The sequence below is a fragment of the Dendropsophus ebraccatus genome, chromosome 14, assembly GCF_027789765.1.
Source record: "Dendropsophus ebraccatus isolate aDenEbr1 chromosome 14, aDenEbr1.pat, whole genome shotgun sequence".
NCBI classification, from domain to species: domain Eukaryota; kingdom Metazoa; phylum Chordata; class Amphibia; order Anura; family Hylidae; genus Dendropsophus; species Dendropsophus ebraccatus.
In genome coordinates this window covers 76,513,651-76,657,829 of record NC_091467.1, presented here as the reverse complement: position 1 = coordinate 76,657,829, position 144,179 = coordinate 76,513,651, and the positions used below count along the sequence as shown (strand labels likewise).

Sequence of the window (144,179 nt, the reverse complement as noted above, 5' to 3'; positions counted from 1 at the left end):
CGGTCCAGTCTATATACATATATACAGCCTCCCCCAGGTCCTGTCTATATACACATACACAGCCTCCCCCAGGTCCAGTCTATATACACATATACAGCCTCCCCCAGGTCCTGTCTATATACACATATACAGCCTCCTCCAGGTCCAGTCTATATACACATATACAGCCTCCCCCAGGTCCTGTCTATATACACATATACAGCCTCCCCCAGGTCCTGTCTATATACACATATACAGCCTCCCCAGGTCCAGTCTATATACACATATACAGCCTCCCCCAGGTCCTGTCTATATACACATATACAGCCTCCCCCAGGTCCAGTCTATATACACAACGTCCACAGCCTCCCCCAGGTCCAGTCTATATACACATATACAGCCTCCCCCAGGTCCAGTCTATATACACATATACAGCCTCCCCCAGGTCCAGTCTATATACACAACGTCCACAGCCTCCCCCAGGTCCTGTCTATATACACATATACAGCCTCCCCCAGGTCCAGTCTATATACACATATACAGCCTCCCCCAGGTCCAGTCTATATACACAATGTCCACAGCCTCCCCCAGGTCCTGTCTATATACACATATACAGCCTCCCCCAGGTCCTGTCTATATACACAACGTCCACAGCCTCCCCCAGGTCCTGTCTATATACACAACGTCCACAGCCTCCCCCCGGTCCAGTCTATATACACATATACAGCCTCCCCCAGGTCCAGTCTATATACACATATACAGCCTCCCCCAGGTCCAGTCTATATACATATATACAGCCTCCCCCCGGTCCAGTCTATATACATATATACAGCCTCCCCCAGGTCCTGTCTATATACACATACACAGCCTCCCCCAGGTCCAGTCTATATACACATATACAGCCTCCCCCAGGTCCTGTCTATATACACATATACAGCCTCCCCCAGGTCCTGTCTATATACACATATACAGCCTCCTCCAGGTCCAGTCTATATACACATATACAGCCTCCCCCAGGTCCAGTCTATATACACATATACAGCCTCCCCCAGGTCCTGTCTATATACACATATACAGCCTCCCCCAGGTCCAGTCTATATACACATATACAGCCTCCCCCAGGTCCTGTCTATATACACATATACAGCCTCCCCCCCGGTCCAGTCTATATACACATATACAGCCTCCCCCAGGTCCTGTCTATATATACACATATACAGCCTCCCCCAGGTCCTGTCTATATACACATATACAGCCTCCCCAGGTCCAGTCTATATACACATATACAGCCTCCCCCAGGTCCAGTCTATATACACATATACAGCCTCCCCCAGGTCCTGTCTATATACACATACACAGCCTCCCCCAGGTCCTGTCTATATACACATATACAGCCTCCCCCAGGTCCAGTCTATATACACATATACAGCCTCCCCCAGGTCCAGTCTATATACACATATACAGCCTCCCCCAGGTCCAGTCTATATACATATATACAGCCTCCCCCAGGTCCAGTCTATATACACATATACAGCTTCCCCCAGGTCCAGTCTATATACACATATACAGCCTCCCCCAGGTCCAGTCTATATACACATATACAGCCTCCCCCAGGTCCAGTCTATATATACATATACAGCCTCCCCCAGGTCCAGTCTATATACACATATACAGCCTCCCCCAGGTCCAGTCTATATACACATATACAGCCTCCCCCAGGTCCAGTCTATATACACATATACAGCCTCCCCCAGGTCCAGTCTATATACACATATACAGCCTCCCCCAGGTCCAGTCTATAACTCACCTCTTCATAGAAGCCGATCAGATTAGTCTGACAGGACCGATCCCTCATAAATCCCCCCCGCCCCATGCTGATGCTGCGTCATAAGTTTATTTTCACTAAGATACCACAGTATACATCTCTTATATATTATACCCCAGTATACATCTCTTATATATTATACCCCAGTATACATCTTATATATTATACCCCAGTATACACCTCTTATATATTATACCCCAGTATACATCTCTTATATATTATACCCCAGTATACATCTCTTATATATTATACTCCAGTATACATCTCTTATATATTATACTCCAGTATACATCTTATATATTATACCCCAGTATACATCTCTTATATATTATACCCCAGTATACATCTCTTATATATTATACCCCAGTATACATCTCTTATATATTATACCCCAGTATACATCTCTTATATATTATACTCCAGTATACATCTCTTATATATTATACCCCAGTATACATATCTTATATATTATACCCCAGTATAGCATCTCTTATATATTATACCCCAGTATAACATCTCTTATATATTATACCCCAGTATACATCTCTTATATATTATACCCCAGTATACATATCTTATATATTATACTCCAGTATACATCTCTTATATATATTATACCCCAGTATACATCTCTTATATATTATACTTCAGGTGCGGTTTGCAATTAAGCTCCATTCACTTCAATGGAACTGAGCTGCAAAAGCCCGCCCAAGCTGGAGACATGACTGGGGCTGTCTCTGGAAGAAAGTGGCCATGTTTTTGTAGCGCTGGAGAACCCCTTTAATGTGTTTGTCCATATTCCCTTTCCTCTTGTCACTAGTGACTGTTCTATCCCCTCCCGCCGCTCCACCCCCAGTTCCATAATCGAGGCCCAGCTCTCCATCTCCTCTGTCTTCACTTACTATATTGTAGTTGCCCTCCTCCCCTGGTCTCTTCCAACCTCTTAGCCATCTTCTCCCCCAACACGGCTGCACCCTCCCCGTTGCAGCCCGTCCCTACCGTAGAGCCTGTAACCGACCGAGAAGTCGGCCCAGTTCTCCATGAACCCAAACCCCTCTATCCTACACCAGCTCTTGAGCCACTTATTTACCCCCCTAATCTCCCGCTGTCTCTCAGGTGTGGCTCGTGGTACAGGTAATATTTCGGAGAATATCACCTTGGAGGTCCTAGTTTTAAGCTTCCTGCCTAAGTCCCTGAAATAGTTTTTAAGGACCCGCCACCTACCTCTAACTTTATCATTGGTGCCAATGTGCACCATGACTGCTGGGTCATCGCCAGCCCCTCACAGTAATCTGTCAGCCCGATCCGCGATGTGACGAACTCGAGCGCCAGGAAGGCAACACACCGTTCGACGATCCCGGTCTGTGACAGATTGTCCGGTCTGTCCCCCTAATAATTGAGTCCCCCACTACCAGTACCTGCCTGCCCTGAACTCCTGTTTCCCACCTTACTGGAGCAGACACCCCCCTGGCTGTCAGTGTCCTGCTGCAGCAATGCCCCCCTGAACCAGCATCCCCCTCATCCCCAATTTGGCAAACTTGTTGGGGTGTGCCAGATCAGGACTCCCCTCCCTCACACTCTTACCTCAATCCCGTTATCTAACTGTGACCCAACTAGCTGCCTCTTCCTCCTGTACCTCCATGCTATCACTCTCTCCCCCATCTACCCCTTGGAGCGCTTGCTCAGTGAGCACCAGACCCCTTTCCAGTTTGCCAATGTATCTCAATCGTCGCAGCCGCTCATTTAGATCCAGGATCTGGGCTTCCAAACCAGCAACATGCACACATCTCCCACAATGGTATATACCCCCCCCCCCCCCCCCCCATACATCTCCCACAATGGTATATACCCTCACCCCCCCCATACATCTCCCACAATGGTATGCACCCTCACCCATACATCTCTCACAATGGTATATACCCTCCCCCCCCCCCCCCATACATCTCCCACAATGGTATATACCCTCACCCCCCCCCCCATACATCTCCCACAATGTATATACCCTCCTCCCCCCCCCCATACATCTCCACAATGGTATATACCCTCCTCCCCCCCCCCATACATCTCCCACAATGGTATATACCCTCCTCCCCCCCCCCATACATCTCCCACAATGGTATATACCCTCCTCCCCCCCCCCATACATCTCCCACAATGGTATATACCCTCCTCCCCCCCCCCCCCCCCCATACATCTCCCACAATGGTATATACCCTCCTCCCCCCCCATACATCTCCCACAATGGTATATACCCTCCTCCCCCCCCCATACATCTCCCACAATGGTATATACCCTCCCCCCCCCCCCATACATCTCCCACAATGGTATATACCCTCCCCCCCCCCCCATACATCTCCCACAATGGTATATACCCTCCTCCCCCCCCATACATCTCCCACAATGGTATATACCCTCCTCCCCCCCCATACATCTCCCACAATGGTATATACCCTCCCCCCCCCCCATACATCTCCCACAATGGTATATACCCTCCTCCCCCCCCATACATCTCCCACAATGGTATATACCCTCCTCCCCCCCCCCATACATCTCCCACAATGGTATATACCCTCCTCCCCCCCCATACATCTCCCACAATGGTATATACCCTCCTCCCCCCCCATACATCTCCCACAATGGTATATACCCTCCCCCCCCCCCATACATCTCCCACAATGGTATATACCCTCCCCCCCCCCATACATCTCCCACAATGGTATATACCCTCCTCCCCCCCCCATACATCTCCCACAATGGTATATACCCTCCTCCCCCCCCATACATCTCCCACAATGGTATATACCCTCCCCCCCCCCCATACATCTCCCACAATGGTATATACCCTCCCCCCCCCATACATCTCCCACAATGGTATATACATACCTCCCAACTTTTGGAAAGAGCAAAGAGGGACATGTGCGCCGTGGTCCCCAAAGCCACGCCCCATAGCGACCCTCCATAGCCACGCCCCATAGCGACCCTCCATAGCCACGCCCCCATCGCGGGCCTCCATAGCCATGCCCCCATTGCGAGCCTCCATAGCCACGCCCCCATTGCGACCCTCCATAGCCACTCCCCTACAGTCACCACATCCTGCTGACTGAATAGTACCCTATACAGTATCCAATCCCCCCGAAAATGCCCTATATAGTATCCAATCCCCCATTTTAGTGCCCCACATAGTATCCAATGCCCCCATATAGTGCCCCACATAGTAGCCAATCCCCCATATAGTGCCCCACATAGTATCCAATCCCCCATATAGTGCCCCACATAGTAGCCTATGCCCCCATATAGTGCCACACATAGTATCCAATCCCCCATATAGTGCCCCACATAGTATCCAATCCCCCATATAGTGCCCCACATAGTATCCAATGCTCCATATAGTGCCCCACATAGTAGCCTATGCCCCCATATATGCCCCACATAGTAGCCAATCCCCCATATATGCCCCACATAGTAGCCAATCCCCCATATATGCCCCACATAGTAGCCAATGCCCCCATATAGTGCCCCACATAGTAGCCAATCCCCCCATATATGCCCCACATAGTAGCCAATGCCCCCATATAGTGCCCCACATAGTAGCCAATGCCCCCATATAGTGCCCCACATAGTAGCCAACCCCCCATATAGTGCCCCACATAGTAGCCAATGCCCCCATATAGTGCCCCACATAGTAGCCAACCCCCCATATAGCGCCCCACATAGTAGCCAATCCCTCATTAGTGTGGCCCGACTAAAAAAACAATAAACCAGTAACTCACCTGTCCTCCGGTCCCAGCAGCTCCACTCCCGGCAGAGCGCGCACTCCCGTCATCCTCCGGGGCGGGCAGCGGGCGGTATACAGACACTGACTGTACCGGAAGTGACCTGCAGCCTCTATATGAATCACTTCCGGTACAGTCAGTGTCTCTGTACCCCGCTGCCCGCCGCGGAGGATGACGGGAGTGCGCGCTCTGCCGGGAGAGGAGCTGCTGGGACCGGAGGACAGGTGAGTTACTGGTTTATTGTTTTTTCGCTGGGGCCACATATAATGCGGGACACGGGGGGCCGTTCCGGGACCGCGGGACAGCACCCCGAAAACGGGACTGTCCCGCGAAATCCGGGACGGTTGGGAGGTATGGTATATACCCTCCCCCCCCCCCATACATCTCCCACAATGGTATATACCCTCACCTTCCCATACATCTCCCACAATGGTATATACCCTCCTCCCCCCCCATACATCTCCCACAATGGTATATACCCTCCTCCCCCCCCATACATCTCCCACAATGGTATATACCCTCCCCCCCCATACATCTCCCACAATGGTATGGACCCCCCCCCCCCATACATCTCCCACAATGGTATGGACCCTCATCCCCCCATACATCTCCCACAATGGTATATACCCTCACACCCCATACATTTCCCACAATGGTATATACCCTCACCCCCCCCCCCCCATACATCTCCCACAATGGTATGTGTTAGGATCCGGACAGCAGGACAAGACAAGACAGTGAGCCCTAAGCTCAGCCCCGCCCACTGTCCTCTACCTATTTGCCACAATCCGCCCTAAGATGGCGGCGAGCAACTGGGCGGCAGTCCCTGCACTGGCTAGGTGGGACACAAAGACAAGACAAACAGACAGACACAATGAAGAATGGTCGACAGTCCGGGTCACAACTATCAGGCAGCAAAAGTACAAAATCACAATCCAATAATCAGAGTCAACAAACAAGCGATATGGTCAGGGGCCGGCGGCTAGCAAGGATAGTCAGAACACAAAGCAGTAGTCAGGAGATGCAAAGAAACAGAATCCACAAGCAGGCAGAGACTAAGTCAATAACCAGCAATGATATCCAAGACTGAGGTAGTTATATAGGAGGCCAGGGTTCTGATCCAGAACATCATTGGACCATCCCCCTGATCTCCAAGCACAGACAGCTGAGAACAAACCAGATCACTGGCAGGAAGACCTGTCAGTCACAGCAGAACCAAAACACAGATTAACCCTGACATGGCCAGACAGAACTCAGCAGGTGAAGTCGGGTGTGTCTCCCAACCCAGGTGAGCAATAAACCAGAGTTCACACACAGCAAAACAAGACACAGAAACAGAATACAAGAAAATCAGCGCCTTCTCGGCCGCATGACGCTCTGCATAGTGTATATATGTGTATGTATGACTGAATCTGCAGTGTGTATATAGGTATAAGGTGTGGGGGTGCAGTGTGTATATATGTGTATGTGTGACTGACTGCAGTGTGTATATAGGTATAAGGTGTGGGGGTGCAGTGTGTATATATGTGTATGTGTGACTGAGTCTGCAGCGTGTGTATATAGGTATAAGGTGTGGGGGTGCAGTGTATATATGTGTATGTGACTGAATCTGCAGCGTGCGTATATAGGTATAAGGTGTGGGGGTGCAGTGTATATATGTGTATGTGACTGAATCTGCAGCGTGCGTATATAGGTATAAGGTGTGGGGGTGCAGTGTATATATGTGTATGTGACTGAATCTGCAGCGTGCGTATATAGGTATAAGGTGTGGGGGTGCAGTGTATATATGTGTATGTCACTGACTCTGCAGGGTGTGTATATAGGTATAATGTGTGTGGGTGCAGAGTATATATGTGTATGTGACTGAATCTGCAGGGTGTGTATATAGGTATAATGTGTGTGGGTGCAGAGTATATATGTGTATGTGACTGACTCTGCAGTGTGTATATAGGTATAATGTGTGTGGGTGCAGTGTGTATATATGTGTATGTGTGACTTGACTCTGCAGTGTGTATATAGGTATAAGGTGTGGGGGTGCAGTGTATATATGTGTGACTGACTCTGCAGGGTGTATATATATATATATATATATATAGGTATATACAGCAATGTAGTGCTGGCCTATATATATATGTATATACAGCAATGTAGTGCTGGCCTATATATATATATATATATATATATAGGTACATACAGCAATGTAGTGCTGGCCTATATATATATATATATATATATATATATATATATATATATACATACAGCAATGTAGTGCTGGCATATATATATATATATATATATATATATATATATAGGTATATACAGCAATGTAGTGCTGGCCTATATATATATATATATATAGGTACATACAGCAATGTAGTGCTGGCATATATATATATATATATATATATATATATATATATATATATATATATATATATATATATATATAGGTATATACAGCAATGTAGTGCTGGCCTATATAAGCATATATGTACCATGCAGCCTACAAACAGGATACATATATGCTTGTATAGGCCAGCACTACATTGCTGTATTGGAGTAGTACATTGGTAATAACATTGGTCTTGTTTTTTTTGGTTTGGTCAGTAACAGTGTGACTGTATGGTCATAATATAGCAACAAGATTATATATATATATTATGTGTGTGTGTAATTTTTTTTGTTCTATCCCCTATTAGTGCTATTAGTGCTGGGGTCACTTCCATACACTCAGCCCCCACAGAACTATTCTGTGTATTCTGGTCTCCCACTCAGCATCCAGTGTACAATGCACCCAGGATCCTCCTACTACAACAGCTGCAAACACTACAACTCCCAGCATTTACTGACAACACACAGTCCTCAGGATATGGTGGGAGTTGTAGTATATCTGAATAGAAAATCCCCTAATAGCTGGTGCTGTAGATTTATTGATGGATCTTCAGTTGTTAAAGGATTCTCCTCTCTGGAACTACAACTTCCAGTATACCCTGAGAGCTTCATAAGTGTAGGGCATTCTGAGAGTTGTAGTTTGACTAGTTGTGGACACGGATCAATCAGCATAGACATGGGTCAGCACTCTTAATGGTTCTTCATTGGTGGGCCCCCAGGATGATTTTCCCTGGTGGGCCCCAAGTAGCCAGTCCGACACTGCTTGTAAGAGTGACATAACTATGCCCACTCCTGCGGAGGTCCTTGTAAGAGTGACATAACTATGCCCACTCCTGCGGAGGTCCTTGTAAGAGTGACATAACTATGCCCACTCCTGCGGAGGTCCTTGTAAGAGTGACATAACTATGCCCACTCCTGCGGAGGTCCTTGTAAGAGTGACATAACTATGCCCACTCCTGCGGAGGTCCTTGTAAGAGTGACATAATAATGCCCACTCCTGCGGAGGTCCTTGTAAGAGTGACATAACTATGCCCACTCCTGCGGAGGTCCTTGTAAGAGTGACATAACTATGCCCACTCCTGCGGAGGTCCTTGTAAGAGTGACATAACTATGCCCACTCCTGCGGAGGTCCTTGTAAGAGTGACATAACTATGCCCACTCCTGCGGAGGTCCTTGTAAGAGTGACATAACTATGCCCACTCCTGCGGAGGTCCTTGTAAGAGTGACATAATAATGCCCACTCCTGCGGAGGTCCTTGTAATAGAGACATAACTATGCCCACTCCTGCGGAGGTCCTTGTAAGAGTGACATAATAATGCCCACTCCTGCGGAGGTCCTTGTAAGAGTGACATAACTATGCCCACTCCTGCGGAGGTCCTTGTAAGAGTGACATAACTATGCCCACTCCTGCGGAGGTCCTTGTAAGAGTGACATAACTATGCCCACTCCTGCGGAGGTCCTTGTAAGAGTGACATAATAATGCCCACTCCTGCGGAGGTCCTTGTAAGAGTGACATAACTATGCCCACTCCTGCGGAGGTCCTTGTAAGAGTGACATAACTATGCCCACTCCTGCGGAGGTCCCTGTAATAGACATAATGATGCCCACTCTCTGGCTCTCATCCCCAGAGGACCGGGGACAAAGTCTGAAAAACAACTTACATCCCTCTCTGAAGATTTGAAAGGCCTTTCTCTCGCCTTTGAACCTATCAGGAAGCTGCACTGGAGGTTCTGGGGGAGCAGCAGCAGATAGCATGGCATTTTGGCCCAGGAAAGACTCTACCTGCTGCACCCGTTGCGTAAGGTCCATGACCAGGGAATTGCTGACTTACACGGGCAACCACCATCCCCGAACCATCCAATTAGCCACCATATTCCCCAATAACGACAGACAAAAAGACTTTTCGGAAAATATGGCCACAGCAGCCTTTTATTAAACAGCACAAAATAAATAACATTTTAACTCCTAGTGCTAAACAGTTAACCCCCCAGTGGTCGGTCCTCGAAGCCCGAAATAATAATCCCGCTGGCAGTCCTTATTTTCCATGCACAACCCAATAACCTGCAGCCGAAGTAACGCCGGCTCGCAAGCAAAGCTAACAAGGTATGTGCGTTACATTCCCACCAGCCACGCTCCCAACCTTCCTTAACATTAAATAACTACTGCCAGTTCCAACCAACTCCGTCACCTTGCCAACCATAACATATAGGGAGTCCGGAACAACTAGTTCCCTCCCAAACTATCCATAACCGAGAAGCCACCCAACTTCGAGGACCCTCCACCGTAAAGCTGCTGCGACAGAAGACCCCCTTTATCACCCCCACCGGCAGCAAACAATCAAAGAAAAAAGGGGCGGGTGGGTGGGAGATTCCTCCACGGCTTAAGGCCAAAAGGTAACCTCCCCCCCTGCACCTGCCTTAAATACCCCTGACTTCCCCCCACCCCTCCACATCTCTCCCCACCAATCATTACCCTCCATTAACCCCAGGGCACCTCCCCCCCCCTTTAGCCTAACCCCTCACCCCATCACCCAGGCAACCTCCCTCATGCAGCAAGGCCCTGTCATGAAGGCCTCCCCTTAGGGTTTTTCAACCCCCTAGTCCGGCCTAACTGAACAAGCTGGTTGAGACTTTGCATTTGCTCAACCAGAGCTTTCATGGGGTCCATAGCAAGGTGGAGAGGAAAAAAAAAAGTATGGCTGGTTATTCTGTTAGGATCCGGAGAGCAGGACAAGACAGTGAGCCCTAAGCTCAGCCCCGCCCACTGTCCTCTACCTACTTGCCACAATCTGCCCTAAGATGGCGGCGAGCAACTGGGCGGCGGTCCCTGCACTGGCTAGGTGGGACACAAAGACAAGACAGACAGACAAACACAATAAAGAATAGTCGACAGTCCGGGTCACAACTATCAGGCAGCAAAAGTACAAAATCACAATCCAATAAGCAGAGTCAAAAAACAAGCAAAATGGTCAGGGGCCGGCGGCTAGCAAGGATAGTCAGAACACAGGGCAGAAGGGTCAGAGAAACAACAGATAATAGCAAAACCTCAAGCAGGCAGAGACTAAGTCAATAACCGGCAATGATATCCCAGACTGAGGAGGTTATATAGGAGGTCAGGGTTCTGATCCAGAACATCATTGGACCATCCCCCTGATCTCCAAGCACAGACACCTGAGAACAAGACAGATCACTGGCAGGAAGACCTGTCAGTCACAGCAGAACCAAAACACAGATTAACCCTGACATGGCCAGACAGAACTCAGCAGGTGAAGTCGGGTGTGTCTCCCAAGGTGAGCAAATAACCAGTGTTCACACACAGCAAAACAAGACACAGAAACAGAATACAAGAAAATCAGCGCCTTCTCGGCCGAACAGCACGAGCAGAGGGACGCATGACGCTCCGCAGAGATACCATCCTGACAGGTATATACCCTCACCCCCCCCCCCATACATCTCCCACAATGGTATATACCCTCACCCCCCCATACATCTCCCACAATGGTATATACCCTCACCCCCCATACATCTCCCACAATGGTATATACCCTCACCCCCCCATACATCTCCCACAATGGTATGCACCCTCACCCCCCATACATCTCCCACAATGGTATATACCCTCACCCCCCCATACATCTCCCACAATGGTATATACCCTCACCCCCCCATACATCTCCCACAATGCAAACAATGTGTTCAAAAGCAAATAAACAATTTGTTTTCCTCTAAAATTCCCCGAATCTAAAGTCCCAGAATATTAAAGTCCCAGAATATTAAAGTCCCAGAATATTAAAGTCCCAGAATATTAAAGTCCCAGAATATTAAAGTCCCAGAATATTAAAGTCCCAGAATATTAAAGTCCCAGAATATTAAAGTCCCAGAATATTAAAGTCCCAGAATATTAAAGTCCCAGAATATTAAAGTCCCAGACTTGAGACAAAAACACACTTCAGATCTAAAACTCCAAAACTCAATCACAAATGCAATATAAAAGATGTACAGGTATATTAGATATACAGGTATAGTAGATATATGGGTATATTAGATGTACAGGTATAGTAGATATATGGGTATATTAGATGCACAGGTATATTATATGTACAGGTATATTATATGTACAGGTATAGTAGATGTACAGGTATATTATATGTACAGGTATAGTAGATGTACAGGTATATTATATGTACAGGTATAGTAGATGTACAGGTATAGTAGATGTACAGGTATATTATATGTACAGGTATAGTAGATGTACAGGTATAGTAGATGTACAGGTATATTAGATAGAGGTATATTAGATGCACAGGTATATTATATGTACAGGTATATTAGATAGAGGTATATTATATGTACAGGTATAATTTATGTACAGGTATATTATATGTACAGGTATATTATATGTACAGGTATATTATATGTACAGGTATATTAGATACAGGTATATTAGATGCACAGGTATATTATATGTACAGGTATATTAGATGTACAGGTATATTAGATGCACTGGTATATTATATGTACAGGTATTTTAGATATACAGGTATATTAGATAGAGGTATATTAGATGCACAGGTATATTATATGTACAGGTATATTATATGTAGGTATATTAGATGCACAGGTTTATTATATGTACAGGTATATTATATGTACAGGTATAGTAGATATACAGGTATTGTAGATATATGGGTATGTTAAATGTACAGGTATATTAGATACAGGTATAGTAGATGCACATGTATATTATATGTACAGGTATAGTAGATGTACAGGTATAGTAGATGTACAGGTAAAGTAGATGTACAGGTATAGTAGATGTACAGGTATAGTAGACATACAGGTATAGAAGATATACAGGTATAGTAGATATACAGGTATAGTAGATGTACAATTATATTAGATATACAGGTATAGTAGATGTACAGGTATAGTAGATGTACAATTATATTAGATATACAGGTATAGTAGATGTACAGGTATATTAGATGCACAGGTATATTAGATGCACAGGTATATTAGATGCACAGATATAGTAGATGCACAGGTATAGTAGATGCACAGGTATATTATATGTACAGGTATATTAGATGTACAGGTATATTAGATGCACAGGTATATTAGATGCACAGGTATATTAGATGCACAGATATAGTAGATGCACAGGTATATTATATGTACAGGTATATTAGATGTACAGGTATAGTAGATGTACAGGTATATTAGATATACAGGTATTGTAGATGTACAGGTATAGTAGATATACAGGTATAGTAGATATATGGGTATGTTAAATGTACAGGTATATTAGATACAGGTATAGTAGATGCACAGGTATATTATATGTACAGGTATATTAGACGTACAGGTATATTAGACGTACAGGTATAGTAGATGTACAGGTATAGTAGATATACAGGTATAGTAGATATACCGGTATAGTAGATGTACAGGTATAGTAGATGTACAAGTATAGTAGATATACAGGTATAGTAGATGCACAGGTATATTAGATGCACAGGTATATTGGATGTACAGGTATAGTAGAAGTACAAGTATAGTAGATATACAGGTATTGTAGATATACAGGTATATTAGATGTAGAGGTATATTAGATGTACAGGTATAGTAGATGTACAGGTATAGTAGATATACAGGTATTGTAGATGTACAGGTATATTATATGTACAGGTATAGTAGATATACAGGTATAGTAGATATGTGGGTATGTTAGATGTACAGGTATATTATATGTACAGGTATAGTAGATGTACAGGTATATTATATGTACAGGTATAGTAGATGCACAGGTATATTAGATATACAGGTATATTAGATGCACAGGTATAGTGCATGTACAGGTATAGTACATGTACAGGTATAGTAGATATACAGGTATATTACATGTACGGGTCCGGTATAGTAGATGTACAGGTATAGTAGATGTACAGGTATAGTAGATGTACAGGTATAGTAGATGTTCAGGTATAGTAGACGTACAGGTATAGTAGATGTACAGGTATAGTAGATATACAGGTATAGTAGATGTACAGGTATAGTAGATGTACAGGTATAGTAGATGTTCAGGTATAGTAGATATACAGGTATAGTAGATGTTCAGGTATAGTAGACGTACAGGTATAGTAGATGTACAGGTATAGTAGATGTACAGGTATAGTAGATGTACAGGTATAGTAGATATACAGGTATAGTAGATGTACAGGTATAGCAGATGTACAGGTATATTATATGTTCGGGTCGGGTATAGTAGACGTACAGGTATAGTAGACGTACAGGTATAGTAGATGTACAGGTATAGTAGATGTACAGGTATAGTAGATAGATGTACAGGTATAGTAGATATACAGGTATATTAGATGTACAGGTATAGTAGATATATGGGTATATTAGATGCACAGGTATATTATATGTACAGGTATATTAGATAGAGGTATATTAGATGTACAGGTATATTAGATGTACAGGTATAGTAGATGTACAGGTATAGTAGATGTACAGGTATATTAGATGTACAGGTATATTATATGTACGGGTCGGGTATAGTAGATGTACAGGTATAGTAGATGTACAGGTATATTAGATGTACAGGTATAGTAGATGTACAGGTATAGTAGATGTACAGGTATATTATATGTACAGGTATAGTAGATGTACAGGTATATATAGGAGGTTTTGACCATTATTTTAGAAGAATTAAGCTCTGCATAGTATAAGAAAATATGAAGTTCTTATCACACATAACAGGCTGGACAATGGGCACGGCCATAATTGTAAGGAATGGTAATTACTGCGCGCCTCGTTCTTATAATAGGAGCGCTGGGTTCTGAACCTGAATTTTATCGGTCAATTAATGGTAGTAAAAACCGATCTAAAGACATCAAACAATGCAACATCTCCAGCAAATTTTCCAATTAACCTGGAAAGTGGTGCTGGTAATGGGGTGGCGTCCGTACTGTATATAATAATAGCCGTAAAGACGAGCACAACAGAAGGCGACTCCGAGAACGCCATCAATTTAACACATACAGGCGTCCTAACAAAAGGCACAGCACTAAAACTGATGACTTGTAAAGCAATTTAAGTAAACACACCAACCAATTTCCTCCTGTAGAGACGGCGGCGACGCACAAAAGGAATCATCAAAGCCGGTGAGGTTTACATCAAAGGGAACGAGAGATGGGTGGAAAGAGGGAGACATTAAAATCTCCCTCCCAAGCTTCATTTATTACATAGAAGTAGGGCAGCCGCAATGGTGCAACATGGTGGTGAAGCTGATCCGCACGTACATGACATTAAGCACAGGAAGCCGAACATAAAGAATCAATCAACAACATAGCGTGCCGATAGGGGATAAGTCATGTGAGAAGAGATGGCCCAACTGTGCTAGGTGTCGGCACGTTCTGCGAGTAAGGCGACCTAGTTTACAGTATCGGTTAAACTTCTTCTCCTCCTTCCTTTGCAGTCCTGGGGTAGGCTGGCCTTATGGACGTGCGACCTGCATCACCCCATCAATCAAAACGGGGCATCGCCAGGTGCTGTGCCAACTCCTTTAACTGTCAAAGAGATCGGAACAGCATCTGGTGGCCCCCCTTTTCAGTGTTGGCCCTGATGACTGCAGGGCCATCGCGGGAATCCAGGACATCTGGAGTGCACCATTCAGTTGCATGTGTGCCTTTAAGATGCACACATACTTAGCTGAGCACAGGCAGCCGGTCCCTGTCACGCTGACTGTGCCAGAAGAAAGAAAAGCCACGTGGGGAGAGAATCAGCTGTGGGGGAGCATGTGAACCGATCCCACCCTCAATGGAACAGAACCGATCCCACCATCTATGGAACAGAACCAATCCCACCATCTATGGAACAGAACCGATCCCACCCTCTATGGAACAGAACCGATCCCACCATCTATGGAACAGAACCGATCCCACCATCTATGGAACAGAACCAATCCCACCATCTATGGAACAAAACCGATCCCACCATCTATGGAACAGAACCAATCCCACCATCTATGGAACAGAACCAATCCCACCATCTATGGAACAAAACCAATCCCACCATCTATGGAACAAAACCGATCCCACCATCTATGGAACAGAGCCGATTCGACCATCTAAGGAACAGAACCGGTCCCACCATCTATGGAACAAAACCAATCCCACCATCTACAGAACAGAATCGATCCGACCATCTACGGAACAGAACCGATCCCACCATCTATGGAACAGAACTGGTCCCACCATCTATGGAACAGAACCGGTCCCACCATCTATGGAACAAAACCAATCCCACCATCTACAGAACAGAATCGATCCGACCATCTACGGAACAGAGCCGATCCCACCATCTATGGAACAGAACTGGTCCCACCATCTATGGAACAGAACCGGTCCCACCATCTATGGAACAGAACTGATTCCACCATCTATGGAACAGAACCGATCCCACCATCTATGGAACAGAACTGGTCCCACCATCTATGGAACAGAACCGGTCCTACCATCTATGGAACAGAGCCGATCCCACCATCTATGGAACAAAACCGATCCCACCTTCTATGGAACAGAGCCGATCCCACCATCTATGGAACAAAACCGATCCCTCCATCTACAGAACAGAATCGATCCGACCATCTACGGAACAGAACCCATCCGACCATCTAAGGAACAGAACCGATCCCACCATCTACAGAACAGAATCAATCCCACCATCTATTGAACAGAACCAATTCCACCATCTATGGAACAGAACCGATCCGACCATCTAAGGAACAGAACCGATCCGACCATCTAAGGAACAGAATAGATCCGACCATCTAAGGAACGGAATAGATCCCACCATCTATGGAACAGAACCGATCCCACCATCTATGGAACAGAGCCGATCCCACCATCTATGGAACAGAGCCGATCCCACCATCTATGGAACAGAGCCGATCCCACCATCTATGGAAGAGAACCGATCCCACCATCTATGGATCAGAGCCGATCCCACCATCTATGGAACAGAGCCGATCCCACCATCTATGGAACAGAGCCGATCCCACCATCTATGGAACAGAGCCGATCCCACCATCTATGGAACGGAGCCGATCCCACCATCTATGGATCAGAGCCGATCCCACCATCTATGGATCAGAGCCGATCCCACCATCTATGGAACAGAGCCGATCCCACCATCTATGGAACAGAGCCGATCCCACCATCTATGGAACAGAACCCATCCCACCATCTATGGAACAGAGCCGAACCCTAACTTCATATCTTTCCTAACAAATTGATGAATTCCACTACCTCCCCGTAGTCATCTCCTCTCCACCACTCAATGATGGTTAATTATGCGCGGCGTATTACCATCTCTCCGTGACTGATATCATTTCACATCTGGTAATTAGACTGTTGTGTAATACCTGCCTGCTCCTCGTGACATATAAAGATGTGCCGTGTAATGAGCCTCCATTATATCTAGTGGGAGCGGAGGCTCATTGGGGAGGACGCAGTAAACACTTCACTATTACAGATGAATGGATCTGTGACTCTGGAATCTCTAATACTGAGTTCCAGCTTCATTCTTCTATACCGAGGACTCAGATCCCATCTCCATAATTGTCGTAGCTCGGTTTCCATCACCTGGGGCAAAGCATTGGTTTCCATCCTCGTGTTCAGTTATCACGGCCAAGGCAGAGCTGCTTCCTGGTGTTCCCTCCTTCTGGAGATGTCATCTTTCTCACCCCAACAGGTTTGTCTTTGCTTCCTTTTTGTGCTGGTTGAAGGATCTGCTTTATACTTTCTATGATGATCCTTGGATAAACTTACCATGTGCTTAGGTCCTCATCATCCATGAAGACAAGTGATGAAACTAAAGGCCCTATTCCACGGAACAATTATCGTCCGTATTCAGCCGATATCGGCCGCTACGGACAATAATCGTCCCATGGAATAGAGTGCAATGCTCAGCCGACATCGTTCATGTCGGCTGATCGTTGCAGTCGCTTGTTTTTCAACATGTTGAAAAACAAGCGACTGATACAGCAGCGATCTGCTGCCGTCGCTCCGTTGAATAGGAGCATCGGCAGCCGACGCTGCTGTATCCTATGGGCTGCCCGGACGATCAGCGATCCCCCGGGCAGCCCCCCTGCACCTCCCCGCCGCCCCTCCCGCACTCACCCACTCGCTGCTGCTGCCGTGATGAATAGCAGCAGCGGGGAACGAGGAGCAAACGAGCGCTGAGAGCGCTCGTTTGCTCCTCTAAACGACCCGTGAAATAGGGACATTAGGGCCCTATTCCACAGTAACGATAATCTGCCGGACCGGCCCCATTTGGCCCGATTCGGCCGATTATCGTTCGGTGAAATAGAACGATCAGCTGATGATCGTGTCATCGGCTGATCGTTCATTTAGGGCCAGACGTTAAATCATCGTTCCGTACGGTTGAATAGCGGTGCGCGGCGGGCGACCGACGACTTGACAAGCAGCAGCAGCTACATTACCTGTCCAGGCTTCTTCTCCGCACTGTCTTCATCCCCGCGCGCTCTATCTTCAGCATGGCCGGTCAGCTGACGGAGCCCTTAGCCGCGGCCTGTGATTGGCTGAGTGTGGCCTGTCAGCTGACCGGCCATTCTGAAGATAGAGCGCGTGGGACCTGGGGATAAAGACAGCGCGGAGAAGAAGCCTGGACAGGTAATGTATGATGCTGCAAGGACTGCAAGGACATCGGTAACGATGTCCCTGCAGCCCTCGCTCAACGATCATCGGGCCGTGGAATTACATCATTGATCGAGCCCTCCTCGGCCCGTGGAATAGGACCTTAACTTGGTCTTTTCCCTCTCGCTAGGGCCTTACAGCAGATGCACAGCCTACCACCATGACACCTCCTACTTTGACTTACTGGGGTTTATACTCTGAAGGAAATTAAGCAAAATCCAAAGACTCCAGGCCTCATGATAGTTCTCCTCATGCTACACTCTATGCACCAACCCCTCCAAGACTGATGTCTTACACAACTACCCTTAAGCTGTAGCTTTCCCGAGTTTGAGTCTAAGCATCTCCCATTGTGCCTGAGCTCCCCTCCAGGCTTATTCCTATCACAGCCTCAGCAGATGTCCCGAAAGGGCTCTCCATGACCTTTCAGATCTCTGGATGCCAACTCTTGCCTATAGGTCCCCAAAATGTACACCAGGCAACTTAATGTGGCACTTTGGCCTCCAGTCCCTTCTCTGCAGTGGAGAACCCAATCTCACAGCCCACAGATGTGTCCACATTGTCAAAGTCCACTGTAGCTCCTAATCCTCTAAATCAGCTACTGTGATGGAACATGGTATGGTCACCAAGAACCACAAAGTGCCAATTTAGCAAACAGGATTCCAAGGTACTATGACAATGAAAAATTTGTTTCACAGAGCTGAGCGTTCTCAGAAAGTAAAACAAGTAGTCTCTTTACCTGTAAACAGAGCACAAGTACCAGGTTTAATAAAGTCCATCCTTATCGTTCATGGTGATCAACTCAGAACCAAGCCTCGATCCAATCTAACTTTTAGCAGGCCTCAATCTAATAGAACTTCCAGTAGGCCTCAATCTAATAGAACTTCCAGTAGGCCTCGATCTAATAGAACTTCCAGTAGGCCTCAATCTAATAGAACTTCCAGTAGGCCTCAATCTAATAGAACTTCCAGTAGGCCTTGATCTAATAGAAGTTTCAGTCGTCCTATAACTAACAGAACTTGCAGTAGGCCTATATCTAATAGAAGTTCTAGTAGGCCTCAATCTAATAGAACTTCCAGTAGGCCTCAATCTAATAGAACTTCCAGTAGGCCTCAATCTAATAGAACTTCCAGTAAGCCTCGATCTAATAGAACTTTCAATAGGCCTCAATCCAATGTAACTTTCAGCAGGCCTAGATCTAATAGAACTTCCAGTAGGATTTAATCTAATAGAACTTCCAGTAGGCCTCGGTCTAATACAAGTTCCAGTAGGCCTCGATCTAATAGAACTTCCAGTAGGTCTCGATCTAATAGAATTTTCAGTAGGGAGAAAAAAATGGAAGTGGATCCCACAGCTCCGATAAAATGTAGAAAATTTATTGAAATATAAATAAAAGTAACAAAATCATTAAAATCACTTTGCCGGGATACGGCCCAAGTATTCTCCACGTGCTCCTTCCTGGGACGCTGATGGTGCAGAAGAGACCAGCATTAGGGGGGTTAGCTGACCTTCCTGCTCAGTTGTGAATACATTTTCATTTACATTTAGGCCTCGGTCTAATAGAACTTCCAGTATGTGGAGCGCCGCTCTTAGTATAAGCCCCTCTGTATGTGGAGCGCAGCTCTTAGTATAAGCCCCTCTGTATGTGGAGCGCCGCTCTTAGTATAAGCCCCCTCTGTATGTGGAGCATCGCTCTTAGTATATGCCCCCTCTGTATGTGGAGCGCCGCTCTTAGTATATGCCCCCTCTGTATGTGGAGCGCCGCTCTTAGTATAAGCCCCTCTGTATGTGGAGCGCCGCTCTTAGTATATGCCCCTCTGTATGTGGAGCGCCCCTCTTAGTATAAGCCCCTCTGTATGTGGAGCGCAGCTCTTAGTATAAGCCCCTCTGTATGTGGAGCGCCGCTCTTAGTATATGCCCCTCTGTATGTGGAGCGCTGCTCTTAGTATAAGCCCCCTCTGTATGTGGAGCGCTGCTCTTAGTATAAGCCCCCTCTGTATGTGGAGCGCCGCTCTTAGTATATGCCCCCTCTGTATGTGGAGCGCCGCTCTTAGTATATGCCCCCTCTGTATGTGGAGCGCCCCTCTTAGTATAAGCCCCTCTGTATGTGGAGCGCCGCTCTTAGTATATGCCTCTCTGTATGTGGAGTGCCCCTCTTAGTATAAGCCCCCTCTGTATGTGGAGCGCCCCTCTTAGTATATACCCCCTCTGTATGTGGAGCGCCGCTCTTAGTATATGCCTCTCTGTATGTGGAGTGCCCCTCTTAGTATATGCCCCTCTGTATGTGGAGCGCGGCTCTTAGTATATACCCCCTCTGTATGTGGAGCGCTGCTCTTAGTATATGCCCCTCTGTATGTGGAGCGCCGCTCTTAGTATATGCCCCCTCTGTATGTGGAGCGCTGCTCTTAGTATATGCCCCCTCTGTATGTGGAGCGCTGCTCTTAGTATATGCCCCCTCTGTATGTGGAGCGCCCCTCTTACTATATACCCCCTCTGTATGTGGAGCGCCGCTCTTAGTATATGCCCCCTCTGTATGTGGAGCGCCCCTCTTAGTATAAGCCCCTCTGTATGTGGAGAGCCGCTCTTAGTATATGCCCCTCTGTATGTGGAGTGCTGCTCTTAGTATAAGCCCCCTCTGTATGTGGAGCGCCGCTCTTAGTATAAGCCCCCTCTGTATGTGGAGCGCCGCTCTTAGTATATGCCCCCTCTGTATGTGGAGCGCCCCTCTTAGTATAAGCCCCTCTGTATGTGGAGCGCCCCTCTTAGTATATGCCCCCTCTGTATGTGGAGCGCTGCTCTTAGTATATGCCCCTCTGTATGTGGAGCGCCGCTCTTAGTATATGCCCCCCTGTATGTGGAGCATCGCTCTTAGTATATGCCCCTCTGTATGTGGAGCGCCGCTCTTAGTATATGCCCCTCTGTATGTGGAGCGCCGCTCTTAGTATATGCCCCTCTGTATGTGGAGCGCCGCTCTTAGTATATGCCCCCTGTATGTGGAGCGTCACTCTTAGTATATACCCCCTCTGTATGTGGAGCGCTGCTCTTAGTATAAGCCCCCTCTGTATGTGGAGCGCCCCTCTTACTATATACCCCCTCTGTATGTGGAGCGCCCCTCTTAGTATAAGCCCCCTCTGTATGTGGAGCGCCCCTCTTAGTATAAGCCTCTCTGTATGTGGAGTGCCCCTCTTAGTATATGCCCCTCTGTATGTGGAGTGCTGCTCTTAGTATATGCCCCCTCTGTATGTGGAGCGCCCCTCTTAGTATAAGCCTCTCTGTATGTGGAGTGCCCCTCTTAGTATATGCCCCTCTGTATGTGGAGCGCCGCTCTTAGTATATGCCCCCTCTGTATGTGGAGCGCCCCTCTTAGTATAAGCCCCTCTGTATGTGGAGCGCCGCTCTTAGTATATGCCTCTCTGTATGTGGAGTGCCCCTCTTAGTATAAGCCCCTCTGTATGTGGAGCGCCCCTCTTAGTATATACCCCCTCTGTATGTGGAGCGCCGCTCTTAGTATATGCCTCTCTGTATGTGGAGTGCCCCTCTTAGTATATGCCCCTCTGTATGTGGAGCGCTGCTCTTAGTATATACCCCCTCTGTATGTGGAGCGCTGCTCTTAGTATATGCCCCTCTGTATGTGGAGCGCCGCTCTTAGTATATGCCCCTCTGTATGTGGAGCGCCGCTCTTAGTATATGCCCCTCTGTATGTGGAGCGCCGCTCTTAGTATATGCCCCTCTGTATGTGGAGCGCCGCTCTTAGTATATGCCCCTCTGTATGTGGAGCGCCGCTCTTAGTATATGCCCCTCTGTATGTGGAGCACCGCTCTTAGTATATACCCCCTCTGTATGTGAAGCGCCGCTCTTAGTATATGCCCCTCTGTATGTGGAGCGCCGCTCTTAGTATATGCCCCTCTGTATGTGGAGCGCCGCTCTTAGTATATGCCCCCTGTATGTGGAGCGTCACTCTTAGTATATACCCCCTCTGTATGTGGAGCGCTGCTCTTAGTATAAGCCCCCTCTGTATGTGGAGCGCCCCTCTTACTATATACCCCCTCTGTATGTGGAGCGCCCCTCTTAGTATAAGCCCCCTCTGTATGTGGAGCGCCCCTCTTAGTATAAGCCCCCTCTGTATGTGGAGCGCCCCTCTTAGTATAAGCCCCTCTGTATGTGGAGCACCCCTCTTAGTATATGCCCTCTCTGTATGTGGAGCGCCCCTCTTAGTATAAGCCTCTCTGTATGTGGAGTGCCCCTCTTAGTATATGCCCCTCTGTATGTGGAGTGCTGCTCTTAGTATATGCCCCCTCTGTATGTGGAGCGCCCCTCTTAGTATAAGCCCCTCTGTATGTGGAGCGCCGCTCTTAGTATATGCCTCTCTGTATGTGGAGTGCCCCTCTTAGTATAAGCCCCTCTGTATGTGGAGCGCCCCTCTTAGTATATACCCCCTCTGTATGTGGAGCGCCGCTCTTAGTATATGCCTCTCTGTATGTGGAGTGCCCCTCTTAGTATATGCCCCTCTGTATGTGGAGCGCCGCTCTTAGTATATGCCCCCTGTATGTGGAGCATCGCTCTTAGTATATGCCCCTCTGTATGTGGAGCACCGCTCTTAGTATATGCCCCCTGTATGTGGAGCGTCACTCTTAGTATATACCCCCTCTGTATGTGGAGCGCTGCTCTTAGTATAAGCCCCCTCTGTATGTGGAGCGCCCCTCTTACTATATACCCCCTCTGTATGTGGAGCGCCCCTCTTAGTATATGCCCCTCTGTATGTGGAGCGCCGCTCTTAGTATAAGCCCCCTCTGTATGTGGAGCGCCCCTCTTAGTATATGCCCCTCTGTATGTGGAGCGCTGCTCTTAGTATAAGCCCCCTCTGTATGTGGAGCACCGCTCTTAGTATATGCCCCTCTGTATGTGGAGTGCTGCTCTTAGTATATACCCCCTCTGTATGTGGAGCGCCCCTCTTAGTATATACCCCCTCTGTATGTGGAGCGCCCCTCTTAGTATAAGCCCCTCTGTATGTGGAGCGCCCCTCTTAGTATATACCCCCTCTGTATGTGGAGCGCCCCTCTTAGTATATGCCTCTCTGTATGTGGAGCGCTGCTCTTAGTATAAGCCTCTCTGTATGTGGAGTGCCCCTCTTAGTATATGCCCCTCTGTATGTGGAGCGCCGCTCTTAGTATAAGCCCCCTCTGTATGTGGAGCGCCGCTCTTAGTATATGCCCCTCTGTATGTGGAGCGCCGCTCTTAGTATATGCCTCTCTGTATGTGGAGCGCAGCTCTTAGTATATGCCCCCTCTGTATGTGGAGCGCTGCTCTTAGTATAAGCCCCTCTGTATGTGGAGCGCCGCTCTTAGTATAAGCCCCCTCTGTATGTGGAGCGCCCCTCTTAGTATATGCCCCTCTGTATGTGGAGCGCCCCTCTTAGTATAAGCCCCCTCTGTATGTGGAGCGCCGCTCTTAGTATAAGCCCCCTCTGTATGTGGAGCGCCCCTCTTAGTATATACCCCTCTGTATGTGGAGTGCTGCTCTTAGTATAAGCCCCCTCTGTATGTGGAGCGCCCCTCTTAGTATATACCCCTCTGTATGTGGAGTGCTGCTCTTAGTATAAGCCCCCTCTGTATGTGGAGCGCAGCTCTTAGTATATGCCCCCTCTGTATGTGGAGTGCTGCTCTTAGTATATGCCCCCTCTGTATGTGGAGCGCTGCTCTTAGTATAAGCCCCCTCTGTATGTGGAGCGCCCCTCTTAGTATAAGCCCCTCTGTATGTGGAGTGCTGCTCTTAGTATATGCCCCCTCTGTATGTGGAGCGCCCCTCTTAGTATAAGCCCCTCTGTATGTGGAGCGCCCCTCTTAGTATATGCCCCTCTGTATGTGAAGTGCTGCTCTTAGTATATGCCCCTCTGTATGTGGAGCGTCGCTCTTAGTATATGCCCCTTTGTATGTGGAGTGCCACTCTTAGTATAAGCCCCTCTGTATGTGGAGCGCTGCTCTTAGTATAAGCCCCTCTGTATGTGGAGCGCTGCTCTTAGTATAAGCCCCCTCTGTATGTGGAGCGCCCCTCTTAGTATATACCCCCTCTGTATGTGGAGCGCCGCTCTTAGTATATGCCCTTCTGTATGTGGAGCGCCCCTCTTAGTATATACCCCCTCTGTATGTGGAGCGCCCCTCTTAGTATATACCCCCTCTGTATGTGGATCGCCCCTCTTAGTATATACCCCCTCTGTATGTGGAGCGCCGCTCTTAGTATATGCTCTTCTGTATGTGGAGTGCTGCTCTTAGTATATACCCCCTCTGTATGTGGAGCGCCGCTCTTAGTATATGCTCTTCTGTATGTGGAGTGCTGCTCTTAGTATATACCCCCTCTGTATGTGGAGCGCTGCTCTTAGTATATGCCCCCTCTGTATGTGGAGCACCGCTCTTAGTATATACTCTTCTGTATGTGGAGCGCCCCTCTTAGTATATACCCCCTCTGTATGTGGAGCGCCCCTCTTAGTATATGCCCCTCTGTATGTGGAGCGCCGCTCTTAGTATATACCCCTCTGTATGTGGAGCGCCGCTCTTAGTATATACCCCTCTGTATGTGGAGCGACCCTCTTAGTATAAGCCCCTCTGTATGTGGAGCGCAGCTCTTAGTATAAGCCCCTCTGTATGTGGAGTGCTGCTCTTAGTATAAGCCCCCTCTGTATGTGGAGCGCCCCTCTTAGTATAAGCCCCCTCTGTATGTGGAGCACCGCTCTAAGTATATGCCCCTCTGTATGTGGAGCGCCCCTCTTAGTATATACCCCTCTGTATGTGGAGCGCCCCTCTTAGTATATGCCCCTCTGTATGTGGAGCGCCCCTCTTAGTATAAGCCCCCTCTGTATGTGGAGCGCTGCTCTTAGTATAAGCCCCTCTGTATGTGGAGCGCCCCTCTTAGTATATGCCCCCTCTGTATGTGGAGCGCTGCTCTTAGTATATACCCCCTCTGTATGTGGAGCGCTGCTCTTAGTATATGCCCCCTCTGTATGTGGAGCGCTGCTCTTAGTATAAGCCCCCTCTGTATGTGGAGCGCCCCTCTTAGTATAAGCCCCTCTGTATGTGGAGCGCTGCTCTTAGTATATGCCCTCTGTATGTGGAGCGCCGCTCTTAGTATAAGCCCCTCTGTATGTGGAGCGCTGCTCTTAGTATATGCCCTCTCTGTATGTGGAGTGCCCCTCTTAGTATATGCCCCCTCTGTATGTGGAGCGCCCCTCTTAGTATATACCCCCTCTGTATGTGGAGCGCCGCTCTTAGTATAGGCCCCTCTGTATGTGGAGCGCCCCTCTTAGTATAAGCCCCTCTGTATGTGGAGCGCTGCTCTTAGTATATACCCCCTCTGTATGTGGAGCACCCCTCTTAGTATATGCCCCCTCTGTATGTGGAGCGCTGCTCTTAGTATATGCCCTCTCTGTATGTGGAGCGCCCCTCTTAGTATATGCCCTCTCTGTATGTGGAGCGCCCCTCTTAGTATATACCCCCTCTGTATGTGGAGCGCCGCTCTTAGTATAAGCCCCTCTGTATGTGGAGCGCCCCTCTTAGTATAAGCCCCTCTGTATGTGGAGCGCCCCTCTTAGTATAAGCCCCTCTGTATGTGGAGCGCTGCTCTTAGTATAAGCCCCCTCTGTATGTGGAGCGCAGCTATTAGTATATACCCCCTCTGTATGTGGGGCGCCGCTCTTAGTATATGCCCCCTCTGTATGTGGAGCGCTGCTCTTAGTATAAGCCCCCTCTGTATGTGGAGCGCCCCTCTTACTATATACCCCCTCTGTATGTGGAGCGCCCCTCTTAGTATATGCCCCTCTGTATGTGGAGCGCCGCTCTTAGTATAAGCCCCCTCTGTATGTGGAGCGCCCCTCTTAGTATATGCCCCTCTGTATGTGGAGCGCTGCTCTTAGTATAAGCCCCCTCTGTATGTGGAGCACCGCTCTTAGTATATGCCCCTCTGTATGTGGAGTGCTGCTCTTAGTATATACCCCCTCTGTATGTGGAGCGCCCCTCTTAGTATATACCCCCTCTGTATGTGGAGCGCCCCTCTTAGTATAAGCCCCTCTGTATGTGGAGCGCCCCTCTTAGTATATACCCCCTCTGTATGTGGAGCGCCCCTCTTAGTATATGCCTCTCTGTATGTGGAGCGCTGCTCTTAGTATAAGCCTCTCTGTATGTGGAGTGCCCCTCTTAGTATATGCCCCTCTGTATGTGGAGCGCCGCTCTTAGTATAAGCCCCCTCTGTATGTGGAGCGCCGCTCTTAGTATATGCCCCTCTGTATGTGGAGCGCCGCTCTTAGTATATGCCTCTCTGTATGTGGAGCGCAGCTCTTAGTATATGCCCCCTCTGTATGTGGAGCGCTGCTCTTAGTATAAGCCCCTCTGTATGTGGAGCGCTGCTCTTAGTATATGCCCCTCTGTATGTGGAGCGCCGCTCTTAGTATAAGCCCCCTCTGTATGTGGAGCGCCCCTCTTAGTATATGCCCCTCTGTATGTGGAGCGCCCCTCTTAGTATAAGCCCCCTCTGTATGTGGAGCGCCGCTCTTAGTATAAGCCCCCTCTGTATGTGGAGCGCCCCTCTTAGTATATACCCCTCTGTATGTGGAGTGCTGCTCTTAGTATAAGCCCCCTCTGTATGTGGAGCGCAGCTCTTAGTATATGCCCCCTCTGTATGTGGAGTGCTGCTCTTAGTATATGCCCCCTCTGTATGTGGAGCGCTGCTCTTAGTATAAGCCCCCTCTGTATGTGGAGCGCCCCTCTTAGTATAAGCCCCTCTGTATGTGGAGTGCTGCTCTTAGTATATGCCCCCTCTGTATGTGGAGCGCCCCTCTTAGTATAAGCCCCTCTGTATGTGGAGCGCCCCTCTTAGTATATGCCCCTCTGTATGTGAAGTGCTGCTCTTAGTATATGCCCCTCTGTATGTGGAGCGTCGCTCTTAGTATATGCCCCTTTGTATGTGGAGTGCCACTCTTAGTATAAGCCCCTCTGTATGTGGAGCGCTGCTCTTAGTATAAGCCCCTCTGTATGTGGAGCGCTGCTCTTAGTATAAGCCCCCTCTGTATGTGGAGCGCCCCTCTTAGTATATACCCCCTCTGTATGTGGAGCGCCGCTCTTAGTATATGCCCTTCTGTATGTGGAGCGCCCCTCTTAGTATATACCCCCTCTGTATGTGGAGCGCCCCTCTTAGTATATACCCCCTCTGTATGTGGATCGCCCCTCTTAGTATATACCCCCTCTGTATGTGGAGCGCCGCTCTTAGTATATGCTCTTCTGTATGTGGAGTGCTGCTCTTAGTATATACCCCCTCTGTATGTGGAGCGCTGCTCTTAGTATATGCCCCCTCTGTATGTGGAGCACCGCTCTTAGTATATACTCTTCTGTATGTGGAGCGCCCCTCTTAGTATATACCCCCTCTGTATGTGGAGCGCCCCTCTTAGTATATGCCCCTCTGTATGTGGAGCGCCGCTCTTAGTATATACCCCTCTGTATGTGGAGCGCCGCTCTTAGTATATACCCCTCTGTATGTGGAGCGACCCTCTTAGTATAAGCCCCTCTGTATGTGGAGCGCAGCTCTTAGTATAAGCCCCTCTGTATGTGGAGTGCTGCTCTTAGTATAAGCCCCCTCTGTATGTGGAGCGCCCCTCTTAGTATAAGCCCCCTCTGTATGTGGAGCACCGCTCTTAGTATATGCCCCTCTGTATGTGGAGCGTCGCTCTTAGTATAGGCCCCTCTGTATGTGGAGCGCCCCTCTTAGTATATGCCCCCTCTGTATGTGGAGCGCTGCTCTTAGTATATACCCCCTCTGTATGTGGAGCGCTGCTCTTAGTATATGCCCCCTCTGTATGTGGAGCGCTGCTCTTAGTATAAGCCCCCTCTGTATGTGGAGCGCCCCTCTTAGTATAAGCCCCTCTGTATGTGGAGCGCTGCTCTTAGTATATGCCCCTCTGTATGTGGAGCGCCCCTCTTAGTATAAGCCCCTCTGTATGTGGAGCGCTGCTCTTAGTATATGCCCTCTCTGTATGTGGAGTGCCCCTCTTAGTATATGCCCCCTCTGTATGTGGAGCGCCCCTCTTAGTATATACCCCCTCTGTATGTGGAGCGCCGCTCTTAGTATAGGCCCCTCTGTATGTGGAGCGCCCCTCTTAGTATAAGCCCCTCTGTATGTGGAGCGCTGCTCTTAGTATATACCCCCTCTGTATGTGGAGCACCCCTCTTAGTATATGCCCCCTCTGTATGTGGAGCGCTGCTCTTAGTATATGCCCCCTCTGTATGTGGAGCGCCCCTCTTAGTATATGCCCTCTCTGTATGTGGAGCGCCCCTCTTAGTATATACCCCCTCTGTATGTGGAGCGCCGCTCTTAGTATAAGCCCCTCTGTATGTGGAGCGCCCCTCTTAGTATAAGCCCCTCTGTATGTGGAGCGCCCCTCTTAGTATAAGCCCCTCTGTATGTGGAGCGCTGCTCTTAGTATAAGCCCCCTCTGTATGTGGAGCGCAGCTATTAGTATATACCCCCTCTGTATGTGGGGCGCCGCTCTTAGTATATGCCCCCTCTGTATGTGGAGCGCTGCTCTTAGTATAAGCCCCCTCTGTATGTGGAGCGCCCCTCTTAGTATAAGCCCCCTCTGTATGTCGAGCGCCCCTCTTAGTATAAGCCCCTCTGTATGTGGAGCGCCCCTCTTAGTATAAGCCCCTCTGTATGTGGAGCGCCCCTCTTAGTATAAGCCCCCTCTGTATGTGGAGCGCAGCTATTAGTATATACCCCCTCTGTATGTGGGGCGCCGCTCTTAGTATAAGCCCCCTCTGTATGTGGAGCGCCGCTCTTAGTATAAGCCCCCTCTGTATGTCGAGCGCCCCTCTTAGTATAAGCCCCTCTGTATGTGGAGCGCCCCTCTTAGTATAAGCCCCTCTGTATGTGGAGCGCCCCTCTTAGTATAAGCCCCTCTGTATGTGGAGCGCCCCTCTTAGTATAAGCCCCCTCTGTATGTGGAGCGCTGCTCTTAGTATATGCCCCTCTGTATGTGGAGCGCCGCTCTTAGTATATACCCCCTCTGTATGTGGAGCCCCCCCCTTAGTATAAGCCCCTCTGTATGTGGAGCGCTGCTCTTAGTATATACCCCCTCTGTATGTGGAGCGCCGCTCTTAGTATATACCCCCTCTGTATGTGGAGCGCCCCTCTTAGTATATGCCCCTCTGTATGTGGAGCGCCGCTCTTAGTATAGGCCCCTCTGTATGTGGAGCGCCCCTCTTAGTATAAGCCCCTCTGTATGTGGAGCGCTGCTCTTAGTATAAGCCCCCTCTGTATGTGGAGCGCCCCTCTTAGTATATGCCCCCTCTGTATGTGGAGCGCTGCTCTTAGTATATGCCCCCTCTGTATGTGGAGCGCCCCTCTTAGTATATGCCCCCTCTGTATGTGGAGCGCCGCTCTTAGTATATACCCCCTCTGTATGTGGAGCGCAGCTCTTAGTATATGCCCCCTCTGTATGTGGAGCGCCCCTCTTAGTATAAGCCCCCTCTGTATGTGGAGCGCCGCTCTTAGTATATACCCCCTCTGTATGTGGAGCCCCCCCCTTAGTATAAGCCCCTCTGTATGTGGAGCGCTGCTCTTAGTATATACCCCCTCTGTATGTGGAGCGCCGCTCTTAGTATATACCCCCTCTGTATGTGGAGCGCCCCTCTTAGTATAAGCCCCTCTGTATGTGGAGCGCCCCTCTTAGTATAAGCCCCCTCTGTATGTGGAGCGCCCCTCTTAGTATAAGCCCCCTCTGTATGTGGAGCCTCCTTATATTATAGACTTTTACTTCTGAATAACAATGCATTTTCAGTGACATTGTGGATGTAGAAAAAAACTATATTCAATTAATGTATATAATGGATTCCTGGATAACAACAAGCTGGTAGCAGTGATATTAGCAGAGCGCCCCCTGGTGACAGAGTGTGGTAACACGCCCATTGATGGCCACTGCAGAGTCCTAGCTGAGCACTAGAGGGCGCTGTTGTACAACAGTGAGCTGCGGCGCAGCCTGGGACGTAGTGACGCAGAGGACGCGTGACGTCAGCGCGGTGTGTTTCTTCCGCTGTGTGTGTGGGAGACGCGGCCTGGAGCGGAGTAAGTGCGGATGCGGCAGTCACAGGGTTAATGGAGCGGGATGAGGGGGCGCAGAGGTGCGGGACCCCGGGGGAGCGAGACGGGAGGGGGAGACGGGGGAGCGAGACGGGAGGGGGAGACGGGGGAGCGAGACGGGAGGGGGAGACGGGGGAGCGAGACGGGAGGGGGAGACGGGGGAGCGAGACGGGAGGGGGAGGCTGATGTGTATATACAGAGGGGGGGAGGCTGATGTGTATATACAGAGAGGGGGAGGCTGATGTGTATATACAGAGGAGGGAGGCTGATGTGTATATACAGGGGGGAGGCTGATGTGTATATACAGAGGGGGGGGGAGGCTGATGTGTATATACAGAGGGGGAGGCTGATGTGTATATACAGAGGGGAGGAGGCTGATGTGTATATACAGAGGGGGAGGCTGATGTGTATATACAGAGGAGGGAGGCTGATGTGTATATACAGGGGGGAGGCTGATGTGTATATACAGAGGGGGGGGGAGGCTGATGTGTATATACAGAGGGGGAGGCTGATGTGTATATACAGAGGGGGGGAGGCTGATGTGTATATACAGAGAGGGGGGGAGGCTGATGTGTATATACAGAGAGGGGGAGGCTGATGTGTATATACAGAGAGGGGGAGGCTGATGTGTATATACAGAGGAGGGAGGCTGATGTGTATATACAGGGGGGAGGCTGATGTGTATATACAGAGGGGGGGGGGAGGCTGATGTGTATATACAGAGGGGGAGGCTGATGTGTATATACAGAGGGGAGGAGGCTGATGTGTATATACAGAGAGGGGGGGAGGCTGATGTGTATATACAGAGAGGGGGGGGAGGCTGATGTGTATATACAGAGAGGGGGGGAGGCTGATGTGTATATACAGAGAGGGGGGGGAGGCTGATGTGTATATACAGAGGGGGGGGGGAGGCTGATGTGTATATACAGAGAGGGGGGGAGGCTGATGTGTATATACAGAGAGGGGGGGGGAGGCTGATGTGTATATACAGAGGGGGGGGGAGGCTGATGTGTATATACAGAGAGGGGGGGAGGCTGATGTGTATATACAGAGAGGGGGGGGAGGCTGATGTGTATATACAGAGAGGGGGAGGCTGATGTGTATATACAGAGAGGGGGGGAGGCTGATGTGTATATACAGAGAGGGGGGGAGGCTGATGTGTATATACAGAGAGGGGGGGAGGCTGATGTGTATATACAGAGAGGGGGGGAGGCTGATGTGTATATACAGAGAGGGGGGGGAGGCTGATGTGTATATACAGAGGGGGGGGGAGGCTGATGTGTATATACAGAGAGGGGGGGAGGCTGATGTGTATATACAGAGAGGGGGGGGAGGCTGATGTGTATATACAGAGAGGGGGAGGCTGATGTGTATATACAGAGAGGGGGAGGCTGATGTGTATATACAGAGAGGGGGAGGCTGATGTGTATATACAGAGAGGGGGAGGCTGATGTGTATATACAGGGGGGGGGAGGCTGATGTGTATATACAGGGGGGAGGCTGATGTGTATATACAGAGGGGAGGAGGAGGCTGATGTGTATATACAGAGGGGGGGAGGCTGATGTGTATATACAGAGGGGGGAGGCTGATGTGTATATACGGAGAGGGGGGAGGCTGATGTGTATATACAGAGGGGGAGGCTGATGTGTATATACAGAGAGGGGGAGGCTGATGTGTATATACAGAGAGGGGGAGGCTGATGTGTATATACAGGGGGGGGGAGGCTGATGTGTATATACAGGGGGGAGGCTGATGTGTATATACAGAGAGGGGGAGGCTGATGTGGTATATACAGAGAGGGGGGGCTGATGTGTATATACAGAGAGGGGGGAGGCTGATGTGTATATACAGAGGGGGGGGAGGCTGATGTGTATATACAGAGGGGGGGAGGCTGATGTGTATATACAGAGAGGGGGAGGCTGATGTGTATATACAGGGGGGAGGAGGCTGATGTGTATATACAGAGAGGGGGAGGCTGATGTGTATATACAGAGGGGGGAGGCTGATGTGTATATACAGAGGGGGGGAGGCTGATGTGTATATACAGAGGGGGGGAGGCTGATGTGTATATACAGAGGGGGAGGCTGATGTGTATATACAGAGAGGGGGGGAGGCTGATGTGTATATACAGAGGAGGAGGCTGATGTGTATATACAGAGAGGGGGAGGCTGATGTGTATATACAGGGGGAGGAGGCTGATGTGTATATACAGAGAGGGGGAGGCTGATGTGTATATACAGAGAGGGGGGAGGCTGATGTGTATATACAGAGGGGGGGGGGAGGCTGATGTGTATATACAGAGAGGGGGAGGAGGCTGATGTGTATATACAGAGGGGGGAGGAGGCTGATGTGTATATACAGAGAGGGGGAGGGGGCTGATGTGTATATACAGGGGGAGGGGGCTGATGTGTATATACAGAGAGGGGAGGCTGATGTGTATATACAGAGGGAGGGAGGCTGATGTGTATATACAGAGGGGGGGAGGCTGATGTGTATATACAGAGAGGGGAGGCTGATGTGTATATACAGAGAGGGAGGGAGGCTGATGTGTATATACAGAGAGGGGGAGGAGGCTGATGTGTATATACAGAGAGGGGGAGGGGGCTGATGTGTATATACAGGGGGAGGGGGCTGATGTGTATATACAGAGAGGGGGAGGAGGCTGATGTGTATATACAGAGGGGGAGGCTGATGTGTATATACAGAGAGGGGGGAGGCTGATGTGTATATACAGAGAGGGGGGAGGCTGATGTGTATATACAGAGAGGGGGGGAGGCTGATGTGTATATACAGAGGGGGAGGCTGATGTGTATATACAGAGGAGGAGGCTGATGTGTATATACAGAGGGGGGGAGGCTGATGTGTATATACAGAGAGGGGGGGAGGCTGATGTGTATATACAGAGAGGGGGGGAGGCTGATGTGTATATACAGAGAGGGGGGGAGGCTGATGTGTATATACAGAGGGGGGGGGGAGGCTGATGTGTATATACAGAGGAGGGGAGGCTGATGTGTATATACAGAGGAGGGGAGGCTGATGTGTATATACAGAGGGGGGGGGGAGGCTGATGTGTATATACAGAGAGGGGGGGAGGCTGATGTGTATATACAGAGGGGGGGAGGCTGATGTGTATATACAGAGGGGGGGAGGCTGATGTGTATATACAGAGAGGGGGGAGGCTGATGTGTATATACAGAGAGCGGAGGCTGATGTGTATATACAGAGGGGGAGGCTGATGTGTATATACAGAGGGGGGGAGGCTGATGTGTATATACAGAGGGGGGGGGAGGCTGATGTGTATATACAGAGAGGGGGAGGCTGATGTGTATATACAGAGGAGGGAGGCTGATGTGTATATACAGAGAGGGGGAGGAGGCTGATGTGTATATACAGAGAGGGGGAGGAGGCTGATGTGTATATACAGAGAGGGGGGGAGGCTGATGTGTATATACAGAGGGGGGGGGGAGGCTGATGTGTATATACAGAGGAGGGGAGGCTGATGTGTATATACAGAGGGGGGGGGGAGGCTGATGTGTATATACAGAGAGGGGGGGAGGCTGATGTGTATATACAGAGGGGGGGAGGCTGATGTGTATATACAGAGAGGGGGGGAGGCTGATGTGTATATACAGAGAGGGGGAGGCTGATGTGTATATACAGAGAGGGGGGGCTGATGTGTATATACAGAGGGAGGGAGGCTGATGTGTATATACAGAGAGGGGGGGCTGATGTGTATATACAGAGAGGGGGGGCTGATGTGTATATACAGAGAGGGGGGGAGGCTGATGTGTATATACAGAGGGGGGGGGGGAGGCTGATGTGTATATACAGAGAGGGGGGAGGAGGCTGATGTGTATATACAGAGGAGGGGAGGCTGATGTGTATATACAGAGAGGGGGAGGCTGATGTGTATATACAGAGGGGGGGGAGGCTGATGTGTATATACAGAGAGGGGGAGGCTGATGTGTATATACAGAGGGGGGGAGGCTGATGTGTATATACAGAGAGGGGGGAGGCTGATGTGTATATACAGAGGGGGGGAGGCTGATGTGTATATACAGAGGGGGGGGAGGCTGATGTGTATATACAGAGGGGGGGAGGCTGATGTGTATATACAGAGGGGGGGAGGCTGATGTGTATATACAGAGGGGGGGAGGCTGATGTGTATATACAGAGGGGGGGAGGCTGATGTGTATATACAGAGAGGGGGAGGCTGATGTGTATATACAGAGGGGGGGAGGCTGATGTGTATATACAGAGAGGGGGAGGCTGATGTGTATATACAGAGAGGGGGGAGGCTGATGTGTATATACAGAGAGGGGGGGAGGCTGATGTGTATATACAGAGGGGGGAGGCTGATGTGTATATACAGAGAGGGGGAGGCTGATGTGTATATACAGAGGGGGGAGGCTGATGTGTATATACAGAGGGGGGGGAGGCTGATGTGTATATACAGAGAGGGGGAGGCTGATGTGTATATACAGAGGGGGGGGGCTGATGTGTATATACAGAGAGGGGGGAGGCTGATGTGTATATACAGAGAGGGGGGGCTGATGTGTATATACAGAGGGGGGGGAGGCTGATGTGTATATACAGAGAGGGGAGGAGGCTGATGTGTATATACAGAGGGGGGGAGGCTGATGTGTATATACAGAGGGGGGAGGCTGATGTGTATATACAGAGGGGGGGAAGCTGATGTGTATATACAGAGGGGGGAGGCTGATGTGTATATACAGAGAGGGGGGGGAGGCTGATGTGTATATACAGGGGGAGGGGGCTGATGTGTATATACAGAGGGGGGAGGCTGATGTGTATATACAGAGAGGGGGGGAGGCTGATGTGTATATACAGAGAGGGGGGGAGGCTGATGTGTATATACAGAGAGGGGGGGAGGCTGATGTGTATATACAGAGGGGGGGGAGGCTGATGTGTATATACAGAGGGGGGGAGGCTGATGTGTATATACAGAGGAGGAGGCTGATGTGTATATACAGAGGGGGGAGGCTGATGTGTATATACAGAAGGGGGGAGGCTGATGTGTATATACAGAGAGGAGGAGGCTGATGTGTATATACAGAGGGGGGAGGCTGATGTGTATATACAGAGGGGGGGGGGGAGGCTGATGTGTATATACAGAGGGGGGAGGCTGATGTGTATATACAGAGAGGGGGGGAGGCTGATGTGTATATACAGAGGGGGGAGGCTGATGTGTATATACAGAAGGGGGGAGGCTGATGTGTATATACAGAGAGGAGGAGGCTGATGTGTATATACAGAGGGGGGAGGCTGATGTGTATATACAGAGGGGGGGGGAGGCTGATGTGTATATACAGAGGGGGGAGGCTGATGTGTATATACAGAGAGGGGGGGAGGCTGATGTGTATATACAGAGGGGGGGCTGATGTGTATATACAGAGGAGGGGAGGCTGATGTGTATATACAGAGAGGGGGAGGCTGATGTGTATATACAGAGAGGGGGAGGCTGATGTGTATACAGAGAGGGGGGGAGGCTGATGTGTATATACAGAGGGGGGGGAGGCTGATGTGTATATACAGAGGGGGGAGGCTGATGTGTAATATACAGGGGGGGGAGGCTGATGTGTATATACAGAGGGGGGAGGCTGATGTGGTATATACAGGAGGGGGGGAGGCTGATGTGTATATACAGGAGGGGGGAGGCTGATGTGTATATACAGAGGGGGGGAGGCTGATGTGTAATACAGAGGAGGGGGAGGCTGATGTGTATAGTACAGAGGGGGGGAGGCTGATGTGTATATACAGAGGGAGGGAGGCTGATGGTGTATATACAGAGGGGGGGAGGCTGATGTGTATATACAGAGGGGGGGAGGCTGATGTGTATATACAGAAGGGGGAGGAGGCTGATGTTGTATTACAGAGAGGGGGGAGGCTGATGTGTATATACAGAGAGGGGGGGAGGCTGATGTGTATATACAGAGGGGGGGAGGCTGATGTGTATATACAGAGAGGGGGGGAGGCTGATGTGTATATACAGAGAGGGGGGGTGGCTGATGTGTATATACAGGGGGGTGGAGGCTGATGTGTATATACAGAGGGGGGAGCTGATGTGTTATACAGAGGGGGGGAGGCTGATGTGTATATACAGAGAGGGGGGAGGCTGATGTGTATATACAGAGGGGGGAGGCTGATGTGTATATACAGGGGGGGGGGGAGGCTGATGTGTATATACAGAGGGGGGGAGGCTGATGTGTATATACAGAGGGGGGGAGGCTGATGTGTATATACAGAGGGGAGGCTGATGTGTATATACAGAGGGGGGGAGGCTGATGTGTATATACAGAGAGGGGGGGAGGCTGATGTGTATATACAGAGAGGGGAGGCTGATGTGTATATACAGAGGGGGGGAGGCTGATGTGTATATACAGAGGGGGGGAGGCTGATGTGTATATACAGAGGAGGAGGCTGATGTGTATATACAGAGGGAGGGAGGCTGATGTGTATATACAGAGGGGGGGAGGCTGATGTGTATATACAGGGGGGGGAGGCTGATGTGTATATACAGGGGGGGAGGCTGATGTGTATATACAGAGGGAGGGAGGCTGATGTGTATATACAGAGAGGGGGGGCTGATGTGTATATACAGAGAGGGGGGGCTGATGTGTATATACAGAGGGGGGAGGAGGCTGATGTGTATATACAGAGAGGGGGGGAGGCTGATGTGTATATACAGAGAGGGGGGGAGGCTGATGTGTATATACAGAGAGGGGGGGGAGGCTGATGTGTATATACAGGGGGGGGAGGCTGATGTGTATATACAGGGGGGGAGGCTGATGTGTATATACAGAGGGAGGGAGGCTGATGTGTATATACAGAGAGGGGGGGCTGATGTGTATATACAGAGAGGGGGGGCTGATGTGTATATACAGAGGGGGGAGGAGGCTGATGTGTATATACAGAGAGGGGGGGCTGATGTGTATATACAGAGGAGGGGAGGCTGATGTGTATATACAGAGGGGGGAGGCTGATGTGTATATACAGAGGGGGGAGGCTGATGTGTATATACAGAGGGGGGGGAGGCTGATGTGTATATACAGAGGGGGGGGGGAGGCTGATGTGTATATACAGAGAGGGGGGAGGAGGCTGATGTGTATATACAGAGGAGGGGAGGCTGATGTGTATATACAGAGAGGGGGAGGCTGATGTGTATATACAGAGGGGGGGGGCTGATGTGTATATACAGAGAGGGGGAGGCTGATGTGTATATACAGAGGGGGGGAGGCTGATGTGTATATACAGAGGGGGGAGGCTGATGTGTATATACAGAGAGGGGAGGCTGATGTGTATATACAGAGGGGGGGGAGGCTGATGTGTATATACAGAGAGGGGGGGGAGGCTGATGTGTATATACAGGGGGAGGGGGCTGATGTGTATATACAGAGGGGGGAGGCTGATGTGTATATACAGAGAGGGGGGGAGGCTGATGTGTATATACAGAGAGGGGGGGAGGCTGATGTGTATATACAGAGAGGGGGGGAGGCTGATGTGTATATACAGAGAGGGGGGGAGGCTGATGTGTATATACAGAAGGGGGGAGGCTGATGTGTATATACAGAGAGGAGGAGGCTGATGTGTATATACAGAGAGGGGGAGGCTGATGTGTATATACAGAGGGGGGAGGCTGATGTGTATATACAGAGGGGGGGGGGAGGCTGATGTGTATATACAGAGGGGGGGAGGCTGATGTGTATATACAGAGAGGGGGAGGCTGATGTGTATATACAGAGGGGGGAGGCTGATGTGTATATACAGAGGGGGGAGGCTGATGTGTATATACAGAGAGGGGGAGGCTGATGTGTATATACAGAGGGGGGGGGGAGGCTGATGTGTATATACAGAGGGGGAGGCTGATGTGTATATACAGAGAGGGGGGGAGGCTGATGTGTATATACAGAGGAGGGGAGGCTGATGTGTATATACAGAGAGGGGGGAGGCTGATGTGTATATACAGAGAGGGGGGAGGCTGATGTGTATATACAGAGGGGGAGGCTGATGTGTATATACAGAGGGGGGGGGAGGCTGATGTGTATATACAGAGGGGGGGAGGCTGATGTGTATATACAGAGGGGGGGGAGGCTGATGTGTATATACAGAGAGGGGGGGGAGGCTGATGTGTATATACAGAGGGGGGGAGGCTGATGTGTATATACAGAGGAGGGGAGGCTGATGTGTATATACAGAGGAGGGGAGGCTGATGTGTATATACAGAGGGGGAGGCTGATGTGTATATACAGAGGAGGGGAGGCTGATGTGTATACAGAGAGGGGGGAGGCTGATGTGTATATACAGAGGGAGGGAGGCTGATGTGTATATACAGAGAGGGGGGAGGCTGATGTGTATATACAGGGGGGAGGCTGATGTGTATATACAGGGGGGAGGCTGATGTGTATATACAGAGAGGGGGGAGGCTGATGTGTATATACAGAGAGGGAGGCTGATGTGTATATACAGAGGGGGGGAGGCTGATTTGTATATACAGAGAGGGGGGGAGGCTGATGTGTAATTACATGAGGGGGGGAGGCTGATGTGTATATACAGAGGGGGGGAGGCTGATGTGTATATTACAGAGGGGGGGAGGCGTGATGTGTATATACAGAGGGGGGGAGGCTGATGTGTAATATACAGAGGGGGGGGAGGCTAGATCCCTGATAGTGTATATACAGAGGGGGGGCGGCTGATGTGTGTATACAGAGGGAGGGAGGGCTGATGTGTTATATACGAAGGGGAGGGGAGGCTGATGTGGGTTTATATACAGAGGCAGGGAGGCTGATGTGTATATACGAGGGGAGGCCTGATGTGTATATACAGAGGGGGGGAGGCTGATGTGGATATTACAGAGGGGGGAGGCTGATGTGTATATAAAGGGGGGAGAGGCTGATGTGTATATACAGAGGGGAGGCTGATGTGTATATACAGAGAGGGGGGGAGGCTGACTGTGTATATACAGAGGGGGGGAGGCTGATGGTGTATATACAGAGGGGGAGGCTGATGTGTATATACAGAGGGGGGGGAGGCTGATGTGTATATACAGAGAGGGGGAGGCTGATGTGTATACAGGAGAGGGGGGGAGGCTGATGTGTATATACAGAGGGGGGGGAGGCTGATGTGTATATACAGAGGGGGGGGGAGGCTGATGTGTATATACAGAGGGGGGAGGCTGTGTGTATATACAGAGAGGGGGGAGGCTGATGTGTATATACAGAGAGGGGGGAGGCTGATGTGTATATACAGAGAGGGGGGGGAGGCTGATGTGTATATACAGAAGGGGGAGGCTGATGTGTATATACAGAGGAGGGGAGGCTGATGTGTATATACCGAGGAGGGAGGCTGATGTGTATATACAGAGGAGGGAGGCTGATGTGTATATACCAGAGAGGGGAGGCTGATGTGTATATCACAGAGGGGGGGAGGCTGATGATGGTAATACAGAGGGGAGGAGGCTGATGTGTATATACAGGGGGGGGGAGGCTGATGTGTATATACAGAGGGGGGGGAGGCTGATGTGTGTATACAGAGGGGGGGAGGCTGATGTGTATATACAGAGAGGGGGAGGCTGATGTGTATATACAGAGGGGGGGGGGGAGGCTGATGTGTATATACAGAGGGGGGGAGGCTGATGTGTATATACAGAGGGGGGGAGGCTGATGTATATACAGAGGGAGGGAGGCTGATGTGTATATACAGAGGGGGGGAGGCTGATGTGTATATACAGAGGGGGGGAGGCTGATGTGTATACAGAGAGGGGGGAGGCTGATGTGTATATACAGAGGGAGGGAGGCTGATGTGTATATACAGAGGGGGGGGAGGCTGATGTGTATATACAGGGGGGAGGCTGATGTGTATATACAGAGAGGGGGGAGGCTGATGTGTATATACAGAGAGGGGGGGAGGCTGATGTGTATATACAGAGGGGGGAGGCTGATGTGTATATACAGAGGGGGGGAGGCTGATGTGTATACAGAGAGGGGAGGCTGATGTGTATATACAGAGGGGGGGAGGCTGATGTGTATATACAGAGGGGGGGAGGCTGATGTGTATATACAGAGAGGGGGGGAGGCTGATGTGTATATACAGAGAGGGGGGGGAGGCTGATGTGTATATACAGAGGGGGGGAGGCTGATGTGTATATACAGAGAGGGGGGAGGCTGATGTGTATATACAGAGAGGGGGGGAGGCTGATGTGTATATACAGGGGGGTGGAGGCTGATGTGTATATACAGAGGGGGGGAGGCTGATGTGTATATACAGAGGGGGGGAGGCTGATGTGTATATACAGAGGAGGGGGAGGCTGATGTGTATATACAGAGGGGGAGGCTGATGTGTATATACAGAGGGGGGGGGAGGCTGATGTGTATATACAGAGGGGGGGAGGCTGATGTGTATATACAGAGGGGGGGAGGCTGATGTGTATATACAGAGGGGAGGCTGATGTGTATACAGAGGGGGGGAGGCGGATGTGTATATACAGAGAGGGGGGGAGGCTGATGTGTATATACAGAGGGGGGAGGCTGATGTGTATATACAGAGAGGGGAGGCTGATGTGTATATACAGAGGGGGGGAGGCTGATGTGTATATACAGAGGGGGGGAGGCTGATGTGTATATACAGAGGAGGAGGCTGATGTGTATATACAGAGGGAGGGAGGCTGATGTGTATATACAGAGGGGGGGAGGCTGATGTGTATATACAGGGGGGGAGGCTGATGTGTATATACAGAGGGAGGGAGGCTGATGTGTATATACAGAGAGGGGGGGCTTATGTGTATATACAGAGAGGGGGGGCTGATGTGTATATACAGAGGGGGGAGGAGGCTGATGTGTATATACAGAGAGGGGGGGAGGCTGATGTGTATATACAGAGAGGGGGGGGAGGCTGATGTGTATATACAGAGAGGGGGGGGAGGCTGATGTGTATATACAGAGGGGTGGAGGCTGATGTGTATATACAGAGGGGGGGGGCTGATGTGTATATACAGAGGGGGGGGGGGAGGCTGATGTGTATATACAGAGGGGGGGAGGCTGATGTGTATATACAGAGGGGGGGGCTGATGTGTATATACAGAGGGGGGGAGGCTGATGTGTATATACAGAGAGGGGGGAGGCTGATGTGTATATACAGAGAGCGGGAGGCTGATGTGTATATACAGAGGGGAGGAGGCTGATGTGTATATACAGAGAGGAGGAGGCTGATGTGTATACAGGAGAGGGGGGACAGAGGGTAATATATAGGGTACAGTCTATTTATGGTGGGGGGGGGGCACAGTGCAGCCTCTATGACGTTGCTCTTCTCCTCCCTTAGGTAGTAGTCCGGACGCTCCGCCATCATGTACTGCCTGCAGTGGCTGCTCCCGGTGCTCCTGATCCCGAAGCCTCTGAATCCGGCTCTCTGGTTCAGTCACTCCATGTTCATGGGCTTCTACCTGCTGAGTTTCCTGCTGGAGCGGAAGCCGTGTACCATCTGTGCCCTGGTCTTCCTCGGCGCCCTCTTCCTCATCTGCTACAGCTGTTGGGGTAATTGTTTCCTGTATCATTGCAGTGGCAGCCAGCTCCCGGAGGCGGCCCATGACCCGGCCGTGGTGGGCACCTAGAGGGTCCCGCGGCTCCCAGGCCCACGGATTGCTGCTTCCTGCCAGGGACACGGCTGGCACTATTGTGTCTTGAGGACTACGCTGGGACTGCAGGGACACCATGATGATGATGGATGAGGACGGTTCTGTGCAATGGATCCTTCCTCCCCGTTTCCTTGTGGGCAGAGACATTTGCATTATTGTCTCCCGGTATTATGCCACTGGGGGGGACTTTTACCTACATGTATTTTTGGGGGGCTCCTCCAGCCCTTGGTCATGTTTACGTCTCTTCTGTCCATTGTGCTGATGCTGTCCCCGGCACAATGAGCGCCCCCCATCTGCAGGGTACATACTCGCTGGGGTCTGGTGTGTGGGCCCTGGCACAGTGGGTGCCCCCCATCTGCAGGGTACATAGTCGCTGGGGTCTGGTGTGTGGGCCCTGGCACAGTGGGTGCCCCCCATCTGCAGGGTACATACTCGCTGGGGTCTGGTGTGTGGGCCCTGGCACAGTGGGTGCCCCCCATCTGCAGGGTACATACTCGCTGGGGTCTGGTGTGTGGGCCCTGGCACAGTGGGTGCCCCCCATCTGCAGGGTACATAGTCGCTGGGGTCTGGTGTGTGGGCCCTGGCACAGTGGGTGCCCCCCATCTGCGGGGTACATAGTCGCTGGGGTCTGGTGTGTGGGCCCTGGCACAGTGGGTGCCCCCCATCTGCGGGGTACATACTCACTGGGCTCCAGAATCGCACATTTGTAGTGAATTGATAGATTTGCACTGGGCCCATGAGGCGGCCGGCTGGACAATGGGGGGCTGGGGGGCCCTGTGGATGTGTGTGTGGACCAGGAGATTTTATCCTTTTGTGTTGGGGAGATACAAACCTGAATAAAGCTTTATTAAACCTGACGCTGCCATGTGCCCTGTGTGTGAGCACCGGGGGGTCCGCTATCTGCTCATATACTGATCTATAAGGGGCCATGCTCTGTAGTCACTATAAGATGGAAACAAAAGGAACCATCTCTAAAGTGCAGCCCCTTAGAGGGTAACTCTGCCATCCATGTCTGTCACCATCCTCCTCCCCCCTGGCATCTGTCTGCTCTCCTTGTACAGGTGACACTACCATCCATGTCTGTCACCATCCTCCTCCCCCCTGGCATCCGCCTGCTCTCCTTGTACAGGTGAGACTACCATCCATGTCTGTTACCATCCTTCTCCCCCCTGGCATCTGTCTGCTCTCCTTGTACAGGCCTCAGCCCAGCACTTACCCCCTTTCCAGGCTGTATGTGTGTGTGTGTGTGTGTGTGTGTGTGTTGTAGTTCTGCTGGAGGGTGGCAGGTGTGACCTCCCCTATATCAGCATGCTGGGAGTTGTAGTTTTGCTGGAGGGTGGCAGGTGTGACCTCCCCTATATCAGCATGCTGGGAGTTGTAGTTTTGCTGGAGGGTGGCAGGTGTGACCTCCCCTATATCAGCATGCTGGGAGTTGTAGTTCTGCTGGAGGGTGGCAGGTGTGACCTCCCCTATATCAGCATGCTGGGAGTTGTAGTTTTGCTGGAGGGTGGCAGGTGTGACCTCCCCTATATCAGCATGCTGGGAGTTGTAGTTTTGCTGGAGGGTGGCAGGTGTGACCTCCCCTATATCAGCATGCTGGGAGTTGTAGTTTTGCTGGAGGGTGGCAGGTGTGACCTCCCCTATATCAGCATGCTGGGAGTTGTAGTTCTGCTGGAGGGTGGCAGGTGTGACCTCCCCTATATCAGCATGCTGGGAGTTGTAGTTCTGCTGGAGGGTGGCAGGTGTGACCTCCCCTATATCAGCATGCTGGGAGTTGTAGTTCTGCTGGAGGGTGGCAGGTGTGACCTCCCCTATATCAGCATGCTGGGAGTTGTAGTTCTGCTGGAGGGTGGCAGGTGTGACCTCCCCTATATCAGCATGCTGGGAGTTGTAGTTCTGCTGGAGGGTGGCAGGTGTGACCTCCCCTATATCAGCATGCTGGGAGTTGTAGTTTAGGCGGGGGGGGGGGGGGGGGGGGGGGTGGCAGGTTTGACCTCCTCTGTTTGAGCATGCTGGGAGTTGTAGTTTAGCAGCAGCTAGAGGCTATGGACTGCGCCATCTTTATAGACTAGATTCCCTCCTGGTTGTCACTGCTCCCGGCTCAGCTATAAATGACGGTGATGCTCGGGAGAGCCGGTGTTACTTTGCTGCACTTTCACTTTAAGGGATCAGACTTTATCAGATCACACGGACAGTCACCTCTGTGTCACACTTACCAGCTTTACACACGTGAGTGTAACAGGTGACGCACATGTTTACCTGCCACCCCCGCCCCTTGCACAACTCCCATCACCTGATGCTCATCCACCTTCCCTGTACGGATCACATAGATACACATAGAATGGTGAGATACTACACCAGTGGTTGGATACGCCTCTAGTGATTAGATACATGTATAATACCTACAACCACCCCCTGATCTGACAGAGGCGGAGCGCGAAAAGCTAAGAATAAGCTGGCTGTTATGTTCTTCTCTTATGATTAGGTTTTTTTGAGCAGGATACCCCTTTAACACTATAGCAGCAATAGGCAAAGAGATAAAAGCATCTGTAATTAAACATTACACACCTTGGCACGCTATCTGAGGTTACTAATGGGGGTCTGAGGGACCTTCTGCCACGCTGAGTGTACATGGGTACACGAGTGATCCAGATCCGCTGCTGCCAGCTCCCTTTGTAATTGTTGACCAGTGACGTCCTAGATGCCCTTAGAGAAGTCACCATATGTTTATTTCCACAACCAAGTCAATGTAACAACAACAAGCAAACTTACAGTAATAATGAAGTGAAGCGATTTGCTATCTCAGTAATCGACTCATCAGCCAGCTGCCTTATAACTGACTGCCGCTCTGGGTCATGGGAGGTGCCATCTTGATAAATGTTTCCACAAGAGTGCTGCCATATAGACAGTCTGGTCCAAATTACAAGTTAAAAGTTTATTGTGCGCAGGGAGGAATCACACAGTGACACGTTTATGGCCAAAGTAGATGGCATTTATTAAAAAATGGCTGGCAGTGTGATATATGTATATGTGTGTGTATAATGATTATATATATATATATATATATATATATATATATAATCTCCTTGGCTTATGTACAAAAAGACTTGTGTAGCACTAGTGCTTACTTACATAAGCTTTAAGGTATGCAAACATGTCTTAGTGTTCAGATGGTCTGTGCCATATTGTAATGGCTTCACTAAATATACAAAATCCTCAATAGTCCCATCTCCCCTCCCCCCCCCCCCCCCATTGAAGCCATTTAAAAAAGCTAACAATCTGTTCCACTTTGGAGACAATCCATCTATAGCAGATAGACTACCCTTTAATGGGCTTATACAAAGGAACTTTTTCTAGTCTTAGGGTACTATTCGGCCGATTATCGATCCGTGTAATAAAGATAACAATCAGCCAATAATCGTTGTCATGGGCTGATCGTTGATATAGCTTAGAACCTATAATTTCCGGGCGCCGACCGTGCATTGCTAAGTGTAATAGCGGTGCGTGGCCGGCGACTGACGATATACATTACCTATTCACACTCCAGGGCTGCTCCTGCAGTCCGCTTCTCCCCTGGTCCCACGCAACCTAGCTTCAGAGCGGCATCAGCCGACAGGTCACTCAGCCAATTATAGGCCGGGACCCGGAGAGAAGTGGACCGCAGGAGCAGCCCTGGAGCGTGGATAGGTTAAGTATATAGTTAAACCAAGGGCTGCAAGGACATCGGTAACAATGTCCTTGCAGCCCTTGTTAAACGATCAGGCCGTGTGATAGGCCCAGTAAACAAGCGCTGATCTAGCAGACCGACACTCGTTTACAGGTATTATCAGGCCCCCATCGACCTGTGTAAAACCACCCTTACTGCCCAATATGGAAGGTATAGGGGGTGATCCCACTTCTTCTTTGTTAATTGGCTTCAGCCTTTTGGATTCTTGTAAATCATCTGAAAAGAGGAAATCAGCATACATAGATCGAGTTGCTTCTTCAACATTTGGAATGGCTATCCAGACGTATTGTCCTTCCTCCTGGAAAATGTTTGCTGGACATGTTTGCTGAAAGAGCTTCTCCACCTTAAAGGGATGCTCCAGCGTGGGGGCACTTTTTTGGGGGGACCGGGGAGGAGGTGGCTGAAATAGAAGACGTCCACTTACCTCCCCGGTTCCAGCGGCGAGTCCCGCATCACGTCGCTCTGGTGCCCGGCCGCTTCCGGATGTCTGACGCCGCCAGAGATGCTACGTCTCAGGGCTGCTCAGCCACTCAGTGAAGGAGGCGGATCCCGCCTTCTTCACTGAGCGGCCCTGAGACGTAGCGTCTCGGGCAGCGTCAGACACCCGGAAGCGGGCGGGAACCGGGCACCGGAGCGCCGTAGTGCGGGACCCGCCGCTGGAACCGGGGAGGTAAGTAGACATCTTTTATTTCAACCACTTCCTCCCCAGTGCCCCCCACGCTGGATAACCCCTTTTAACTAACTTGTCCCCTATCTGACACATTAGAGATCGCCATGGGGATTTGAGGCATTCTTCAGATAGGACCTCAGCCGCAGATTGGTAGGTAAGGATAGTGACTAGAGATGAGCAAATCTCGAGTTCAGCTGAACCCGAACGTTCTGCATTTGATTAGCGGTGGCTGCTGAAGTTGGATAAAGCCCTAAGGCTGTGTGGAAATCCTGGATATAGTCATTGGCTGTATCCATGTTTTCCAAACAACCTTAGAGCTTTATCCAACTTCAGCAGCCACCGCTAATCAAATACCGAATGTTAGAGTTCAGATGGACTTGAGCATGCTCGAGATTCGCTCATCTCTAATAATGACATAGGAGAAGGGTTGGTGGGTAAGGATAGTGACATAGAAGAAGGTTTGGTAGGTAAGGATAGTGACATAGGAGAAGGGTTGGTGGGTAAGGATAGTGACATAGGAGAAGGATTGGTAGGTAAGGATAGTGACATAGGAGAAGGGTTGGTGGGTAAGGATAGTGACATAGGAGAAGGGTTGGTAGGTAAGGATAGTGACATAGGAGAAGGGTTGGTGGGTAAGGATAGTGACATAGGAGAAGGATTGGTAGGTAAGGATAGTGACATAGGAGAAGGGTTGGTAGGTAAGGATAGTGACATAGGAGAAGGGTTGGTAGGTAAGGATAGTGACATAGGAGAAGGGTTGGTAGGTAAGGATAGTGACATAGGAGAAGGGTTGGTAGGTAAGGATAGTGACATAGGAGAAGGGTTGGTGGGTAAGGATAGTGACATAGGAGAAGGGTTGGTGGGTAAGGATAGTGATATAGGAGAAGGTTTGGTAGGTAAGGATAGTGACATAGGAGAAGGGTTGGTAGGTAAGGATAGTGACATAGGAGAAGGGTTGGTGGGTAAGTATAGTGACATAGGAGAAGGGTTGGTGGGTAAGGATAGTGACATAGGAGAAGGGTTGGTGGGTAAGGATAGTGACGGGATTGTGTAATTATTTTATTGGCTGAGTTACTTGTGTAAGTTTTAGAGTGCATTCACATGTACAGGATCAGCAGCAGATTTGATGGCGCAGATTTGCTCTGAATCTAATCTAGGCCATCAAATCTGAAGATTCAAATCAGCGCCATCAAATCTGCTGCAGAGCCTGTACGTGTGAACGCACCCTTGTAAACAATACATATGTAATGGCTTCACAAAATACCTCAACACCGGTGTGTGTGTGTGAGAATACCGTCGTAGGTACAGGATGGCACATATACCCCCCCCCCCCCCCCACTACAGTAAATGGGTCACCCCACACACACGGTAGATGATTCACCCTCCTCCCACCCTAAATGGGCTACCCCGTCACCCCCCACGGTAAACGTCACTGATTGGTAATCTGCCCCACCACCTCCATTACGGCAGATGGATCACCCCGTCTCACCTGCTGTAGTCTCTGCCCTTCCCTACTGTAGCTCCTTCTCTTACCCTGCCACGCTATAGCCCCTTCTACTCTCCACCAGCCTTGATTTATAAATCCATATAGAAATATATTTATCAATCTAGGCTGGCAATCATACATCACTGTAACAAAAAATGGTTCAGTCAGCACGAAACTGGTGACAGGTCCCCTTTAATAAAGGGGAAATGATCCTGGCAGCATGATATAAAAGATCCATTAGTCAAGTTGTAATCGAAAAAAAATAGAAAATCTATGGAAGTGCAGCTGTGGAAACAGATGAAAAACAGCATATATGCAGTTCCACGTTCTGCCAACAGGTGGTGACAAAGACCATAATGCCCGGTGACTTACCATGCATCGCCTACATAGCAAACACTGAGTAGTCATTGACGTTTATAAAAGAAAACAAGCTCGTGTTCAGATTCACAAGTTATCCAGATGGCAAAAAGGGGAGAAAACAGTACATAGTGCAACAACTGCGACCACAGATCATGGAAGCCTCTCCGTTCAGATGGAATGGCTGCCCCTGCCGCCTGGGATTCTACGTGCCGGATGGAGATCCTCTCGGTGTGTAATAGCAGGAAATTTCTTGGGACGGAGTTGTACCATAAAACCTGATCCAACTTACAGGCTAGAACTACCTGAGGAAGGGACCGCTCTGGTCCACAAACGTGTTGTTTGCCCTAGTAAATAACTTACATAAGTTTCAACTCCAGCGCCTACAATGTGGATTGAATTCCCGTTTATAACGTGAGCGGGTTACAAGCCATCTGCATTGCTAGAAAGAAACACCAGGAGACACCCGTCCGTCTTTCATCTTTATTTACCGTCATTAAGCATATTATTGCTATGGACATAAATGCAGTAGTGCCAGTGTTTAAGGGTTAATAAAATAAAACTGACCAGGTGTCTGTCCCCGACAAAGCCATGCCATCTGCAATGAACGGACGTGGAGGCGACAGCTGCAACGCTAAGGTTCCAGGTAGACGCCCCTTTTATTATAGAAATAGAGTGATCCCTCCATGGCATCTAGGGCTAAACATACTCTACACAAAGAGGGAAAGCCTGGTCCCCGTATAGAATAACCCCTCCCTGTCTCGTCTTATCAAATGACACTAAAAAAAAGGAAATCACTCCAGTACTACATACAGGTCTGTAACACGACTCTACATACAGTGTATCCGGGATAGTATTCACAATACAAAGCTCTCCCCTGCACTCGAGTGGTATCGAACCATTAAAAAACATGGATATATACACATTAATCAGTAATGCAGACGGATCTATTCGATTGGCACCATAGAGGAGGGAAGCGTGTACCGTCCTACAACCTGAACCAGCTGCTCGAGGAAGAGTATGGAGAAGCCAGAGAGCAGGTACATGTAATGCTATCACATTTGCCCATTTCCCTCCATGATTGGCAATAAAAAATCCCACACCTATCCCATCCCTGAGAAGTTGGAGGACAAACCCGTACCAACTTGGCAAGAGTCCACAGTTTTGCCAGTGATATAACACAGGTCAGTCACGAGGCTCCCATACAACCACGCCGAAATGCATTCGTACCGTTATCAAAAGTCCTGTCCAATTTGTCATAGCGGGATGACTGGAAACTTATATGCTTCAATTCATCGAGTCGGTCTATTGCAGCCAACAGTAACGGTATTGAATTGGGGACCAGAGAAGTAATGTTATGTAACGTGCGGGACCCGAGGAGGCAGCGTATGGCACAGAGATGACCTGAGATCCCAGGTCGGGTAACAGATGTAACTCCGGCATAAAGGGAAGGTTGTACTCTATGGAAAGGAAGAATCCACAACCTAAAGATGGAGCGGTTGCATGAAGGGCGGCTTTCTAGGTAATCCAATAACATTTTCCTTTCTCAATTTACTACAAAACCCTCGAGAATGCTTCAGGCATCGGTCTCCGACCTGTGGCTACCCACTGTGGATGTTCTATAACAGCTGGAGAGCCGTATCTGGAGTAGAGAAGTCCAGCACCACATCAGATCCAAACATCTGACCCCCATTCACGATCACAGTCCTGGAGCGCCAAAGGTTGGAGAACAACGACTTTAGTGAGGGATAAAAATGGCTGCAGTGACCAAAATGGGCTTCAACTGTAAGGGGGGTAAGAAGTCAGGGGATGTTACGGACTCTACTGAATGTAATCTGGATACAGTAATTACGAGGGTTGTATAGTCACTTCATTATCAAAAAAACTAGCATGATAGTATCTTCCCCCTTCTTGAGAAAGTAGATGGGGGGGTGGAAGACAGAAGTGGGACTTTGGTCCGTGAGAGGAGTCTGTAGCATTTTGGAAGACCCCCATAAACCCTTCCCACGACTGAGTATACAAAAACATGGAATCTGTAGTCATCAAGATCAAAAATTGGACAAGTTCAAGGTTTCAGAATAGATGAGAGGGGAGTGGTGTTCCCTCCTGAGGAAATTATTTACAACATCTCAATCTTCAAGCAGTGTAAGAACCTCATCGCTTTCACCAGAACCCGAGGGCCTTTCCTGTCTCATATGGAAGGACTAGATGCAATTTTCTTTGGGGGAAAATATAAACATGGATCAGTAGATGACGCGTCTCCGAATTCTTGATACATGACCAGAATGCAATGTGAAAATTCAAATGCAAGATGGAGGTGGAACAAGGATGGAGCAGATTGTGGACCATCCACTTAATGTCATCAGATCCTCAACAAGAAGGGAATATCGGCTCTGGGTAATATATTGCATCTGCGTCTTGGAGAGGCTGGTTTGCCATATTATAGTAAGGCTCATCCTGTAGTCATGATCCCAAATCCTAAAGGTTGTCCCCAGGCTGGTACTGGGGCTCAGTGGCAGTGAAATAGTCTTCCAGGAAGGCCTGCAAGTACTCAAATGTTGGACGCTCCTCGGGGTCCTTCCTCCAGCATTGCAGCATCAGATCATGAAGGGATTCCGGGCAGTCTGGAGGGCACGGCATTCGATACCCCCTCTCGACTTGATCTAGAACCTCTCGGTTCACCATTCCTGATGATCAGAAACCGGAAATTAGATGAGGGAAACGGATAAGGAACGAAGCAACCTCACATGGCTGGTACTCACCAGGGTATGGAACCCTTCCCTTCGTAGTCAGCTCCGTTAGGAGGATTCCAAAAGACCAGACGTCAGATTTAATGGTGAATCGTCCATATAATGCGGCTTCGGGGGCCGTCCATTTAATTGGAAACTTGGCACCTATAAGGACACAAGGATCAGCAATAACTATCTCGGGATGATAGGTTCAGGCACCATACTGCCCATATATACTGCCTATACACCCCCAAAAGTACTTGTACGAATACGCCATACACCTTCAATAACTGATCCCTCCCAGAAGAAGGGTTGGGCAGTGAAATTCCATCATGCGGACTCCGATCTCCACTGACACCATCTGTCGGAGTCCCAGAAAACCCCCACTTTATATTGATAGTAAAGGTCCCCATAGTGTTTGACCATGTCCTGCTCCATATATAACGTAACCACAGCAGACACGCACGTCTGTGGCCAGAATGTGGTGATGGAATACATTACCCACTCGTGACTGATATGATTCATTTACTAAGGAAATGACAAATCACTTAAAAGGAAAAAAAAATGGAGGGAAAAAAAACCCCAACTCATTGAGTCACCCGTCCCGGGATCACAAGGACTGTCCATACGGGACCAAACTAAAGGGTTCCTCCATAGGAAGATAAGTGCTGGCATATAGAGGTGGCCACCTGACATAGCGTGTTATGCGGTGTATGCTGGAAGCGCTCACCAGGGTAGATGCCCCGCCTCTATGACTAATGACACTTAGCGGCATCCATCTTACACTGGGTGCTTTACAGATCCACAGAGCAGGGGTAGATTCAAATAAAACCACCTGAATGGAGGCCAAAATGAGACGGTGCAGGAAATCAGCCAATCCCAGGGCCTGTTACATAGGACGGTATAGGCCTGGAGTCCCCGGGTAATAAGGCCTTTACTCTCAGTCTGAGGCTGTCCGGGCATAATGGGAGCTGTAGTCCTAACGTCAGAGGCCTCTACCATACAGCCTCCCCCTTCTCTATAGGTGGTATGACCCGCCGCCCCTCTCCCATAGATACTTCAGAAAGGTAACATGGGAAATGGCCTCCCAAATGTCTCCAGTAGTCAATCACCCCATCAGGAGCCTCTGCAGACTACAACCTTACAACACGTGTGTGAACACTGTCTTATTGCCATCTCTAGGCAAGTATCGTGTCTGTATAACAATATCCGACACACTGTAACTAGAAAATGACGCGCAATAAATATTCATCAGATATGCAACATAGTGATCCTTATCATTAGTGACCTGTAAATCCGATGATTATAATGACATCACACAGGTCAATGACCAAGTATGTAGATAATCCATTAGAACTAGAAGGTTTCCAGACACTACATACCTATCAGCCATCAGTATCAGGTGTATGGGGGGGGGGGGATATCACACATCATATCACTGCCCGCCCCTTTGTTCTTTGAGAGATAAGCCGCAGCCAGAGCTTACCCCTCTCTATAGAGGACACAGGAATGTTCGGCTGTAGTATGTATGGGAGAGAGGCAGCGGGTCATACCACCTATAGAGAAGGAGGAGGCTGTATGGTAGAGGTCTCTCTATTCGGCCACCAGTCATTGAGGGTGTATGCCCACCCACATACGCCATAAAACATGCTACACAAGGGTGAAACGGAGTGTCTAGTGGGAAGCGGCCATGTTCTTCTAAGCCTGGACGACCCCTTCATAGAGGAGACCTACTCCAGCCAGCCGTGCGCTTCCACCAGTCTCCGTATATTTGCTTGGACTGTTGGTTAAGCAGAAAGCAGCAGCACAGAATAATAATAATAGAGATAAACATGTAATTATATGGCGTGTGTATATAATTACGGGGAGACGGCGGCAGCTGATGAGTCAGGGACGGCGCTCATACCTTGCCGGGCTGTGTACTCATTATCTTCTATTAGTCGTGCCAGTCCGAAGTCGGCCACCTTACACACCAGGTTCTCCCCCACCAGAATGTTGGCCGCTCGGAGGTCGCGGTGCACGTAGTTCATCCGCTCCACATAGGCCATGCCGGACGCAATCTGTTACAGCGAGACATCATGTGTCAGGCAGAGGCAATAAAAGCTTCACCAGATAATACCAGGCAGCCAGACGTACCTGCGCCGACATGTCAACAAGCTGCGGAAGCCGGAGGTAGCTGCCCATCTCACTCTTCAGGAAGTCCAGGAGGCTGCCTAAGAGCAGAGACCAAGGTCAGGGGTAATGGAGTCACATCAGGGGGGCAGACACGGCACAGGATCAGGGGGGCAGACACGGCACAGGATCAGGGGGGGCAGACACGGCACAGGATCAGGGGGGGCAGACACGGCACAGGATCAGGGGGGGCAGACACGGCACAGGATCAGGGGGGGCAGACACGGCACAGGATCAGGGGGGGCAGACACGGCACAGGATCAGGGGGGGCAGACACGGCACAGGATCAGGGGGGGCAGACACGGCACAGGATCAGGGGGGGCAGACACGGCACAGGATCAGGGGGGGCAGACACGGCACAGGATCAGGGGGGGCAGACACGGCACAGGATCAGGGGGGGCAGACACGGCACAGGATCAGGGGGGGCAGACACGGCACAGGATCAGGGGGGGCAGACACGGCACAGGATCAGGGGGGGCAGACACGGCACAGGATCAGGGGGGGCAGACACGGCACAGGATCAGGGGGGGCAGACACGGCACAGGATCAGGGGGGCAGACACGGCACAGGATCAGGGGGGCAGACACGGCACAGGATCAGGGGGGCAGACACGGCACAGGATCAGGGGGGCAGACACGGCACAGGATCAGGGGGGCAGACACGGCACAGGATCAGGGGGGCAGACACGGCACAGGATCAGGGGGGCAGACACGGCACAGGATCAGGGGGGCAGACACGGCACAGGATCAGGGGGGCAGACACGGCACAGGATCAGGGGGGCAGACACGGCACAGGATCAGGGGGGCAGACACGGCACAGGATCAGGGGGGCAGACACGGCACAGGATCAGGGGGGCAGACACGGCACAGGATCAGGGGGGCAGACACGGCACAGGATCAGGGGGGCAGACACGGCACAGGATCAGGGGGGCAGACACGGCACAGGATCAGGGGGGCAGACACGGCACAGGATCAGGGGGGCAGACACGGCACAGGATCAGGGGGGCAGACACGGCACAGGATCAGGGGGGCAGACACGGCACAGGATCAGGGGGGCAGACACACACGGCACAGGATCAGGGGGGCAGACACGGCACAGGATCAGGGGGGCAGACATAGCACAGGATCTGGGTAACACTCTGCAGTCACATCATGGGGCAGACATAGCATACATTCAGGGGTAATGCTCTGCAGTAACATCATATGGTAGACACAGCACAGGATCGGGGTAACGCTCTGCAGTCACATCCCGGTGTCCTGGTCTATACGCACCTTTACTCATGTACTCTGTGACTATGTAGATGGGCTCCTCTGACACCACCGCGTAGAGCTGCACCAGCTTCTCATGCCGCAACTTCTTCATCACTTGGGCCTCCTGCAGGAAGGCTTCAGGGGACATCGTACCAGGTTTGAGGGTCTTAATGGCCACCCGGGTGGTTCCATTCCATGTACCTAACAGCAGAACAAGGGGTTACAATATGGCTGCAATACAGAACCAAATGGCTGCCACATTGTAAAGGAAGGGATCATCACACAGTATACAGGAGTATATAGCTAGGATGTGCCGTCACAGAGTATACAGGAGTATATAGCTAGGATGTGCCGTCACACAGTATACAGGAGTATATAGCTAGGATGTGCCGTCACACATTATACAGGAGTATATAGCTAGGATGTGCCGTCACACAGTATACAGGAGTATATAGCTAGGATGTGCCGTCACACAGTATACAGGAGTATATAGCTAGCTTCTCTCCAGCAAGCAGCAATGCTCCTGACTGAGCAGGGCAGGACAACATTGCGGCCAATGCCAAGTGTCTGCTCAGAAGCCGCACATGCTCCCCCACCCGGTCCCATCAGTCCATGTATTCCACCCTGTGTATATACCGTATACTCACCCATCCAGACTTCTCCAAAGCATCCCTGCCCCAGCTTCAGCTCCAGACGTAAAGAATCCCTCGGGATTTCCCAGGCGTCCTTGGCCAGTCCCTGAGTCTGCGGCTTGGAGGTCGGGCACACGTTGGTCAGCCGGTGACACAAACCGTCAGCGTGTTCTAAAAACCAGAAAGAAACACAATGAGAAGGACGTAAACAATGCTTCACCCCGATATATATAACTTCTCATAGGAATAGCTGGAGATCATGTGTAACCCGGCTAGAGGGGTCACTGCGTATGTCCCCTGCCCCCCGTCCTCTGCCCGTGTATGTCCCCTGCCCCCAGTCCTCTGCCCGTGTATGTCCCCTGCCCCCAGTCCTCTGCCCGTGCATGTCCCCTGCCCCCAGTCCTCTGCCCGTGTATGTCCCCTGCCCCCAGTCCTCTGCCCGTGTATGTCCCCTGCCCCCTATCATCTGCCTGTGTATGTCCCCTGTCCCCCAGTCCTCTGCCCGTGTATGTCCCCTGCCCCCAGTCCTCTGCCCGTGTATGTCCCCTGTCCCCTATCATCTGCCTGTGTATGTCCCCTGTCCCCCAGTCCTCTGCCCGTGTATGTCCCCTGTCCCCCAGTCCTCTGCCCGTGTATGTCCCCTGCCCCCAGTCCTCTGCCCGTGTATGTCCCCTGCCCCCTATCATCTGCCTGTGTATGTCCCCTGTCCCCCAGTCCTCTGCCCGTGTATGTCCCCTGCCCCCAGTCCTCTGCCCGTGTATGTCCCCTGCCCCCTATCATCTGCCTGTGTATGTCCCCTGCCCCCTATCATCTGCCTGTGTATGTCCCCTGTCCCCCAGTCCTCTGCCCGTGTATGTCCCCTGTCCCCCAGTCCTCTGCCCGTGTATGTCCCCTGTCCCCCAGTCCTCTGCCCGTGTATGTCCCCTGCCCCCAGTCCTCTGCCCGTGTATGTCCCCTGTCCCCCAGTCCTCTGCCCGTGTATGTCCCCTGCCCCCTATCATCTGCCTGTGTATGTCCCCTGCCCCCTATCATCTGCCTGTGTATGTCCCCTGTCCCCCAGTCCTCTGCCCGTGTATGTCCCCTGCCCCCCGTCCTCTGCCCGTGTATGTCCCCTGCCCCCAGTCCTCTGCCCGTGTATGTCCCCTGCCCCCAGTCCTCTGCCCGTGTATGTCCCCTGCCCCCAGTCCTCTGCCCGTGTATGTCCCCTGCCCCCAGTCCTCTACCCTTGTACGTCCCCTGCCTGTACCATACACCATCCCACTCAATCTGCAATGGTTACGGTTCCTCCTACGTCATCTAACAACCAGAGATGTTGCCATATTGTGCTGATTGTGACAACGTCTTTATGTCTGTGGTCACCGACTACAGCAAAAGACTCAGGGGGACAAGTATTAAGGTGCGTATTGGCGGAAAGTGCCGATTTGCGTATTATTTTATTCGCAAATGGACGATTTGCATATCGCATATCGGCACTTTCCGACGGGTACGTCGGGGTGGGGGTGTGGAGGGGGCGGAACGGGGGGGCACGGACTCAGAGTCCGCACGATTTATCTTTTGCTTCGGCAAAAGATACGCCGAAAACCTACTCCACCTTTCAGGTTTTCTGCCGTGCGCACCGACGCGTAGCGCCGGAGATGTGGGGACATTTATAAGTCCGGCGTAGAAAACGTCCCCCTCAGAGAGCAAACAGGTAAAATATGAGGAGGACCCAGGAGGCCCAAGACGCGCAGAGGCCCAAGACGCGCAGAGGCCCAAGACGCGCAGAGGCCCAAGACGCGCAGAGGCCTCTCCTGGTGCTGCCAGAGGAAGAGGCAGAAAGTACTCAGATCCTGAGCCAAGAAAAGCCGCCACCTAAGTGTGAAGCTGCGGCTTCCTCCAGTCTATGGTGTCTATAGTGACGGGGGAGGGGGACACTACTGCTTCACAGGTAACATGCAACACAAACAGTAGTGACCGGACATAAAAGACGACGACCCTGTAACATGGTGGAAGACGAGAGACCTTCACCCGGAGCATCACAGGCCGCGACACCACCCCGATCCATTGTGTAACGTGATCTAGAGATCAGAAAGAACCTGGAGCTGAAGGGGAATCCGCCATCTCTGCATCGTGCTCAGAGATAAAACACCATATCAGAGACTCTCAGCTGACGGCAAAGTTATAAAACCAGGTTTTCCTTCCAAGCTTAAGTGTCATAGAGGCGGGGCTAAGCTGCAGCATGCATGGCTCCTCTGCAGGACTTTACACCATTTTTCTTTCATCACATTCGGGCTCATTAGGCCACACCCACATCCCTCTAAGCCACACCCTTCTTACAATACAATCCCACAGATGAGCGCCCCCCGCAGGTGCCCCCCGGTAATCTTACTGCTGTAATAGGCCACCAGCTGCTGGAGATTGCTGAACTGAGTCCGCGACGTAATGTAGAAACCACCGCTGTCCAGCTTCCGGATCTTGTAATGTTTCACGTTTAGACCGCGGTTGGGATCGTAGTCAGAGACAGAGAGGCAATAGGCACCTGCGGATACAGGAACAATCCAGAAAGGGAGAAGGTTACTAAACATTGAACAGACAGGTGATCGAGCTTTCTGCACAGCATTTAGAGAGACGCTTTACAGCAGCCCCCATGGAAATGAGAGAGAATACACTGGAAGGAACCCTGTCAACTTCTATGGGAGAGTCTTGTAGGCATGCTCTGTGATCTGTGCAGGAAGGGGGAGGAGCTGTGTCCATCACCTATTGTGAATGAGGTGATCTGGTTTTATCTATATACTGGTGTCACCTATCACTGTAATGGTCTATGTGACCATAGAGGAGACAGACGAAGGTGATCTCTACATAACAGGAAGTGTGCGCCACCTCTGTCCATGTCAGGAAGTGTGCGCCACCTCTGTCCATGTCAGGAAGTGTGCGCCACCTCTGTCCATGTCAGGAAGTGTGCGCCACCTCTGTCCATGTCAGGAAGTGTGCGCCACCTCTGTCCATGTCAGGAAGTGTGCGCCACCTCTGTCCATGTCAGGAACTGTGCGCCACCTCTGTCCATGTCAGGAAGTGTGCGCCACCTCTGTCCATGTCAGGAAGTGTGCGCCACCTCTGTCCATGTCAGGAAGTGTGCGCCACCTCTGTCCATGTCAGGAAGTGTGCGCCACCTCTGTCCATGTCAGGAAGTGTGCGCCACCTCTGTCCATGTCAGGAAGTGTGCGCCACCTCTGTCCATGTCAGGAAGTGTGCGCCACCTCTGTCCATGTCAGGAAGTGTGCGCCACCTCTGTCCATGTCAGGAAGTGTGCGCCACCTCTGTCCATGTCAGGAAGTGTGCGCCACCTCTGTCCATGTCAGGAAGTGTGCGCCACCTCTGTCCATGTCAGGAAGTGTGCGCCACCTCTGTCCATGTCAGGAAGTGTGCGCCACCTCTGTCCATGTCAGGAAGTGTGCGCCACCTCTGTCCATGGCAGGAAGTGTGCGCCACCTCTGTCCATGTCAGGAAGTGTGCGCCACCTCTGTCCATGTCAGGAAGTGTGCGCCACCTCTGTCCATGTCAGGAACTGTGCGCCACCTCTGTCCATGTCAGGAAGTGTGCGCCACCTCTGTCCATGTCAGGAAGTGTGCGCCACCTCTGTCCATGTCAGGAAGTGTGCGCCACCTCTGTCCATGTCAGGAAGTGTGCGCCACCTCTGTCCATGTCAGGAAGTGTGCGCCACCTCTGTCCATGTCAGGAAGTGTGCGCCACCTCTGTCCATGGCAGGAAATGTCCAGAGCATTTATAAAAATATATAAAAATCTCCAGTCTTCCAGAACTTACCAGCTGCTGTATGTCCTGCAGGAAGTGGTGTATTCTCTCCAGTCTGACACAGTGCTCTCTGCTGCCACCTCTGTCCATGTCAGGAACTGTCCAGAGCAGCAGCAAATCCCCATAGAAAACCTCTCCTGCTCTGGACAGTTCCTGACATGGACAGAGGGGGCAGCAGAGAGCACTGTGTCAGACTGGAGAGAATACACCAATTCCTGCAGGACATACAGCAGCTGATAAGTTCTGGAAGACTAGAGATTTTTACACAGAAGTAAATTACAGTTCTACATAACTCTTTAGCACCAGTTGATTTAAAAGAAAAAGTTTTTTGCTGGAGTACCCCTTTAAAGGGAATGGAGCTGAATTGTAATACACACACAGCCTGAGGACAGGGGGGGGGGGGGGGGGGGGGCGCTGTTTTTGCAATAAAGTAGCTGTGCTTTTCCTAATCCTGGATAAACCTTTTAGTTTTACGGCCATAAAATGAATACTGTGTGTGAACATCACCATAGACTAGTACGCTATCCGACGGACGGCTCCATGTAATGATCAGCCCAGCCTGATATATAACAACGCTGTATACAGGTCCGACTGCCTGATATATAACAGCGCTGTATACAGGTCCGACTGCCTGATACATAACAACGCTGTATACAGGTCCGACTGCCTGATACATAACAACGCTGTATACAGGTCCGACTGCCTGATATATAACAGCGCTGTATACAGGTCCGACTGCCTGATATATAACAACGCTGTATACAGGTCCGACTGCCTGATATATAACAACGCTGTATACAGGTCCAACTGCCTGATACATAACGCTGTATACAGGTCCGACTGCCTGATATATAACAACGCTGTATACAGGTCCGACTGCCTGATATATAACAACGCTGTATACAGGTCCAACTGCCTGATACATAACGCTGTATACAGGTCCGACTGCCTGATATATAACAACGCTGTATACAGGTCCAACTGCCTGATACATAACGCTGTATACAGGTCCGACTGCCTGATATATAACAACGCTGTATACAGGTCCAACTGCCTGATACATAACGCTGTATACAGGTCCGACTGCCTGATATATAACAACGCTGTATACAGGTCCGACTGCCTGATATATAACAGCGCTGTATACAGGTCCGACTGCCTGATATATACCAACGCTGTATACAGGTCCGACTGCCTGATATATAACAACGCTGTATACAGGTCCGACTAACAGGGCGCTCGTATAGCCGCGCCCCGACAGCCAATCCCTATGGGCAGATTTAGGATTACATTGAGGTCAATGGGCGACACTGAGGACTAATAATAAGAGCGAGCTCGGAGCCCCATAGACACAACAGGGAAATAAAAAACATCTCGGTTCTACGTCTCCATTCACACAATTTGCTGTTTTAAGTTTTTATTATATATTTTTTTTATTTTTGGTCTTTTTAACCCCCGGCGTCCTGCATCTCTATCCAGCATCGCAGCCGCTCTCGCTCATTCAGCTGTTTTGTTATTAGGATTTTCCCACACGGTGAGAGCAGCGCCAGGAGGGTTTAGTGTGTGCGCGGCGGCGGTGGCGGGCGATGGATGGTGACAGATGCGGGAAGACGGTGCGGAGCCCACACATAGCGGGGGATATCCGAGGAGATGGGGGGACACATGGATCAGACAGGGGACGACAGGAGGATGTGAGGGGATAGCCGGTGGCCCGGTGTCACTCTCCCATCACTCCGCCGTGAATAAAACATATCAGGGCTGAAGCTCCACGGCGTCTCCCCCGAGCTCCGCGCACAAGAACGAAAGTGGAGCCCTGAGGCCGCAAGCAAACACATCGCTTCTAGTTGCTACGGGTAACATGGATATTCATCTCACTGACCCACTTACTGCAACTCCCCCCATAGGAAAGGTGCCCCCCCTCCCCACGCTGCCGGGGGCAGGCCTGACAGAAGGGCGGCGGGAGACCGAGGAGATATGCAAAGCAGAGGAACCAGACATTACACATCGCCCCTTGTTTTCTGTCACTCTGTACATTCAGCACCGATGCCCCCATCTCCCAGCATCCCCCAGTACCAGATCTGGCACCATCTCCCAGCATCCCCCAGTACCAGATCCAGCACCATCTCCCAGCATCCCCCAGTACCAGATCCAGCACCATCTCCCAGCATCCCCCAGTACCAGATCCAGCACCATCTCCCAGCATCCCCCAGTACCAGATCCCTCCCCGGCATCCCCCAGTACCAGATCAGGCACCATCTCCCAGCATCCCCCAGTACCAGATCCAGCACCATCTCCCAGCATCCCCCAGTACCAGATCCAGCACCATCTCCCAGCATCCCCCAGTACCAGATCCAGCACCATCTCCCTCCTCCAGTACCAGATCCAGCACCATCTCCCAGCATCCCCCAGTACCAGATCCAGCACCATCTCCCAGCATCCCCCAGTACCAGATCCAGCACCATCTCCCAGCATCCCCCAGTACCAGATCCAGCACCATCTCCCAGCATCCCCCAGTACCAGATCCAGCACCATCTCCCAGCATCCCCCAGTACCAGATCCCTCCCCGGCATCCCCCAGTACCAGATCCAGCACCATCTCCCAGCATCCCCCAGTACCAGATCCTGCACCATCGCCCTCCCCCAGTACCAGATCCAGCACCATCTCCCAGCATCCCCCAGTACCAGATCCAGCACCATCTCCCTCCCCCAGTACCAGATCCAGCACCATCTCCCAGCATCCCCCAGTACCAGATCCAGCACCATCTCCCAGCATCCCCCAGTACCAGATCCAGCACCATCTCCCTCCCCCAGTACCAGATCCAGCACCATCTCCCAGCATCCCCCAGTACCAGATTCAGCACCATCGCCCTCCTCCAGTACCAGATCCAGCACCATCTCCCTCCCCCAGATCCAGCACCATCTCCCAGCATCCCCCAGTACCAGATCCAGCACCATCTCCCAGCATCCTCCAGTACCAGATCCAGCACCATCTCCCTCCCCCAGATCCAGCACCATCTCCCAGCATCCCCCAGTACCAGATCCAGCACCATCTCCCTCCTCCAGTACCAGATCCAGCACCATCTCCCAGCATCCCCCAGTACCAGATCCAGCACCATCGCCCTCCCCCAGTACCAGATCCAGCACCATCTCCCTCCCCCAGTACCAGATCCAGCACCATCTCCCTCCCCCCTAATATCGTCGCCATCTTATAGCACTAGGCCATGCATGGTCTTCACCTTTGGTGGTCTCGCTCTCTCGCACCAGGAAGGTTCCTCGTGGATTCTCCTGGTTGAGCAGCAGCCGCTCCGACTCTCTCCGCGTAATCTTGCCCAGGTACCACCTGCAAAGGGCAGAGAAGAGATGTATGGGCCACGGAGACCACCACATGCTGAATTATAGAGAGATACAAGAAGGTGAAAGGGAATCTGTCAGCTACAAATCACGTTCTGCTGCGACAGATACTGTTGGGTCAAGGAGACACATGGCACCTTACATATATCAGTCTGTGCTTTCAGGACGTACAAAAATACTGTCATTCTCCAGAGTAAAGTGCCAAAGAGGCGTTCCCGAGCTCCTGACGTGCTGCCAGCCTCCTCCCCCTCCTACTGGATATCAAGCAGGGATGAGAGGGGGAGCGAGGAGGCATTGCAGTCCTCAGCACTTCAGGGAATGATAGAATTATTCTATGTTCTGGAAGCACAGATGGATTTATGTAAGATATCGGGGGCTTTCTAGACGTAACAGAATCTATCAGGGTCAGCAGTTCAGGACGTGAATTGTAGCTGACACAGATTTATATTTGGAGCCCACTTTAAAAAAAACGTCATTAGTTTCATACTGCCCGAACCATGGACACCATGAATGAGTGACGGCTCCGTTATTACAGTGATGGAATATTCACGTGGAGTCAGATATATCGGGGGTCCTGGTCATCCTGGTGGTCCCTGGCGGCTTCAGCTCACCCCGCTGCTCTTGGTTGATAAGATTTGTGAGAGTCCTATGGTAATGTCCTGTTATGTTATGGGTTATGTTTGGTACAAACTCCCATGATGCACCAGTTCTGCTCCCATTCTCTACAGTAAGGGTCACAACCTGCAGAACAGTAGAGGACCCCACCTCCCCCCTGCAGACCCCTAGTAATAAACCGCGGAAGGTTCACCAGGGGACGTAACCCTAGACACCGGCCAACCTATTATTCCCAATGCTAACAAGGTCCCAATCCCGGACCTCTCACTCCAATATAATAAGGTCCCAATCCCGGACCTCTCACTGACCGTCTCCAATACTAACAAGGTCCCAATCCCGGACCTCTCACTGACCGCCTCCAATATAATAAGGTCCCAATCCCGGACCTCTCACTGACCGCCTCCAATATAATAAGGTCCCAATCCCGGACCTCTCACTGACCGCCTCCAATATAATAAGGTCCCAATCCCGGACCTCTCACTGACCGCCTCCAATATAATAAGGTCCCAATCCCGGACCTCTCACTGACCGCCTCCAATATAATAAGGTCCCAATCCCGGACCTCTCACTCCAATATAACAAGATCCCAATCCCGGACCTCTCACAGACAGTCTCCAATACTAACAAGGTCCCAATCCCGGACCTCTCACTGACTGTCTCCAATACTAACAAGGTCCCAATCCCGGACCTCTCACTGACCGCCTCCAATATAATAAGGTCCCAATCCCGGACCTCTCACTGACGTCTCCAATACTAACAAGGTCCCAATCCCGGACCTCTCACTGACAGTCTCCAATACTAAGGTCCCAATCCCGGACCTCTCACTGACCGCCTCCAATATAACAAGGTCCCAATCCTGGACCTCTCACGGACAGTCTCCAATACTAACAAGGTCCCAATTCCGGACCTCTCACTGACCGCCTCCAATATACTAAGGTCCCAATCCCGGACCTCTCACTGACCGCCTCCAATATAATAAGGTCCCAATTCCGGACCTCTCACTGACCGCCTCCAATATACTAAGGTCCCAATTCCGGACCTCTCACTCCAATATAATAAGGTCCCAATCCCGGACCTCTCACGGACAGTCTCCAATATAATAAGGGTCCGAAACCTGCACTGTCACATTACAGAAAACCTATCACATCACTTACAGACAAGTCAAAAAGAGTCATCTGTTGGGTTCTAGGTGTTCGGACCCCCCCAGCGATCACTCTAAACATGGGAACTAAACATCCATTGATCTAAACTATTGAAGTCATTATTATACTACCTTAGTGGCTGCAAAGATGGAGCTTCCCTTTAAAGGGGAACTCCAGCAATTGTTTTTTCTTTCAAATCAACTGGTTTCAGAAAGTTATAAAGATTTGTAAATTACTTCTATGTAAAAATCTCCAGTCTTCCAGTACTTATCAGTTACTGTATGTCCTGCAGGAAGTGGTGTATTCTCTCCAGTCTGACACAGTGCTCTCTGCTGCCACCTCTGTCCATGTCAGGAACTGTTTAGAGCAGGAGAGGTTTTCTATGGGGATTTGCTGCTTATCTGGACAGTTCCTGACATGGACAGAGGTGGCAGCAGAGAGCATTGTGTCAGATTGGAGAGAATAAACCACTTCCTGCAGGACATTCAGCAGCTGATAAGTACTGGAAGACTGTAGATTTTTACATAGAAGTAATTTACAAATTGCTATAACTTTCTTAAACCAGTTCATTTGAAAGAAAACATTTTTCGCCGGACTTCCCCTTTAAGATAATGAAGGTAAGTTTGAGCCTATATATGAGGGGATGGAATATGAGAAGTGTATACCCCCCTCCCCCATACCAAAAGAGAAAAGTTACTCTAAGGTGCCCCCGGCATAGAGGTCTCCACACATTTTGGGGCTCTTCTAAAAGAAAATCATCACCCTCAAAAATAAAATTAATAAAACTTACTCTTCCGCCTGGATGGAGTCAGAAGGAGCCACATAGTTGCTGGGAATATATCCAGTCTGTCCGGAGCTGAGGGAGCGAGCCAGCCACCAATCTCCTTCCCTGCAGGACACAAAACCTTATTCCTACACACAGTCTGTACAAACGCATAGAGAACACCGAGGACACGGAGGACACAACGGACCGTCCGATAATCATCCCACCACATACCTGATGTCTGGCCTCCTATGGTGCAGCATGTGAAAGAAAGAGATACAGGATCATACATGGTGACATAGAGAAGCGGAGCCAGATAGAGAAAGAGAGAGAGAGTCTGGCGCATGAGCCAAAAACAGGACAACTGATTATAACAGAAAACCAGCGCCAAGACAAGACTGGAGCAAAAAATATCACACGTAAAAGATCAGGAAAGTCATAAAAGGCTAAAAGCTACATGTGAATTTACCCTCAGAATATACTTGGGAGGATCAGACTACACTAAGTGCATGTTTGTAGTCTGTAACCATGGAAACGCACAGGTCTGCACTGCAGCTGATGAAGATCCAAACTAATATAACGTGTAGGTAAACGTATCCTGCTCAGAGGGTGATGCTGGTGGTATACAGAGTCACAGAAAGTATATGGATATCATGTGGCATTCCCAGCAGTCAGGAGTAGACTAAAGTATGAGGGACTGTGGGGGTCCCGGTACAGTACCCGCTGTAACTCAGCCTGTGCACACCTGTCTCTCTATTCAAATCACATACAAATAGGCAGCATAGGAATACAAAGAAAAAAACAGAGAAAAATCTATACAAAAATAAGAAAAAGGTATACATACTATGTAAGACGCCCTGATAAACCTACAGGCTCCACCCGAAATAAATAAAAAAAATACACACACACACACACACACACCTCTCCCCTCCTCAGTCAGAGATCCTGCGGGGGCGGCATCACATGGTACAGCTCTAGTCATATTCATATATATATATTCATATATATATATATATATATATATATATATATATATATATATATATATATAATCTGTATTTTCATTGGACAAGCCCTTCAAGCCATAGGAAGCTGGGATTCCACATGCTGGAACAGTACAAGCCCTTTCTTTCTTACAGGATACAGCCGGGGGCTATGAAACCTCTATCAGTGCCTAAAATGTTTAACCTACTGACCTAGTATAAGCTGTCGGCATAGAAGCACTCCGGCCTAGTAGTATGCAAGAGCTCAGAGAATCTTGCAGGGAGGGGTGGGAGCAGGCATGCATGCTGCAGCTCAGTATTGCAGAAGAAAAAGGGGGAATCAGCTCACCCTCAAGCAAGTAGTGGTAAATATCTAGCACAGTTCTCAGAAAAAATAGAGCGCGTGGATAGTGGTGCGGGTTGTCACCCGTATAGGCAATTCCAAATGATGAAAGGTTCCACAGCTCCTTGTAGTGGTATCAAAAACTTTATTGGTACATTCAAAAAATAATAAAAACTTTTAAAACCGCGCGGAACCTTTCATCGTTTGGAAATGCTGCAGCTCAGCTCATCCAGGCTAGGAGTATCTGAGAGCACTCAGGGCATCATGCAGGGAGGGGTGGGGGAGGGAGCAGGCATGCATGCTGTAGCTCAGCTCATCCAGGCTAGGAGTATCTGAGAGCACTCAGGGCATCATGCAGGGAGGGGTGGGGGAGGGAGCAGGCATGCATGCTGTAGCTCAGCTCCTCTAGGCTAGGAGTGTCTATAAGTGCTCAGGGCATCATGCCGGGAGGGGTGGGGGAGGGAGGAGGCATGAATGCTGCAGCGAGGCACCATCTGTGACACTTGGAGCTTGAAAGGAAAAAAAACTTTTATAACTGTGCAGCTAAAGGACTGTAAGACGTACTGTGCCATTACTAAAGAGTAGAGATGAGCAAACTGGGTATTTGATTAGTGGCGGCTGCTGAACTTGGATAAAGCTCTAAGGTTGTCTGGAAAACATGGATACAGCCAATGACTATATCCATGTTTTCCACATAGCCTTAGGGCTTTATCCAAGTTCAGCAGCCCCCGCTAATCACATGCCGAATGTTCAGGTTCGGATGGACTCCAGCTGCTCCAGGGTCGCTCATCTCTACTAAGGAGCAATAGAAAAACAAAGTAGCCAGAGAAATGTTGATGCCGCCACCTGGCGCAGGAGTCCCGATCCCAGGCTTTGTCACATTAATAATATTGGTCATCCTCGCCCCACCCATCCACGCCCCACCCATCCACGCCCCACCCATCCACGCCCCACCCATCCACGCCCCACCCATCCACGCCCCACCCATCCACGCCCCAACCATCCTCGCCCCAACCATCCTCGCCCCACCCATCCTCGCCCCACCCATCCACGCCCCACCCATCCACGCCCCACCCATCCACGCCCCACCCATCCACGCCCCACCCATCCACGCCCCACCCATCCACGCCCCACCCATCCACGCCCCACCCATCCACGCCCCAACCATCCACGCCCCAACCATCCTCGCCCCACCCATCCACGCCCCACTCACGTGTTGTTGACGATCTGCAATCTGTCCCCTTTTTTGAAAGACAAATCAGTTTCCGTACGAGACTCGTAATCGTAAAGGGCTACAAAGGTGGTGACGCCCCCTAGAGGAGAGAAGGCAGGGTGAATGGACAGTACAATGCCGCCATACTTCGTTACTGACTAATAAACAAGGCCTACACCAGGTCTGACGGATGGAGAGCATAGCCCCGGGCAAAAACCAATCACTCCCCTCCCCCTCACACAACGGCCTATAAAGGGGAATCAGTAACTTTTATTGTTCTCTTAGGATCCACAGTAAAGCCCAGAAGCCTCACTTTACAGGGCACTTAAAGGGTTAATGTCATCTAATAAAGTGACGGCATGCGGAGGTCTGATCCCATCTCAGGGTAATGGTAAAGCCTGGTGAGATACCATCCCTCTGTAAAAGCAGGGACAGGGAACCTATAGCATGCAGATCCTGAGCCTCCCCCATGTCTATAGCTGCAGATCCTGAGCCTCCCCCATGTCTATAGCATGCAGATCCTGAGCCTCCCACATGTCTATATACTGCATGCAGATCCTGAGCCTCCCGATGTCTATAGCTGCAGATCCTGAGCCTCCCCTCCCCCATGTCTATATACTGCATGCAGATCCTGAGCCTCCCACATGTCTATATACTGCATGCAGATCCTGAGCCTCCCACATCTCTATATACTGCATGCAGATCCTGAGCCTCCCACATGTCTATAGCTGCAGATCCTGAGCCTCCCGATGTCTATAGCTGCAGATCCTGAGCCTCCCCCGAGTCTATAGCTGCAGATCCTGAGCCTCCCCGTGTCTATAGCTGCAGATCCTGAGCCTCCCCCGTGTCTATAGCTGCAGATCCTGAGCCTCCCCCATGTCTATAGCATGCAGATCCTGAGCCTCCCCCATGTCTATATACTGCATGCAGATCCTGAGCCTCCCACATGTCTATATACTGCATGCAGATCCTGAGCCTCCCACATGTCTATAGCTGCAGATCCTGAGCCTCCCGATGTCTATAGCTGCAGATCCTGAGCCTCCCCCGAGTCTATAGCTGCAGATCCTGAGCCTCCCCGTGTCTATAGCTGCAGATCCTGAGCCTCCCCCGTGTCTATAGCTGCAGATCCTGAGCCTCCCCCATGTCTATAGCATGCAGATCCTGAGCCTCCCACATGTCTATATACAGCATGCAGATCCTGAACCTCCCCCAGGTCTATAGCATGCAGATCCTGAGCCTCCCCCGTGTCTATAGCATGCAGATCCTGAGCCTCCCCTCCCCCATGTCTATATACTGCATGCAGATCCTGAGCCTCCCCCATGTCTATAGCTGCAGATCCTGAGCCTCCCCCATGTCTATAGCATGCAGATCCTGAGCCTCCCCCCAGTGTCTATAGCATGCAGATCCTGAGCTTCCCCAGTGTCTATAGCATGCAGATCCTGAGCCTCCCCCATGTCTATAGCTGCAGATCCTGAGCCTCCCCCGAGTCTATAGCTGCAGATCCTGAGCCTCCCCGTGTCTATAGCTGCAGATCCTGAGCCTCCCCCGTGTCTATAGCATGCAGATCCTGAGCCTCCCCAGTGTCTATAGCATGCAGATCCTGAGCCTCCCCCGTGTCTATAGCATGCAGATCCTGAGCCTCCCCCATGTCTATAGCATGCAGATCCTGAGCCTCCCCCATGTCTATAGCATGCAGATCCTGAGCCTTCCCCATGTCTATAGCTGCAGATCCTGAGCCTCCCCCGTGTCTATAGCTGCAGATTCTGAGCCTCCACCCTCCCCCATGTCTATATACTGCATGCAGATCCTGAGCCTCCCCCATGTCTATAACATGCAGATCCTGAGCCTCCCCCATGTCCATAGCTGCAGATCCTGAGCCTCCCCCATGTCTATAGCATGCAGATCCTGAGCCTCCCCCATGTCTATAGCATGCAGATCCTGAGCCTCCCCCATGTCTATAGCATGCAGATCCTGAGCCTCCCCCATGTCTATAGCATGCAGATCCTGAGCCTCCCCCATGTCTATAGCATGCAGATCCTGAGCCTCCCCCATGTCTATAGCATGCAGATCCTGAGCCTCCCCCATGTCTATAGCTGCAGATTCTGAGCCTCCACCCTCCCCCATGTCTATATACTGCATGCAGATCCTGAGCCTCCCCCATGTCTATAGCTGCAGATCCTGAGCCTCCCCTCCCCCATGTCTATATACTGCATGCAGATCCTGAGCCTCCCCCATGTCTATATACTGCATGCAGATCCTGAACCTCCCCCATGTCTATATACTGCATGCAGATCATGAGCCTCCCCCATGTCTATAGCTGCAGATCCTGAGCCTCCCCCATGTCTATATACTGCATGCAGATCATGAGCCTCCCCCATGTCTATAGCTGCAGATCCTGAGACTCCCCCATGTCTATAGCATGCAGATCCTGAGCCTCCCCTCCCCCATGTCTATATACTGCATGCAGATCATGAGCCTCCCCCATGTCTATAGCTGCAGATCCTGAGCCTCCCCCATGTCTATATACTGCATGCAGATCCTGAGCCTCCCCCATGTCTATAGCTGCAGATTCTGAGCCTCCACCCTCCCCCATGTCTATATACTGCATGCAGATCCTGAGCCTCCCCCATGTCTATAGCTGCAGATCCTGAGCCTCCCCCATGTCTATAGCTGCAGATCCTGAGCCTCCCCCATGTCTATATACTGCATGCAGATCCTGAGCCTCCCCATGTCTATAGCTGCAGATCCTGAGCCTCCACCCTCCCCCATGTCTATATACTGCATGCAGATCCTGAGCCTCCCCCGTGTCTATAGCTGCAGATCCTGAGCCTCCACCCTCCCCCATGTCTATATACTGCATGCAGATCCTGAGCCTCCACCCTCCCCCATGTCTATATACTGCATGCAGATCCTGAGCCTACCCCATGTCTATAGCTGCAGATCCTGAGCCTCCCCCATGTCTATAGCTGCAGATCCTGAGCCTCCCCCATGTCTATAGCTGCAGATCCTGAGCCTCCCCCATGTCTATAGCTGCAGATCCTAAGCCTCCCCCATGTCTATAGCTGCAGATCCTGAGCCTCCCCCATGTCTATAGCTGCAGATTCTGAGCCTCCACCCTCCCCCATGTCTATATACTGCATGCAGATCCTGAGCCTACCCCATGTCTATATACTGCATGCAGATACTGTTGACTTTATAACATTGGGAAATATCGGCCTGATTTTGCAGATGTTACAGGACCTGTCAGGGCTACACGACGATTCACGGTTGTGCGACCATGTCGCACGTGATTCCATCATTCATACAAGTGAATGGGGGTCACATACGCAGCCGTGACTGTGGGAGTTGCTGTATAGCTACAGCCATACACAGGGCAATGTGCTGCCGATAATGCTAATAAAACGGCCACAATCATATCCACTCAGCCGATGAGCGACCATTTCTTCTACAGGCAGCGTATCCGGTATGAGCTTTTCCTCGAAAAACCCAATGGGCCCATGAGAAGAGGGAACCATTACATATCACTCCCAGACACGCACATCACACCCCTACACACCTGATAATGGTCCAGACCTCTGCGGAGACGTGACCGTATCTGAAAAGTTGACCCCTCCGAACGGTGTAAGATCACAGTTGCCCCCAAAAGGTTGGTTAGAAGGACGATGAGAGTCCAGGCTCTTGCTGGGAGTCTGAGAAGCCGAGAGGGAAGGAAAGGGTGTGTGCGAACCTTCGGCAATGTCCAGACTGCGGCTCCGTGGCCCACCTTCTCGTGGCTTGCTCTTCGTACCGCCCATCTGTTACAGGGGTGAAAGCAACTGTGTTAGACAAGGTGATCGAATCTACTGAAGAATACATCACATGACCATAAACGAGACCGTCCAGTGGCCCAGAAGACCGGAGGTTCATTTACTTTATAGGACAGACACTTAATGAATGTTATTCCGAGTGGTCAGGCGTCTCCGGACCCCCTAAATGAGGTCACGAGACACTATCCCCCCCCCCCCCTCATAAAGCAGAAGTGTGGAGGTGGGGGAGACTTAATTGAAAGTCTTGGAATGTGCGGTGACGGCAAAACCCGAGGAAGAAAGAGAGAAGGGGGAGGTTGGCATGGGAAGGAGAAGGGCGAGAGGAGGAATGAGGGAACAACAGGTGGTAAAACAGACGTGATCAGCGAGCGGAATGGAGGCAAACAGTGAGTTATTGATCCATCGTGAACACGAGAGGCGACGGCAAGAGTGAAAGGAGAAGACGTCTGTGGAGGAATCAGAAGGGACAACACCGAGGACATAAAGACATCACTATACACAACAAGACAACCCACCGATTCATTACAGTCCAACTTCTCAGAGACGCTCAGAGGCAACGCAACCCGACCAACCATGGCGCCATCCATCTGCACCGGCACTGACCAAGAAGTCCACACATGGTGGAAGTGTCCCACCCAGGACTCCGCCATCCATACGCAGGTTACATCCAAAGGGATGTGCACTGACAGCTCAGTGATGGGCGGACTCCGCCATCCATACGCAGGTTACATCCAAAGGGATGTGCACGGACAGCTCAGTGATGGGCGGACTCCGCCATCCATACGCAGGTTACATCCAAAGGGATGTGCACTGACAGCTCAGTGATGGGCGGACACCGCCATCCATACGCACGTTACATCCAAAGGGATGTGCACTGACAGCTCAGTGATGGGCGGACACCGGCATCCATACGCAGGTTACATCCAAAGGGATGTGCACTGACAGCTCAGTGATGGGCGGACTCCGCCATCCATACGCAGGTTACATCCAAAGGGATGTGCACTGACAGCTCAGTGATGGGTGGACTCCGCCATCCATACGCAGGTTACATCCAAAGGGATGTGCACTGACAGCTCAGTGATGGGCGGACACCGCCATCCATACGCAGGTTACATCCAAAGGGATGTGCACTGACAGCTCAGTGATGGGCGGACACCGCCATCCATACGCACGTTACATCCAAAGGGATGTGCACTGACAGCTCAGTGATGGGCGGACACCGCCATCCATACGCAGGTTACATCCAAAGGGATGTGCACTGACAGCTCAGTGATGGGCGGACACCGCCATCCATACGCAGGTTACATCCAAAGGGATGTGCACTGACAGCTCAGTGATGGGCGGACACCGCCATCCATCCAACCTGTTCATTCTTTGGACGGAGGGTGGAATGCGCCGGTACATAGAATGGAGTCTATGACACAGAAGGAGACGCACACAACTGCCTCAATTCCATAGCATGCACATACCCTTACGTGTTATTATCTACTTAGTCTCCTTCCCCCAGTTCTAAGCTGCTGCTTTCTGCTGAAGACACAAAAATCTGTGAGCTTTTCTCTCTGTCTCTTCCTCCTCCCCCCTCCCTTCTGAGACTGCTGATGTAAACAAGTCCCTGGCAGGCTGTATCTGTAACATTGATAGAATAACCCTTCCAGCACTATAAAGAAGCTACAATGTTGCAGATACAGCCTGCCAGGGATTTGTTTACATCATCTGTGTCAGAAGGGAGGGGGGAGGAGGGGGGAGACAGAGAGAAAGAATCACACACTGATTTTTGTGTCTTCAGCAGAAAGCAGCAGCTGAGAACTGGGGGAAGAACACTGAATAGATAATATATAATAACAAGTATGGAAGGATATGTTAGTCTCACCATGGGCAGCAACATATCAAAAGTTCTGTCTGAGTGGAATATCCCTTTAAGTACAAAAAGGGGAGATTTATGCCCATAGTATATGGGAGCCATAGAGAGAGGCAGCAGTGTGGCTGATAATCCTCATTTATACGGACAGACAAAAGATTCAACCCACCAATGGCCGCTTCTCTCGCCGGTTTTTTTACACAGAATGATTATGAGGTAAATGTCGCTTTCAGGATCATCATTACCGATTATCAAACCATGTAATAGGATCCGATCAGCTCAGCAGCCAATCACAGCGCAGCTTTCATTATGAGCTGTGATTGGCTGCCATTATACGCCTCAATCCACAGCCATGGCGATCAGTCAGATTGGCGCTGGCAGCGTCTATACAAGGCACAATCGATGCAATACACCGACAGCGGCGCTGACCGGGTCACCTGGCAGAAAAAGGAAGACCGGGATTTTCAGCAATTTTTGAGATTCAAAATAAAGGCCAAAAAGCCGAGGGTGAAGACTGCAGCAATGGCCGAACTACAGGTCCCAGCAGTGCTGAGGATGGACGATCTGCCCAATTACCCAATCTCTTGTTTCTTCTACGTCTCAGATCACCACAAAAGCCGCAGAAAAGGAGAAGTTATAAACCTTATAAAAGAGTCATTAGGGAGAAACAGGCCGAGACTGATATCACTGGACTGTCTGGCTGATATATAACTAAGATACAGGACACACAGGGGTATAGCTCATATATACAGGACACACAGAGGTATAGCTCATATATATATACAGGACACACAGGGGTATAGCTCATATATACAGGACACACAGAGGTATAGCTCATATATATATATATATACAGGACACACAGGGGTATAGCTCATATATATATACAGGACACACAGAGGTATAGCTCATATATATATACAGGACACACAGGGGTATAGCTCATATATACAGGACACACAGAGGTATAGCTCATATATATATATATATACAGGACACACAGGGGTATAGCTCATATATATATACAGGACACACAGAGGTATAGCTCATATATATACAGGACACACAGAGGTATAGCTCATATATATACAGGGCACACAGAGGTATAGCTCATATATATATATATATATATATATATATATATATATATATATACACAGGACACACAGGGGTATAGCTCATATATATATATATATATATATATATATATATATATATATATATATATATACAGGACACACAGAGGTATAGCTCATATATACAGGACACACAGTGGTATAGCTCATATATACAGGACACACAGTGGTATAGCTCATATATACAGGACACACAGGGGTATAGCTCATATATACAGGACACACAGAGGTATAGCTCATATATACAGGACACACAGGGGTATAGCTCATATATACAGGACACACAGAGGTATAGCTCATATATACAGGACACACAGAGATCTATAAGTAATATATACACAAATATATAATATATACATATACAGTGGTGCTTGGATTAGGAGTATAATCCATTCCGGGCGGTGCTTGTAATCCAAATCCACTCTTATACCAAAGCAAATTTCCCCATAAGAAATCACTGATCCACAGACAATTGGTTCCACACTGCAAATATACTGATTATTATTCTGAATAACATGTAGAAGAGATGAAACAATGAGAAGCAGCTGAATCTGAGATATTATAAGTTACTGTACAGTATAGCAGCATGTGGTATATAATGTATAGTAACTGTATAACCCTGATAACACAGCAGCTGGATATGTGATATATAAGTTACTGTACAGTATATCAGCATGTGGTATATAATGTATAGTAACTGTATAACCCTGATAACACAGCAGCTGGATATGTGATATGTAAGTTACTGTACAGTATAGCAGCATGTGGAGTATAATGTATAGTAACTGTATAACCCTGATAACACAGCAGCTGGATATGTGATATATAAGTTACTGTACAGTATAGCAGCATGTGGTGTATAATGTATAGTAACTGTATAACCCTGATAACACAGCAGCTGGATATGTGATATATAAGTTACTGTACAGTATATCAGCATGTGGTGTATAATGTATAGTAACTGTATAACCCTGATAACACAGCAGCTGGATATGTGATATATAAGTTACTGTACAGTATAGCAATCAGCATGTGGTATATAATGTATAGTAACTGTATAACCCTGATAACACAGCAGCTGGATATGTGATATATAAGTTACTGTACAGTATAGCAACATGTGGTATATAATGTATAGTAACTGTATAACCCTGATAACACAGCAGCTGGATATGTGATATACAAGTTACTGTACAGTATAGCAGCATGTGGTATATAATGTATAGTAACTGTATAACCCTGATAACACAGCAGCAGCTGGATATGTGATATATAAGTTACTGTACAGTATAGCAGCATGTGGTATATAATGTATAGTAACTGTATAACCCTGATATCACAGCAGCTGGATATGTGATATATAAGTTACTGTACAGTATAGCAGCATGTGGTGTATAATGTATAGTAACTGTATAACCCTGATAACACAGCAGCTGGATATGTGATATATAAGTTACTGTACAGTATAGTAGCATGTGGTATATAATGTATAGTAACTGTATAACCCTGATAACACAGCAGCAGCTGGATATGTGATATATAAGTTACTGTACAGTATAGCAGCATGTGGTATATAATGTATACTAACTGTATAAGATGTGGGCACATACATGCAGCACTCTGTCTGGGGAGAGAGGGGTTACAGCTATGGAGAGATTACCCCCAGTCCTGTCCCCTGATGCAAGCCCCAGCCTGAAGTGGATCTGCTATGATTTGGAAGGTGAGGGAGACTTCCTGGGTCAGAGTACAGGGCTGTAGACCCCGCTATGCCGACCATGCCCCTCCCCCACTCCCGCTCCCACCCAGTACAGGGAGCTCTTACACCAAGTCACTATTTAGAAAATCTGTGATCTCTTCTTGCTAAATGCTCAATCCAAGTTAGGGCCCTATTCCACCGGACGATTATCGTTTGCATAATTGTTAATGATTAACGATCTCATACGACCGCTATTGCGAAAGACCTGAAAACGTTCACTCATTTCAATGGAACGATAATCGTTACTTATGATCGTAATTGCGATCATTTTTTCTTCGCTATTTATTCGCTATTGCGTTCGTATCTATTGCTAACGACCGAACAATGTCTTATTCAATGCGAACGATTTGCGAACGTTTTGCGAACGAGCAACGATAAAAATAGGTCCAGGTCTTATAAAGCGATCAACGATTTCTCGTTCGGTCGTTAATCGTTAACTGCATTTCAACCGAATGATTATCGTTTAGATTCGAACGATTTAACGATAATCTAAACGATAATCGTTCGGTGGAATAGGGCCCTTATGGCCCTATTCCACGGAACGATTATCGGTAGTTTTCGGACTAACTACGGACGATAATCGTTCCGTGGAATAGAGTGCAACGGATCAGCCGACATCGTTCATGACGGCTGATCGTTGCAGTCGCTTGTTTTTCAACATGTTGAAAAACAAGCGACTGATATAGCAGCGATCTGCTGCCGGCGCTCCATTGAATAGGAGCATCGGCAGCAGGCGCTGCTGTATCCTATGGGCTGCTCGGACGATCAGCGATCCTCCGAGCAGCCCCCCCGCAGCTCCCCGCCGCCCCTCCCACACTCACCGACTCGCTGCAGCCGCGTTGAATAGCGGCGGCAGCGAGCGGCGAACGAGGAGCAAGCAAGCCCTAATAGCGCTCGTTTGCTCCTCTAAAACGACCCGTGGAATAGGGCCATTACTCTTAAACCAAGCTACCAGTGTGTGAGTATGTATATATATACACACACACATACATACACACATACATACATATACAGGATACACAGAGATAGATAGATATATACACATATATACATATATACACACACGGATATATGCAGACACCAAGGCTAGGGTATATGGTGGTAAGGAATGAGACACCCTGTTCGGAGACGACATGAAGCACATTCCGGGCAGGTAGAGTCTCGCTGCTCCTGTATCTGCAGGAAATGCTGGGGGGGCAGTATACGGCTTATACATAATTCAGCTAGAATGTCATGCATCTTACTGCCAGAACTCTTAAGGACGGGGAGGAGAAGAAATACATGTAATCTCACAGCTCCCGCTATACCGTACGGCTGACATGTAATGTACCACCAGTTCAGGGGCCGCCTGCTAAATGTGGAAGCAGCCAGGAAAGCCTGGCACGTGTGATAAGTGCAGCGAGGAAGCCGCCGGCAGCAGCCGCCAGAATTAGCACCCTGTCACTTTAATGCTGATTGGCCAGGAAATGAGACCCCCCCCCCGCCCCCGCTATGTGAGAGGGCAGGAGGGGACACTACTGGGCTACAGGACACGGGTCTCCAACAAACTACAACTCCCAGAAGGCTACAGGCCGCCACAACATGCTGGGGAGTGTAGTGCATCAGCAGTGCAACAGGTAAATATATATGCACATACTGCCGTCCCATAGACTTCAACAGCCCAAACAAAGCTCGTAACTAGATAAAGCTTAAACCTTATAGAACAGAACGCAACATGCTAGGTTACCAGTCAAATGACTGAAAAGTAGTCCCTAGCTGGTGTAGTAACTGGCAATGGTAATACCACACACAACCTGAGGACCAGGGTGGCGCTTGTCCCCAGGTTCTGTATAATAATGTCAGGAACTGTCCAGAGCAGGAGAGGTTTTTTATGGGGATTTGCTGCTGCTCTGGACAGTTCCTGACATGGACAGAGGTGGCAGCAGAGAGCACTGTGTCAGACTAGAGAGAATATACCACTTCCTGCAGGACATACAGCAGCTGATAAGCACTGGAAGACTGAAGATTATTATATAGAAGTCATTTATAAATCTATGTAACAAATCTATGTAAATCTATGGACAAGAGCCCCCCCGATACAGGGGCATCATGGGAGAAGAGCCCCCCCCCCCCGATACAGGGGCCCCATGGGAGAAGAGCCCCCCAATACAGGGGCATCATGGGAGAAGAGCCCCTCCCACAAATACAGGGGGAGATTTCTGAAAGGGTGTAAAATTTAGACTGGCGCAAACTGCCCACAGCAACCAATCACAGCTCAGCTCCCACAGCAACCAATCACAGCTCAGCTCTCACAGCAACCAATCACAGCTCAGCTCTCACAGCAACCAATCACAGCTCAGCTCTCACAGCAACCAATCACAGCTCAGCTCTCACAGCAACCAATCACAGCTCAGCTCTCACAGCAACCAATCACAGCTCAGCTCTCACAGCAACAAATCACAGCTCAGCTCTCACAGCAACCAATCACAGCTCAGCTCTCACAGCAACCATTCACTGCTCAGCTCTCACAGCAACCAATCACAGCTCAGCTCTCACATCAACCAATCACAGCTCAGCTCTCACAGCAACCAATCACAGCTCAGCTCTCACAGCAACCAATCACAGCTCAGCTCTCACAGCAACCAATCCCAGCTCAGCTCTCACAGCGACCAATCCCAGCTCAGCTCTCACAGCGACCAATCCCAGCTCAGCTCTCACAGCGACCAATCCCAGCTCAGCTCTCACAGCGACCAATCCCAGCTCAGCTCTCACAGCGACCAATCCCAGCTCAGCTCTAACAGCAACCAATCACAGCTCAGCTCTCACAGCAACCAATCACAGCTCAGCTCTAACAGCAACCAATCACAGCTCAGCTCCCATAGCGACCAATCACAGCTCAGCTCCCATAGCGACCAATCACAGCTCAGCTCTCACAGCAACCAATCCCAGCTCAGCTCTCACAGCGACCAATCCCAGCTCAGCTCTCACAGCGACCAATCCCAGCTCAGCTCTCACAGCGACCAATCCCAGCTCAGCTCTCACAGCTACCAATCCCAGCTCAGCTCTCACAGCAACCAATCACAGCTCAGCTCCCACAGCAACCAATCCCAGCTCAGCTCTCACAGCAACCAATCACAGCTCAGCTCTCACAGCAACCAATCACAGCTCAGCTCTCACAGCAACCAATCACAGCTCAGCTCTCACAGCGACCAATCCCAGCTCAGCTCTAATAGCAACCAATCACAGCTCAGCTCTAACAGCAACCAATCACAGCTCAGCTCTAACAGCAACCAATCACAGCTCAGCTCTAACAGCAACCAATCACAGCTCAGCTCTAACAGCAACCAATCACAGCTCAGCTCTAACAGCAACCAATCACAGCTCAGCTCTAACAGCAACCAATCACAGCTCAGCTCTAACAGCAACCAATCACAGCTCAGCTCCCACAGCAACCAATCACAGCTCAGCTCCCACAGCAACCAATCACAGCTCAGCTCTCACAGCAACCAATCACAGCTCAGCTCCCACAGCAACCAATCGCAGCTCAGCTCCCACAGCAACCAATGGCAGCTCAGCTCCCATAGCGACCAATCACAGCTCAGCTCTGGTAAAATTAAAGCTGAGCTGTGATTGGTCCCTGTGGGAGATGAAAAGTGATTGGTGCAAACTGCCCACAGTGACCAGATTAAATTTTACACCCTCTTATAAATCCCCCCCCCCCCCAGGATCAGGAACACATGGGGCAGCTTTACTGCACGCCTTTGTGGCTAACAGACCATAATCTCAGGTGCGGACCCCCTCCCCCATATCCCAGACTGTTACCCAACCTGCCGCTCTCCAGCTGTTGTCACGCTCCCCCTCTATTTCCCTTCTGGTGGGAAAGTGTTAGGAGTCACAGGGTCACTATTCCTTCTGGTGCAAAGAGAACAAACGTGCCGAGTGCGGCCACAGCAAGAGCGCGGCCACAGCAAGAGCGCGGCCACAGCAAGAGCGCGGCCACAGCAAGAGCGCGGCCACAGCAAGAGCGCGGCCACAGCAAGAGTGCGGCCACAGCAGCCATAGAAAATGTGGACTATAGGGGACCCTACGGGGAGAGGGCTATAGGGGACCCTACGGGAAGAGGGCTATAGGGGACCCTACGGGGACAGGGCTATAGGGGACCCTACGGGGACAGGGCTATAGGGGACCCTACGGGGACAGGGCTATAGGGGACCCTACGGGGACAGGGCTATAGGGGACCCTACGGGGACAGGGCTATAGGGGACCCTACGGGGACAGGGCTATAGGGGACCCTACGGGGACAGGGCTATAGGGGACCCTACGGGGACAGGGCTATAGGGGACCCTACGGGGACAGGGCTATAGGGGACCCTACGGGGACAGGGCTATAGGGGACCCTACGGGGACAGGGCTATAGGGGACCCTACGGGGACAGGGCTATAGGGGACCCTACGGGGAGAGGGCTATAGGGGACCCTACGGGGAGAGGGCTATAGGGGATGAGGCTCCCGGGACCAGTCTTCTGTGTCCGGCTCTAGGAGTTTGATCACACAAGGCAGAATCTGTTCTGTGTCTGTCTCATCTCCTGGCTGTCTACAGAGGTCTCATCTCCTGGCTGTCTACAGAGGTCTCATCTCCTGGCTGTCTACAGAGGTCTCATCTCCTGGCTGTCTACAGAGGTCTCATCTCCTGGCTGTCTACAGAGGTCTCATCTCCTGGCTGTCTACAGAGGTCTCATCTCCTGGCTGTCTACAGAGGTCTCATCTCCTGGCTGTCTACAGAGGTCTCATCTCCTGGCTGTCTACAGAGGTCTCATCTCCTGGCTGTCTACAGAGGTCTCATCTCCTGGCTGTCTACAGAGGTCTCATCTCCTGGCTGTCTACAGAGGTCTCATCTCCTGGCTGTCTACAGAGGTCTCATCTCCTGGCTGTCTACAGAGGTCTCATCTCCTGGCTGTCTACAGAGGTCTCATCTCCTGGCTGTCTACAGAGGTCTCATCTCCTGGCTGTCTACAGATGTGGATGTGTCTGTATCCTGGATTTCCCACGGTCATTTCTGATGCGGATCCAAACTCCAGCAGAAGAATTAAAGGGGTTCTCCAGGTTTAAAAAATAAATAAACAAACATGTCCGCCTTCCTCCAGATCCAGCGCCTCTCCTGTGCTCATGTTGGGTGTTGGGGTTCTGCAGCTTCCATTGAAGTAAATGGAGGTGAATTGTAATACTACACACAGCCTGAGGACCGGGGGGGGGGGGGGGGGTGGGGGGGGCTGTTTATTTCCTAATCCTGGACAATTCCTTTAACACATTAACGCTGGCGGAAAGCTCCAAGTGCGGTTATTATAACCCTGTACTCCTGCTCTGACTGGGCCTCATGTTATAGCGGAGAAATGGGATTTCTATACAGAATTGTCCTCATTGTCCTTATTGTTATGTCCGAGAGATCCGCATGCTGGGGGGGGGGGGGGGGGGCGGTGCCCAGACCGCTCCTGTAGGCTCCAGGCTGTATAACCTGTAATATAGTCATCTCTATGGGGTCCCAGAATCAGATTATAAAGATCTCCACGTTACCAGGTATAGCGGCTGCGTACCCCAGAGTGAGATACATACATATATACTTGCTGTAAAGCATCTCTGTAAATGCTGTGCAGAAAGTTCCGGTAAGATGGCCGCCACCATAATAACGCACAATAATGAAATCTAAGTAATAGACAATTAGAAAGCAGAAAGATCTGGTATCTGGATGTAATGCCGGTGGCACATTCCCTTTAAGCTTCGAGGGTCCTTCCTCTTTGGCTTCTTACAATGAGCCGTGGTTTATAACAACAGCGGTTCCTGAATTCTGTCAGATTAGAGGAAGTTACAATCACCTGACAATAATGTGTGTGTGTGTATATGGGGCTGTGACCCCAACTCTATGGAACCCCTATAGGGTGGGGATGTGACCCCAACTCTATGGAACCCCTATAGGGTGGGGATGTGACCCCCAACTCTATGGAACCCCTATAGGGTGGGGATGTGACCCCCAACTCTATGGAACCCCTATAGGGTGGGGCTGTGGCCCCAACTCTATGGAACCCCTATAGGGTGGGGATGAGGCTGTGACCCCAACTCTATGGAACCCCTATAGGGTGGGGAAGGGGCTGTGGCCCCAACTCTATGGAACCCCTATAGGGTGGGGATGTGACCCCCAACTCTATGGAACCCCTATAGGGTGGGGCTGTGACCCCAACTCTATGGAACCCCTATAGGGTGGGGATGTGGCCCCCAACTCTATGGAACCCCTATAGGGTGGGGATGTGGCCCCCAACTCTATGGAACCCCTATAGGGTGGGGATGTGGCCCCCAACTCTATGGAACCCCTATAGGGTGGGGATGTGGCCCCCAACTCTATGGAACCCCTATAGGGTGGGGATGTGACCCCCAACTCTATGGAACCCCTATAGGGTGGGGATGTGACCCCAACTCTATGGAACCCCTATAGGGTGGGGATGTGGCCCCCAACTCTATGGAACCCCTATAGGGTGGGTATGTGGCCCCTAACTCTATGGAACCCCTATAGGGTGGGGATGTGGCCCCTAACTCTATGGAACCCCTATAGGGTGGGGATGTGGCCCCCAACTCTATGGAACCCCTATAGGGTGGGTATGTGGCCCCTAACTCTATGGAACCCCTATAGGGTGGGGATGTGACCCCCCAACTCTATGGAACCCCTATAGGGTGGGGATGTGGCCCCCAACTCTATGGAACCCCTATAGGGTGGGGATGTGACCCCCAACTCTATGGAACCCCTATAGGGTGGGGATGTGACCCCCAACTCTATGGAACCCCTATAGGGTGGGGATGGGGCTGTGACCCCAACTCTATGGAACCCCTATAGGGTGGGGATGGGGCTGTGACCCCAACTCTATGGAACCCCTATAGGGTGGGGATGTGACCCCCAACTCTATGGAACCCCTATAGGGTGGGGATGGGGCTGTGACCCCAACTCTATGGAACCCCTATAGGGTGGGGATGGGGCTGTGACCCCAACTCTATGGAACCCCTATAGGGTGGGGATGTGCCCCCAACTCTATGGAACCCCTATAGGGTGGGGCTGTGGCCACAACTTTATGGAACCCCTATAGGGTAGGGATGGGGCTGTGACCCCAACTCTATGGAACCCCTATAGGGTGGGGCTGTGGCCACAACTCTATGGAACCCCTATAGGGTGGGGATGTGACCCCAACTCTATGGAACCCCTATAGGGTGGGGATGTGACCCCAACTCTATGGAACCCCTATAGGGTGGGGCTGTGACCCCAACTCTATGGAACCCCTATAGGGTGGGGACGGGGCTGTGACCCCAACTCTATGGAACCCCTATAGGGTGGGGACGGTGCTGTGACCCCAACTCTATGGAACCCCTATAGGGTGGGGACGGTGCTGTGACCCCAACTCTATGGAACCCCTATAGGGTGGGGACGGTGCTGTGACCCCAACTCTATGGAACCCCTATAGGGTGGGGATGGGGCTGTGAGCGGTCACTCCAGTTCTTCCTCACCAGCCGCTATGGCCTCCATCTGCGTATACAGCTGCAGTCCTGCTGGAATAGTGACGCATACAATCGTCTATATCAGGGATGGGGAACCTTCCGCCCTTGAGCTGTTGGAACTACAATTCCCATCATGCCTGTCCTATAGCTAAAGGTCTGGCTGTCTGGGCATGATGGGAATCGGGTTTTGTAACAGCTGGAAGGTTCCCTGATCTATAATGTCTCCCTGACCGTGGAGCTCATGTGTTATACGTTCTTGTGGCCGTTACTCTATTACACTCACTCCTGCAAAGCTTTGGCTGCCAGACATGATGGGAGTTGTAGTTCCAGCTGCAGGTTCCCCACCCCCGACCTCAGGAGGCATCATGGCACCTGCGTACAACACCGGACGGAACGCGGTTACGTATAGTCACAGCACATCCGAAACCTCTGAAAACAGAATGGAGGAAAGTTCCTGTGGTCACTGTGACCAGTGTGACTGTCAATCACAGAGTAGGACCGCCCACTTGACTACTTAGCCCAGAACGAGCATAATGAGCAGAAGTTACGATTTATTGCTCATTGTTTAGACGTCATCAGTGTTTCCATCAGCAGATAATCGCTAATATTGCCGCCGTGTGAACGGACCATTGAGGGGGGGGGGGGGGGGTTACACAAAGTCACGGCTATAGATGGATCTCAAGACAAGGAACTGGGAACACCTGCATCTATTAAAGGGGACCTGTAATATTGACCTCTGACCTTTCCGTCAGGCTGGCATGGCATTGTATGCACGTTCCATGCACATATGGAATGAACAGGACTGGTGCACCGGGTGTTATCCAGCGTCTCCCAGGCCCAGTATGAGGATTGGGTGGGAGTGGAAGCCCTTTAAGTAAGACCCTAAGTACCAGGAGCTCTCACACTGGAAATGGACCTTTATGGGATATTGTCCTCATGGGGTATACAGGTATACAGATGCCCTGGCCGCAACATACACTTACCATAGTGCAAACACACACAGATTCCCCCGCAGCAGAATGGGAATACACAGACGTAAGAACAGGACGGGATTCTGGGGGACAACACGTCCTGATATTACAGAACGGTCCGGGGGTCTCACATCTATCGTACTGTACGTGGTCGGAGTATTCTGGAGCCGCTCTGAGAAGCCTGGACATCTAGAAACACCCTCTTAGTAGGACTCTCTGCCTGGACTCTAAACGGGTCAGAACTAAGTATCTGCGGGGCTCAGGGCCGGGCAACGTGCAGAAGCCTCATGGAGAGCGAATGGAACAACGGCCACTCACACCCTGCGGCTGCTGCTCCAGGACAAATGGCCACTGTGCTCGGGATCAGTGCGGGTCCCAGCAGCCAAACCCCCTCCGATCCTTATCCCCCAAGACGTATGGCCGGCACTGGGCACTGCACCGACTTGATATCCCTAGTCCCCGGCAGCCTCGGCACAGCCCCCGGCAGCCTCGGCACAGCCCCCGGCAGCCCCGGCACAGCCCCCGGCAGCCTCGGCACAGCCCCCGGCAGCCTCGGCACAGCCCCCGGCACAGCCCCCGGCACAGCCCCCGGCACAGCCCTCGGCACAGCCCCCGGCAGCCTCGGCACAGCCCCCGGCAGCCCCGGCACAGCCCCCGGCAGCCTCGGCACAGCCCCCGGCACAGCCCCCGGCACAGCCCCCGGCACAGCCCTCGGCACAGCCCCCGGCAGCCCCGGCACAGCCCCCGGCAGCCTCGGCACAGCCCCCGGCAGCCTCGGCACAGCCCCGATATCCCTAGAGTCTCCAGCACCATGAGAACAGTCTCCAGCACAGTTGCAGGCTGTGGTTTTCCTCAGTGAAGTTACGAGGTAAGAGCGGATATAGATAGATTTAGAGGCTGTAAGCTCCTATCGGCTCCTACGTAACGTACATGGTAAACCGCGGCTCATCTGCCTGGACTCTTCAGTGTTAGGCCGGGTTCACACTGTTTTTGGAGTCTGTTTAATATATCCGGTTTTATAGCGTTACTTTTAACGTACACAAAAACGTGGTCAATCACACGTACAGTACATCAAAGAAAGAGAAAAATCCTCCATTTTGATCCGCTTTTTAATAATGGAAAAACTAATGTGAACCAAACAATTACCAAACTTACCTCCATTATAATATTATCCATAATAAATAGTAACAATATTCTGGATATGACACAAAGCAGCAACTTCATCTGCCCCCCCCCCCCCCGCCGCTGACCCAGACCCTCCCCCTATATATCAGGGAGTATATATCATCCTGTGAGCTGTATACCCTCTCCGGTCCATGTGGTTGGTATACAGAGCTCTCCGGCTAGTGTGACGGAAGCCTCCCCCCCCCCTGGCCGCTGACCCCTCCCCTATATATCAGGGAGTATATACCGTCCTGTGAGCCGTATACCCTCTCCGGTCCATGTGGTTGGTATACAGAGCTCTCCGGCTAGTGTGATCGACCCCCCCCCCCCCCCACCGGCCGCTGACCCCTCCCCTCCCCTTATATATCAGGGAGTATATACCGTTCTGTGAGCCGTATACCCTCTCCGGTCCATGTGGTCGGTATACAGAGCTCTCCGGCTAGTGTGACGGAAGCCTCCCCCCCTCTCCGGCCGCTGACCCCCCCCCCCCGCCGCTGACCCCTCCCCTCCCCTTATATATCAGGGAGTATATACCGTTCTGTGAGCCGTATACCCTCTCCGGTCCATGTGGTCGGTATACAGAGCTCTCCGGCTAGTGTGACCTCCCCCCCCCCCCCCCCTCGGCCGGAAGAACGGCAGAGGTATGTGCAATAGAAGACAAGCCGCAACCTGCCTGAGAGACGTGCCGGCTGGGGGGAGAGCGAGGGTTGGGGCCTAGATTATATGCACAGACCTGTCCATCCCAAATCTGATAGGAACAGAAAGAATAAGGAAAACCTGGAGCGTCAGCTCTTGTGCCAAGAGGGAGAACAGAGAAAGACGGCAAAGGCGACCGTTCTCTACATGGTACGTGTGCACGGACGACAGACCGGACATAGCCGCTGCGTGACAGCGCCGGATTCTACATGACGTCCCCGACATCTTACATCATTCCTTATAGCAGGCATGGGGAACCCTCACTCTGCTGGAGGGCCTCAGGTCCCCATCCCGGCCTTATAGCAAAACTACAACTCCCAGCATGCCCGGGCAGCCAAAGGCCGTTCCATCAGCTAGAGAGCCGCTGCCTTATAGACTATAACGTCCGGCCAATCACCAGAGGAAGTGATGGCTGTGACTGGTGCCCCGCGCTGCCACCACCACGGACGTCACTGCAAGGAACGGCCACAAGTCACTGCTATTCATGTCGATATGTGATGGCCACAGTGTCCTGGACTGCACCTAGTCCTGGTGTCACAGCCGTCATGTTCTATCACTGCTGCAATAAGCAATTCCTTAAAGGGGAACTCCAGCAATTTTTAGATTTGGAATTTATTTCTATTTTAAAATCTCAAGTCTCCCAGTACTTATCAGCTGCTGTATGTCCTGCAGGAAGTGGTGCATTCTCTCCAGTCTTCCAGTACTTATCAGCTGCTGTATGTCCTGCAGGAATTGGTGTATTCTCTCCAGTCTGACACAGTGCTCTCTGCTGCCACCTCTGTCCATGTCAGGAACTGTCCAGAGCAGCAGCAAATCCCCATAGAAAACCTCTCCTGCTCTGGACAGTTCCTGACATGGACAGAGGTGGCAGCAGAGAGCACTGTGTCAGACTGGGGAGAATACACCACTACCTGCAGGACATACAGCAGCTGATAAGTACTGGAAGACTGGAGATTGTTATATAGAAGTAAATTACAAATCTCTATAACTTTCTGTCACCAGGTGATTTGGAAGAAAACACTGTCTGTAAAGCCGCGGTCTCCAATCTGTGACTCCAACTCCTGCAACATGACTGGAGCCTCTGGCTGTGCGGGATGATGGGGATTGTAGTCTTACAACAATGGGCGACCGCACATTCACTGCAACTCTCATACAGCTGCAAATCTAACGACTCACAGAAGAGACAGCAGTGTGCGAGATGTTACCCACAGCATCGATGGGGGCGCTATATCATCACAAGTCACCCCAGCACCCTGTCCATGGAGCGGGGACATAGATGTATGCAGCACCCCTGCTGGACAATGCGCCCTCACCATATACATCACATGGGACCAGAATAGAAAAGTGCAGCCCCCAAACATGGTGTGTGTATATATCTATCCATGGCGGCACTCACATACATGGTATATATATATATATCTATCCACGGCGGCACTCACATACATGGTATATATATATATATCCATGGCGGCACTCACATACATGGTATATATATATATATATATCCATGGCGGCACTCACATACATGGTATAAATATATATATATATATATATATATATATCCATGGCGGCACTCACATACATGGTATATATATATATATATATATATATATATATATATATATATATATATATATCCATGGCGGCACTCACATACATGGTATATATATATATATATATATATATATATATATATATATATATATCCACGGCGGCACTCACAAACATGGTGTGTATATAATATATATATATACACACACACACACACACACACACCCTGGTCAGCCCCCCCATAAAGGGTCCACAGAGCAATGCTGCAGGCAGATACCCCGCTCATACTATATACCCCCCCTCATACTACATATACCCCCCTCATACTGTATATACCCCCCCATCTCATACTATATATACCCCCCCATCTCATACTATATATACCCCCCCATCTCATACTATATATACCCCCCCATCTCATACTATATATACCCCCCCATCTCATACTATATATACCCCCCCATCTCATACTATATATACCCCCCCCCATCTCATACTATATATACCCCCCATCTCATACTATATATACCCCCCATCTCATACTATACATACCCCCGTCACACTATATATACACCCCCCCCCATCTCACACTATACATACCCCCGTCACACTATATATATATACCCCCCCATCTCACTATATATACCCCCCCTCATACTATACATACCCCTGTCACACTATATATACCCCCCCTCACACTATACATACCCCCATCACACTATATATACCCCCCCATCTCACACTATATATACCCCCCTCATACTACATATACCCCCGTCACACTATATATACCCCCCCCCCATCTCACACTATATATACCCCCCCCCATCTCACACTATATATACCCCCCCCCCATCTCACACTATATATATACCCCCCCTCATACTATACATACTCCCGTCACACTATATATACCCCCCCCCCATCTCACACTATATATACCCCCCTCATACTACATATACCCCCGTCACACTATATATACCCCCCCCATCTCACACTATATATACCCCCCCCCCCATCTCACACTATATATACCCCCCCCCCATCTCACACTATATATACCCCCCCCCATCTCACACTATATATATACCCCCCCTCATACTATACATACCCCCGTCACACTATATATACCCCCCCCCATCTCACACTATATATACCCCCCTCATACTACATATACCCCCGTCACACTATATATACCCCCCCCCCATCTCACACTATATATACCCCCCCCATCTCACACTATATATACCCCCCCCCCATCTCACACTATATATACCCCCCCCCATCTCACACTATATATACCCCCCCCCATCTCACACTATATATACCCCCCCCCCCTCTCACACTATATATACCCCCCCCATCTCACACTATATATATACCCCCCCTCATACTATACATACCCCCGTCACACTATATATACCCCCCCCCCATCTCACACTATATATACCCCCCTCATACTACATATACCCCCGTCACACTATATATACCCCCCCCCCCATCTCACACTATATATACCCCCCCCCCATCTCACACTATATATACCCCCCCCCCATCTCACACTATATATACCCCCCCCCCATCTCACACTATATATACCCCCCCCATCTCACACTATATATATACCTCCCCTCATACTATACATACCCCCGTCACACTATATATACCCCCCCCCCATCTCACACTATATATACCCCCCCCATCTCACACTATATATATACCCCCCCTCATACTATACATACCCCCGTCACACTATATATACCCCCCCCCCCCATCTCACACTATATATACCCCCCTCATACTACATATACCCCCGTCACACTATATATACCCCCCCCCCATCTCACACTATATATACCCCCCCCCATCTCACACTATATATACCCCCCCCCCATCTCACACTATATATACCCCCCCCCATCTCACACTATATATACCCCCCCCCCCATCTCACACTATATATACCCCCCTCATACTATACATACCCCCGTCACACTATATATACCCCCCCCCCATCTCACACTATATATACCCCCCCCCCCCATCTCACACTATATATACCCCCCCCCCCATCTCACACTATATATACCCCCCCCCCATCTCACACTATATATACCCCCCCCCATCTCACACTATATATACCCCCCCCCCCATCTCACACTATATATACCCCCCCCCCATCTCACACTATATATATACCCCCCCTCATACTATACATACCCCCGTAACACTATATATACCCCCCCCCCCCCCCCCCATCTCACACTATACATCCCCCCGTCATACATCCCCCCCTGCTCACCTTGTTGTTGTACTGAGGGGTGTCCTGCTCTCCGGGGACCCCCCTCACTTAGAGGGGGGCAGGGGACGCCTGTGGGGGGGTCAGCCTCCGCCGCCCTCCTATCTCCTTCCCATTCAGCCCCTGATGCTCCGGCCCGAGAAGTTTGTGCCTCTCGTTGGATTGAGGTTCACGCCCGGCCGGCGATGGTATCTCCCTCCTCCTCCCGAGCGTCTGCGCTCAGCCCACCCCCCGGGAGGCGGAGATGGTTCAGTCCGTCCCTCCATGTGTCTGGATGAGCGAGTCCCTCCAGCTCCCCCTGCTGGTCGCCGCTCGGTAAGTGCGCGCTGCGGGCGGTGTCACGTGTGTCACTCACAGCGCAGCCCCGCCCCCTGCCCATCCTCTCCCTTGTAGATTTCTTTATGTACCCTGCTGCTCCTCCTCTTTTTCTGCTTTCCTCATTCTTTCCTGCTGAATAGGAGTGTTGATTCATCATCATCTGACACATCCGCCCAGCATGGATGCTCCCACTGCTATCTGCCCCTTTATTACTCTTATATATACTATATTACATTATATGTATGGCCGCCCTCCCCTCAGGAGCTGGCATCCTGCTCCCCAACCTGTGGCTCTCTGACTGACGCAGAACTACAACTCCCATCATGCATTGTCTACAGAAACATAACCAGAGTTGTAGTTTTGCAGATGGGGGGGGGGGGGGCTGTGCACCCAGTACTGATAGGGAACCCCGGCTGATGCCTCTGACTGGGGTACAGGGGTGGGAGTAACAGGGAAGGGGGGCATGTGGTATCGGGGGTGGGGGCATGCGGTATCGGGGGTGGGGGGCATGCGGTATCGGGGGTGGGGGCATGTGGTACTGGGATGTGGAGGGCATGCGGTATCAGGATGGGATGGCATATGGTATCGGAGGTGGGGGGCATGCGGTATCGGGGTGGGGGCATGCGGTATCGGGGTGGGGGGAATGCGGTATCGGGGGTGGGGGGCATGCGGTATCAGGGGTGGGGGCATGTGGTACTGGGATGTGGAGGGCATGCGGTATCAGGATGGGATGGCATATGGTATCGGAGGTGGGGGGCATGCGGTATCGGGGGTAGGGGCATGCGGTACTGGATGTGGAGGGCATATGGTATCAGGGTGGGATGGCATATGGTATCAGGGTGGGGGGGCATGCGGTACTGGATGTGGAGGGCATATGGTATCAGGGTGGGATGGCATATGGTATCAGGGTGGGGGGGCATGCGGTACTGGATGTGGAGGGCATATGGTATCAGGGTGGGATGGCATATGGTATCAGGGTGGGGGGGCATGCAGTATCGGGGGTGGGGGGCATGCGGTATAGGGGGTGGGGGGCATGCGGTATCGGGGGTGGGGGGCATGCGGTATCGGGGGTGGGGGCATGCGGTATCGGGGGTGGGGGGCATGCGGTATCGGGGTGGGGGGCATGCCGTATCGGGGGTGGGGGCATGCGGTATCGGGGGTGGGGGGGCATGTGGTACTGGGATGTGGAGGGCATGCTGTATAGGGGTGGGGGCATGAGGTATCGGGGTGGGGGGAATGCGGTATCGGGGGTGGGGGGGCATGCGGTATCGGGGTGTGTGTGTGAGGCCTCTGAATGGAATCTACAATGTTCTCATCAAACAAATATCTTATCAATGTTCTGGAGACACAAAGTATCAGAAAAAGGAGTAAATGTTCAGCGATCAGCACATAGAGAGATGGGGAAACCCCTCTGCCTGATCCTGTATATACTGGATATATTACTGTACTGTACTGTATATATTATGTATTGTATATATTATGTATTGTATATATTGTGTATTGTATATATTATGTATTGTACTGTATATATTACTGTATTGTATATATTATGTATTGTATATATTATGTATTGTATATATTATGTACTGTACTGTATATATTACTGTATTGTATATATTATGTATTGTATATATTATGTATTGTATATATTATGTACTGTACTGTATATATTACTGTATTGTATATATTATGTATTGTATATATTACTGTATTGTATATATTATGTATTGTATTGTATATACAGCGGTACCTCGGTTTAACAGTAACTTGGATTAAGAGCATTTTGCAAGAAGAAATCACAGTTTTTCAAAAATTGTGACTTGGTGTAAGAGCATTGCTTTGGTGTAAGAGCTCCCTGTACTGGGTGGGAGGGGGAGTGGGGGAGGGGCATGGCCTGCATAGCGGGGTCTACAGCCCTGTACTCTGACCCAGGAAGTCTCCCTCACCTTCCAAATCATAGCAGATCCACTTCAGGCTGGGGCTTACATCAGGGGACATGACTGTGGAGGTAATCTCTCCATAGCTGTAACCCCTCTCTCCCTGTACAGAGAGTGCTGCATGTATGTGCCCACATCTGCCCTGCTCATTCCTTCCTGCTCCCTGCAGTCTCTGTCCGCCCTTGTGTTTCCCATCCTCTCCATTCCTGCTATTATGTGCCTGCACTTACACTCAGCTATACACACTGCTGCTATTATGTGCCTGCACTTACACTCAGCTATACACACTCAGCTATACACAATGCTGCTATTATGTGCCTGCACTTACACTCAGCTATACACACTGCTGCTATTATGTGCCTGCACTTACACTCAGCTATACACACTGCTGCTATTATGTGCCTGCACTTACACTCAGCTATACACACTGCTGCTATTATGTGCCTGCACTTACACTCAGCTATACACACTGCTGCTATTATGTGCCTGCACTTACACTCAGCTATACACACTGCTGCTATTATGTGCCTGCACTTACACTCTGACAGAAACCTCTGTATACAGCAGTGTGAATGGCTGTCCTCCTGCACAGCTCTGTGATTCTCACTTCCTGATTGGTCCATGCTGAACACGCACCCCTTCCCCATTGCTGTCATGTGACCACACAGACCTCTGACAGCAGCCCCGCTATTCTAGCCTGTTGTACTACGCTCCTGCATTATGGGGATTTGCAGTTCCATCCTGTATCTACATGCTTTATGCATACACTATAGATTATAGTCCATATGCTGATTGCTATACTGTACAGTAACTTATAATATCACATATTCAGCTGTTTCTAAATGTTTGTTTTCTTAGTTATACATGTTATTCAGAATAAAAAAAGATTTTTGGGGTGTGGAACCTATTGTCTACATTTCAATTATTTCTTATGGGAAAATTTGCTTTGGTTTAAGAGTGGATTTGGATTACAAGCACAGTCCCGGAACAAATTAAGCTCGTAATCCAAGGCACCACTGTATTATGTATTGTATATATTACTGTATTGTATATATTATGTACTGTATTGTATATATTGTGTATTGTATATATTATGTACTGTATTGTATATATTATGTACTGTATTGTATATATTGTGTATTGTATTGTATATATTATGTACTGTATTGTATATATTATGTATTGTATATATTACTCTATTGTATATATTATGTATTGTATTGTATATATTATGTATTGTATATATTATGTATTGTATATATTGTGTATTGTACTGTATATATTACTGTATTGTATATATTATGTATTGTATATATTACTCTATTGTATATATTATGTATTGTATTGTATATATTATGTATTGTATATATTATGTATTGTATATATTGTGTATTGTATTGTATATATTATGTACTGTATTGTATATATTATGTATTGTATATATTACTCTATTGTATATATTATGTATTGTATTGTATATATTATGTATTGTATATATTGTGTATTGTATATATTACTCTATTGTATATATTATGTACTGTATTGTATATATTATGTACTGTATTGTATATATTATGTATTGTATTGTATATATTATGTACTGTATTGTATATATTATGTATTGTATTGTATATATTATGTATTGTATATATTACTCTATTGTATATATTATGTATTGTATTGTATATATTATGTATTGTATATATTGTGTATTGTATATATTACTCTATTGTATATATTATGTACTGTATTGTATATATTATGTATTGTATATATTATGTATTGTATATATTACTGTATTGTATTGTATATATTATGTACTGTATTGTATATATTGTGTATTGTATATATTATGTACTGTATTGTATATATTATGCATTGTATATATTATGTACTGTATTGTATATATTATGTACTGTATTGTATATATTATGTATTGTATATATTATGTATTGTATTGTATATATTATGTATTGTACATATTATGTATTGTATATATTATGTACTGTATTGTATATATTATGTATTGTATATATTGTGTATTGTATATATTATGTATTGTACATATTATGTATTGTATATATTATGTATTGTATTGTATATATTATGTATTGTATATATTATGTATTGTATATATTGTGTACTGTATTGTATATATTACTGTATTGTATATATTATGTATTGTATATATTATGTACTGTATTGTATATATTACTGTATTGTATATATTATGCATTGTATATATTATGTATTGTATTGTATATATTATGTATTGTACATATTATGTATTGTATATATTATGTACTGTATTGTATATATTATGTATTGTACATATTATGTATTGTATATATTATGTACTGTATTGTATATATTATGTATTGTATATATTATGTATTGTATATATTGTGTATTGTATTGTATATATTATGTATTGTATATATTATGCATTGTATATATTATGTATTGTATATATTATGTACTGTATTGTATATATTATGTATTGTATATATTGTGTATTGTATATATTACTCTATTGTATATATTATGTACTGTATTGTATATATTATGTACTGTATTGTATATATTACTGTATTGTATATATTATGTATTGTATATATTATATATATTGTGTATTGTATTGTATATATTATATATTGTATATATTGTGTATTGTATTGTATATATATTACTGTACTGTATATATTACGTTGTGATGTGGAATTCACCGTCCAGACGCTTCCTCTATTCTCAGCATTAAAGGGAATCGATCACCTAGGCGGCTCGTACCGATTACACCCGGATACCGGGACATCTTCTGCTTTTATCTATTTCTACTTCCGGTTTGTCATTTTTAAATTTGTTTTGTATAATCAGATTTTATTAGCATTTTAAGAGAAAGGCAAAAATACATACAGACAACATGGGAGGAGGTAAAGGGACACTTACCCTGACCAGGGGGGCCAATCTTTAAAATTTTTATATGTAGTCCATTATTGTGGGGGCAGCCATCTTGCCCAAGATGTTTTTAGCAGCATTTAGTGACCTGCTTTACAGCAAGCCTCGTAGACATAGACAGGGCCGTTTCTGCCATGAGGCGGAATGAGTATTCCGCCTCAGGCGGCAGATTCTGCGCCCCTGCAGGGGGCGGCAGACAGCAGCCCTGCGCCTGCAGCCACTCACCTGTCCTGCCGCAGCCGTCCGGTCCTGCCGCCAACGCTTACCGCTGTCCCGCGCCGTCAGTCAGCAGCTGTCATCGCCCTCCAGCGAGTCGTGAGTGCCCGTGGTCAGCGGGGGCCGCGATGCCCCCGCTGACCCCAGGCACTCACGACTCTCTGGAGGGCGATGACAGCTGCTGACTGACGGCACTGGAGCGCGGAAAGGAACAGCAGTGGGACGGGACGGCTGCGGCAGGACAGGTGAGCGGCTGCAGGGTCGGGAGACAGCGGTGAGCGGGACGGGACGGCTGCTGCAGGACAGGTGAGTGCGGGGCGTCCAGGCGCGGGTGATTCGGTTACGGCGGGGGGGGGGGGGGTGCGGGGGGTGCAGGCGCGGGTGATTCGGTTACGGCGGCGGCGGCGGGGGGGGGGGGGGGGGTTGTCAGGGGGCGGCCGCCTGAGGTTTGCCTCAGGCGGCAGAAACCCCAGAATCGGCCCTGGACATAGACACAATGAACGTCTCCAGACCCTATTTTCTTTATGGGACACATTTGTGATCATGTTGTTATCTATATACTGGTGTCACTGTGCTCCTGTCAGTGTTATCTATATACTGGTGTCACTGTGCTCCTGTCAGTGTTATCTATATACTGGTGTCACTGTGCTCCTGTCAGTGTTATCTATATACTGGTGTCACTGTGCTCCTGTCAGTGTTATCTATATACTGGTGTCACTGTGCTCCTGTCAGTGTTATCTATATACTGGTGTCACTGTGCTCCTGTCAGTGTTATCTATATACTGGTGTCACTGTGCTTCTGTCAGTGTTATCTATATACTGGTGTCACTGTGCTCCTGTCAGTGTTATCTATATACTGGTGTCACCTGTCACTGTCGTCCTGTCTGTGTGAGCTATATACTGGTGTAACTGTGCTCTGGTCTGTTATCTGTATACTGGTGTCACTGTGCTCCTGTCTGTTATCTATATACTGGTGTCACTGTGCTCCTGTCTGTTATCTATATACTGGTGTCACTATCCTCCTGTCTGTTATCTATATACTGGTGTCACTATCCTCCTGTCTGTTATCTATATACTGGTGTCACTGTGCTCCTGTCTGTTATCTATATACTGGTGTCACTGTGCTCCTGTCTGTTATCTATATACTGGTGTCACTATCCTCCTGTCAGTGTTATCTATATACTGGTGTCACTGTGCTCCTGTCTGTTATCTATATACTGGTGTCACTGTGCTCCTGTCTCTGTTATCTATATACTGGTGTCACTGTGCTCCGGTCTGTTATCTATATACTGGTGTCACTGTGCTCCTGTCTCTGTTATCTATATACTGGTGTCACCTGTCACTGTAAGGAGGCCACTGCTGTTTTAAGCCTAGTGGACAAAATAAAAAATGGAAATTTTTGTTTTATAATGTAGATAGAAAAATAGATTTAAAAAAAGTCACCAAAAGTTCTAAAAACACACAGCAAACTGCAGGAGGACAGAGCAGCCGCAGCAAACTGCAGGAAGACAGAGCAGCCGCAGCAAACTGCAGGAGGACAGAGCAAACGCAGCAAACTGCAGGACAGAGCAGCCGCAGCAAACTGCAGGAGGACAGAGCAGCCGCAGCAAACTGCAGGAAGACAGAGCAGCCGCAGCAAACTGCAGGAGGACAGAGCAGCCGCAGCAAACTGCAGGAAGACAGAGCAGCCGCAGCAAACTGCAGGAGGACAGAGCAAACGCAGCAAACTGCAGGACAGAGCAGCCGCAGCAAACTGCAGGAGGACAGAGCAGCCGCAGCAAACTGCAGGAAGACAGAGCAGCCGCAGCAAACTGCAGGAAGACAGAGCAGCCGCAGCAAACTGCAGGAAGACAGAGCAGCCGCAACAAACTGCAGGAGGACAGAGCAAACGCAGCAAACTGCAGGACAGAGCAGCCGCAGCAAACTGCAGGAGGACAGAGCAGCCGCAGCAAACTGCAGGAAGACAGAGCAGCCGCAGCAAACTGCAGGAGGACAGAGCAGCCGCAGCAAACTGCAGGAAGACAGAGCAGCCGCAGCAAACTGCAGGAGGACAGAGCAAACGCAGCAAACTGCAGGACAGAGCAGCCGCAGCAAACTGCAGGAGGACAGAGCAGCCGCAGCAAACTGCAGGAAGACAGAGCAGCCGCAGCAAACTGCAGGAAGACAGAGCAGCCGCAGCAAACTGCAGGAAGACAGAGCAGCCGCAACAAACTGCAGGAGGACAGAGCAAACGCAGCAAACTGCAGGACAGAGCAGCCGCAGCAAACTGCAGGAGGACAGAGCAGCCGCAGCAAACTGCAGGAAGACAGAGCAGCCGCAGCAAACTGCAGGAGGACAGAGCAGCCGCAGCAAACTGCAGGAGGACAGAGAAGCCGCAGCAAACTACAGGACAGAGCAGCCGCAGCAAACTACAGGACAGAGCAGCCGCAGCAAACTGCAGGAAGACAGAGCAGCCGCAGCAAACTGCAGGAAGACAGAGCAGCCGCAGCAAACTGCAGGAGGACAGAGCAGCCGCAGCAAACTGCAGGAAGACAGAGAAGCCGCAGCAAACTACAGGACAGAGCAGCCGCAGCAAACTACAGGACAGAGCAGCCGCAGCAAACTGCAGGAGGATGGAGCAGCCACAGCAGGAGGACAGAGCAAACGCAGCAAACTGCAGGAGGACAGAGCAAACGCAGCAAACTGCAGGAGGACAGAGCAGCCGCAGCAAACTGCAGGACAGAGCAGCAGCAGAAAACTGCAGGACAGAGCAGCCGCAGCAAACTGCAGGAAGACAGAGCAGCCGCAGCAAACTGCAGGAGGACAGAGCAGCCGCAGCAAACTGCAGGAAGACAGAGAAGCCGCAGCAAACTACAGGACAGAGCAGCCGCAGCAAACTGCAGGAGGACAGAGCAGCCGCAGCAAACTGCAAGACAGAGCAAACGCAGCAAACTGCAGGAGGACAGAGCAGCCGCAGCAAAATGCAGGACAGAGCAGCCGCAGCAAACTGCAGGAGGACAGAGCAGCCGCAGCAAACTGCAGGAAGACAGAGCAGCCGCAGCAAACTGCAGGAAGACAGAGCAGCCGCAGCAAACTGCAGGAAGACAGAGCAGCCGCAGCAAACTGCAGGAGGACAGAGCAAACGCAGCAAACTGCAGGACAGAGCAGCCGCAGCAAACTGCAGGAGGACAGAGCAGCCGCAGCAAACTGCAGGAAGACAGAGCAGCCGCAGCAAACTGCAGGAGGACAGAGCAGCCGCAGCAAACTGCAGGAAGACAGAGAAGCCGCAGCAAACTACAGGACAGAGCAGCCGCAGCAAACTACAGGACAGAGCAGCCGCAGCAAACTGCAGGAAGACAGAGCAGCCGCAGCAAACTGCAGGAGGACAGAGCAGCCGCAGCAAACTGCAGGAAGACAGAGAAGCCGCAGCAAACTACAGGACAGAGCAGCCGCAGCAAACTACAGGACAGAGCAGCCGCAGCAAACTGCAGGAGGATGGAGCAGCCACAGCAGGAGGACAGAGCAAACGCAGCAAACTGCAGGAGGACAGAGCAAACGCAGCAAACTGCAGGAGGACAGAGCAGCCGCAGCAAACTGCAGGACAGAGCAGCAGCAGAAAACTGCAGGAGGACAGAGCAGCTGCAGCAAACTGCAGGACAGAGCAGCCGCAGCAAACTGCAGGAGGACAGAGCAGCCGCAGCAAACTGCAGGAAGACAGAGCAGCCGCAGCAAACTGCAGGAGAACAGAGCAGCCGCAGCAAACTGCAGGAAGACAGAGAAGCCGCAGCAAACTACAGGACAGAGCAGCCGCAGCAAACTGCAGGAGGACAGAGCAGCCGCAGCAAACTGCAAGACAGAGCAAACGCAGCAAACTGCAGGAGGACAGAGCAGCCGCAGCAAAATGCAGGACAGAGCAGCCGCAGCAAACTGCAGGAGGATGGAGCAGCCACAGCAAACTGCAGGAGGACAGAGCAAACGCAGCAAACTGCAGGACAGAGCAGCCGCAGCAAACTGCAGAAGGACAGAGCAGCCGCAGCAAACTGCAGGAGGACAGAGCAGCTGCAGCAAACTGCAGGACAGAGCAGCCGCAGCAAACTGCAGGAGGACAGAGCAGCCGCAGCAAACTGCAGGAGGACATAACAGCCGCAGCAAACTGCAGGAGGACAGAGCAGCTGCAGCAAACTGCAGGAGGACAGAGCAGCCGCAGCAAACTGCAGGAGGACAGAGCAGCCGCAGCAAACTGCAGGAGGACAGAGCAGCCGCAGCAAACTGCAGGAAGACAGAGAAGCCGCAGCAAACTACAGGACAGAGCAAACGCAGCAAACTGCAGGAGGACAGAGCAGCCGCAGCAAACTGCAGGACAGAGCAAACGCAGCAAACTGCAGGAGGACAGAGAAGTCGCAGCAAACTGCAGGAGGACAGAGCAGCCGCAGCAAACTGCAGGACAGAGCAAACGCAGCAAACTGCAGGAGGACAGAGAAGTCGCAGCAAACTGCAGGAGGACAGAGCAGCCGCAGCAAACTGCAGGAGGGCAGAGCAGCTGCAGCAAACTACAGGTCAGAGCAGCCGCAGCAAACTGCAGGAGGACAGAGCAGCTGCAGCAAACTACAGGACAGAGCAGCCACAGCAAACATGTAGAAGAGATGAAACAATGAGAAGCAGCTGAATCTGAGATATTATAAGTTACTGTACAGTATAGCAGCATGTGGTGTATAATGTATAGTAACTGTATAACCCTGATAACACAGCAGCTGGATATGTGATATATAAGTTACTGTACTGTATAGCAGCATGTGGTATATAATGTATAGTAACTGTATAACTCTGATAACACTGCAGCAGCTGGATATGTGATATATAAGTTACTGTACAGTATAGCAGCATGTGGTATATAATGTATAGTAACTGTATAACCCTGATAACACAGCAGCTGGATATGTGATATATAAGTTACTGTACAGTATAGCAGCATGTGGTATATAATGTATAGTAACTGTATAACCCTGATAACACAGCAGCTGGATATGTGATATATAAGTTACTGTACAGTATAGCAGCATGTGGTATATAATGTATAGTAACTGTGAAACCCTGATAACACAGCAGCTGGATATGTGATATATAAGTTACTGTACAGTATAGTATCAGCATGTGGTATATAATGTATAGTAACTGTATAACCCTGATAACACAGCAGCAGCTGGATATGTGATATATAAGTTACTGTACAGTATAGCAGCATGTGGTGTATAATGTATAGTAACTGTATAACCCTGATAACACTGCAGCAGCTGGATATGTGATATATAAGTTACTGTACAGTATAGCAGCATGTGGTGTGTAATGTATAGTAACTGTATAACCCTGATAACACTGCAGCTGGATATGTGATATATAAGTTACTGTACAGTGTAGCAGCATGTGGTGTATAATGTATAGTAACTGTATAACCCTGATAACACAGCAGCAGCTGGATATGTGATATATAAGTTACTGTACAGTATAGCAGCATGTGGTGTATAATGTATAGTAACTGTATAACCCTGATAACACAGCAGCAGCTGGATATGTGATATATAAGTTACTGTACAGTATAGCAGCATGTGGTGTATAATGTATAGTAACTGTATAACCCTGATAACACAGCAGCTGGATATGTGATATATAATTACTGTACAGTATAGCAGCATGTGGTATATAATGTATAGTAACTGTATAACCCCTGATAACACTGCAGCTGGATATGTGATATATAAGTTACTGTACAGTATAGCAATCAGCATGTGGTGTATAATGTATAGTAACTGTATAACCCTGAGAACACAGGAGCTGGATATGTGATATATAAGTTACTGTACAGTATAGCAATCAGCATGTGGTATATAATGTATAGTAACTGTATAACCCTGATAACACAGCAGCAGCTGGAAATGTGATATATAAGTTACTGTACAGTATAGCAGCATGTGGTGTGTAATGTATAGTAACTGTATAACCCTAATAACACAGCAGCTGGATATGTGATATATAAGTTACTGTACAGTATAGCAATCAGCATGTGGTATATAATGTATAGTAACTGTATAACCCTGATAACACAGCAGCAGCTGGATATGTGATATATAATTTACTGTACAGTATAGCAGCATGTGGTATATAATGTATAGTAACTGTATAACCCTGAGAACACAGGAGCTGGATATGTGATATATAAGTTACTGTACAGTATAGCAGCATGTGGTGTATAATGTATAGTAACTGTATAACCCTGATAACACAGCAGCAGCTGGATATGTGATATATAAGTTACTGTACAGTATAGCAGCATGTGGTGTATAATGTATAGTAACTGTATAACCCTGATAACACAGCAGCTGGATATGTGATATATAATTACTGTACAGTATAGCAGCATGTGGTATATAATGTATAGTAACTGTATAACCCCTGATAACACTGCAGCTGGATATGTGATATATAAGTTACTGTACAGTATAGCAATCAGCATGTGGTGTATAATGTATAGTAACTGTATAACCCTGAGAACACAGGAGCTGGATATGTGATATATAAGTTACTGTACAGTATAGCAATCAGCATGTGGTATATAATGTATAGTAACTGTATAACCCTGATAACACAGCAGCAGCTGGAAATGTGATATATAAGTTACTGTACAGTATAGCAGCATGTGGTGTGTAATGTATAGTAACTGTATAACCCTAATAACACAGCAGCTGGATATGTGATATATAAGTTACTGTACAGTATAGCAATCAGCATGTGGTATATAATGTATAGTAACTGTATAACCCTGATAACACAGCAGCAGCAGCTGGATATGTGATATATAAGTTACTATACAGTATAGCAATCAGCATGTGGTATATAATGTATAGTAACTGTATAACCCTGATAACACAGCAGCTGGATATGTGATATATAAGTTACTGTACAGTATAGCAGCATGTGGTGTATAATGTATAGTAACTGTATAACCCTGATAACACAGCAGCAGCTGGATATGTGATATATAAGTTACTGTATAGTATAGTAGCATGTGGTATATAATGTATAGTAACTGTATAACCCTGATAACACAGCAGCTGGATGTGATATATAAGTTACTGTACAGTATAGCAGCATGTGGTATATAATGTATAGTAACTGTATAACCCTGATAACACAGCAGCAGCTGGATATGTGATATATAAGTTACTGTACAGTATAGCAGCATGTGGTGTATAATGTATAGTACCTGTATAACCCTGATAACACAGCAGCTGGATATGTGATATATAAGTTACTGTACAGTATAGCAGCATGTGGTATATAATGTATAGTAACTGTATAACCCTGATAATACAGCAGCAGCTGGATATGTGATATATAAGTTACTGTACAGTATAGCAACATGTGGTATATAATGTATAGTAACTGTATAACCCTGATAACACTGCAGCAGCTGGATATGTGATATATAAGTTACTGTACAGTATAGCAATCAGCATGTGGTATATAGTGTATAGTAACTGTATAACCCTGATGGCACAACAGCTGGATATGTGATATATAAGTTACTGTACAGTATAGCAGCATGTGGTGTATAATGTATAGTAACTGTATAACCCTGATAACACAGCAGCTGGATATGTGATATATAAGTTACTGTACTGTATAGCAGCATGTGGTATATAATGTATAGTAACTGTATAACTCTGATAACACTGCAGCAGCTGGATATGTGATATATAAGTTACTGTACAGTATAGCAGCATGTGGTATATAATGTATAGTAACTGTATAACCCTGATAACACAGCAGCTGGATATGTGATATATAAGTTACTGTACAGTATAGCAGCATGTGGTATATAATGTATAGTAACTGTATAACCCTGAAAACACAGCAGCTGGATATGTGATATATAAGTTACTGTACAGTATAGCAGCATGTGGTATATAATGTATAGTAACTGTATAACCCTGATAACACAGCAGCAGGTTGTAGATACAGGATGGAGGTGCAGATCCCCATAATGCAGTAGTGTAGTATAACAGGCTAGAATAAAGAAGCAGGGCTGCTGTCAGAGGTCTGTGTGGTCACATGACAGCAGTGGGGAAGGGGGTGTGTTCAGCATGGACCAATCAGGAAGTGAGAATCACAGAGCTGTGCAGGAGGAAAGTGACACTCACACTCAGCAGTGTGTATAGCTGAGTGTGATTATAGCAGTGTATATAGGTGTGAGTGCAGGCACATTATAGCAGGAATGGAGAGGATGGGAAACACAAGGGCGGACAGACTGCAGGAAGGAATGAGCAGGACAGATGTGGGCACATACATGCAGCGCTGTCTGTCCGGGGAGAGAGGGGTTACAGCTATGGAGAGATTACCCCCACAGTCCTGTCCCCTGATGTAAGTCCCAGCCTGAAGTGGATCTGCTATGATTTGGAAGGTGAGGGAGACTTCCTGGGTCAGAGTACAGAGCTGTACAAAAAACAAAAGGTGCAACAGCAACCCACAGGTGTAAGGGCTTACCGTATATACTCCTCTCAGCGTACACACGGCAAACACCTACTCTGTAGATATTAAAAATTAGAATATAATTATTTTTATTTTTTTAGAAAAGTGAGCAAGTCTTAGCAAACTATTTGATCAAACAGAGTGTACCACGTCGACACGTTAAGGCGTCCTCGAGATATGGTCCCTACTCTAGTATGTTCACACTAGTAATGGCCTCTCCTGGGCTGAATAAGCTACAACTGGGCAGATAGGAGCCAAATGATCTCTTTTATAGCAGCCGTGGGACATGGGTGGAGTGCAGGCCAACAGGAGCTAGCCACGCCCCCCACATTCACCAGGAGGTAGCCACACACCCCACATATAACAGGAGGTAGCCACACCCCCCACATATAACAGGAGGTAGCCACACCCCCCACATATAACAGGAGGTAGCCACACCCCCCACATATAACAGGAGGTAGCCACACACCCCACATTCACCAGGAGGTAGCCACACCCCCCACATATAACAGGAGGTAGCCACCCCCCCCCCCACATATAACAGGAGGTAGCCACCCCCCCACACATATAACAGGAGGTAGCCACACCCCCCACATATAACAGGAGGTAGCCACCCCCCCACACATATAACAGGAGGTAGCCACACACCCCACATACAACAGGAGGTAGCCACACCCCCCACATATAACAGGAGGTAGCCACCCCCCCCCCCACATATAACAGGAGGTAGCCACCCCCCCACACATATACCAGGAGGTAGCCACACACCCCACATATACCAGGAGGTAGCCACACACCCCACATATAACAGGAGGTAGCCACACACCCCACATATAAGAGGAGGTAGCCCCCGCCCCCCACATATAACAGGAGGTAGCCACCCCCCCCCCCACACACATATAACAGGAGGTAGCCACACACCCCACATATAACAGGAGGTAGCCACCCCCCCCCCACATATAACAGGAGGTAGCCACCCCCCCACACATATAACAGGAGGTAGCCACACACCCCACATATAACAGGAGGTAGCCACCCCCCCACACATATAACAGGAGGTAGCCACACACCCCACATACAACAGGAGGTAGCCACACCCCCCACATATAACAGGAGGTAGCCACCCCCCCCCCCCCACATATAACAGGAGGTAGCCACCCCCCCACACATATACCAGGAGGTAGCCACACACCCCACATATACCAGGAGGTAGCCACACCCCCCACATATAACATGAGGTAGCCACACACCCCACATATACCAGGAGGTAGCCACACCCCCCACATATAACAGGAGGTAGCCACACACCCCACATATAACATGAGGTAGCCACACACCCCACATTCACCAGGAGGTAGCCACACCCCACATATACCAGGAGGTAGCCACACACCCCACATATAACAGGAGGTAGCCACACACCCCACATATAACAGGAGGTAGCCACACACCCCACATATAAGAGGAGGTAGCCCCCGCCCCCCACATATAACAGGAGGTAGCCACACACCCCACATATAACAGGAGGTAGCCACCCCCCACACATATAACAGGAGGTAGCCACATATCCCACATATATAACAGGAGGTAGCCACACACCCCACATATAACAGGAGGTAGCCACACCCCCCACATATAACAGAAGGTAGCCACACCCCACACATATAACAGGAGGTAGCCACACCCCTCACATATAACAGGAGGTAGCCACACACCCCACATATAACAGGAGGTAGCCACACCCCCCACATACAACAGGAGGTAGCCACACCCCCCACATATAACAGGAGGTAGCCACACCCCCACATATAACAGGAGGTAGCCACACCCCCCACATATAACAGGAGGTAGCCACACCCCCACATCTACCACACACCCCACATATAACAGGAGGTAGCCAAACCCACCACATATAACAGGAGGTAGCCACACACCCCACATATAACAGGAGGTAGCCACACCCACCACATATAACAGGAGGTAGCCACACACCCCACATATAACAGGAGGTAGCCACACCCCCCACATATAACAGAAGGTAGCCACACACCCCACATATATAACAGGAGGTAGCCACCCCCCCCACATATAACAGAAGGTAGCCACACGCCCCACATACAACAGGAGGTAGCCACACCCCCACACATACAACAGGAGGTAGCCACACCCCTCACATATAACAGGAGGTAGCCACCCCCCCACATATAACAGGAGGTAGCCACACACCCCACATATAACAGGAGGTAGCCACACCCCCCACATTCACCAGGAGGTAGCCACACACCCCACATTCACCAGGAGGTAGCCACACACCCCACATTCACCAGGAGGTAGCCACACACCCCACATATAACAGGAGGTAGCCACCCCCCCACATATAACAGGAGGTAGCCACACACCCCACATATAACAGGAGGTAGCCACACCCCCCACATTCACCAGGAGGTAGCCACACACCCCACATTCACCAGGAGGTAGCCACACCCCCCACATATAACAGGAGGTAGCCACACACCCCACATTCACCAGGAGGTAGCCACACCCCCCACATATAACAGGAGGTAGCCACACCCCCCACATATAACAGGAGGTAGCCACACCCCCCACATATAACGGGAGGTAGCCACACCCCCACATATAACAGGAGGTAGCCACACACCCCACATATAACAGGAGGTAGCCACCCCCCCCCCACATTCTACAGAAAAAAAGGGAAATTTTGGCAGCACATCTATGACTCTGTTCACACTGCCCCAGCCTGAAGTGGATCTGCTATGATGGAAGGTGAGGGAGACTTCCTGGGTCAGAGTACAGGGCTGTAGACCCCGCTATGCAGACCATGCCCCTCCCCCACTCCCCCTCCCACCCAGTACAGGCAGCTCTTACACCAAAGCAATGCTCTTACACCAAGTTACTATTTTGAAAAACTGTGATCTCCTCTTGCAGAACGCTCTCAATCAAAGTTACCACTGTGTATATATATATATATATATATATATATATATATATACACACACAAGAGGTAAGAGATCCTGCCTGGAATGTTTCCGGAATGTTCCCCCGGATCAGTAACCCCGAGCAGCAGCCCAGTTACCCCGGTAGCTACAGACACAAGTATGCACCATACGTCTCAGCTGTCACAATGAGCCCATTCACTGACTAATCTGCTGCACCGCTGAGGGGTCTCACCTAAATTACAATGTGAGGCCGGTTTACAAGCGGCCGTCGCTATCACTTGACCATCAATGTCCGATTGTGGAAATAATCTCCTATACAAATCCTCATCATGATCAATCCCATCTGACTAACCAGACAACTTCTTATACATCGTGTACAAGTCCCATCACACAATATACACCTCTAAGGGAGTATACAGCATATAAAAGAGTATATACAGCATATAATAGTGTATATACAGCATATAATAGAGCATATACAGCATATAACAGAGCATATACAGCATATAATAGTGTATATACAGCATATAACAGAGCATATACAGCATATAACAGAGCATATACAGCATATAATAGTGTATATACAGCATATAATAGAGCATATACAGCATATAACAGAGCATATACAGCATATAATAGTGTATATACAGCATATAACAGAGCATATACAGCATATAATAGTGTATATACAGCATATAATAGTGTATATACAGCATATAATAGTGTATATACAGCATATAACAGAGCATATACAGCATATAATAGTGTATATACAGCATATAATAGTGTATATACAGCATATAACAGAGTATATACAGCATATAACAGAGCATATACAGCATATAATAGTGTATATACAGCATATAACAGAGTATATACAGCATATAATAGTGTATATACAGCATATAACAGAGCATATACAGCATATAACAGAGCATATACAGCATATAATAGTGTATATACAGCATATAATAGAGCATGTACAGCATATAATAGCATATACCATCTGTATACAGGAGGCATTGTCATGTTACCATCTATATACAGGAGGCATTGTCATGTTACCATCTATATACAGGCGGCATTGTCATGTTACCATCTATATACAGGAGGCATTGTCATGTTACCATCTATATACACCATGTTACCATGACAATGCCTGGTGTATATAGATGGTAACATGACAATGCCTGGTGTATATAGATGGTAACATGACAATTCCTCCTGTATATAGATGGTAACATGACAATGCCTCCTGTATATAGATGGTAACATGACAATGCCGCCTGTATATAGATGGTAACATGACAATGCCTCCTGTATATAGATGGTAACATGACAATGCCTCCTGTATATAGATGGTAACATGACAATGCCTCCTGTATATAGATGGTAACATGACAATTCCTCCTGTATATAGATGGTAACATGACAATGCCTCCTGTATATAGATGGTAACATGACAATGCCGCCTGTATATAGATGGTAACATGACAATGCCTCCTGTATATAGATGGTAACATGACAATTCCTCCTGTATATAGATGGTAACATGACAATGCCTCCTGTATATAGATGGTAACATGACAATGCCGCCTGTATATAGATGGTAACATGACAATGCCTCCTGTATATAGATGGTAACATGACAATGCCTCCTGTATATAGATGGTAACATGACAATGCCTCCTGTATATAGATGGTAACATGACAATGCCTCCTGTATATAGATGGTAACATGACAATGCCTCCTGTATATAGATGGTAACATGACAATGCCGCCTGTATATAGATGGTAACATGACAATGCCTCCTGTATATAGATGGTAACATGACAATGCCTGGTGTATATAGATGGTAACATGACAATGCCTCCTGTATATAGATGGTAACATGATAATGCCTCCTGTATATAGATGGTAACATGACAATGCCTCCTGTATATAGATGGTAACATGACAATGCCTCCTGTATATAGATGGTAACATGACAATACCGCCTGTATATAGATGGTAACATGACAATGCCTGGTGTATATAGATGGTAACATGACAATGCCTGGTGTATATAGATGGTAACATGACAATGCCTGGTGTATATAGATGGTAACATGACAATGCCTCCTGTATATAGATGGTAACATGACAATGCCGCCTGTATATAGATGGTAACATGACAATGCCTCCTGTATATAGATGGTAACATGACAATGCCTGGTGTATATAGATGGTAACATGACAATGCCTGGTGTATATAGATGGTAGCATGACAATGCTTGGTGTATATAGATGGTAACATGACAATTCCTCCTGTATATAGATGGTAACATGACAATGCCTCCTGTATATAGATGGTAACATGACAATGCCTCCTGTATATAGATGGTAACATGACAATGCCTGGTGTATATAGATGGTAACATGACAATGCCTGGTGTATATAGATGGTAACATGACAATTCCTCCTGTATATAGATGGTAACATGACAATGCCTCCTGTATATAGATGGTAACATGACAATGCCGCCTGTATATAGATGGTAACATGACAATGCCTCCTGTATATAGATGGTAACATGACAATGCCTCCTGTATATAGATGGTAACATGACAATGCCTCCTGTATATAGATGGTAACATGACAATGCCGCCTGTATATAGATGGTAACATGACAATGCCTCCTGTATATAGATGGTAACATGACAATGCCTCCTGTATATAGATGGTAACATGACAATGCCTGGTGTATATAGATGGTAACATGACAATGCCTGGTGTATATAGATGGTAACATGACAATTCCTCCTGTATATAGATGGTAACATGACAATGCCTCCTGTATATAGATGGTAACATGACAATGCCGCCTGTATATAGATGGTAACATGACAATGCCTCCTGTATATAGATGGTAACATGACAATGCCTCCTGTATATAGATGGTAACATGACAATGCCTGGTGTATATAGATGGTAACATGACAATGCCTCCTGTATATAGATGGTAACATGATAATGCCTCCTGTATATAGATGGTAACATGACAATGCCTCCTGTATATAGATGGTAACATGACTGCCGCCTGGTGTATATAGATGGTAACATGACTGCCGCCTGTATATAGATGGTAACATGACAATGCCTGGTGTATATAGATGGTAACATGACAATGCCTGGTGTATATAGATGGTAACATGACAATGCCTGGTGTATATAGATGGTAACATGACAATGCCTGGTGTATATAGATGGTAACATGATAATGCCTCCTGTATATAGATGGTAACATGACAATGCCTCCTGTATATAGATGGTAACATGACAATGCCGCCTGTATATAGATGGTAACATGACAATGCCGCCTGTATATAGATGGTAACATGACAATGCCGCCTGTATATAGATGGTAACATGACAATGCCTCCTGTATATAGATGGTAACATGACAATGCCTGGTGTATATAGATGGTAACATGACAATGCCTGGTGTATATGGATGGTAACATGACAATGCCTCCTGTATATAGATGGTAACATGACAATGCCTCCTGTATATAGATGGTAACATGACAATTCGGGATCTTCACCAATCCTCGTCCTCATCGTGTCTGTAAATGATTTTTCTTCCAGTATTTGGGCGGCATAACCATCGTCTCTGGACCGTCCGGTGACACTAAGAACGTCCAAGGACTTGGCGTCGGTCACATGATGGAGCATTCCTTTCAGTGGAATCATTTTTCAGGGAACAATGCACAAACAATGTTCCAGTGAGAAGCTGATCAGAGGACATCAGGCCACAGAGAACGAGATCAGCTTAAAGGGTCACTGTGGGGTCAGACTCTGCAGAAATCAATACTACAACTGAATATAATATATCTTATCAGAGAAAATGCCTCTTTTCCTCAGACCCCTTCTTACTCCTTTTTTTTCAATTATCAGCAACTTCAGAGATCAGGTTACATGCTGCCCATAGAGGTCTATAAAGAGAGGTACAAGAGAGAGGAGAGATTAGAAGAGCCAGAGAAACTATGTGACCTTTCTGCACAGGTGTCAAACTACGGCCCTCCAGCTAAAGCTCCGTCTCTCCAGGCATGATGGGAATTGTAGTTTTGAAACAGCTGGTAGGCCACACCTCTGCCCTACTGTAAGTATTAGATTGCATCTTACACCTCTCAGTATTACTCCATAATGTCCTCTGTGCTGCTGCTCCTTAGGATGTGTGTCTAGGGTATTGGAGACCACAGAGTCCAGTCCACAGCTACCAGTTCAGGTTAGCATGAGATGTGAAGCCTGAAGAGCAGAAATCTGGTGAGAAATACCATATACAAGGATTACCGCACCCCTGAGAAGCCGCAGGTACACGCTAAGCTGTAGGGGAACCCAACTCTAGTCCTCACACACTGCTTTAAAGGGGAACTCTGGTGAAAAGCTTTTTCTTTCAAGTCAACTGACTTCAGGAAGTTATACAGATTTATAATTTACTTCTATGTAAAAATCTCCAGTCTTCCAGTACTTATCAGCTGCTGTATGTCCTGCAGGAAGTGGTGTATTCTCTCCAGTCTGACACAGTGCTCTCTGCTGCCACCTCTGTCCATGTCAGGAACTGTCCAGAGCAGGAGAGGTTTTCTATGGGGATTTGCTGCTGCTCTGGACAGTTCCTGACATGGACAGAGGTGGCAGCAGAGAGCACTGTGTCAGACTGGAGAGAATACACCACTTCCTGCAGGACATACAGCAGCTGATACGTACTGGAAGACTGGAGATTTTTATATAGAAGTAAATTACACATCTTTATAACTTTCCGACACCAGATGATTTGATTTTTGCCCCTTTAAAGCAAAGAAAGCATTCTGGAGGCTTCTTCTGCCGCGCCATACACGTACACTGCGCGCACTATATGGCGTGTTCTTTCCCCATGACCTGAGACCCGCTGCTACTGTCAGTTATAGCCAGGGGAAGAGCACAGCGCTGCGCTTTACTCCCTGTCCGGCAGGGGGCTCCATTATAGGACAGATCAGAAACACGTGGCCGCCCCTGGTTATTATTAAAGGGGTTCTCCAGGCTTAGGAAAACATGGCGGCAGCACCTCTCCTGTCCTCAGGTAGGGTGCGGGGGGTTTGCAGCTCTTTTCCATTAAGGTGAATGGAGGTGATTTGTAATACCGCACACAACCTGAGGATAGGTCGCGTCACACGTTAATCTGACTGACAGCAGCGAAGGACAGAAGACAAAGGAAAAAACAAAGACTTATTTATTGTTCATCATTCTGGAATAAAGTATAAAAAACGAGACGCGACAAAACCGAACCCAAGCTTCTAATAAACGGGATGTAGCTGATCACATGACCAGCCGCAATCCTGTCAGCAGGAGGAATCCGAGGATTCTTACCCCCTAGTTCCGTCAGGTCACATGACTGCAGCCAGCGATGTCAAGCCACACACTATCCCTATGATAACACTCATTTAGCAGAAGACAGAGCAGGAAGTGTTGTCATAGGGTGAACGTCCCATCTGTCCAGGTGCGGAAGGAACAAATACCTGGCACAGTCTTTACTTTCACCGCTTCTTCTTGGTCTCCTTCTTCTGCTTCTTACCGGCCGGCGCCGGCGCCATCTTGGGTTTTTTCGACACTTCTGCGCTTTTCACTTCTGAAGTCTCAGAATCCTGAAGAGGAAGGAAAATAAGAAGCGTTAGTAAGATGGGGTCCGCACACCGCTATTTAGGGGGGCAAAAAACGCTGAAGGGGGCGCAAACCCCCGATTACAGATGCCCCCCCCCAGTGACACCACAGGATTATGGGCCAGAAGGACAAGCGATACACCAAGGACTCCTCCCCCACATACAGCCGCCACTGCATCAGGTGATGGGCCGGGATTCATCCTCCCCCGCATACAGCCGCCACTACATCACGTGATGGGCCGGGATTCATCCTCCCCCGCATACAGCCGCCACTGCTCATCCGATGCATCAGGTGATGGGCTGGGATTCATCCTCCCCCGCATACAGCCGCCACTGCTCATCCGATGCATCAGGTGATGGGCTGGGATTCATCCTCCCCCGCATACAGCCGCCACTGCTCATCCGATGCATCAGGTGATGGGCTGGGATTCATCCTCCACCACATACAGCCGCCACTGCTCATCCGATGCATCAGGTGATGGGCTGGGATTCATCCTCCCCCGCATACAGCCGCCACTGCTCATCCGATGCATCAGGTGATGGGCTGGGATTCATCCTCCCCCGCATACAGCCGCCACTGCTCATCCGATGCATCAGGTGATGGGCTGGGATTCATCCTCCCCCGCATACAGCCGCCACTGCTCATCCGATGCATCAGGTGATGGGCTGGGATTCATCCTCCACCACATACAGCCGCCACTGCTCATCCGATGCATCAGGTGATGGGCTGGGATTCATCCTCCACCACATACAGCCACCACTGCTCATCCGATGCATCAGGTGATGGGCTGGGATTCATCCTCCACCACAGAGGCTGATGCCGGGGTTCCCTACAGACCAGCGGATGTCACTGTATACGGGTCTAGGGTGAGGATGTTACAACTCCCACAATCATTGAAAAGAGAGAGTAGAAGCACACGGCCAAGGGCTTCACTCCCTGACTTACAATGGAGCCCGCAGTGAGAGAGCAATTGTACTGAGCCAAAGACGAGCAATCTGCTGACGTGTTTATACGAAGTGTCACAGTGACAGGGATGCCATCAGGCGGCCAGAGACCATAGACATCTCTCCGTATCCCTCCAATGTCGGGGGGGCCTCCATACACATTAGATGGCCAATTCTGCCAACAATAATCTAATGTACTGTCGGCTTTAGACAAAGGGATTATCTGGGATTAGAAAAACACTTCAAGAAACAGCTCCACCCCTGTCCTCAGTCTGTATGTGGTATTGCAGCTCAGTTCTATTGAAGAGCCTTGTTGTAATCCCACGTACAACCTGAGGACAGGGGTGGCGCTGTTTTTGTAAGAAAGTAGCTGTAAAGTCCTGAATAATAGCCCCGACATGCAGAACCAGGGAGAAGGGTCAATGGCCTACACAGCCGGGCCATAACACACAATACCTTACTATGTGGTGTCAATGTCTCCCTGTGCCAGGAGAATGACCCCCATGCAGCCGACTAATGGAGGAAACCTGTGCCACAATGACCCCCATGCAGCCGACTCAGGGAGGAAACCTGCACCACAATGACCCCCATGCAGCCGACTCAGGGAGGAAACCTGTGCCACAATGACCTCCATGCAGCCGACTAATGGAGGAAACCTGTGCCACAATGACCCCCATGCAGCCGATTCATGGAGGAAACCTGCACCACAATGACCCCTATGCAGCCGACTAATGGAGGAAACCTGCACCACAATGACCCCTATGCAGCCGACTCATGGAGGAAACCTGCACCACAATGACCCCCATGCAGCCGACTCATGGAGGAAACCTGTGCCACAATGACCCCCATGCAGCCGACTCAGGGAGGAAACCTGTGCCACAATGACCCTGATGCAGCCGACTCAGGGAGGAAACCTGTGCCACAATGACCCCCATGCAGCCGATTCATGGAGGAAACCTGCACCACAATGACCCCCATGCAGCCGATTCATGGAGGAAACCTGTGCCACAATGACCCCCATGCAGCCGATTCATGGAGGAAACCTGCACCACAATGACCCCCATGCAGCCGATTCATGGAGGAAACCTGCACCACAATGACCCCCATGCAGCCGATTCATGGAGGAAACCTGCACCACAATGACCCCCATGCAGCCGACTAATGGAGGAAACCTGTGCCACAATGACCCCCATGCAGCCGACTCAGGGAGGAAACCTGCACCACAATGACCCCCATGCAGCCGACTAATGGAGAAAACCTGCACCACAATGACCCTGATGCATGGGCACCTGTGTTACGTGTTTGGCGCCCGGCACACGACGCTCCGACCACTCACCGTCTCCTGGGATTTGCTTCCAGGGAAGATAATTGCCAGGATGCAAATGAGCTGGAAAATGGCTCCACAGAGGAGTCCATAGCGGAGTAAGGTCTCCAGGAAGCTGGGCTCCGGGATGTCAGGCGGCGAGAGGTCCAGGGGTTCCGGCATGGTATACGGGGTATACGGGACCGCCACCTAACAGGAGAGAGAACAATATGTATTATCCGGAGGTTTCCTATCCCTGTGACCGCTGCTGATCCATCCGCACATCTACTCTATGGAATTACATAGAAGAGGAGGCTGATGTGCTGACCGGACGGGTGCCAGGAGACGGACCAGCGCCAGTCATATCAATGGACAATCCTGGAGGATAGACGGCCCAGCACGAGCGAGCGACGGCCAAACACGAGCAACGGCCTTCCAGTATTATCGATGAGGGTCCCACACTGACTTAGGTGTCCCCTGTCCTGTAGGATTATTGGGATATTTCAGACTGACAGCAGCGGGAGGAGACACAGAGCCAGACAGGGCGGTGTGGTTACCAAGGCAACAGACGATGCCAGGGCGTTGTGGTTACCAAGGCAACAGACGATGCCAGGGCGGTGTGGTTACCAAGGTGACAGACACAATGTCAGGGCGTTGTGGTTACCAAGGTGACAGAGGATGCCAGGGCAGCAGTGCCAGACAGGGCGTTGTGGTTACCAAGGTGACAGACGATGCCAGGGTCAGACAGGGCGTTGTGGTTACCAAGGTGACAGACGATGCCAGGGCCAGACAGGGCGTTGTGGTTACTAAGGTGACAGACGATGCCAGGGCGTTGCGGTTACCAAGGTGACAGAGGATGCCAGGGCGGCTCCTGCAGCCAGTACACTGTGACATACAGGATCCAGTGATACGTTGTGTGGTACTGCCGGCTGGTATACGTTGGCGCTATAACCATAGACATTACTATCCTATAAGCAGCAGTTTGTAGGAGACAAGTCCTACCCCAGCACCATGTCCTCATATACCGCCACCATGCACACACGGCTCTATATACTATATTATATACTGTATTGTTATAGAACTCACAGACAATAGAAAGCAGCCGCAGCCCCAGCCGATCACCTGGAAGGGATTGTACCGCGGGCCGGATATGACGGCTTCCAGGGAATGGGAATAGGATCGGAGCGGCCATCTTGTCTGCGCCCATTTCATATAGGTAAAGTGGTTATTGGTCTCCGAAAAAATGGCGGCCGCTCCTCACAGGAGATCTTCTGAAAGGCTGTCCCTCTGGCGACCAGTGTTACCCGAACGCCGCACAGAAATTACAGGAGCGACCCCAACCGGCGGCTCCTACTGAGGCAGAACTACAACCCTCATCATCACCTATAACCGGCGGCTCCTACTGAGGCAGAACTACAACCCTCATCATCACCTATAACCGGCGGCTCCTACTGAGGCAGAACTACAACCCTCATCATCACCTGCGGCTCCTACTGAGGCAGAACTACAACCCTCATCATCACCTGCGGCTCCTACTGAGGCAGAACTACAACCCTCATCATCACCTGCGGCTCCTACTGAGGCAGAACTACAACCCTCATCATAGCTACAACCCTCATCATCACCTATAACCGGCGCCTCCTACTGAGGCAGAACTACAACCCTCATCATCACCTGCGGCTCCTACTGAGGCAGAACTACAACCCTCATCATCACCTGCGGCTCCTACTGAGGCAGAACTACAACCCTCATCATAGCTACAACCCTCATCATCACCTATAACCGGCGCCTCCTACTGAGGCAGAACTACAACCCTCATCATCACCTGCGGCTCCTACTGAGGCAGAACTACAACCCTCATCATAGCTACAACCCTCATCATCACCTGCGGCTCCTACTGAGGCAGAACTACAACCCTCATCATCACCTGCGGCTCCTACTGAGGCAGAACTACAACCCTCATCATAGCTATAACCCTCAGCATCAACTATAACCGGCAGCTCCTACTGAGGCAGAACTACAACCCTCATCATCACCTATAACCGGCGGCTCCTACTCAGGCAGAACTACAACCCTCATCATCACCTATAAACCTCATCATAACCTATAACCCTCATCATCGCCTACAACCCTCATCATCACCTACAACCCTCATCATAACTACAACCCTCATCATCACCTATAACCCTCATCATCGCCTATAACCCTCATCATCGCCTACAACCCTCATCATCACCTACAACCCTCATCATCACCTACAACCCTCATCATCACCTATAACCCTCATCATCGCCTATAACCCTCATCATCGCCTATAACCCTCATCATCACCTACAACCCTCATCATAACTACAATCCTCATCATCACCTATAACCTGCGGCTCCTACTTAGGCAGAACTACAATCCTCATCATCACCTACAACCCTCATCATCATCTATAACCTGTAGCTCCTGCTGGGGAAGAACTACAACTCCCATCATGCCTGGGCATCCACAGCTTTAGCTCTCCAGACATGATGGGAGTTGTAGTTTTACCTCAGCTGAAGATGGAAGAGACCGAGTGCTGGGAGTGTTATATCCCTGTGTAAGGAGGTTTCCTGGGAGTTGTAGTCCCATCGATCTTCCAGTTAGATGTGAAAAATAATAATAAGGAATAATAGAAAAAAACATTTGTAAAAATAAATGTTCAATGACGCCTGAGACCCCATAATATATATATATATACTGCTCAAAAAATAAAGGGAACACTTACACCACAATATAACCGAGTAACTGAGACTGTGACATCAGACTGTCCACTCAGGACTGACTGACACTGACACCTTCAGCACTGACTAACTCACTGTCACCTGAAGCACTGACTGACAATCACTGTCACCTGCAGCACTGACTGACACTAACTGTCACCTGCAGCACTGACTGACGCTCACTGTCAACTGCAGCACTGACTAACATTCACTGTCACCTGCAGCACTGACTGACATTCACTGTCACCTGCAGCACTGACTGACACTCACTGTCACCTGCAGCACTGACTGACACTAACTGTGACCTGCAGCACTGACTGACAATCACTGTCACCTGCAGCACTGACTGACACTCACTGTCACCTGCAGCACTGACTGACACTAACTGTCACCTGCAGCACTGACTGACAATCACTGTCACCTGCAGCACTGACTGACAATCACTGTCACCTGCAGCACTGACTGACAATCACTGTCACCAAGACCCCCTCAATAATGGCTCATGCACACTGAGCAATAGACGAGGAATTTCTGCTTGAAGATTTCTCTTCTATTGCTGCCATTATGTAGCGAGACCCTCAGAGCCCTTGTGAGACCATATGCTGGTGCGGTTGGGGTTCCTCCTAATGCAGGACAATGCTAGACCTCATGTGGTTGGAGTGTGGCAGCAGTTCCTACAAGATGGAGGCAGTGACGCTATGGACTGGCCGTCCGTTCCCCTGAATCCCATTGAGCACATCGGGGACATCATGTCTCCTCCATCCACCAACGTCATGTTGCAGCACAGACTGTCCGGGAGATGGCGGCTGCTTTAGTCCAGGTCTGGGAGGAGATCCCTCTGGAGACCATCAGCCACCTCATCAGGAGCATGCCCGGGCCTTGTAGGGAAGTCATACACCTCATCAGGAGCATGCCCGGGCCTTGTAGGGAAGTCATACACCTCATCAGGAGCATGCCCGGGCCTTGTAGGGAAGTCATACACCTCATCAGGAGCATGCCCGGGCCTTGTAGGGAGGTCATACACCTCATCAGGAGCATGCCCGGGCCTTGTAGGGAGGTCATACACCTCATCAGGAGCATGCCCGGGCCTTGTAGGGAAGTCATACACCTCATCAGGAGCATGCCCGGGCCTTGTAGGGAGGTCATACACCTCATCAGGAGCATGCCCGGGCCTTGTAGGGAGGTCATACACCTCATCAGGAGCATGCCCGGGCCTTGTAGGGAGGTCATACACCTCATCAGGAGCATGCCCGGGCCTTGTAGGGAGGTCATACACCTCATGAGGAGCATGCCCGGGCCTTGTAGGGAGGTCATACAGACACCTCATCAGGAGCATGCCCGGGCCTTGTAGGGAGGTCATACAGACACCTCATCAGGAGCATGCCCGGGCCTTGTAGGGAGGTCATATACCTCATCAGGAGCATGCCCGGGCCTTGTAGGGAGGTCATACAGACACCTCATCAGGAGCATGCCCGGGCCATGTAGGGAGGTCATACACCTCTTCAGGAGCATGCCAGGCCTTGTAGGGAGGTCATACATCTCATCAGGAGCATGCCTGAGCCTTGTAGGGAGGTCATACACACACCTCATCAGGAGCATGCCCGGGCCTTGTAGGGAGGTCATACAGACTCCTCATCAGGAGCATGCCCGGGCCTTGTAGGGAGGTCATACATCTCATCAGGAGCATGCCCGGGCCTTGTAGGGAGGTCATACACCTCATCAGGAGCATGTCCGGGCCTTGTAGGGAGGTCATACAGACACCTCATCAGGAGCATGCCCGGGCCTTGTAGGGAGGTCATACAGACACCTGATCAGGAGCATGCCCGGGCCTTGTAGGGAGGTCATACAGACACCTCATCAGGAGCATGCCCGGGCCGTGTAGGGAGGTCATACAGCGTCCTCATCAGGAGAATGCCCGGGCCTTGTAGGGAGGTCATACACCTCATCAGGAGCATGCCCGCGGCTTGTAGGGAGGTCATACAGCCACCTCATCAGGAGCATGCCCGGGCCTTGTAGGGAGGTCATACACCTCATCAGGGGCATGCCCGGGCCTTGTAAGGAGGTCATACAGACACCTCATCAGGAGCATGCTTGGGCCTTGTAGGGAGGTCATACACCTCATCAGGAGCATGCCCGGGCCTTGTAGGGAGGTCATACAGACACCTCATCAGGAGCATGCCGGGGCCTTGTAGGGAGGTCATACAGACACCTCATCAGGAGCATGCCGGGGCCTTGTAGGGAGGTCATACAGACACCTCATCAGGAGCATGCCCGGGCCTTGTAGGGAGGTCATACAGCCACCTCATCAGGAGCATGCCCGGGCCGTGTAGGGAGGTCATACACCTCATCAGGAGCATCCCCGGGCCTTGTAGGGAGGTCATACAGCCACCTCATCAGGAGCATGCCCGGGCCTTGTAGGGAGGTCATACAGACACCTCATCAGGAGCATGCCCGGGCCTTGTAGGGAGGTCATACACCTCATCAGGAGCATGCCCGGGCCTTGTAGGGGGGTCATACAGGCACTTCATCAGGAGCATGCCCGGGCCTTGTAGGGAGGTCATACAGACACCTCATCAGGAGCATGCCCAGGCGTTGTAGGGAGATCATACAGCCACCTCATCAGGAGCATGCCCGGGCCTTGTAGGGAGGTCATACACCTCATCAGGAGCATGTCCGGGCCTTGTAGGGAGGTCATACAGACACCTCATCAGGAGCATGCCCGGGCCTTGTAGGGAGGTCATACAGACACCTCATCAGGAGCATGCCCGGCCTTGTAGGGAGGTCATACAGACACCTCATCAGGAGCATGCCCGGGCCTTTTTCGGGAGGTCATACACCTCATCAGGAGCATGCCCGGGCCTTTTTCGGGAGGTCATACACCTCATCAGGAGCATGCCCGGGCCTTGTAGGGAGGTCATACAGACACCTCATCAGGAGCATGCCCGGGCCTTGTAGGGAGGTCATACAGACACCTCATCAGGAGCATGCCCGGGCCTTGTAGGAAGGTCATACAGACACCTCACCAGGAGCATGCCTGGCCTTGTAGGGAGGTCATACACCTCATCAGGAGCATGCCCGGGCCTTATAGGGAGGTCATACAGACACCTCATCAGGAGCATGCCCGGGCCTTATAGGGAGGTCATACAGACACCTCATCAGGAGCATGCCCGGGCCTTGCAGGGAGGTCATACAGACACCTCATCAGGAGCACGCCTGGGCCTTGTAGGGAGGTCAGACACCTCATCAGGAGCATGCCCGGGCCTTGTAGGGGGGTCATACAGCCACCTCATCAGGAGCATGCCCGGGCCTTGTAGGGAGTTCATACAGACACCTCATCATGAGCATGCCCGGGCCTTGTAGGGAGGTCATACACCTCATCAGGAGCATGCCCGGGCCTTATAGGGAGGTCATACAGACACCTCATCAGGAGCATGCCCGGGCCTTGTAGGGAGGTCATACACCTCATCAGGAGCATGCCCGGGCCTTGTAGGGAGGTCATACAGCCACCTCATCAGGAGCATGCCCGGGCCTTGTACAGAGGTCATACAGTCGCCTCATCAGGAGCATGCCCGGGCCGTGTAGGGAGGTCATACAGACACCTCATCAGGAGCATGCCCGGGCCTTGTAGGGAGGTCATACACCTCATCAGGAGCATGCCCGGGCCTTGTAGGGAGGTCATACAGCCACCTCATCAGGAGCATGCCCGGGCCTTGTAGGGAGGTCATACACCTCATCAGGAGCATGCCCGGGCCTTTTTCGGGAGGTCATACACCTCATCAGGAGCATGCCCGGGCCTTGTAGGGAGGTCATACAGACACCTCATCAGGAGCATGCCCGGGCCTTGTAGGAAGGTCATACAGACACCTCATCAGGAGCATGCCCGGCCTTGTAGGGAGGTCATACAGACACCCCATCAGGAGCATGCCCGGGCCTTGTAGGGAGGTCATACACCTCATCAGGAGCATGCCCGGGCCTTGTAGGGAGATCATACAGCCGCCTCATCAGGAGCATGCCCGGGCCTTGTAGGGGGGTCATACAGACACCTCATCAGGAGCATGCCCGGGCCTTGTAGGGAGATCATACAGCCGCCTCATCAGGAGCATGCCCGGGCCTTGTAGGGGGGTCATACAGACACCTCATCAGGAGCATGCCCGGGCCTTGTAGGGAGGTCATACAGACACCTCATCAGGAGCATGCCCGGGCCTTGTAGGGAGGTCATACAGACACCTCATCAGGAGCATGCCCGGCCTTGTAGGGAGGTCATACAGACACCTCATCAGGAGCATGCCCGGGCCTTGTAGGGCGTTCATACAGCCACCTCATCAGGAGCATGCCCGGGCCTTGTAGGGAGGTCATACAGACACCTCATCAGGAGCATGCCCGGGCCTTGCAGGGAGGTCATACACCTCATCAGGAGCATGCCCGGGCCTTGTAGGGAGATCATACAGCCGCCTCATCAGGAGCATGCCCGGGCCTTGTAGGGAGGTCATACAGACACCTCATCAGGAGCATGCTCGGGCCTTGTAGGGAGGTCATACAGACACCTCATCAGGAGCATGCCCGGGCCTTGTAGGGAGGTCATACAGACACCTCATCAGGAGCATGCCCGGGCCTTGTAGGGAGGTCATACAGACACCTCATCAGGAGCATGCCTGGGCCTCTCTTTGTGCACCAGTCATGTTCTTCCCCCTCAATGTCTTTATGGACCTCTCTGTGTGCACCAGTCATAAGAAGCCGATCCCTCAAAGTCACCGCTATAGCATTATCCTCCTCCCACCCCTGATAGTCACCGCTATAGCATTATCCTCCTCCCACCCCTGATAGTCACAGCCATAGCATTATCCTCCTCCGATCCCTAAGAGCTGGGGCCGTATAATTACTCTGTCCATATAAAGATCTCAGCGTTCATACTGGTGACCAGGCAGCCATGGAAGTGTGACATCCTGGGAGACGGGGTATATCTCGGATAGGGTTTGCTAAAGCCGCTGCTGCCAGACTCTCTCTCTCTGTCTGGATAGAGAACATGGAACCTGGGGGCAAGGGGGAGCTCATGCTGTACTGGTGGCCTGTACACTACCCATCATTAGCCTCCGAGAGTCTTTCTTATAGGGCAGCAGGAGAAGCTCTTCTCTGCCCTCTTGTGGCAGGACCCTGTATAATCACCTGTAATCAGCACATATCTGCCTGATCCAGAACTGCAGGACAAGGTCTGCAGATATAGGACATGTGTATACAGGGGGATGGACAAGGGCTGCAGATATAGGACATGTGTATACGGGCAGATGGACAAGGTCTGCAGATATAGGACATGTGTATACGGGCAGATGGACAAGGTCTGCAGATATAGGACATGTGTATACAGGCGGATGGACAAGGGCTGCAGATATAGGACATGTGTATACAGGGGGATGGACAAGGGCTGCAGATATAGGACATGTGTATACAGGAGGATGGACAAGGTCTGCAGATATAGGACATGTGTATACAGGAGGATGGACAAGGTCTGCAGATATAGGACATGTGTATACAGGGGGATGGACAAGGGCTGCAGATATAGGACATGTGTATACAGGCGGATGGACAAGGGCTGCAGATATAGGACAAGTGTATACGGGAGGATGGACAAGGGCTGCAGATATAGGACATGTGTATACGGGAGGATGGACAAGGGCTGCAGATATAGGACATGTGTATACGGTAGGATGGAGAAGGGCTGCAGATATAAGACATGTGTATACGGGAGGATGGAGAAGGGCTGCAGATATAGGACATGTGTATACAGGAGGATGGACAAGGGCTGCAGATATAGGACATGTGTATACGGGAGGATGGACAAGGGCTGCAGATATAGGACATGTGTATACGGGAGGATGGACAAGGGCTGCAGATATAGGACATGTGTATACAGGAGGATGGACAAGGGCTGCAGATATAGGACATGTGTATACGGGAGGATGGAGAAGGGCTGCAGATATAGGACATGTGTATACAGGAGGATGGACAAGGGCTGCAGATATAGGACATGTGTATACGGGAGGATGGACAAGGGCTGCAGATATAGGACATGTGTAAACAGGAGGATGGACAAGGGCTGCAGATATAGGACATGTGTATACGGGAGGATGGGGAAGGGCTGCAGATATAGGACATGTGTATACGGGCAGATGGACAAGGGCTGCAGATATAGGACATGTGTATACAGGGGGATGGACAAGGTCTGCAGATATAGGACATGTGTATACGGGAGGATGGACAAGGGCTGCAGATATAGGACATGTGTATACAGGAGGATGGACAAGGGCTGCAGATATAGGACATGTGTATACAGGAGGATGGACAAGGGCTGCAGATATAGGACATGTGTAAACAGGAGGATGGACAAGGGCTGCAGATATAGGACATGTGTATACAGGGGGATGGACAAGGGCTGCAGATATAGGACATGTGTATACGGGCAGATGGACAAGGTCTGCAGATATAGGACATGTGTATACAGGGGGATGGACAAGGTCTGCAGATATAGGACATGTGTATACAGGCGGATGGACAAGGGCTGCAGATATAGGACATGTGTATACAGGAGGATGGACAAGGTCTGCAGATATAGGACATGTGTATACAGGGGGATGGACAAGGTCTGCAGATATAGGACATGTGTATACAGGGGGATGGACAAGGGCTGCAGATATAGGACATGTGTATACAGGCGGATGGACAAGGGCTGCAGATATAGGACATGTGTATACAGGAGGATGGACAAGGGCTGCAGATATAGGACATGTGTATATGGGAGGATGGACAAGGGCTGCAGATATAGGACATGTGTATACAGGAGGATGGACAAGGGCTGCAGATATAGGACATGTGTATACGGGAGGATGGACAAGGGCTGCAGATATAGGACATGTGTATACAGGAGGATGGACAAGGGCTGCAGATATAGGACATGTGTATACAGGAGGATGGACAAGGGCTGCAGATATAGGACATGTGTAAACAGGAGGATGGACAAGGGCTGCAGATATAGGACATGTGTATACGGGAGGATGGGGAAGGGCTGCAGATATAGGACATGTGTATACGGGCAGATGGACAAGGGCTGCAGATATAGGACATGTGTATACAGGAGGATGGACAAGGTCTGCAGATATAGGACATGTGTATACAGGGGGATGGACAAGGTCTGCAGATATAGGACATGTGTATACAGGCGGATGGACAAGGGCTGCAGATATAGGACATGTGTATACAGGAGGATGGACGAGTGCTGCAGATATAGGACATGTGTATACAGGAGGATGGACAAGGGCTGCAGATATAGGACATGTGTATACGGGAGGATGGACAAGGGCTGCAGATATAGGACATGTGTATACGGGTGGATATCTGACGTTTATCGTGTTTCTTACTATAGAAGTGATGGGACGTCACTGCGTTCCTCATCTTGTAGACTTTTTCATTTATCGATTGTTGGGCTGAGACATGTTGGGGGAAGCGTTTTATTATATAAGACTATAGATGTGAATGGTCCCGGCACCTGGTAACCTCTTGTCTTGTATCCTCACAAGTGGAGAGAACTGAATCGATCCCCTGACACTTATATTGAGTGTTGTCCCGTACACCCTGCCAGGCTCTATAGATCAGACAAGCCACAAGGCACGAGTATATGTAAGACGTGGAGACAGGAAATCTAGAAGACGTGGAGACAGGAGTATATATATAACACATAGATACAGGAGTATATATAAGACTCGGAGACAGGAGTATATATAACACATAGATACAGGAGTATATATAAGACTCGGAGACAGGAGTATATATAACACATAGATACAGGAGTATATATAAGACTCGGAGACAGGAGTATATATAACACATAGATAAAGGAGTATATATAAGACTCGGAGACAGGAGTATATAGAAGATCTGTCTGCATGTGGATCCATCAAGCGTTACTGGGCCCGGTCAGTGATCATCAACCTTCTGTAGGAACAGGGAAATCTTTCTGGAGACCAAGTCAGCAGCTGTAAAGTATTTCTCATTCTTGATTTGCCCAAAAAAGTTCAGTGATTGCTGTGCTTTACTGATCCCCCTGAGCTCAGTGATTGCTGTGGTTTACTGATCCCCCTGAGTTCAGTGATTGCTGTGGTTTACTGATCCCCCTGAGTTCAGTGATTGCTGTGGTTTACTGATCCCCTGAGTTCAGTGATTGCTGTGTTTTACTGATCCCCCTGAGCTCAGTGATTGCTGTGGTTTACTGATCCCCCTGAGTTCAGTGATTGTTGTGTTTTACTGATCCCCCTGAGTTCAGTGATTGCTGTGTTTTACCGATCCCCCTGAGTTCAGTGATTGCTGTGGTTTACTGATCCCCCTGAGTTCAGTGATTGCTGTGGTTTACTGATCCCCCTGAGTTCAGTGATTGCTGTGTATTACTGATCCCCCTGAGTTCAGTGATTGCTGTGTTTTACTGATCCACCTGAGTTCAGTGTTTTGTTGTGTTTTACTGATCCCCCTGAGTTCAGTGATTGTTGTGTTTTAGGGTGCGTTTACACAGACAGATTTATCTGACAGATTTTGGAAGCCAAAGCCAGGAATGGATTTGAAAAGAGGATGGATCCCAGTCTTTCCTTTATGACCTGATCCCTGTTTATAGTCTGTTCCTGGTTTGGGCTTCAAAGATCTGTCAGATAAATCTGTCTGTGTAAACGCACCATTACTGATCCCCCTGAGTTCAGTGATTGCTGTGGTTTACTGATCCCCCTGAGTTCAGTGATTGCTGTGGTTTACTGATCCCCCTGAGTTCAGTGATTGCTGTGTTTTGTTGGTTGATTTGTCATTGCCCCAACCAGCCAGAATCCTGCTCCACACTGATGAGGGGCAAATACCCTGAAACAGCTGTCTGTGGATGGATGCCTGCCTTGGCAAGCCCTTGTCATGTAACAATACTCGCACCTTGAGTTACACATTGACACAAAAGGGCCACCCTGTTGTTTCCCTATTTGTGTTCCAATACTCACAACTGAGTGGGACTTAAGGGGCTACCTATCAGGGTGGTGTGGTGCTCTCCCCATCATGGAGGCACCCCGTGGCAACTGGCTAGAGATATCTGGCTATTCCTGTGTTTTGAGACTCGCAACTGAGGCTCCATGGACTCCTGTTTTGCATCATTCCTGATTTGTACTTATTATGGTGAAAAAAATATAGCGGGGTCTCCAGCCCTGTACTCTGACCCAGGAAGTCTCCCTAACCTTCCAAATCATAGCAAATCCACATCAGGCTGGGGCTTACATCAGGGGACAGGACTGCGAAGGTAATCTCTTCATAGCTGTAACGGTTGTAACCCCTCTCTCCATGGAAAGAGAGTGCTGCTATACCGTACCCACATCTTCCCTGCTCATTCTTTCCTGCAGTCTAACAGCCCTTGTATTTCCCATCCTCTCCATTCCAGCTATAATCTGCCTGTACTTACACTCAGCTATACACACTGCTGCTATATTGTGCTGCACTTACACTCAGCTATACAGACTGCTGCTACAATGGGCCTGCACTCACACTCAACTGTACACACTACTGCTATAATGTACCTGCACTTACACTCAGCTATACACACTGCTGCTATAACGTGCCTGCACTTACACTCAGCCTAAACACTGCTGCTATTATGTGCCTGCACTCACACTCAGCTATACACCCTGCTGTATAGAAAAGTTTCTGTCACTGACCTCCTGCACAGTTCCGTGATTCTCCCTTCCTGATTGGTCCATGCTGGAGACACACCCCTTTCCCATTGCCCACTGTTCTCTATTCTAGTCTGTTGTACTACACTACTGCATTACGGGGATCTGCAGTTCCATCCTGTATCTACAAGCTGCTGCTGCTGTGTTATCAGGGTTATACAGTTACTATACATTATATACCACATGCTGATTGCTATACTGTACAGTAACTTATATATCACATATCCAGCTGCTGTGTTATCAGGGTTATACAGTTACTATACATTATACACCACATGCTGCTATACTGTACAGTAACTTATATATCACATATCCAGCTGCTGTGTTATCAGGGTTATACAGTTACTATACATTATATACCACATGCTGCTATACTGTACAGTAACTTATATATCACATATCCAGCTGCTGTGTTATCAGGGTTATACAGTTACTATACATTATATACCACATGCTGCTATACTGTACAGTAACTTATATATCACATATCCAGCTGCTGTGTTATCAGGGTTATACAGTTACTATACATTATATACCACATGCTGCTATACTGTACAGTAACTTATATATCACATATCCAGCTGCTGGGTTATCAGGGTTATACAGTTACTATACATTATATACCACATGCTGATTGCTATACTGTACAGTAACTTATATATCACATATCCAGCTGCTGCTGTGTTATCAGGGTTATACAGTTACTATACATTATACACCACATGCTGATTGCTATATTGTACAGTAACTTATATATCACATATCCAGCTGCTGCAGTGTTATCAGGGTTATACAGTTACTATAGATTATACACCACATGCTGCTATACTGTACAGTAACTTATATATCACATATCCAGCTGCTGTGTTATCAGGGTTATACAGTTACTATACATTATACACCACATGCTGCTATACTGTACAGTAACTTATATATCACATATCCAGCTGCTGCTGTGTTATCAGGGTTATACAGTTACTATACATTATACACCACATGCTGCTATACTGTACAGTAACCTATATATCACATATCCAGCTGCTGTGTTATCAAGGTTATACAGTTACTATACATTATACACCACATGCTGCTATACTGTACAGTAACTTATATATCACATATCCAGCTGCTGTGTTATCAGGGTTATACAGTTACTATACATTATACACCACGTGCTGCTATACTGTACAGTAACTTATATATCACATATCCAGCTGCTGTGTTATCAGGGTTATACAGTTACTATACATTATACACCACATGCTGATTGCTATACTGTACAGTAACTTATATATCACATATCCAGCTGCTGCTGTGTTATCAGGGTTATACAGTTACTATACATTATATACCACATGCTGCTATACTGTACAGTAACTTATATATCACATATCCAGCTGCTGTGTTATCAGGGTTATACAGTTACTATACATTATATACCACATGCTGCTATACTGTACAGTAACTTATATATCACATATCCAGCTGTTGTGTTATCAGGGTTATACAGTTACTATACATTATATACCACATGCTGCTATACTGTACAGTAACTTATATATCACATATCCAGCTGCTGCTGTGTTATCAGGGTTGTACAGTTACTATACATTATATACCACATGCTGCTATACTGTACAGTAACTTATATATCACATATCCAGCTGCTGCTGTGTTATCAGGGTTGTACAGTTACTATACATTATATACCACATGCTGCTATACTGTACAGTAACTTATATATCACATATCCAGCTGCTGCTGTGTTATCAGGGTTATACAGTTACTATACATTATATACCACATGCTGCTATACGGTACAGTAACTTATATATCACATATCCAGCTGCTGTGTTATCAGGGTTATACAGTTACTATACATTATACACCACATGCTGCTATACTGTACAGTAACTTATATATCACATATCCAGCTGCTGCTGAGTTATCAGGGTTATACAGTTACTATACATTATATACCACATGCTGCTATACTGTACAGTAACTTATATATCACATATCCAGCTGCTGTGTTATCAGGGTTATGCAGTTACTATACATTATACACCACATGCTGCTATACTGTACAGTAACTTATATATCACATATCCAGCTGCTGCTGTGTTATCAGGGTTATACAGTTACTGTACATTATACACCACATGCTGATTGCTATACTGTACAGTAACTTATATATCACATATCCAGCTGCTGTGTTATCAGGGTAATACAGTTACTATACATTATATACCACATGCTGCTATACTGTACAGTAACTTATATATCACATATCCAGCTGCTGTGTTATCAGGGTTATACAGTTACTATACATTATATACCACATGCTGCTATACTGTACAGTAACCTATAATATCACATATCCAGCTGCGGTGTTACCAGGGTTATACAGTTACTATACATTATATACCACATGCTGCTATACTGTACAGTAACTTATATATCACATATCCAGCTGCTGTGTTATCAGGGTTATACAGTTACTATACATTATACACCACATGCTGATTGCTATACTGTACAGTAACTTATATATCACATATCCAGCTGCTGTGTTATCAGGGTTATACAGTTACTATACATTGTATACCACATGCTGCTATACTGTACAGTACCTTATATATCACATATCCAGCTGCTGTGTTATCAGGGTTATACAGTTACTATACATTATATACCACATGCTACTATACTGTACAGTAACTTATATATCACATATCCATCTGCTGTGTTATCAGGGTTATACAGTTACTATACATTATACACCACATGCTGATTGCTATACTGTACAGTAACTTATATATCACATATCCAGCTGCTGCTGTGTTATCAGGGTTATACAGTTACTATACATCATATACCACATGCTGCTATACTGTACAGTAACTTATATATCACATATCCAGCTTCTGTGTTATCAGGGTTATACAGTTACTATACATTACACACCACATGCTGCTATACTGTACAATAACTTATATATCACATATCCAGCTGCTGCTGTGTTATCAGGGTTATACAGTTACTATACATAATACACCACATGCTGCTATACTGTACAGTAACTTATATATCACATATCCAGCTGCTGCTGTGTTATCAGGGTTATACAGTTACTATACATTATATACCACATGCTGATTGCTATACTGTACAGTATCTTATATATGACATATCCAGCTGCAGTGTTATCAGGGTTATACAGTTACTATACATTATATACCACATGCTGCTATAATGTACAGTAACTTATATATCACATATCCAGCTGCTGCTGTGTTATCAGGGTTATACAGTTACTATACATTATATACCACATGCTGCTATACTGTACAGTAACTTATATATCACATATCCAGCTGCAGTGTTATCAGGGTTATACAGTTACTATACATTATATACCACATGCTGATTGCTATACTGTATAGTAACTTATATATCACATATCCAGCTGCTGTGTTCTCAGGGTTATACAGTTACTATACATTATATACCACATGCTGCTATAATGTACAGTAACTTATATATCACATATCCAGCTGCTGCTGTGTTATCAGGGTTATACAGTTAATATACATTATATACCACATGTTGCTATACTGTACAGTAACTTATATATCACATATCCAGCTGTTGTGTTATCAGGGTTATACAGTTACTATACATTATATACCACATGCTGATTGCTATACTGTACAGTAACTTATATATCACATATCCAGCTGCTGTGTTATCAGGGTTATACAGTTACTATACATTATACACCACATGCTGATTGCTATACTGTACAGTAACTTATATATCACATATCCAGCTGCTACTGTGTTATCAGGGTTATACAGTTACTATACATCATATACCACATGCTGCTATACTGTACAGTAACTTATATATCACATATCCAGCTGCTGTGTTATCAGGGTTATACAGTTACTATACATTATACACCACATGCTGCTATACTGTACAATAACTTATATATCACATATCCAGCTGCTGCTGTGTTATCAGGGTTATACAGTTACTATACATTATACACCACATGCTGCTATACTGTACAGTAACTTATATATCACATATCCAGCTGCTGCTGTGTTATAAGGGTTATACAGTTACTATACATTATACACCACATGCTGCTATACTGTACAGTAACTTATATATCACATATCCAGCTGCTGTGTTATCAGGGTTATACAGTTACTATACATTATATACCACATGCTGATTGCTATACTGTACAGTAACTTATATATCACATATCCAGCTGCTGCTGTGTTATCAGGGTTATACAGTTACTATACATTATATACCACATGCTGATTGCTATACTGTACAGTAACTTATATATCACATATCCAGCTGCTGCTGTGTTATCAGTGTTATACAGTTACTATACATTATACACCACATGCTGATTGCTATACTACAGTAACTTATATATCAAATATCCAGCTGCTGTGTTATCAGGGTTATACAGTTACTATACATTATATACCACATGCTGCTATACTGCACAGTAACTTATATATCACATATCCAGCTGCTGTGGTATCAGGGTTATACAGTTACTATACATTATATACCACATGCTGCTATACTGTACAGTAACTTATAATATCACAGATTCTTATTGTTTCATCTCTTCTACATGTTATTTAGAATAATAATCAGTATATTTGGGGGGGGGGGGGGGTTGTAACCAATTGTCTGCAGATCAGTCATTTCTTAAGGGAACATTTGCTTTGGTTTAAGAGTGGATTTGGATTAGAAGCGCCGTCCTGGAACAGATTATACTCCTAATCCAATAATCCAAGGCACCGCTGTATATATATATATATATATATATATATATATATATATAACAGCTGCTTACTGCCATGTGGGGGCACTAATAGGGGGAACAATTATTATGTCGGACACTATTGGGGGATAAACAACTACTGCTACGTTTTTGTGTACGTTAAAAAAACGGATGTGTTTGGACCACGTGTTTTTTTATAATGGAAATCAATGGAAAAACAGAACAAAACGGATGCGCACACACACGTCCGTTTTTTCTATCCGTATTTCTGCAAAAACGTAGTGTGAACCCAGCAGTAGGAGGTGATATAAATGTGCAGTGCCTAACTATACACATGACATGGGGGGCAAGTTCCGGGGGTCCATGGTAAAATGAATCCACCACTGGCGTTCGTATCATTGCTGTATGGACGCCCCCCCATAGGATGCCTGTACACGCGGCAGTGACCTGGACGCCTCCCTCTGCGCATCCTGACTGCCATCGGTAGGAGCACACCACTATGGGGGGGTCCTGGCGGATACAGACTATGTTTGTAGGTTGTATACATGCTTTGCCGGACCCCCTAGGGTGGCATCCAACTTCCACTGGTAATCAAATGCTAAGAGTTTGAAATCATACATCACTTCCTGCAGAACATACAGCAGCTGATAAGTACTGGAAGACTGGAGAATTCATATAGAAATTATTTACAAATCTCCATAAGTTTCTGACACAAGTGGAGTGCCCCTTTATGTAAATGTAGTAACTGGAAGAGATAGTAGAGTAAATCCTGTAATTGAGCAGGTTACAGGGAGCTCGGAGTGACCTGGATGAGACAGGTAGCGGTGTTCTCAGGTGAACGACTAACCTGGTGGGGTCACATGAAACGGCCACGGGCAGCATCAATGTGAAGTGTTCCAGATCACTGATCTCAGGGAGAGCGGCCAGAGAGGATACCTGTGGCTGCTGGATACAGCGCTCAATGCAGTGACATCTTAGGTGCATTGCTCCCTGGGAAACATCATTCTCAAAACACAGACTAGACAGGTATCCCTGCAGCAAAGACACGGCTCCTTTATGGAGACCAGTACAACCCCCAAAACCACCACATCAGAGGGGGAGGTCACCAAAAACTATTTAATTTTGAATCAACTGGTGGTCAAAAGAGATTTGTAATTTACTTCTATGCAAAAATATCCAGTCATCCAGTACTTATCAGCTGTTGCATGTCCTGCAGGATATGGTGTAGTCTGTCCAGTCTTCCAGTACTGACCAGCTGCTGTATGTCCTGCAGGAAGTGGTGTTTTCTCCCCATTCTTCCAGTACGTATCAGCTGCTGTATGTCCTGCATGAAGTGGGGTTTTCTCTCTAGTCTTCCAGCACTTATCAACTGCTGTATGTCCTGCAGGAAGTGGTGTATTCTCTCCAGTCTGACACAGTGCTCTCTGCTGCCACCTCTGTCCATGTCAGGAACTGTCCAGAGCAGCAGACAACCTCTCCTGCTCTGGACAGTAACGCAGAGTGTTGCAGTGTAATAAGTTGCAGAACCCTCTGCAGCGACACGACACCTGGTGTACAGGTACAGGTACGCTGCAGTTGCATAATACATACAGTGGTATAAATAAGAGGAAAAACCCAGGTAACCAGCCTCCGAGTGCAAGGGGATCTGCATGAATGATGCATAAAGCATGAAAGAATAAAAGCCATAAAATATAAACAAGATGAAATATAAATGGAATATGAGAGCCGGTGTAGAGAGGCGAGTATGTCTCCTGTTCTCTATAGATGCACAGGGCACCCTGGAGCGCCCCCGTCTGATCATGGGGGAGGCAGCTGCACCATATGTATTAGCTCCCTCTACCAGGACCAGTGTTATAGCACAATGCGCCACTGATGCTTCCAGATGTATACATGTATACTGTATCTTATAGGTGCCCAGATCTAGCTTTACCCAACTGCAATGGACCCTGTCCTATAGGTAGATGTGTAGTGTACCTGTCCTATAGGTAGATGTGTAGTGTACCTGTCCTATACATGGATGGGTAGTGTACCTGTCCTATAGGTAGATGTGTAGTGTACCTTTCCTATAGGTAGATGTGTAGTGTACCTGTCCTATAGGTAGATGTGTAGTGTACCTGTCCTATAGGTAGATGTGTAGTGTACCTGTCCTATAGGTAGATGTGTAGTGTACCTGTCCTATAGGTAGATGTGTAGTGTACCTGTCCTATAGGTGGATGTGTAGTGTACCTGTCCTATAGGTGGATGTGTAGTGTACCTGTCCTATAGCTGGATGTGTAGTGTACCTGTCCTATACGTGGATGTGTAGTGTACCTGTCCTATAGGTAGATGTGTAGTGTACCTGTCCTATAGGTAGATGTGTAGTGTACCTGTCCTATAGGTAGATGTGTAGTGTACCTGTCCTATAGGTGGATGTGTAGTGTACCTGTCCTATAGGTGGATGAGTAGTGTACCTGTCCTATAGGTAGATGTGTAGTGTACCTGTCCTATACATGGATGTGTAGTGTACCTGTCCTATAGGTGGATGTGTAGTGTACCTGTCCTATAGGTAGATGTGTAGTGTACCTGTCCTATAGGTGGATGTGTAGTGTACCTGTCCTATAGGTGGATGTGTAGTGTACCTGTCCTATAGGTAGATGTGTAGTGTACCTGTCCTATACATGGATGTGTAGTGTACCTGTCCTATAGGTGGATGTGTAGTGTACCTGTCCTATAGGTAGATGTGTAGTGTACCTGTCCTATAGGTGAATGTGTAGTGTACCTGTCCTATAGGTGGATGTGTAGTGTACCTGTCCTATAGGTGGATGTGTAGTGTACCTGTCCTATAGGTAGATGTGTAGTGTACCTGTCCTATACATGGATGTGTAGTGTACCTGTCCTATAGGTGGATGTGTAGTGTACCTGTCCTATAGGTAGATGTGTAGTGTACCTGTCCTATAGGTGGATGTGTAGTGTACCTGTCCTATAGGTAGATATGTAGTGTACCTGTCCTATAGGTAGATGTGTAGTGTACCTGTCCTATAGGTGAATGTGTAGTGTACCTGTCCTATAGGTAGATGTGTAGTGTACCTGTCCTATAGGTAGATGTGTAGTGTACCTGTCCTATAGGTGAATGTGTAGTGTACCTGTCCTATAGGTAGATGTGTAGTGTACCTGTCCTATAGGTAGATGTGTAGTGTACCTGTCCTATAGGTAGATGTGTAGTGTACCTGTCCTATAGGTGGATGTGTAGTGTACCTGTCCTATAGGTGGATGTGTAGTGTATCTGTCCTATAGGTAGATGTGTAGTGTACCTGTCCTATAGGTAGTTGTGTAGTGTACCTGTCCTGTAGGTAGATGTGTAGTGTACCTGTCCTATAGGTGGATGTGTAGTGTACCTGTCCTATAGGTAGATGTGTAGTGTACCTGTCCTATAGGTAGATGTGTAGTGTACCTGTCCTATAGGTGGATGTGTAGTGTACCTGTCCTATAGGTAGATGTGTAGTGTACCTGTCCTATAGGTAGATGTGTAGTGTACCTGTCCTATAGGTGGATGTGTAGTGTACCTGTCCTATACATGGATGTGTAGTGTACCTGTCCTATAGGTAGATGTGTAGTGTACCTGTCCTATAGGTGGATGTGTAGTGTACCTGTCCTATACGTGGATGTGTAGTGTACCTGTCCTATAGGTAGTTGTGTAGTGTACCTGTCCTATAGGTAGATGTGTAGTGTACCTGTCCTATAGGTGGATGTGTAGTGTACCTGTCCTATAGGTAGATGTGTAGTGTATCTGTCCTATAGGTGTATGTGTAGTGTACCTGTCCTATAGGTAGATGTGTTGTGTACCTGTCCTATAGGTAGTTGTGTAGTGTACCTGTCCTATAGGTAGATGTGTTGTGTACCTGTCCTATAGGTAGATGTGTAGTGTACCTGTCCTATAGGTAGATGTGTAGTGTATCTGTCCTATAGGTGGATGTGTAGTGTACCTGTCCTATAGGTGGATGTGTAGTGTACCTGTCCTATAGGTAGATGTGTAGTGTATCTGTCCTATAGGTGGATGTGTAGTGTACCTGTCCTATAGGTGGATGTGTAGTGTACCTGTTCTATATGTGGATGTGTAGTGTACCTGTCCTATAGGTAGATGTGTAGTGTACCTGTCCTATAGGTAGATGTGTAGTGTACCTGTCCTATAGGTAGATGTGTAGTGTACCTGTCCTATAGGTAGATGTGTAGTGTACCTGTCCTATAGGTAGATGTGTAGTGTACCTGTCCTATAGGTAGATATGTAGTGTACCTGTCCTATAGGTAGATGTGTAGTGTACCTGTCCTATAGGTGAATGTGTAGTGTACCTGTCCTATAGGTAGATGTGTAGTGTACCTGTCCTATAGGTAGATGTGTAGTGTACCTGTCCTATAGGTAGATGTGTAGTGTACCTGTCCTATAGGTAGATGTGTAGTTTACCTGTCCTATAGGTAGATGTGTAGTGTACCTGTCCTATAGGTAGATGTGTAGTGTACGTGTCCTATACATGGATGTGTAGTGTACCTGTCCTGTAGGTAGATGTGTAGTGTACCTGTCCTATAGGTAGTTGTGTAGTGTACCTGTCCTATAGGTGGATGTGTAGTGTACCTGTCCTATAGGTAGATGTGTAGTGTACCTGTCCTATAGGTAGATGTGTAGTGTACCTGTCCTATAGGTAGATGTGTAGTGTATCTGTCCTATAGGTGGATGTGTAGTGTACCTGTCCTATAGGTAGATGTGTTGTGTACCTGTCCTATAGGTAGTTGTGTAGTGTACCTGTCCTATAGGTAGATGTGTAGTGTACCTGTCCTATAGGTAGATGTGTAGTGTACTTGTCCTATAGGTAGATGTGTAGTGTATCTGTCCTATAGGTGGATGTGTAGTGTACCTGTCCTATAGGTGGATGTGTAGTGTACCTGTCCTATAGGTAGATGTGTAGTGTATCTGTCCTATAGGTGGATGTGTAGTGTACCTGTCCTATAGGTGGATGTGTAGTGTACCTGTCCTATAGGTGGATGTGTAGTGTACCTGTCCTATAGGTAGATGTGTAGTGTACCTGTCCTATAGGTAGATGTGTAGTGTACCTGTCCTATAGGTAGATGTGTAGTGTACCTGTCCTATAGGTAGATGTGTAGTGTACCTGTCCTATAGGTAGATGTGTAGTGTACCTGTCCTATAGGTAGATATGTAGTGTACCTGTCCTATAGGTGAATGTGTAGTGTACCTGTCCTATAGGTAGATGTGTAGTGTACCTGTCCTATAGGTAGATGTGTAGTGTACCTGTCCTATAGGTAGATGTGTAGTGTACCTGTCCTATAGGTAGATGTGTAGTGTACCTGTCCTATAGGTAGATATGTAGTGTACCTGTCCTATAGGTAGATGTGTAGTGTACCTGTCCTATAGGTGAATGTGTAGTGTACCTGTCCTATAGGTAGATGTGTAGTGTACCTGTCCTATAGGTAGATGTGTAGTGTACCTGTCCTATAGGTAGATGTGTAGTGTACCTGTCCTATAGGTGAATGTGTAGTGTACCTGTCCTATAGGTAGATGTGTAGTGTACCTGTCCTATAGGTAGATGTGTAGTGTACCTGTCCTATAGGTAGATGTGTAGTGTACCTGTCCTATAGGTAGATGTGTAGTGTACCTGTCCTATAGGTAGATGTGTAGTTTACCTGTCCTATAGGTAGATGTGTAGTGTACCTGTCCTATAGGTAGATGTGTAGTGTACGTGTCCTATACATGGATGTGTAGTGTACCTGTCCTGTAGGTAGATGTGTAGTGTACCTGTCCTATAGGTAGTTGTGTAGTGTACCTGTCCTATAGGTGGATGTGTAGTGTACCTGTCCTATAGGTAGATGTGTAGTGTACCTGTCCTATAGGTAGATGTGTAGTGTACCTGTCCTATAGGTAGATGTGTAGTGTATCTGTCCTATAGGTGGATGTGTAGTGTACCTGTCCTATAGGTAGATGTGTTGTGTACCTGTCCTATAGGTAGTTGTGTAGTGTACCTGTCCTATAGGTAGATGTGTAGTGTACCTGTCCTATAGGTAGATGTGTAGTGTACTTGTCCTATAGGTAGATGTGTAGTGTATCTGTCCTATAGGTGGATGTGTAGTGTACCTGTCCTATAGGTGGATGTGTAGTGTACCTGTCCTATAGGTAGATGTGTAGTGTATCTGTCCTATAGGTGGATGTGTAGTGTACCTGTCCTATAGGTGGATGTGTAGTGTACCTGTCCTATAGGTGGATGTGTAGTGTACCTGTCCTATAGGTAGATGTGTAGTGTACCTGTCCTATAGGTAGATGTGTAGTGTACCTGTCCTATAGGTAGATGTGTAGTGTACCTGTCCTATAGGTAGATGTGTAGTGTACCTGTCCTATAGGTAGATGTGTAGTGTACCTGTCCTATAGGTAGATATGTAGTGTACCTGTCCTATAGGTGAATGTGTAGTGTACCTGTCCTATAGGTAGATGTGTAGTGTACCTGTCCTATAGGTAGATGTGTAGTGTACCTGTCCTATAGGTAGATGTGTAGTGTACCTGTCCTATAGGTAGATGTGTAGTGTACCTGTCCTATAGGTAGATATGTAGTGTACCTGTCCTATAGGTAGATGTGTAGTGTACCTGTCCTATAGGTGAATGTGTAGTGTACCTGTCCTATAGGTAGATGTGTAGTGTACCTGTCCTATAGGTAGATGTGTAGTGTACCTGTCCTATAGGTAGATGTGTAGTGTACCTGTCCTATAGGTAGATGTGTAGTGTACCTGTCCTATAGGTGGATGTGTAGTGTACCTGTCCTATAGGTGGATGTGTAGTGTACCTGTCCTATAGGTAGATGTGTAGTGTACCTGTCCTATAGGTAGATGTGTAGTGTACCTGTCCTATAGGTAGATGTGTAGTTTACCTGTCCTATAGGTAGATGTGTAGTGTACCTGTCCTATAGGTAGATGTGTAGTGTACCTGTCCTATACATGGATGTGTAGTGTATCTGTCCTATAGGTGGATGTGTAGTGTACCTGTCCTATAGGTAGATGTATGATACAATAACAATGATAATGATGAATGTGATGTATGATACAATGATGATGATGTATGGTACAATGATGATGTGATGTATGATACAATGATGATGGTGATGAATGTGATGTATGATACAATGATGATGATGTGATGTATGCTACAATGATGATGGTGATGAATGTGATGTATGATACAATGATGATGATGAATGTGATGTATGATACAATGATGATGATGATGATGATGGATGTGATGTATGATAAAATGATGATGATGATGATGTGATGTATGATACAATGATGATGATGATAATGAATGTGATGTATGATACAATGATGATGATGAATGTGATGTATGATACAATGATGATGTGCTGTATGATACAATGATGATGATGAATGTGATGTATGATACAATGATGATGATGATGATGAATGTGATGTATGATACAATGATGATGATGATGTATGATACAATGATGATGATGAATGTGATGTATGATACAATGATGATGAATGTGATGTATGATACAATGATGATGTGATGTATGATACAATGATGATGAATGTGATGTATGATACAATGATGAATGTGATGTATGATACAATGATGATGATGAATGTGATGTATGATACAATAACAATGATGATGATGAATGTGATGTATGATACAATGATGATGTATGATACAATGATGATGATGATTAATGTGATGTATGATACAATGATGATGATGATGTGATGTATGATACAATGATAAATGTGATGTATGATACAATGATGATGAATGTGATGTATGATACAATGATGATGCTGAATGTGATGTATGATACAATGATGATGATGACGAATGTTATGTATGATACAATGATGATGATGAATGTGATGTATGATACAAAGATAATGATAAATGTGATGTATGATACAATGATGATGATAATGGATGTGATGTATGATACAATGATGATGATGATGAATGTGATGTATGATACAATGATGATGATGAATGTGATGTATGATACAATGATGATGATGAATGTGATGTATGATACAATGATGATGATGAATGTGATGTTTGATACAATGATGATGATGAATGTGATGTATGATACAATGATGATGATGAATGTGATGTATGATACAATGATGACGATGTATGATACAATGATGATGATGGTAAATGTGATGTATGATACAATGATGATGATGTATGATACAATGATGATGATGATTAATGTGATGTATGATACAATGATGATGATGATGTGATGTATGATACAATGATAAATGTGATGTATGATACAATGATGATGAATGTGATGTATGATACAATGATGATGCTGAATGTGATGTATGATACAATGATGATGATGACGAATGTTATGTATGATACAATGATGATGATGAATGTGATGTATGATACAAAGATAATGATAAATGTGATGTATGATACAATGATGATGATAATGGATGTGATGTATGATACAATGATGATGATGATGAATGTGATGTATGATACAATGATGATGATGAATGTGATGTATGATACAATGATGATGAATGTGATGTTTGATACAATGATGATGATGAATGTGATGTATGATACAATGATGATGATGAATGTGATGTATGATACAATGACGATGTATGATACAATGATGATGATGGTAAATGTGATGTATGATACAATGATGATGATGTATGATACAATGATGATGATGATGGTAAATGTGATGTATGATACAATGATGATGATGAATGTGATGTGTGATACAATGATGATGAATGTGATGTATGATACAATGATGATGATGAATGTGATGTATGATACAATGATGATGATGTATGATACAATGATGATGATGATAAATGTGATGTATGATACAATGATGATGATGAATGTGATGTATGATACAATGATGATGAATGTGATGTTTGATACAATGATGATGATGGTAAATGTGATGTATGATACAATGATGATGATGAATGTGATGTATGATATAATGATGATGAATGTGATGTTTGAGACAATGATGATGATGAATGTGATGTATGATACAATGATAATGATAAATGTGATGTATGATACAATGATAATGATAAATGTGATGTATGATACAATGATGATGATGGTGAATATGATGTATGATACGATGACGATGATGTCCTGTCGGTGGATATTGATCACAATGAGCTGTTTCATCACCTTTCGCTGTCACATCTCATGTGGCGGAGGTTTCTGCAAGTGGATAATAACCCTACAGACGTCAGCCCCCCTCTGTTTGATCTCCCTCTTCCCAGCACCCCGTTCTCCTCCTACCTCCAGGTATATAAGAATGTGGTGGCAACTTGGACTCCAGAAGACTCGCTGCCACTTATTCCTGGAGCAGAGAATAACGAAGCAGCCGAAGTATCCGGAGAAGAGGAAGAAGAAGAAGAGGAGGAGGAGAGGCGACCACTGCATCTGAGGATGTAAGTAACATCTCCCATCTATCTTCTATATCATCCTTATATGTGCATGACCCACGGAATAGATCACTGTATGCATAATCCCTATCAGATGTTATATATAACCTGTACGTATAATCCCTATGAGATATTACCTATAACCTGTATACATAATCCCTATCAGATATTACCTATAATCTAAATGTATAATCCCTATCAGATATTACCTATAATCTATATGTATAATCCCTATCAGATATAACCTATAATCCATATGTATAATCCCTATTAGATATTACCTATAATCTATATGTATAATCACTATCAGATATTACCTATAATCCATATGTATAATCCCTATCAGATATTACCTATAATCTATATGTATATTCCCTATCAGATATTACCTATAATCTATATGTATAAACCCTATCAGATATTACCTATAATCTATATGTATAATCACTATCAGATATTACCTATAATCCATATGTATAACCCCTATCAGATATTACCTATAATCCATATGTATAATCCCTATTAGATATTACCTATAATCCGTATGTATAATCCCTATCAGATATTACCTATAATACATATGTATAATCCCTATTAGATATTACCTATAATCTATATGTATAATCACTATTAGATATTACCTATAATCCATATGTATAACCCCTATCAGATATTACCTATAATCCATATGTATAATCCCTATCAGATATTACCTATAATCTATATGTATAATCCCTATTAGATATTACCTATAATCCATATCTATAATCCCTATTAGATATTACCTATAATCCATATGTATATTCCTTATCAGATATTACCTATAATCTATATGTATAACCCCTATCAGATATTACCTATAATCCATATGTATAATCACTATCAGATATTACCTATAATCTATATGTATAACCCCTATCAGATATTACCTATAATCTATATGTATAATCACTATCAGATATTACCTATAATCCATATGTATAATCACTATCAGATATTACCTATAATCTATATGTATAATCCCTATCAGATATTACCTATAATCTATATGTATAATCCCTATCAGATATTACCTATAATCCATATGTATAATCACTATCAGATATTACCTATAATCTATATGTATAATCCCTATCAGATATTACCTATAATCTATATGTATAATCACTATCAGATATTACCTATAATCCATATGTATAATCCCTATTAGATATTACCTATAATCCATATGTATAAACCCTATCAGATATTACCTATAATCTATATGTATAATCCCTATTAGATATTACCTATAATCCATATGTATAATCCCTATTAGATATTACCTATAATCTATATGTATATTCCCTATCAGATATTACCTATAATCCATATGTATATTCCCTATCAGATATTACCTATAATCTATATGTATAATCACTATCAGATATTACCTATAATCTATATGTATAATCACTATCAGATATTACCTATAATCTATATGTATAATCACTATCAGATATTACCTATAATCTATATGTATAATCCCTATTAGATATTACCTATAATCCATATGTATAATCCCTATTAGATATTACCTATAATCCATATGTATAATCACTATTAGATATTACCTATAATCCGTGTGTATAATCCCTATCAGATATTACCTATAATCCATATGTATAATCACTATCAGATATTACCTATAATCCATATGTATAATCCCTATCAGATATTACCTATAATCTATATGTATAATCCCTATCAGATATTACCTATAATCTATATGTATAATCCCTATCAGATATTACCTATAATCCATATGTATAATCACTATTAGATATTACCTATAATCCATATGTATAATCCCTATCAGATATTACCTATAATCCATATGTATAATCCCTATCTGTATCGGATTTAGTGCATTGTAATATCTGGATTGTTACTATGGCTATAGAGGAGTCATAGTGCACAGGTATATACAGAGGTGTAGTCACAGTGCACAGGTATATATAGAGGTGTAGTCATAGTGCACAGGTATATAGGTGTAGTCACAGTACACAGGTATATATAGAGGTGTAGTCACAGTGCACAGGTATATATAGAGGTGTAGTCACAGTGCACAGGTATATAGAGAGGAGTCACAGTGCATAGTGCACAGGTATATATAGAGGTG

At 48.2% G+C, this 144,179-nt stretch overlaps 3 protein-coding genes across 9 annotated transcripts; 1 reads left to right on the top strand and 2 right to left on the bottom strand.

The window, feature by feature from the left end:
- The first annotated feature begins 30,696 nt into the window (after window positions 1–30,696).
- Window positions 30,697–43,304, top strand: BLCAP (BLCAP apoptosis inducing factor). The gene is made up of 2 exons (XM_069952127.1): window positions 30,697–30,784; window positions 42,135–43,304. Exon 2 carries the CDS (start codon window positions 42,160–42,162, stop codon window positions 42,421–42,423), a length of 264 nt encoding a protein of 87 aa, XP_069808228.1. The 5' UTR covers window positions 30,697–30,784; window positions 42,135–42,159; the 3' UTR covers window positions 42,424–43,304.
- A 5,852-nt stretch (window positions 43,305–49,156) lies between these two features.
- On the bottom strand, window positions 49,157–90,634 carry SRC (SRC proto-oncogene, non-receptor tyrosine kinase). Its single transcript, XM_069953829.1, has 12 exons — window positions 90,418–90,634; window positions 71,225–71,462; window positions 67,669–67,768; window positions 65,157–65,255; window positions 62,495–62,598; window positions 57,839–57,988; window positions 55,486–55,641; window positions 54,860–55,039; window positions 53,553–53,629; window positions 53,323–53,476; window positions 51,450–51,581; window positions 49,157–51,374 (listed from the first exon to the last, which is right to left on the bottom strand). The coding sequence occupies exons 2-12, from the start codon at window positions 71,460–71,462 to the stop codon at window positions 51,166–51,168; spliced, it is 1,599 nt and encodes a 532-aa protein (XP_069809930.1). The 5' UTR covers window positions 90,418–90,634; the 3' UTR covers window positions 49,157–51,165.
- Window positions 90,635–110,728: 20,094 nt separating this feature from the next.
- On the bottom strand, window positions 110,729–116,403 carry MANBAL (mannosidase beta like). 7 transcript variants are annotated; one of them, XM_069953197.1, is made up of 4 exons: window positions 115,943–116,156; window positions 115,259–115,435; window positions 112,837–112,962; window positions 110,729–111,276 (listed from the first exon to the last, which is right to left on the bottom strand). In XM_069953197.1, exons 1-3 carry the CDS (start codon window positions 116,117–116,119, stop codon window positions 112,855–112,857), a joined length of 462 nt encoding a protein of 153 aa, XP_069809298.1. In that variant the 5' UTR covers window positions 116,120–116,156; the 3' UTR covers window positions 110,729–111,276; window positions 112,837–112,854. The 7 variants fall into 7 exon arrangements, with proteins under 7 accessions (XP_069809298.1, XP_069809299.1, XP_069809301.1 ...); XM_069953198.1 differs by lacking the exon at window positions 110,729–111,276 and adding an exon at window positions 111,285–111,589 and having other exon boundaries at window positions 115,943–116,157; XM_069953200.1 differs by lacking the exons at window positions 110,729–111,276; window positions 115,943–116,156 and adding an exon at window positions 116,312–116,403 and having other exon boundaries at window positions 112,533–112,962.
- Between the last annotated feature and the right edge of the window lie 27,776 nt (window positions 116,404–144,179).

Bases quoted from the DNA above. Each gene is read 5' to 3' on its own strand.
- BLCAP (XM_069952127.1), top strand. From the start codon at position 42,160: ATGTACTGCCTGCAGTGGCTGCTCCCGGTGCTCCTGATCCCGAAGCCT.
- SRC (XM_069953829.1), bottom strand. From the start codon at position 71,462: ATGGGCGGTACGAAGAGCAAGCCACGAGAAGGTGGGCCACGGAGCCGC. The intron at 67,769-71,224 runs GTGTGTAGGGGT...TCTCTCCTCTAG, and splicing joins GAGGTCTGGACCATTATCAG to GGGGCGTCACCACCTTTGTA. The intron at 53,630-54,859 runs GTGCGTATAGAC...CTCTGCTCTTAG, and splicing joins CACAGAGTACATGAGTAAAG to GCAGCCTCCTGGACTTCCTG.
- MANBAL (XM_069953198.1), bottom strand. From the start codon at position 116,119: ATGTCACAGTGTACTGGCTGCAGGAGCCGCCCTGGCATCCTCTGTCAC. The intron at 115,436-115,942 runs GTAACCACAACG...CTCTCCTGTTAG, and splicing joins TGGCATCGTCTGTCACCTTG to GTGGCGGTCCCGTATACCCC. The intron at 112,963-115,258 runs GTGAGTGGTCGG...CTTCCTCTTCAG, and splicing joins GAAGCAAATCCCAGGAGACG to GATTCTGAGACTTCAGAAGT.